The 144179-nt window shown below is 43.8% G+C and overlaps 1 protein-coding gene across 1 annotated transcript; it reads left to right on the top strand.

Moving 5' to 3' along the window:
• The first annotated feature begins 46406 nt into the window (after positions 1 to 46406).
• LOC139545995 (mucin-22-like) lies at positions 46407 to 108828 on the top strand. The gene is made up of 3 exons (XM_071354259.1): positions 46407 to 46442; positions 46679 to 46803; positions 106722 to 108828. The coding sequence occupies exons 1-3, from the start codon at positions 46407 to 46409 to the stop codon at positions 108826 to 108828; spliced, it is 2268 nt and encodes a 755-aa protein (XP_071210360.1).
• Positions 108829 to 144179: the final 35351 nt, after the last annotated feature.

Here is a 144179-nt window from a genome sequence, read left to right as displayed (position 1 = left end):
TAAACATTTATGGCAATTTAGCTAGCTAGCTTGCAGTTGCTAGCTAATTTGTCCTATTTAGCTAGCTTTCTGTTGCTAGCTAATTTGCCCCGGGATATACATTTTGAGTTGTTATTTTACCTGAAATGCACAAGGTCCTCTACTACGACAATTAATCCACACATAAAACGGTCAACCGAATCGTTTCTAGTCATCTTCCCTGCTTCCAGGCTTTTTCTTCTTCGGACTTTATATGGCGATTAGCATCTAACTTTCATAGTATTACCACGACCGACCGACCTCAGTTAATTTTTCAATCACCCACGTGGGTACAACCAATGAGGAGATGGCACGTTGGGTACCTGCTTCTATAAACCAATGAGGAGATGGCACGTTGGGTATCTGCTTCTACAAACCAATGAGGAGATGGGAGAGGCAGGACTTGCACCGCGTTCATCGTCACAAATAGAACTGACTTCTATCTTAGTGCTTGGCAACGCAGACGCCCGTTGGCGCGCGTGAGCAGTGTGGGTGTAATGATTGAATAACATGCATGTGTAAATGTATTATGCAACGCATGTGCAAGCGACGTGAGCGGTGTGGTCAGCATGTGAGACAGTAGGAGCAGACCTCCGATCTCACTGTCCACGATCACTCCCACAGATGCATCTAATGTCTCCCCTGGCTTACTGACTGTTACAACAGACATCTACAGTACTGTCTCCCCTGGCTTACTGACTGTTACAACAGACAACAGACATCTGCTGTTTTCTTTGGCTTACTGACCATTACAACAGACAACAGACATCTACGGTCTCCCATGTCTTACTGACTGTTACAACAGACATCTACAAAATAAGTTACAAATAGCAGGAGCCATTCTCGTATGTCACAGAACCATAATGGTGTCACAGAACCGACGCTAACACGACCTCTTTGCCTGACAGATAGTTCTCCTCACCAGGGCCTGTTTATACTGAATCAGACTGATGGATAGTTCTCCTCACCAGGGCCTGTTTATACTGAATCAGACTGATGGATAGTTCTCCTCTCCAGGGCCTGTTTATACTGAATCAGACTGACAGATAGTTCTCCTCACCAGGGCCTGGGCCTGTTAATACTGAATCAGACTGACAGATAGTTCTCCTCACCAGAGCCTGGGCCTGTTTATACTGAATCAGACTGACAGATAGTTCTCCTCACCAGGGCCTGGGCCTGTTTATACTGAATCAGACTGACGGATAGTTCTCCTCACCAGGGCCTGGGCCTGTTTATACTGAATCATACTGACAGATAGTTCTCCTCACCAGGACCTGGGCCTGTTAATACTGAATCAGACTGACGGATAGTTCTATTCACCAGGGCCTGGGCCTGTTTATACTGAATCAGATGCTGGAAGTTCTGCATCCTTGTGTAACGCTCGTCTGATGAAGTAGGAGTGGACCAAAGCGCAGCGTGGTACGTGTTCATGATATTTATTTAAATCTGAAAACTAGAACAAAAATAACAAAGCGAGAAACAAACAGTTCTGTAAGGTAACTAAAACTATACAGAAAAGAACTACCCACTAACACAGGTGGGAAAAAGGCTACCTAAGTATGATTCTCAATCAGAGACAACGATAGACAGCTGCCTCTGATTGAGAACCATACCCGGTCAAACACAAAGAAACAGAAAAAATAGAAATAAAGAAACTAGAATGCCCACCCTAGTCACACCCTGGCCTAACCAAAATAGAGAATAAAAGCCTCTCTATGGCCAGGGCGTGACAGTACCCCCCCCCCAAAGGTGCGGACTCCGAACGCAAAACTCGACTCTAAAGGGGAGGGTCCGGTTGGGCTTCCTTTACGGCGGCGGCTCTGGTGCGGGACGTAGACCCCCCTCCGCCTCTGGCTCCCCCCACTTTGGTGGCGCCTCTGGTGCGGGGACCCTCGTAGCGGGCCCCGGACTGAGCACCCTCGTTGCGGGCCCCGGACTGGGCACCCTCGCTGGGGGCCCCGGACTGGAGACCGTCGCTGGAGGCTCCGGACTGGAGACCGTCACTTAGCACTTGCACCGCTCCTCTTGGCTGCATGCCCACTTTAGCCCGGCACGTGCGGGGAGCTGGAACAGACCGCACTGGGTTCTCCTGGCGAACTGGGGAAACCGTGCGTAGAGCCTGCGCAGGACTCCCCGGGCTGTGGAGGCGCACTGGAGGTCTGGAGCGCCAAGCTGCCACAAGACGTGCAGTGCTGGGGTGGCGCACAGGAGGCCTGGTGCGTGGGGCTGGCAAAGTCTTCACCAGACGGCTAGCACACACCTCAGGACGAGTATGGAGAGCTGACTCAGGTGACATCAACCCGAGGACATGCATCAACCCGAGTGCCTCATGCACCAACACAGCAGCTCTCTCATAGCTCTCTCCTCCAATCTCCCCATCAACTCCTTCACTGTCTCTGCTTCACTACCTTCGCTCCCCTCCAAGTTCACCCGGACTGGCTCTGGTTCCATCCTCGGCTCCGCCGAACGCCCCGTGTGCCCCCCCATTTTTTTTGGGGGGGGCTGCCTCTCCTGGCCACGCTGCTTTGTCCTTTGGTGGTGGGAAGTTCTGTAACGCTCGTCTGATGACGAAGGAGTGGACCAAAGCGCAGCGTGTTACGTGTTCATGATATTTATTTAAATCTGAACACTAGAACAAAAATAACAAAGCGGGAAACGAACAGTTCTGTAAGGTAACTAAAACGATACAGAAAATAACTACCCACAAACACAGGTGGGAGAAAGGCTACCTAAGTATGATTCTCAATCAGAGACAACGATAGACAACTGCCTCTGATTGAGAACCACACCCGGCCAAATAAAGAAACTAGAATGCCCACCCTAGTCACACCCTGGCCTAACCAAAATAGAGATTAAAAGTCTCTCTATGGCCAGGGCGTGACACCTTGTCAGTACTCTAAATGTCCTGTTCCTACTCCTCAGCATTGCCCCACACTCCTCTGTCCACCATGGGACTGCTTTCCTCCTCCTCCTCCTTCCTGAACTCTTAGGTATCGCCTCAGTAGCTGCCCTAACTAATGCTGTTCTCACCCAGTTATTCATACTATCCACATCCCCTCTCAAATCCACCCGAGACATCACCTGCTCACTCAGCTCCTGAAACTGATCCCACTTTACCCTTCCAAACACCCACCTGCCTACTCCATCCACTGACACCTCCTCATCCCTCCGGCCTATTGTGCATACTATGGGGTAATGACTACTTGCTACTGTCATTAGAGTGTGTTGTGGGCATTCAAATCCCAATACCACATTACCTTACTTCTATCCTGGTCCTTCCACCCTCCCCAGCACTTCCAGGTCCAATATCTGACAGGGATTATAGTAGTTCACTACCACTATCACCCCTCCTCTCAAACACACCTCCACCACCACATATTCCTTTTCGATACCTCTGCCTAGCATCCTGTAAGGAAGTCCTTGGTTTATGAAGGTGGCACTTCCCCCTGCATCTCTCGCTAAGAACAACTACACATCACTGTGTGATAAACTCCATAGTCAGTTTGAGCCATGTTTCCTGCACACAAATCACATCAGGCTTAGCTGGCATATCTACAATGAACTGCTTGAACTCCTGCCCATTAGCCAACTGGCTTCAAGCATTCCATTGTAGTATTACCACCATAACTAAGATCCAGTAATACATGACTCCAGCCTTGGCTGATTGAGGTAACACAAGCAATATGGAGCCGATATAGATGGCAGCTTTGTTTCTAGTCCTTAGGATATTACTTATTCCATTGTTAGCCCAGAAAACCTTAAGTGTTATTACATATATACTCAGCAAAAAAAGAAACGCCCCTTTTTCAGGACCCTGTATTTCAAAGATAATTTGTAAAAATCCAAATAACTTCACAGATCTTCATTGTAAAGGGTTTAAACACTGTTTCCCTTGCTTGTTCAATGAGCCATAAACAATGAATGAACATGCACCCGTGAACATGCACCGACACTAACAGCTTACAGATGGTAGGCAATTAAGGTCACAGTCATGAAAACTTAGGACACTAAAGAGGCCTTTCTACTGACTGAAAAACACCAAATGAAATCTGCTCATCTGCGTGAACGTGCCTTAGGCATGCTGCAAGGAGGCATGAGGACCGCAGATGTGGCCAGGGCAATAAATTGCAATGTCCGTACTGTGAGACGCCTAAGACAGCGCAACAGGGAGACAGGATGGACAGCTGATCGTCCTCGCAGTGGCGGACCACGTGTAGCAACACCTGCACAGGATCGGTACATCTGAACATCACACCTGTGGGACAGGTACAGGATGGCAACAACTGCCCGAGTTACACCAGCAACGCACAATCCCTCCATCAGTGCTCAGACTGTCCGCAATAGGCTGAGAGAGGCTGGACTGACGGCTTGTAGGCCTGTAGTAAGGCAGGTCCTCACCAGACATCACCGGCAGCAACGTCGCCTATGGGCACAAACCCACCGTCGCTGGACCAGACATGACTGGCAAAAAGTGCTCTTCACTGATGAGTCGCAGTTTTGTCTCACCAGAGGTGATGGTCGGATTTGCATTAATCGCTGAAGAAATGAGCATTACACAGAGGCCTGTACTCTGGAGCGGGATCGATTTGGAGGTGGAGGGTCCGTCATGGTCTGGGGAGGTGTGTCACAGCATCATCGGACTGAGCTTGTTATCATTGCAGGCGATCTCAACGCTGTGCGTTACAGGGAAGACATCCTCCTCATGTCTTCCTGCAGGCTCATCCTGACATGACCCTCCAGCATGACAATGCCACCAGCCATACTGCTCGTTCTGTGCATGATTTCCTGCAAGACAGGAATGCCAGTGTTCTGCCATGGCCAGCGAAGAGCCCGGATCTCAATCCCATTGAGCACGTCTGGGACCTGTTGGATCGAAGGGTGAAGGCTAGGGCCATTCCCCAGAAATGTCCGGGAACTTAAGGGTGCCTTGGTGGAAGAATGGGGTAACATCTCACAGCAAGAACTGGCAAATCTGGTGCAGTCCATGAGGAGGAGATGCACTGCAGCACTTAATGCAGCTGGTGGCCACACCAGATCCTGACTGTTACTTTTGATTTTGATCCCCCCCCCCCCCCCTTTGTTCAGGGACACATTATTCAATTCCTGTTAGTCACATGTCTGTGGAACTTGTTTAGATTATGTCCCAGTTGTTGAATCTTGTTATGTTCATACAAATATTTACACGTTAAGTTTGCTGAAAATAAATGCAGTTGACAGTGAGAGGACGTTTCTTTTTTTGCTGAATTTAGCTGGGAAGAACTATTTGATATCAGATAGACGTCAACTTACCAGCACAACCAGCATAATGGCCAGGAATACGACTTTCCCAAAGCGGATCCTTTCTCTGCACCTCCCAGGGCATTTTGAACTGATTCCTGAGGCCGACCCAAAACAACGCCACCGGAGGAGAGGGAGCCGGAGCGGTCTTCAAGTGAGGCTTTGGATGTGCTCACACCACCCACCGCTTCCCAGTATATTACTCGCTAATGTCCAGTCCCTAGTTAACAAAGTCAATGAAATCAGGGCAAGAGCTTTGCTTTCCAAAGTGATTTCCAGGATTGTAACATACTCTGTTTCATGGAAACATGGCTAGCTGGGGACATGCTGTCGGAGTCCGTACAACCAACTGCTCTAACTTCTGCGATGCATACAAGGCCCTCCCCCTCTCTCCTTTTGGAAAATGTGACCATGACTCCATCTTGTTGCTCCCCTCCTATTGGCAGATACTAAAACAGGAAGCGACCGTGCTTAAGTCTATCCTACGCTGGTCTGACCAATCGGATTCCACGCTTCAAGATTTCTTCGATCACGTGGACATTGACATTGACGTATGCGCTGACTCGGTGAGCGAGTTTATTAGCAAGGGTATAGGAGATGTTGTACCCACCGTGACTATTAAAACGTTCCTTAACCAGATACCGTGGATTGATGGCAACATCAAAACTGAAAGCAGCAAAACTGAAAACACATACCACCACACTTAACCATGGCAAGGTGACTGGAAACATTGCCGAATACAAACAGTGTAGCTATTGCCTCCTCAAGGCAATCAAACAAGCAAAGCATCAGTATAGAGACAAAGGCTCAAACACAAGATGTGTGTGCCAGGGTCTACAGACAATCACGGATTACAAAAAGGAAACCAGACCCTTCGTGGACGTCTTGCTTCTAGACAAATTACACTTCTTTGTGCACTTTGAGGACAATACAGTGCCACTGAGCATGCGTAGACCAGCTGGCTGGTGTGTTTACGGACATATTCAATCATTCCCTATCCCAGTCTGCTGTCCCCACATGCTTCAAGATGGCCACCATTGTTCCTGTTCCCAAGAAAGCTAAGGTAACTGAACTAAATGACTATCGCCACGTAGCACTCACATCCGTCATCATGAAGTGCTTTGAGAGACTAGTCAAGGATCATATCACCTCCACCCTACCTGTCAACCTAGACCCACTCGAATTTGCTTACCGCCTCAATAGGTCCACAGACGATGCAATCGCCATCAAACTGCACACTGCCTTATCCCATCTGGACAAGAGGAATACCTATGTAAGAATGCTGTTAATTGACTACAGCTCAGCATTCAACAACATAGGACCCTCCAAGCTCATCATCAAGCTGGAGGCCCTGGGTCTCAACCCTGCCCTGTGCAACTGGGTCCTGGACTTCCTGACGGACCGCCCCAGGTGGTGAAGGTAGGAAACAACATCTCCACTCCACTGATCCTCAACACTTGGGCCCCACAAGGGTGCGTTCTCAGCCCTCTCCTGTACTCCCTGTTCACCCATGACTGCGTGGCCAAGCACGCCTCCAACTCAATCATTAAGTTTGCAGACGACACTACAGTGGTAGGTTTGATTACCAACAACAACGAGACAGCCTACAGGGAGGAGGTGAGGGCCCTCGGAGTGTGGTGTCAGGAAAATAACCTCTCACTCAATGTCAGCAAAACAAAATAGATGATCGTGGACTTAAGGCAACAGCAAAGGGAGCACCCCACTCTTCACATCGACGGGAAAGCAGTGGGGAAGGTGGAAGGTTTTAAGTTCCTCGGTGTACACATCACCGACAAACTGAAATGGTCCACTCACACCGACAGTGTTGAGAAGAAGGCGCAACAGCGCCTCTTCAACCTCAGGAGGCTGAAAAAATTGGCTTGTCACCGAAAACCCTCACAAACTTTTACAGGTGCACAATTGAGAGCATCCTGTCGAGCTGTATCACTGCCTGGTATGGCATCTGCACAGGCCACAACCGTAAGGCTCTCCAGAGGGTAGTGAGCTCTGCACAACGCATCACCGGTGGCAAACTACCTGCCCTCCAGGACACCTACAAAACCTGATGTCACAGGAAGGCCAAAAAGATAATCAAGGACAACAACCACCCGAGCCACTGCCTGTTCACCCCGCTTCCACCAGAAGGTGAAGTCAATACAGGTGCTTCAAAGCTGGGACAGTGAGATTGAAAAACTGCTTCTATCTCAAGGTCATCAGATTGTTAAACAGCCACCACAAGCACAGGGAGGCGGCTGCCTACCTACAGACTTGATATCATTGGCCACTTTAATAAATGGAACACTATTTACTATTATAATGCCACTTTAAGAATGTTTACATATCTCGCATTTCTCATCTCATATGTATATACTGTATACTGTATCCTTCACTATCTATTCTTCACTATCTATTGCATCTTAGCCGCTCTGTCACTGCTCAACCATATATTTATATTTATATATTCTTATCCCATTCCTTTACTAGATTGTGTGTATTAGGTTTTCTTGTGGAATTTGTTAGATATTAGGTTTTTGTTGTGGAATTGTTAGATATTACCTGTTACATACTGCTGCATTGTCGGATCTAGAAGCATAAGCATTTCGCTACACTCTCAATAACATCTGCTAACCATGTGTATGTGACCAATAGAATTAGATTTGATTTGATTTAATCTCAAACCTCTTACCATGACAGCCCTGTCATGTCTAGAGGCGAAAGAAACGCACACCTATTTAGGTGCTGGAACTCTTAAAAAAATAAAAATAAAAAATAAAGGAGAGCCGAGGAGCTCCAATGCAAAAATATTTTTGTCCAACGTTTCGACAGACAAGCTGTCTTCATCAGCCCAGAATCCTCTCTGTTTCAGGCTCTACTTTTGATCGCTCCTGCTATGAACGTCCCCAGCTTTCTCCTATCTATGTATACCATATCGCCGTCCACCTGCCTCATAATCCCCGGTCTAGGTCCTCCTACACCATCTCTCCCTTGAACCTGTACCTCCCTGGACCTACATCACCCTCACTGCCTCAGCAGATGACACCCTTTTCTCGTGGACCAACCTCACTGCCTCAGCATAAGATTGGGTCAGTCTAAATTACTATATATTTCATAGTGTGTATACCTCCACAATCAACCTGATACCCAAAATAAACAATTTTGGATGAGCCTAAATCAATTATGGGCACGGTTGATGTGTTGAGCCTCCCGGCACACATCCTTCTGGCGTTTCTTCATGTTCTTCTTCTTCAGTGTTTCAGTTCGTCCTTTTATTGGCACATGTTCAAAGTGGATGGCCCTTGATAATGTCTCACCTGAGTCGCCACTGTCCTTTACAGTGCATTATGTCTTGTCCATTTTCCTACCAGTACACCAGCACGTTTGGACAGGATCTCTCTCTCCATGCTCACTCCACGTGGACTCATGTCGCACTCCTGAGAGAAAAAGCATGAGAGAAAAGGCAGTTGACAGCTTCGACTGGATGCTGTGTACAGGTCGCTGGCTCGGACTCAGGTCTCATGGTAGAAGTGGTGAAGGACCATACAGAACGCCATTTTCACCATTTCTTCAGCAGTTAGGGGGGGGGGGGAGTGTTGAGGTTCACACTGTTCTTGGTCAAATTATGCCTTCCATGCATCTAGATACCATCTGTGGTCACCTTCGCCAAGAGAGAGAGCGAGAGAGAGCGAGAGAGAGCGAGAGAGAGCGAGAGAGAGAGCGAGAGAGAGAGAGAGCGAGAGAGAGAGAGAGAGAGAGAGCGAGAGAGAGAGAGCGAGAGATGAGAGAGAGAGAGAGAGAGAGAGAGAGAGAGAGAGAGAGAGAGAGAGAGAGAGAGAGAGAGAGAGAGAGAGAGAGAGAGAGAGAGAGAGAGAGAGAGAGAGAGAGAGAGAGAGAGAGAGAGAGAGAGAGAGAGAGAGAGAGAGAGAGCGAGAGAGAGAGAGAGAGAGAGAGAGAGAGAGAGAGAGAGAGAGAGAGAGAGAGAGAGAGAGAGAGAGAGAGAGAGAGAGAGAGAGAGATTGGATTCTCCAATTACCTTGAACGAGTTACAGGACAAAATAAAAACCCTCCAACCCAAAAAGGCCTGTGGTGTTGATGGTATCCTTAATGAAATGATCAAATATACAGACAACAAATTCCAATTGGCTATACTAAAACTCTTTAACATCGTCCTTAGCTCTGGCATCTTCCCCAATATTTGGAACCAAGGACTGATCACCACAATCCACAAAAGTGGAGACAAATTTGACCCCAATAACTACCGTGGAATATGCGTCAACAGTAACCTTGGGAAAATACTCTGCATTATCATTAACAGCAGACTCGTACATTTCCTCAATGAAAACAATGTACTGAGCAAATGTCAAATTGGCTTTTTACCAAATTACCGTACAACAGACCATGTATTCACCCTACACACCCTAATTGACAACCAAACAAACCAAAACAAAGGCAAAGTCTTCTCATGCTTTGTTGACTTCAAAAAAGCCTTCGACTCAATTTGGCATGAGGGTCTGCTATACAAATTGATGGAAAGTGGTGTTGGGGGAAAAACATACGACATTATAAAATCCATGTACACAAACAACAAGTGTGCGGTTAAAATTGGCAAAAAACACACACATTTCTTCACACAGGGTCGTGGGGTGAGACAGGGATGCAGCTTAAGCCCCATCCTCTTCAACATATATATCAACGAATTGGCGAGGGCATTAGAACAGTCTGCAGCACCTGGCCTCACCCTACTAGAATCCGAAGTCAAATGTCTACTGTTTGCTGATGATCTGGTGCTTCTGTCACCAACCAAGGAGGGCCTACAGCAGCACCTAGATCTTCTGCACAGATTCTGTCAGACCTGGGCCCTGACAGTAAATCTCAGTAAGACCAAAATAATGGTGTTCCAAAAAAGGTCCAGTCGCCAGGACCACAAATTCCATCTAGACACCGTTGCCCTAGAGCTTACAAAAAACTATCCATACCTCGGCCTAAACATCAGCACCACAGGTAACTTCCACAAAGCTGTGAACGATCTGAGAGACAAGGCAAGAAGGGCATTCTATGCCATCAAAAGGAACATAAATTTCAACATACCAATTAGGATCTGGCTAAAAATACTTGAATCAGTCATAGAGCCTATTGCCCTTTATGGTTGTGAGGTCTGGGGTCCGCTCACCAACCAACATTTCACAAAATGGGACAAACACCAAATTGAGACTCTGCATGCAGAATTCTGCAAAAATATCCTCCGTGTACAACGTAGAACACCAAATAATGCATGCAGAGCAGAATTAGGCCGATACCCACTAATTATCAAAATCCAGAAAAGAGCCGTTAAATTCTACAACCACCTAAAAGGAAGCGATTCCCAAACCTTCCATAACAAAGCCATCACCTACAGAGAGATGAACCTGGAGAAGAGTCCCCTAAGCAAGCTGGTCCTAGGGCTCTGTTCACAAACACAAACACACCCCACAGAGCCCCAGGACAACAGCACAATTAGACCCAACCAAATCATGAGAAAACAAAAAGATAATTACTTGACACATTGGAAAGAATTAACAAAAAAACAGAGCAAACTAGAATGCTATTTGGCCCTAAACAGAGAGTACACAGTGGCAGAATACCTGACCACTGTGACTGACCCAAACTTAAGGAAAGCTTTGACTATGTACAGACTCAGTGAGCATAGCCTTGCTATTGAGAAAGGCCGCCGTAGGCAGACATGGCTCTCAACAGAAGACAGGCTATGTGCACACTGCCCACAAAATGAGGTGGAAACTGAGCTGCACTTCCTAACCTCCTGCCCAATGTATGACCATATTAGAGACACATATTTCCCTCAGATTACACAGATCCATAAAGAATTCGAAAACAAATCCAATTTTGATAAACTCCCATATCTACTGGGTGAAATTCCACAGTGTGCCATCACAGCAGCAAGATTTGTGACCTGTTGCCACAAGAAAAGGGCAACCAGTGAAGAACAAACACCATTGTAAATACAACCCATATTTATGTTTATTTATTTTAACTTGTGTGCTTTAACCATTTGTACATTGTTACAACACTGTATATATATAATATGACATTTGTAATGTCTTTATTGTTTTGAAACTTCTGTATGTGTAATGTTTACTGTTCATTTTATTGTTTATTTCACTTTTGTATATTATCTACCTCACTTGCTTTGGCAATGTTAACACATGTTTCCCATGCCAATAAAGCCCCTTGAATTGAATTGAATTGCGAGAGAGAGAGAGAGAGAGAGAGGACAGACCAGAACAGTTTAGTTTAGGGCATCTCTGATTCAGGAAATCTAGAAAAATGATTTACTGTACGACAAATTATTACTACTACCAACATTCTTAATACAGATTTCTAAAACATATGTCAAAGAGAATAACAACTAGTAATTCCCCGTTTTGGGCACATGACTCACATTGTGATTCATGCATCCAAAAAAACAACACTTCCTGTTAAATAAAAAATTCAACAAAATAGAAGAACTCTTCCAACTCAATACGGAAATAATTGTATCCCATAAAGGTAATGGTAAAATAGACTAGAGACAGGTGTCCCTCATTCAGGGACAGTGCTCTCTCTCTGTCCTTCTCGTTGTCTGATTCACACATGGGACTATTGATAAATTATAAACTTTTTCTAATTATTAGTGTTTACGTAGCCCATTTAAATCTCAACCAATTTCTCCAGTCTTTCTAGTGAGGGTGATCAGGCGTCACCAGGAAGTAATAACAGAGGTCAGAGGTCAGTCAGCCTTATTAAGTGAGTGTTTATTTTCCTGTACCTCAGACATTATTTAAGAAATGTCAAACATTTACAATTTTGGTGTATGAGATTTACATTGGGTTTTTCCAGTACATTTCTTATCAAGAGAATTTATGTGTGCAACCAAACCTCTGACAATAGAAATGTCAGAAAATGTCATTTGTGTACCCTTTAAGTTGCATCCTTTCTAACGCGTGAATAACCCACTAAAACCAAATAAAAAGACCCCACACCATAAATCAGTATTAATACCACTAACAAATATTAATTAACAGGTGGGTTGTGTGTGAGTGCTGGTGTGTATATAGTAAAAATCACAAGGTAAAAACAAACAAAATGGCCAGGTGTAACGATCGTCTGTGGTGGTAGAAGGATCGGACCAAAGAGCAGCGTGGTAAGTGTTCATGTCTTTTTAATAAATGAAACTGAACACTGGAACAAAACAATAAACGAAGTGAACAAACGAAACAGTACTGTGTGGCGACAAACACTGACACGGAAGACAAACACCCACCAACCAAAAGACAAAACAGGCTACCTAAATATGGTTCCCAATCAGAGACAATGACAAACACCTGCCTCTGATTGAGAACCATATCAGGCCAAACGACAAACCCAACATAGAAACACAAAACATAGATAACCCACCCAACTAACGCCCTGACCACACTAAAACAAAGAAAATACAAAAGAACTATGGTCAGAATGTGACACCAGGCATTACTTAATTTGGGATCCCAGAGCCCCTGGCTTGTAATCATAGTCATCTTGATCTGTTGCGTTGACATTCAATTATGTACAAACTGTGCCAGGGACATAAACTTAGTAAAAATATAAAAACAATTGTTTAACAAATCTGCTAGGACCTTCAAAAAACTGGTGCTGGCTTTTCAGCTCAATATTCGGGTACTAAAACACTTACATGGATTTACTTCATTCTGGATACAGTTCCATGTAATGGAAACAGATGATTGTTTTAGACAACATTACCTTCTTATTTAAATCACTGGTGCTACCCAAACTATAGAATTGAGAAATATTTTGTGAAGAACGTGTCTTATTCTACTATTCACCACTGTCCCAAATGTCCCACTGTCTCTCTTACAGCCTGTTTGAGTTCAGTGTGTACTGGCGGCTATCTATTGTGCCACAGGAAGCTTATCTCTAACCCAAACACCAGACGACTGAAACACGAGAGCAGTGGACCAGGCCTTGAAGAGTGAGCAGCCTCTAGTTTAATATCAGTCCCAATCTTCTTCACATCACGAAGCTATTGCATTATTAGAATGCTATCTGAAAGCCAATTACCATTCACTTTGTTACTTTCACTAGTCTCCATAATCTGTTTCCTTCAACTAAAACCCTTTTACTCTTTCCAGTAGAAAAACAAACATTCTCAATCACTACTACTAATACACACAGATCACTCTCAAACAATGTTATGCTTTTACCCCTATTGCAAGGTTTAAAATAAAACAAAACAAATATGATAACTTTCCATATTGAAGGCATTCTTTTCATTTTAGTCTATCCTAACAATGTTACTATTAATATCTGTTGGATACTCACTTTCCTCAGAATATTTTTTACATCACTTACGTACATCTACGTGTGGGTGTCCAAGTTGTATATTATTATTGTTATTATTTTTCTATTCCCCATTAAGCAGCGAGTCGGAGTCTGAGCCTTCTCTTGCCTCTACTCCTTCCGTTACCGGGTCTGAGACGCCGAAGCTTCCCCCCATTAGCTCTGACAAATTGAAAACATTGGCGACTCCATTACCTGCAGTATTAGACTTAAAACGAATCATCCAGCGTTCATACACTGTTTACCAGGGGGCATGGCTACCAACGTTAAGGCTAATCTGAAGAGGGTGCTGGCTAAAGCTAAAACTGGCGAGTGTAGAGAGTATAGAGATATTGTTATCCACGTCGGCACCAACGATGTTAGGATGAAACAGTCAGAGGTCACCAAGCGCAACATAGCTTCAGTGTGTAAATCAGCTAGAAAGATGTGTCGGCATCGAGTAATTGTCTCTGGCCTCCTCCCAGTTAGGGGGAGTGATGAGCTCTACAGCAGAGTCTCACAACTCAATCGCTGGTTTAAAACTGTTTTCTGCACCTCCCAAAAGATAGAATTTGTAGATAGTTGCCCCTCTTTCTGGGACTCACCCACAAACAGGACCAAGCCTGGCCTGTTGAGGAGTGACGGACTCCATCCTAGCTGGAGGGGTGCTCTTATCTTATCTACCAACATAGACAGGGCTTTAACTCCTCTAGCTCCACAATGAAATAGGGTGCAGGCCAGGCAGCAGGCTGTTAGCCAACCTGCCAGCTTAGTGGAGTCTGCCACTAGCATAGTCAGTGTAGTCAGCTCAGCTATCCCCATTGAGACTGTGTCTGTGCCTCGACCTAGGTTGGGCAAAACTAAACATGGCGGTGTTCGCCTTAGCAATCTCACTAGGATAAAGACCTCCTCCATTCCTGCCATTATTGAAAGAGATCGTGATACCTCACATCTCAAAATAGGGCTACTTAATGTTTGATCCCTCACTTCAAAGGCAGTTATTGTCAATGAACTGATCACTGATCATAATCTTGATGTGATTGTCCTGACTGAAACATGGCTTAAGCCTGATGAATTTACTGTGTTAAATGAGGCCTCACCTCCTGGTTACACTAGTGACCATATCCCCTGTGCATCCCGCAAAGGCGGAGGTGTTGCTAACATTTACGATAGCAAATTTCAATTTACCCCCCCCAAAAATGACGTTTTCGTCTTTTGAGCTTCTAGTCATGAAATCTATGCAGCCTACTCAATCCCTTTTTATAGCTACTGTTTACAGGCCTCCTGGGCCATATACAGCGTTCCTCACTGAGTTCCCTGAATTCCTATCGGACCTTGTAGTCATAGCAGACAATATTCAAATTTTTGGTGATTTTAATATTCACATGGAAAAGTCCACAGACCCACTCCAAAAGGCTTTCGGAGCCATCATCGACACAGTGGGTTTTGTCCAACAAGTCTCTGGACCTACTCACTGCCACAGTCATACTCTGGACCTAGTTTTGTCCCATGGAATAAATGTTGTAGATCTTAATGTTTTTCCTCATAATCCTGGACTATCGGACCACCATTTTATTACGTTTGCAATCGCAACAAATAATCTGCTCAGACCCCAACCAAGGAGCATCAAAAGTCCTGCTATAAATTCTCAGACAACACAAAGATTCCTTGATGCCCTTCCAGACTCCTTCTGCCTACCCAAGGACGTCAGAGGACAAAAATCAGTTAACCACCTATCTGAGGAACTCAATTTAACCTTGTGCAATACCCTAGATGCAGTTGCACCCCTATAAACTAAAAACATTTGTCATAAGAAACTAGCTCCCTGGTATACAGAAAATACCCGAACTCTGAAGCCAGCTTCCAGAAAATTGGAACGGAAATGGAGCCATACCAAACTGGAAGTCTTCCGACTAGCTTGGAAAGACAGTACCGTGCAGTATCGAAGAGCCCTCACTGCTGCTCGATCATCCTATTTTTCCAACTTAATTGAGGAAAATAAAGAATAATCAAAAATTTATTTTTGATACTGTCGCAAAGCTAACTAAAAAGCAGCATTCCCCAAGTGAGGATGGCTTTCACTTCATCAGTAATAAATTCATGAACTTCTTTGAGGAAAAGATCATGATCATTAGAAAGCAAATTACGTACTCCTCTTTAAATCTGCGTATTCCTCCAAAGCTCAGCTGTCCTGAGTCTGCACAACTCTGCCAGGACCTAGGATCAAGAGAGACACTTAAGTGTTTTAGTACTATATCTCTTGACACAATGATGAAAATAATCATGACCTCTAAACCTTCAAGTTGCATACTGGACCCTATTCCAACTAAACTACTTAAAGAGCTGCTTCCTGTGCTCGGCCCTCCTATGTTGAACATAATAAATGGCTCTCTATCCACCGGATGTGTCCCAAACTCACTAAAAGTGGCAGTAATAAAGCCTCTTTTGAAAAAGCCAAACCTTGACCCAGAAAATATAAAAAACTATCGGCCTATATCGAATCTTCCATTCCTCTCAATTGTTTTTGAAAAAGCTGTTGCACAGGAACTCACTGCCTTCCTGTAGACAAACAATGTATACGAAATGCTTCAGTCTGGTTTTAGACCCCATCATAGCACTGAGACTGCACTTGTGAAGGTGGTAAATTACCTTTTAATGGCGTCAGACCGAGGCTCTGCATCTGTCCTCGTGCTACTAGACCTTAGTGCTGCCTGTGATACCATCGACCAACATTATTTTGGAGAGATTGGAAACCCAAATTGGTCTACACGGACAAGTTCTGGCCTCGTTTAGATCTTATCTGTCGGAAAGATATCAGTTTGTCTCTGTGAATGGTTTGTCCTCTGACAAATCAACTGTACATTTCGGTGTTCCTCAAGGTGTTCCTCAAGGTTCCGTTTTAGGACCGCTATTGTTTTCACTATATATTTTACCTCTTGGGGGATGTCATTTGAAAACATAATGTTAACTTTCACTGCTATGTGGATGACACACTGTACATTTCAATGAAACATGGTGAAGCCCCAAAATTGCCCGCGCTAGAAGCCTGTGTTTCAGACATAAGGAAGTGGATGTCTGAAAACGTTCTACTTTTATACTCGGACAAAACAGAGATGCTTGTTCTAGGTCCCAAGAAACAAAGAGATCTTCTGTTGAATCTGACAATTAATCTTGATGGTTGTAAAGTCATCTCAAATAAAACTGTGAAGGACCTCGGCTTTACTCTGGACCCTGATCTCTCTTTTGACGAACATATCAAAACTGTTTCAAGGACAGCATTTTTCCATCTACGTAACATTGCAAAAATCAGAAATTTTCTGTCCAAAAATTATGCAGAAAAATTAATCCATGCATTTGTTACTTCTAGATTAGACTACTGCAATGCTCTACTTTCCGGCTACCCGGATAAAGCACTAAATAAACTTCAGTTCGTGCTAAATACGGCTGCTAGAATCCTGTCTAGAACCAAAAGATTTGATCATATTACTCCAGTGCTAGCCTCCCTAAACTGGCTTCCTGTTAAGGCAAGGGCTGATTTCAAGGTTTTACTGCTAACCTACAAAGCATTACATGGGCTTGCTCCTACCTATCTCTCCGAGTTGGTCCTGCCGTACATACCTACACGTACGCTACGGTCACAACGGTCACGCTGCGTAGGCCTCCTAATTGTCCCTAGAATTTCTAAGCAAACAGCTGGAGGCAGGGCTTTCTCCTATAGATCTCCATTTTTATGGAATGGTCTGCCTACCCATGTGAGAGACGCAGACTCGGTCTCAACCTTTAAGTCTTTATTGAAGACTCATCTCTTCAGTAGGTCCTATGATTGAGTGTAGTCTGGCCCAGGAGTGTGAAGGTGAACGGAAAGGCTCTGGAGCAACGAACCGCCCTTGCTGTCTTTGCCTGGCCGGTTCCCCTCTCTCCACTGGGATTCTCTGCCTCAAATCCTATTACAGGGGCTGAGTCACTGGCTTACTGGTGCTCTTTCATGCCGTCCCTAGGAGGGGTGCGTCACTTGAGTGGGTTGAGTCACTGACGTGATCTTCCTGTCTGGGTTGGCGCCCCCCCTTGGGTTGTGCCGTGGCGGAGATCTTTGTGGGCTATACTCGGCCTTGTCTCAGGATGGTAAGTTGGTGGTTGAAGATATCCCTCTAGTGGTGTGGGGGCTGTGCCTTGGCAAAGTGGGTGGGGTTATATCCTTCTTGTTTGGCCCTGTCCGGGGGTATCATCGGATGGGGCCACAGTGTCTCCTGACCCCTCCTGTCTCAGCCTCCAGTATTTATGCTGCATTAGTTTATGTGTCAGGGGGCTAGGGTCAGTTTGTTATTTCTGGAGTACTTCTGTCTTATCCGGTGTCCTGTGTGAATTTAAGTATGCTCTCTCTAATTCTCTCTTTCTCTCTTTCTTTCTCTCTCTCTCGGAGGACCTGAGCCCTAGGACCATGCCTCAGGACGACCTGACATGATGACTCCTTGCTGTCCCTAGTCCACCTGGCCGTGCTGCTGCTCCAGTTTCAACTGTTCTGCCTGCGGCTATGGAACCCTGACCTGTTCACCGGACGTTCTACCTGTCCCAGACCTGCTGTTTTCAACTCTCTAGAGACCGCAGGAGCGGTAGAGATACTCTTAATGATCGGCTATGAAAAGCCAACTGACATTTACTCCTGAGGTGCTGCACCCTCGACAACTACTGTGATTATTATTATTTGACCATGCTGGTCATTTATGAACATTTGAACATCTTGGCCATGTTCTGTTATAATCTCCATCCGGCACAGCCAGAAGAGGACTGGCCACCCCTCATAGCCTGGTTCCTCTCTAGGTTTCTTCCTAGGTTTTGGCCTTTCTAGGGAGTTTTTCCTAGCCACTGTGCTTCTACACCTGCATTGCTTGCTGTTTAGGGTTTTAGGCTGGGTTTCTGTACAGCACTTTGAGATATCAGCTGATATAAGAAGGGCTATATAAATACATTTGATTTGATAATTTAAGATTGACTTTGAGTGTCCCCGTGTAAGAATTTCCATGGCAATTTGGCGTCACAAACCCTATGATTGATTTGGTTGGCGGATCTTCCCCTGGGGGTCTGCAAGTAAAACCAGTGGCACATTTTTTGAAGCATGAGGGAGATTCCAGATAACATACAATTATATTTACTCAAATAGGTCTGGCAGGGTGGTGTCCATACGAAGTACTTAAAGTCACCATATGATGGCAGTATTGGTCTAGGTTTGGTTCTCACAGACTAGATGAGGGTGCTGATCTCAGGAGAAGGTTAGATACACACACACACACACACACACACACACACACACACACACACACACACACACACACACACACACACACACACACACACACGCGCACACGCACACGCACACGCGCACACACACACACACACAGAGGAAAACATAGCTTGTGTGTGTGTTTGGACACGGCAAGGACAGGGTGCTATCTTGATTCTCTCGGACTTCACAGGCACCAGCAACATGGATCAGAGAACTGAGGCCTGTTCCCATGGGGATGTATGTACAGTACAGTACCAGTCAAAAGTTTGGACAGACCTTCTCATTCAAGGGTTTTTTCTTTATTTTCTACATCGGTGAATAATAGTGAAGACATAAAAACTATGAAATAACACATATGGAATCATGTAGTAACCCCCCAAAAAAGTGTTTAAACAAATGTAAATCATTTTGATATTCCTCAAAGTAGCCAGCCTTTGCACACACAAAGGCCAACATTTTCCCAGGACCTTAGGTTACTAAGAAGTGCTTGTTCTCTAAGCCAATACACACATGTGATGACATGCTATGCTTTATTATGAAGTCGTTTTTATACAGCAGAACCCCTCAGGTCACCTCAGTCTCACGCTCACTTTTTGTTTCCCGGCGCCTCCCGATTTACAAACCCAGGTTGGTGATTACATCTACCTGGTGATGTACATCTACCTGCAGGCCCTGTTTTAGTTCATAGTGATCATCGCCGGTGCCTGGTGTTGTACATCTACCTGCAAGCCTATAAGCCCTGTTTTAGTTCATAGTGACCATCGCTGGTGCCTGGTGTTGTACATCTACCTGCAGGCCTTCAGGCCCTGTTTTAGTTCATAGTGACCATCGCTGGTGCCTGGTGTTGTACATCTACCTGCAGGCCTATAAGCCCTGTTTTAGTTCATAGTGATCATCGCCGGTGCCTGGTGTTGTGCATCTACCTACAGGCCTATAGGCTCTGTTTTGGTTTAACCCTTCCCTTATAAACAGAGTATGAAATCACTAAAATACTATTTTAAGTAATTTTTCCACAATGGGCCTTTCTCAAGTATGGGGTCTCAAACTTGTGAACTAAAATTGTATCTGTAAAAATGAAAATATATAAAAATAAAGCTCAGGTACTGGAATGCAGACATCCATGATGTTCTGGGTCAATTTGAACCCCACAATTTGATTTCGGTCTATATAACCTTTGAACAGTACATCCTAGAAACAAGCTGGTTTTACTGCACACGAATGTAGTAAGTACAATGTAGTATAGTCCAGTATAATGAAGTATCGTCCAGTATAATGAAGTATAATGTAGTATAGTCCAGTATAATGAAGTATAATGTAGTATAGTCCAGTATAATGTAGTATAGTCCAGTATAATGTAGTATAGTCCAGTATAATGTAGTATAGTCCAGTATAATGTAGTATAGTCCAGTATAATGAAGTATAATGTAGTATAGTCCAGTATAATGTAGTATAGTCCAGTATAATGAAGTATAATGTAGTATAGTCCAGTATAATGTAGTATAGTCCAGTATAATGAAGTATAATGTAGTATAGTCCAGTATAATGAAGCTGTGCAACACTGATCTGAAGTATATGTGAAGTCAATTTGACCTTGACCTTTGGGACAAAATGATTTTCTGTGCCGTAACGATCTATTATCCATCATGATTAAAAGATAAATATGTTTTCCCTGTGATCTATCATAGGCCGAGGAACAGTGATCTGATGTTTGGCTAAAATGAGCAAAATATTTGATTTATGATTTTGGTACAGTAATCCAGCATTGGGCTCCATTTTGAAAGGTCTATCAATTGCTTTGAATGAGAATGTTATTAGCTACTGGAAAATACATTGGGACGTTCAAATCATACATTTATTTACAGTTTAGTAATTTACCAGACGCTCGAGGAGAGCAGGGAGATTATTTAAGAAATACATTGAAGAGGTAGGGTTTCACGTGCTTTCGGGAAGATGGACAGGGACTCTGCTCTCCTAGTTTCAGGGAGAAGATGGACAGGGACTCTGCTGTCTTAGCTTCAGGGAGAAGATGGGCAGGGACTCTGCTGTCTTAGCTTCAGGGAGAAGATGGACAGGGACTCTGCTGTCTTAGCTTCAGGGAGAAGATGGACAGGGACTCTGCTGTCCTAGCTTCAGGGAGAAGATGGACAGGGACTCTGCTGTCCTAGCTTCAGGGAGAAGATGGGCAGGGACTCTGCTGTCTTAGCTTCAGGGAGAAGATGGGCAGGGACTCTGCTGTCTTAGCTTCAGGGAGAAGATGGACAGGGACTCTGCTGTCTTAGCTTCAGGGAGAAGATGGGCAGGGACTCTGCTGTCTTAGCTTCAGGGAGAAGATGGGCAGGGACTCTGCTGTCTTAGCTTCAGGGAGAAGATGGTTCCACCATTGGGGTGCCAGGACAGAGAAGAGCTTGGACTGGGCTGAGCGGCAGCTGCACTCCAACAGAGGTGGGAGGGCCAAGAGACCAGAGGTGGTAGATCGGGGTGCGTGGGTTGGGGGTGTAGGGTTTGAGCATAGCCTGAAGGTAGGGAGGGGCAGTTCTTCTTGCTGCTCCATAGGCAAGCACCATGGTTTTGTAGTGGATGCGAGCTTCGACTGGAAGCCAGTGGAGTGTGCAGAGGAGCAGGGTGACATGAGAGAACTTGGAAGGTTGAACACCAGGTGCGGCGTTCTGGCTAAGTTGCAGGGGTCTGATGGCACAAGCAGGGAGCCCAGCCAACAGCAAGTTGCAGTAGTCCGGACAGGCAATTACAAGTACCTGGATTAGGACCTGCGCCGCTTCCTATGTGAGGTAGGGTCGTACTCTACGGATGTTGTAGAGCATGAACCTGCAGGAGAGAGTTGATGTTTGCAGAGAACAGGGTGTTGTCCAGGGTCACGCCAAGGTTCTTTGCACTCTGGAGGGCGACACAATGGAGTTGTCAACCGCGATGGAGAGGTCTTGGAGCGGGCAGGCCTTCCCTGGGAGGAAGAGCAGCTCTGTCTTGTTGAGGTTGAGCTTGAGGTGGTGGGCCAACATCCAAGTTGAGATATCTGCCATGCATGCAGAAATTTGTGTCGCCGCCTGGGTGTCAGAAGGGGGGGAATGAGAAAAGTAGTTGAATGTCATCTGTATAACAACGATAAGAGAGACCATGTGAGGATATGATGGAGCCCAGTGACTTGGTGTATAGAGATAAGAGGAGAGGGCCTAGAACCGAGCCCTGGGAGATACCAGTAGTGAGAATATGTGGTGCAGACACAAATCCTCTCCACATCATCTAGTAGGAGTGTCCTGCCAGATAGGATACAATCCAAGAGTGTGCAGAGCCTGAGGGCCCAGCCCTGAAAGGGTGGAGAGGAGGATCTGTCAAAGACAGCAGATAGATCTTGGAGGATGAGAAAAGAGGAGAGAGAGAGAGTCAGCTTTGGTAGTGCTAAGAGCAGTCTCTGTTGAGTGACCCGTCTTGAAACCTGAATGGTTAGGGTCAAGAAGATTGTTCTGAGAGAGATAACGAGAGAGTTGATCAGCACGCTCAAGTGTTTTGGAAAGAAAAGAAAGGGATACATGTTTATTTTCTGTAGATCAGATGAGTCGAGTTTCTTGAATGGAGTGACTCGGGACATTTTCAAGTTAGAAGGGATGCAACCAGTGGTCAGGGATGAGTTGATGAGGGAAGTGAGGAACGGGAGAAGGTCTCCAGAGATGGTCTGGAGAAGGGTGGAGGGTATGGGGTCGAGTGGGCAAGTTGTCGGGCGGCCAGACCTCAGTAGTCACAGGATTTAATCTGGAGAGAGAGAGGGGAGAATGAGGTCAAGGCATAGGATAGTTCTGTGTGAGTGGGACCAGTGGACTCAATAGGCTGAGTGAATGAGTGGGACCAGTGGACTCAATAGGCTGAGTGAATGAAGAGTGGATGTTGTCAACGTTCATTTCAAAGTGGTTGACAAAGTAGCCCGCAGAGAGGAAGGAGGTGGAGGATTAAGGAGGGAGGAGAAGGTGGAAAAGAGTTTCCTAGGGTTAGAGGCAGAACCTTAATTTAGTGATAAAAAGTGGCTTTAACAGCAGATACAGAGGAAGAGAAGGTAAAGAGGAGGAAAGGATGATAGGTCCTCCTGAAGTTAAATTTTCTCTCAACTTCCTGCAGCCCTGTTCTGTAAGCTCACAGTGAGTCAGTTAGACATGGAGCAGGAGGGCCGAGCCGGCCTGGAGGAAAGGGGACAGTGCGAGTCATAGGATGCAGAAAGGGAGGAGAGCATAGTTCCTCTGCCAAGTGTCTGTGTTCTTCTGCCCATTTAAATTTTTTATTTTTATTGGCCAGTCTGAGATATGGCTTTTTCTTTGCAATTCTGCCTAGAAGGCCAGCATCCCGGAATTGCCTCTTCACTGTTGACATTGAGACTGGTGTTTTGCGGGTACTATTTAATGAAGCTGCCAGTTGAGAACTTGTGAGGCGTCTGTTTCTCAAACTAGACACTCTAATGTACTTGTCCTCTTGCTCAGTTGTGCACTGGGGCCTCCCACTCCTCTTTCTATTCTGGTTAGAGCCAGTTTGCGCTGTTCTGTGACGGCAGTAGCACACAGCGTTGAACGAGATCATCCGTTTCTGGGCAATGTCTAGCATGGAATAGCCTTCATTTCTCAGAACAAGAATAGACTGATGAGTTTCAGAAGAAAGGTCTTTGTTTCTAGCCGTTTTGAGCCTGTAATCGAACCCACAAATGCTGATGCTCCAGATACTCAACTAGTCTAAAGAAGGCCAGTTGTATTGCTTCTTTAATCAGAACAACAGTTTTCAGATGTGCTAACATAATTGCACAAGTATTTTCTAATGATCAATTAGTTTTTTTAAATTATGAACTTGGATTAGCTAACACAACGTGCCATTGGAACACAGGAGTGATGGTTGCTGATAATGGGCCTCTGTACGCCTATGTAGATATTCCATGAAAACAATCTGCCATTTCCAGCTACAACAGTCATTTACAACATTAACAATGTCTACACTGTATTTCTGATCAATTTGATGTTATTTTAATGGACAAAAAATGTGCTTTTCTTTCAAAAACAAGGACATTTCTAAGTGACGCCAAACTTTTTCATGGCGGAGACGTACACACTCCATTGCTCGATGTAATATTTATATATTTCTTAATTCCATTCTTTAACTTTTAGATATGTGTGTATTGTTGTGTATTGTTAGATACTACTGTACTGTTAGAGCTAGGAACACAAGCATTTCACTACACCCGCAATAACATCTGCTAAATATCTGTATGTGACCATTTTTATTTGATTTGAAGAGCTGTGTCAAGGGTCTCTGTCTGTCTGCCTGTCTGCCTGCCTGCCTGTCTGTCTGTCTGTCTGTCTGTCTGTCTGTCTGTCTGTCTGTCTGTCTGTCTGTCTGTCTGTCTGTCTGTCTGTCTGTCTGTCTGTCTGTCTGTCTGTCTGTCTGCCTGCCTGCCTGCCTGCCTGCCTGCCTGCCTGCCTGCCTGCCTGCCTGCCTGCCTGTCCGTCCATCCGTCAGTCCGTCTCCTAGCACTGACTTGTAAGCTAATGTTTTTAAAGCTTCTAAATTGTTCAGTGAACAGAACCTGAGTAGAACCGTCATTATAATACATGGTCATTTCTCACTCCACGCACATATCATTAGGTTTAGATGATGACCTAGTGTTGTTTTTACACTCTGCATAGCCAGCTAGCCATCTATCTGCATCTCCTGGCCTTGGACCATGGCACAGTGACCACACATTGAATACCTCAGACACAGCGAGCTAATCATGAGGATGACGGTTCAAGATTGTAATAGCATTTTAGGTTTTTCACCTCAATTAATATTATCAACTAAATTATTACAATAAAAATATCTATTTCTTATTATTATTATCCTTTATTTTAACCAAGGACAAACTAATAAGCTACTTCTATTATATTATGTTCTGTTCTATTCTATTCTATTGTGTTATTTTCTATTCTGTTCTGTTCTATTCTGTTCTATTCTATTCTGTTCTGTTCTGTTCTATTCTGTTTAATTCTATTTTATTCTGTTCTGTTCTGTTCTATTCTGTTCTCTTCTGTTCTATTTTGTTCTGTTCTGTTCTATTCTGTTCTATTCTGTTCTATTCTGTTCTATTCTGTTCTGTTCTATTCTGTTCTATTCTGTTTAATTCTATTTTATTTGGTTCTGTTCTATTCTGTTCTGTCCTGTTCTATTCTGTTCTGTTCTGTTCTATTCTATTATATTCTGTTCTGTTCTGTTCTGTTCTATTCTGTTCATTTCTATTATGTTCTGTTCGTATGAGGTGCACTAGGCTTCATGCTTGCTGACTGAATGTCATGTCAGACCAGACCGGACCCAGCTACAGTAACCTTACAGGGGGTCACTCACACAGTCACTCTTTCTCCTTTGTTAGCTGTGTGATGTGCTGGGTGCCTGCTGAATGCCCTCTAGTCTTTACTCAACGAGCAGGAACAAAAGAGAAGTGAGGCCTTCTGGGTAGGCAGCTAGAGTATAGTGAGAGGGCGGTCAGACCAGACCAGACCGGGCTGACTCACACCCCAGGGCGTCCCTTTATTGGGACAGTATGTGTGTGTATTGGGTCAGTCACAGGGAACCCAGGACTCGCAGGGCTTTTTTGCACTTTGGAAAATATCGACGGCCCGGGCCTCTGGCTTGTGCCATTGATTTGGACTTAAGCCGCACTGCCTCTTGCGACTGGCTGACTGCCTGCCTGCCATTGTATTGGCCTGATTAATTAAAAAGCAAACGTTTTTTAGCATGGGTGACTGCCTTTCACCGTAGGGTGTAGAGTGAGCAAGAGGGGCGGGCGACTGTGTGTGGCTTTCTTATGCCTGCGAGCTAGAGCGCATGGGCGGGAGGCAGAGAGGGGTGCCCTCCTCCTCAAATGGATGAAAAACATTAGCCATTGGTGCACTGCTGAGTTTGGACAGTTCCTGCTCCGGGGCCTGACTTTATGAGCCATTAGGCGTTGCAGTGAGGGATGTAGTCGGTGCATTATGTTCCGTGTCACCTCCTATTAGCCTGGCCAGGCCTGATGTCCATTGAGAAAGCTACTTCTGCTCCACAATTCCCTTCATGTGGGTTTTTGCGTTCCAAATAGCACCCTATTCCCTATGTAGTGCACTACTTTTGACCAGGGCCCATAGGGCACTATATAAGGGTTAGGGCCCTGGTCAAAAGTAGTGCATTACATAGGGAATAGGGTGCTATTTGGTACACATACGTGGTCTGGGGGGCACTGATAGGAGAGTAACGATCGGGACCGCCAGCCACATTACATTGTTATGCTGTTTGGGCTCTGTTCTTCTTGTGCTTCCAGTCCAGTTGCTGCCCAGCGGTGTTGAGACAGGGCTGGACGGGACAGACAATATCTCTGTTGTGTTACTGTAGTGTATTGACTAAGCCCCAGCTGGCATGTATACACTGAGGCTTTTACAGAAAGACGTTTTTTTAGGACACGCAGGACATTGTGTTTGTTTATAATGTAATGGGAAGCAGGGAGGAGAGAGGAAGACATAGTGTCAGGAGCAGGAAAAGAGTTTAGGGTTAGGGAGGAGGGAGGAGGGAGGAGGGGGGAGGGAGGAGGGAGGAGGGAGAAGGGAGGAGGGAGGGGGAGGGGGAGGAGGGAGGGGGAGGGGGAGGAGGGAGGAGGGAGGAGGGAGGAGGAAGGAGGAGGGAGGAGGGAGGGAGGAGGAGGAAGGAGGAGGGAGGAGGGAGAAGGGAGGAGGGAGAAGGGAGGAGGGAGGGGGAGGGGGAGGAGGGAGGGGGAGGGGGAGGAGGGAGGAGGGAGGAGGGAGGAGGAAGGAGGGAGGGAGGGAGGAGGGAGGAGGAGGAAGGAGGAGAAGGAGGGAGGAGGAGGGAGGAGGGAGGAGGGAGGGAGGGAGGAAGGAGGGAGGGAGGAGGGAGGAGGAAGAAGGGAGGAGGAGGAACAAGAGAGGAGGGAGGAGGGAGAAGGGAGAAGGGAGGAGGAGGAAGGAGGGAGGAGGTAGGAGGAAGGAGGGAGGACGGAGGAAGACATGGTGTCAGGAGTGGGGAAGGCAGGTGTGCGTAATGATGGTGGCAGGAGTGGGGAAGGCAGGAGTGCGTAATGCTGGGGAGCCTGGCGCCCTCGAGCGATGGGGCGGAAGAGTGGGAGCAGGCGTGACAAGATTTTCATGCAAATATAAAAAAATATGCATGTAAACAATATGTGCATTTTCCCCACCAGTGATGTGCTTCCATCAAATTGACTTGTTGTGCATAACGATCTGTGTTTGGTGACTGTGTCGTTAAATTGTGGTTAAATTCCCATGTACTGATAAAAAAAAATACAAGTTAAATAGGTTTCCATCGCATTTTCAACTAAACTGATGGTTTTGTCACAATTTTTATTTTATTTATAGTGAATGTGCCCTTTCTGGTCTCGCGCTCGAGCCAACAGCTCGCAGGACACTCGTGATTCTAAAGCATATGTTGTTACGTTGTTCAGGGTTTATATGAGATGTCGTTTGTGACTGAGACTTGTGAAAGTGTGCTTTAAACAATGTACATTTGTTTTTTGGCTAGGAATACTACAATACAAAAATATTTCTTGATACATTTGAAACGAGATCTAGTTGTGGCCCAACCGGACTAGATTGTGACGGACTCTTGGTAGAAGGCATTGCTTGACTGCTGTGAGGGTGATGAGCACAATATCGTTTGAGAACTGTAGCCTTCCAAAGATTCAAATCAAATGTTATTCATCACATGCTTCATGAACAACAGGTGTAGACTAACAGGGAAATGCTTCATGAACAACAGGTGTAGACTAACAGGGAAATGCTTGGTAAACAACAGGTGTAGACTAACAGGGAAATGCTTGGTAAACAACAGGTGTAGACTAACAGTGAAATGCATGGTAAAAAACAGGTGTAGACTAACAGGGAAATGCTTGGTAAACAACAGGTGTAGACTAACAGGGAAATGCTTGGTAAACAACAGGTGTAGACTAACAGTGAAATGCTTCATGAACAACAGGTGTAGACTAACAGGGATGGTAAACAACAGGTGTAGACTAACAGTGAAATGCTTCATGAACAACAGGTGTAGACTAACAGGGAAATGCTTGGTAAACAACAGGTGTAGACTAACAGGGAAATGCTTGGTAAACAACAGGTGTAGACTAACAGTGAAATGCATGGTAAAAAACAGGTGTAGACTAACAGGGAAATGCTTGGTAAACAACAGGTGTAGACTAACAGGGAAATGCTTGGTAAACAACAGGTGTAGACTAACAGTGAAATGCTTGGTGAACAACAGGTGTAGACTAACAGGGAAATGCTTGGTAAACAACAGGTGTAGACTAACAGGGAAATGCTTGGTGAACAACAGGTGTAGACTAACAGGGAAATGCTTGGTAAACAACAGGTGTAGACTAACAGGGAAATGCTTGGTAAACAACAGGTGGAGACTAACAGGGAAATGCTTGGTTAACAACAGGTGTAGACTAACAGGGAAATGCTTGGTTAACAACAGGTGTAGACTAACAGTGAAATGCTTGGTGAACAACAGGTGTAGACTAACAGGGAAATGCTTGGTAAACAACAGGTGTAGACTAACAGAGAAATGCTTGGTAAACAACAGGTGTAGGCTAACAGTGAAATCCTTGGTAAACAACAGGTGTAGACTAACAGAGAAATGCTTGGTAAACAACAGGTGTAGACTAACAGGGAAATGCTTACTTACGGGACCTTCCCAACAATGCAGTAAGAACAAAAATAGAGAAATAATATTCAAGTAATAATAAATACACAATGAGTAACGATAACTTGGATATATACACGGGGTATCAGTACTGAGTCGATGAGTAAAGATAACTTGGCTGTATACAGTACACGGGGGTACCAGTACTGAGTCAGTGTACAGGGGTACCAGGTAATTGAGGTAGATATGTACATACAGGTAGGGATAAAGGGACAGGTAATAAACAGTAGCAGCAGCGTATGTGATGAGACAAAAAAGTTTGTGCAAAAAGGGTCAAAGCAGTCCTGGTAGCTATTTGTTTAATTATTTAACTAACTATTTAGTAGGCTCCCCGAGTGGCACAGCGGTCAAAGGCACTGCAAGAGACGTCACTATAGTATCTGGTTTGAATCCAGGCTGTATCACACCCAGCCGTGATTGGCCCATCTGGGTTTGGCCGGAGTAGGTCGTCATTGTAAATAAGAATTTGTTCTTAACTGACTTGCCTAGTTAAATAAAGGTTAAATATAAAATAAAAAAATGAATGGCTTGGCGTTAGAAGCTGTTCAGGGTCTGTTGGTTCCAGACTTGGTGCATCGGTACCACCTGCCGTACGGTAGCAGAGAGAACAGTCTATGAGTAGGCTGGAGTCTTTGACAGTTCTTACACCGCCTGGAATAGAGGTCCTGGATGGCAGGGAGCTTGGCCCCAGTGATGTACTGGGCCGTACGCACTTCTCTCTGTAGCGCCTTGCAGTCGGATGCCGAGCCGTTGCCATGCCAAGCGGTGAAGCAGCCAATCAAGATGCTTTCAGTGGTGCAGCTGCAAAACCTTTTGAGGATCTGAGGGCTCATTGCCAAATCTGGTCAGCTTTCAGAGGGGGAAGAGGTGTTGTCGTGTCCTCTTTACGACTGTGTCGGTGTGTATGGACCACGATAGATCCTTAGAGATGTGGACACTGTCGATTTGGTCCACGATCAGCTCCTTTGTCTTCCTGACGTTGAAGGAGAGGTTGTTGTTCTGGCACCACACTATGGTGTTGAACGCTGAGCTGTAGTCCATGAACAGCATTCTCACATAGGTGTTCCTCTTGTCCAGGTGGGAAAGAGTAGTGGGGTGTGAAATAGAGATTGTGTCATCTGTGGATTTGTTGGGGGGGGGGGGGTGTATGTGAATTGGAGTGGGTCTAGGGTTTCTGGGATAATGGTGTTGATGTGACCCATGACCAGCCTTTCAAAGCACTTCATGGCTACAGATGTGAATTCTACGGGGCGATAGTCATTTTGATACTGGGCATCTCGCAGCTGTGTTTCCCTTTTTAATCCGTGATAGTTTGCAAGCCCTGTCACATCCGACGAGCATCAGAGCCGGTGTAGTATGATTCGATCTTAGTCCTGTATTGATGCTTTGCCTGTTTGATGGCTCGTCAGAGGTAGTAGCAGTATTTCTTGTAAGCGTCCGGATTAGTGTCCCACTCCTTGAAAGTGGCGGCTCTAGACTTTAACATTGCGGATGTTGCCTGTAATCCATGGCTTCTGGTTGGGATATGTAGAGTACGTACGGTCTCTGTGGGGAGAACTTCCTCTATGCACTTATTGATGAAGCAGCTGACTGATGTGGTGAACTCCTTAATGCCATTGGATGAAACCCAGAACATATTCCAGTCTGTGCTAGCGAAACAGTCCTGTAGCTTAGCATCCGCTTCATCGTACCACTTCTGAAATTGAGTGCGTCACTGGTACTTCCTGCTTTAGTTTTTGCTTGTAAACAGGAATTAGGAGGATAGAGTGATGTTCAGATTTATCAAATGGAGAGCGAGGGAGAGCTTTGTACGCGTTTCTGAATGTGGACTAAAGGTAATCTAGAGTTGTTTCTCCTCTTCGTGACATATTGGTAGAAATGAGGTGAAACGGATTTCAGTTTTCCTGCATTAATATCACCGGCCACTAGGAGCGCCGCCTCTGAATGAGCATTTTCTTGTTTGCTTATGGCCCTATATAGGCTCGTTGAGTTCAGTCTTAGTGCCAGCATCGGTTTGTGGTGGTAAAATTGACAGCTACGAAAAATATAGATGAAAACTCTCTTGGTAAATAGTGTGGTCTACAGCTGATCATGAAGAGTAGAACATTGAGACTTCTTTAAAGATGCACTGTTTTAAACATGTCTTTTTTATTCTCTATGCTGCCTGCAGCATGATCTATTTTCCTGCATTCATATACACTGAGTATATAAAACATTAAAGAACACCTGCTCTTTCCACAACATAGACTGACCAGGTGAATCCAGGTGAAAAGCTATGATCCCTTAATTGATGTCACTTGTTAAATCCACTTCAATACGTGTAGATTAATAAGGGGAGGAGACAAGTTAAAAAATAAGGATTTTTAAGCCTTGAGACAATTGAGACATGGATTGTGTATGTGTGCCATTCAGAGTGTAAATAGGGAAGATTTTTTTGTTGTTGTCTTTGAATGGGGTATGGTAGTAGAGCATGTCTCCGGAGCTGGAGGATATCAATCCGTTTGTAGGACTGACTCATTGCGACCAGAAGGTCAAACGAACAACTAAAATGAACGAGTCACTTAGAAAAATGAATAATTTTGCGAACTGTACACCACTGCTAGAAAGTTAGCTAGCAGTTCACTGCTGTTGGCAGTTTTCCTACAGATGCTTGCCATCATGTTTCCCCTGATTTCCAAACATTTCATTAATGAATTATTAAATGTAACAAATCAAACATTAAAATTCCGATATAGAAGGTTAAGTGGAAATCCAAACCGGTCCGTGAATAAATAACGGTAAACATTATTTTTTTATGGTTTTCAACCCAGACCTTGTGTGTGTGCCTGTCAGTGCCTCCCTATTAGGTTATTGATTGGTTAATCACTCTGCCAATAAACTAACAGATCCTGACCTTTGAAGTGCTGGAGCGTTTAACCCTCCGGTCTGTAGTGCGCTGGGCTGTAGCCTGCATCGATCACTCTCTCTCTCTCTCTCTCTCTCTCTCTCTCTCTCTCTCTCTCTCTCTCTCTCTCTCTCTCTCTCTCTCTCTCTCTCGCTCTCTCTCTCTCGCTCTCTCTCTCTCACACACACACACACACACACACACACACACACACACACACACACACACACACACACACACACACACACACACACACACACACACACACACACACACACACACACACACACACACACACCTCACTCTGTAAAGCCTACATCGATCATTTAATGGGACATCAAGTCCAATCTAATACAGTTGACTGGCTGGCTGGCTGGCTGACTGGCTGGCAGAGTTTTGTCACACAGCACAGTACACATTGATCTATGGACTGCCGATACATTGACCTTCTAATGTTTGTTTACAGATGGGTAAAACAACAACAACAAAGACAGAAGAAGGATGGCTGTTCTCACCCTAAGTCACCATCATCATCATCACAATCACCACCATCATCATCATCATCATCACCATCATCATCATCATCATCATCATCATCATCATCATCATCATCATCATCATCATCATCATCATCATCATCATCATCATCATCATCATCACCACCATCATCATCATCATCACCACCACCATCATCATCACCACCATCGTCACCGCCATCATCACCACCACCATCATCACCACCATCATCATCACCACCATCATCATCATCATCACCATCATCATCATCATCATCATCATCATCATCATCATCATCATCATCATAATCCTCACCATCACCACCACCACCATCATCATCACCACCACCACCATCATCACCACCATCATAATCCTCACCATCATCACCACCATCATAATCCTCACCATCATCACCACCATCATAATCCTCACCATCATCACCCCCATCATCATCACCACTACCATCAACTGTAATGTCTGTATAGAGGAGGGTCTGTTCAGATCTGTTCACACGTTGAAACAATTTGCAACAAATATCCTTTGTGTTCGCTGTGAGCTGTGTGGGTTACTTAACAACAAAGTGCTCCTGTCAGCTAAACCGGCATTGGAAGTAGGTGAGTAATCTAGTTATTGTTATTGATCATAATAATCTAGTCTGTCGAATTATGAGCCAATAGACCTACGAGCCCAATCTACCACTTCCACACAATGCATATCAAAGTCTCCCACTTAGCCTTTTGAAACAAATAATGGCATCTAAATTAATCCATGATGACAGACAGGTCATCATTGTAAATAAGAATTTGTTTTCTTAATTGATTTACCTGCAAATGGTAGCAATAGTAATAAAAAAAACTTTAAAAAAACAATCACCAACATTCTCTATTTGTGTGCATGTTGCAGTCCTGGAGATTTTTTTGTTGTTGTCACATTTCCAATAGTTCTGTAGCATGCAATTAGCGCTGCGTCCTACTGGGCCGAGGTAGTACGTTACTAATCCATAATTAGCTACAACAAAGTGAATGCGTCCTCATACCATTAAAAACACAACATACACAGCAACGACCCCCGCATAGTACACACCACACAGACACACACAGACACACAGGCACACACACGCACGCACGCACGCACGCATGCACGCACGCACGCACGCACACACGCACGCACACACCACACACACACACACACACACACACACACACACACACACACACACACACACACACACACACACACACACACACACACACACACACACACACACACACACACACACACACACACACACACACACACACCGCTTCGCATGTGCGCTCCCTTATTAAAGGAACCAAAATGCTCCTCTGCTTGTTATTTAATGGAATTGAGTTCCTTGATTAGACTTTGGTTGTTCTTGACATTTCATATTGCGTCGAAGATGGACAGGCGGGAAAGCTTTCACAACTACTGAACCGGGGAACACTAATAAACTGTATAATTAAAGAAAATGAAGTGTGGCACGTAGAGAGGAGAATAGCAATTTGTCGGCATGTTTGTTCATTAGCAAATTGCTCACCTTTGCGAGAGATGTGGGTGGGCTGTTGGTGGTGGGTGGAGGGTGCAGTTCTCACCTGAACCAATAGGGGTCACTAGAGTCCTATTGCAGACGCCTGCCTGCTGACCGACTGGTTGATTGGTCCATCTTTAGGGGAAGGGGGTACCTAGTCAGTTGCACAACTGACTGCATTCAACCGAAATGTGTTTTCCGCATTTAACCCAACCCCTCAATCAGAGAGGGGTCTGCCTTAATTGACATCATCAGCACCCGGGGAACAGTTGTTGTTGGGGGTTAACTGCCTTGCTCAAGGGCAGAACGGCAGATTTTTCCACCTTGCCGGTTCAGGGATTCGAACCAGCAACCTTTCTGTTACTGACCCAACACTCTTAACCGCTAGGCTACCTGCTGCCTTCATTTCCTCTATGTACTGTGTTAAGTGACAGAGCAGCATGAATGACTGGTTGACCGGATGACTGGCTGACTGGCTGGCTGACTGACTGACTGGCTGACCGGCTGACTGGCTGGTCCATATTTATCTCCTCTATGTACTGTATTAGATGACCGAGCAAGATGACTGACTGGTTGACTGACTGACTGGCTGACCGGCTGACTGGCTGGTCCATATTTATCTCCTCTATGTACTGTATTGGATGACCGAGCAGCATGACTGACTGGTTGACTGACTGGCTGGATGGCTGGATGATTGGCTGGCTGTCTGGCTGGATAACTGACTGGCTGGCTGGCTGGCTGGCTGGATGGCTGGCTGGCTGGATGACTGGCTGACTGACTGGCTGGCTGGCTGGATGGCTGGCTGGCTGGATGACTGGCTGACTGGATGACTGGATGACTGACTGGCTGGCTGGCTGGCTGGATGACTGGCTGACTGGCTGGTTGGCTGACTGGCTGACTGGCTGGCTGATTGACTGGCTGACTGGCTGACTGGATGACTGGCTGACTGGCTGGCTGATTGACTGGCTGACTAGCTGACTGGATGACTGGCTGACTGGCTGGCTGGCTGACTGGCTGACCGGCTGGCTGATTGACTGGCTGACTGGCTGACTGGATGACTGGCTGACTGGCTGGCTGATTGACTGGCTGACTAGCTGACTGGCTGACTGGCTGACTGGCTGACTGGCTGGCTGGCTGACTGGCTAACTGGCTGACTGGCTGGTCCATCCGTATCTCCTCTATATACTGTATTAGGTGACAGAGCAGAGATGGTTGGCAGTTGGCACGTTTGTCCTATAATCTATCAGAGTATGTTTGAGTGGATTTCAAACATTTCCCTCCGAGGCACATCTCTTTAAGTCTCTCTCTCCGTCCGTGTTCAGCTCTAGCTGGTTGGGATAAAATGCTTTTTTTGCTGCAGGTACTCAAGGTAATGTAAGGGGCTTTGAGATGCGCACACAAGCACAGACATTTTGTGCCAGCTCTAATGGCCCTCCTATGCCCCTTGGGATGAAATGAGAAAAGATTGGATCAACAAACATATTATATTAAAGCAGAGAACCGCATGGCTTTTGTTCTATTTCCTATTTCAACTGTCTACTTAGTTCTCAGGAAGCTAGTCATCTAAAAAATGACATTTTTATCACAAATGAAATACTGAATTTCAACATGGATAGCCAGTCAAAACATAACTACCATCTGTCCCCTAGAGCGTCTGTCCCCTAGAGCGTCTGTCCCCTAGAGCGTCTGTCCCCTAGAGCGTCTGTCCCCTAGAGCGTCTGTCCCCTAGAGCATCTGTCCCCTAGAGCGTCTGTCCCCCAGAGCGTCTGTCCCCTAGAGCGTCTGTCCCCCAGAGCGTCTGTCCCCCAGAGCGTCTGTCCCCTAGAGCGTCTGTCCCCTAGAGCGTCTGTCCCCTAGAGCGTCTGTCCCCTAGAGCGTCTGTCCCCGAGAGCGCCTGTCCCCAAGAGCGTCTGTCCCCCAGAGCATCTGTCCCCTAGAGCGTCTGTCCCCTAGAGCGTCTGTCCCCTAGAGCGTCTGTCCGCTAGAGCGTCTGTCCCCTAGACAGAGCGTCTGTCCCCCAGACAAAGCGTCTGTCCCCTAGAGCGTCTGTCCCCTAGACAGAGTTTTTGTCCCCTAGAGCGTCTGTCCCCTAGACAGAGCGTCTGTCCCCCAGACAGAGCGTCTGTCCCCCAGACAAAGCGTCTGTCCCCAGAGAGTCTGTCCCCCTAGAGCATCTGTCCCCCAGAGAGTCTGTCCCCTAGAGAGTCTGTCCCCAAGAGTGTCTGTCCCCTAGAGCGTCTGTCCCCTAGAGCTAGTAGCTACATACTGCATCCACTGCTGTAGTAGACATACTTAGAAACCAGTGATTCCTGTTTTAGCTCAACTAGATGATTATTAATGAGTGATTGTAGAGAGAAAGAAAGTTCCTCCCTGGTGTGATGTTTCCTCCCTGGTGTAATGTTTCACCCTGGTGTGATGTTTCCTCCCTGGTGTAATGTTTCCTCCCTGGTGTAATGTTTCCTCCCTGGTGTGATGTTTCATCCCTGGTGTAATGTTTCACCCTGGTGTGATGTTTCCTCCCTGGTGTGATGTTTCCTCCCTGGTATGATGTTTCCTCCCTGGTGTAATGTTTCCTCCCTGGTGTGATGTTTCCTCCCTGGTGTAATGTTTCCTCCCTGGTGTAATGTTTCCTCCCTGGTGTGATGTTTCCTCTCTGGTGTGATGTTTCCTCCCTGGTGTAATGTTTCCTCCCTGGTGTAATGTTTCCTCTCTGGTGTAATGTTTCCTCTCTGGGGTGATGTTTCCTCCCTGGTGTAATGTTTCCTCCCTGGTGTGATGTTTCCTCCCTGGTGTGATGTTTCCTCTCTGGTGTAATGTTTCCTCCCTGGTGTGATGGTTCCTCTCTGTGGTGATGTTTCCTCTCTGGTGTGATGTTTCCTCTCTGGTGTGACGTTTCCTATCTGGTGCGATGTTTCCTCTCTGGTATGATGTTTCCTCTCTGGTGTGACGTTTCCTATCTGGTGTGATGTTTCCTCCCTGGTATGATGTTTCCTCTCTGGTGTGACGTTTCCTATCTGGTGTGATGTTTCCTCTCTGGGGTGATGTTTCCTATCTGGGGTGATGTTTCCTCTCTGGTGTGATGTTTCCTCTCTGGTGTGATGTTTCCTCCCTGGTGTAATGTTTCCTCTCTGGTGTGATGTTTCCTCCCTGGTGTAATGTTTCCTCTCTGGTGTGATGTTTCCTATCTGGGGTGATGTTTCCTATCTGGTGTAATGTTTCCTCTCTGGTGTGATGTTTCCTCCCTGGTTTGATGTTTCCTCCCTGGTGTGATGTTTCCTATCTGGGGTGATGTTTCCCCGTTGGTGTGATGTTTCCTCCCTGGTGTGATGTTCCCTCACTGGTGTGATGTTTCCTCTCTGGTGTGATGTTTCCTATCTGGGGTGATGTTTCCTCTCTGGTGTGATGTTTCCTATCTGGGGTGATGTTTTCTATCTGGTGTGATGTTTCCTATCTGGGGTGATGTTTCCTCTCTGGTGTGATGTTTCCTATCTGGGGTGATGTTTTCTATCTGGTGTGATGTTTCCTCTCTGGTGTAATGAGTCCTCTCTGGGGTGATGTTTCCCCGCTGGTGTGATGTTTCCTCCCTGGATTGATGTTTCCTCTCTGGTGTGATGTTTCCTATCTGGTGTGATGTTTCCTCTCTGGGGTGATGTTTCCCTGCTGGTGTGATGTTTCCTCCCTGGATTGATGTTTCCTCCCTGGTGTGATGTTTCATCCCTTGTGTGATGTTTCCTCTCTGCGGTGATGTTTCCTCTCTGGTGTGATGTTTCCTCTCTGGTGTGATGTTTCCTCTCTGGTGTGATGTTTCCTCTCTGGTGTGAAGTTTCCTATCTGGGGTGATGTTTCCTTTCTGGTGTGATGTTTCCTCTCTGGTGTGATGTTTCCTCCCTGGTATGATGTTTCCTCCCTGGTGTGATGTTTCCTCTCTGGTGTGATGTTTCCTCCCTGGTATGATGTTTCCTCTCTTGTGTGATGTTTCCTATCTGGTGTGATGTTTCCTCCCTGGTATGATGTTTCCTCCCTGGTGTGATGTTTCCTCTCTGGTATGATGTTTCCTCCCTGGTATGATGTTTCCTCCCTGGTGTGATGTTTCCTATCTGGTGTGATGTTTCCTCCCTGGTATGATGTTTCCTCCCTGGTGTGATGTTTCCTCTCTGGTGTGATGTTTCCTCCCTGGTATGATGTTTCCTCTCTTGTGTGATGTTTCCTATCTGGTGTGATGTTTCCTCCCTGGTATGATGTTTCCTCCCTGGTGTAATGTTTCCTCCCTGGTGTGATGTTTCCTCCCTGGTGTGATGTTTCCTCTCTGGTGTAATGTTTCCTCCCTGGTGTGATGTTTCCTCTCTGTGGTGATGTTTCCTCTCTGGTGTGATGTTTCCTCTCTGGTGTGACGTTTCCTATCTGGTGCGATGTTTCCTCTCTGGTATGATGTTTCCTCTCTGGTGTGACGTTTCCTATCTGGGGTGATGTTTCCTCCCTGGTATGATGTTTCCTCTCTGGTGTGACGTTTCCTATCTGGTGTGATGTTTCCTCTCTGGGGTGATGTTTCCTATCTGGGGTGATGTTTCCTCTCTGGTGTGATGTTTCCTCTCTGGTGTGATGTTTCCTCTCTGGTGTGATGTTTCCTCTCTGGTGTGATGTTTCCTCCCTGGTGTGATGTTTCCTCTCTGGTGTGATGTTTCCTATCTGGGGTGATGTTTCCTCTCTGGTGTGATGTTTCCTCTCTGGTGTGATGTTTCCTCCCTGGTTGATGTTTCCTCTGGGGTGATGTTTCCTATCTGGGGTGATGTTTCCCCGTTGGTGTGATGTTTCCTCCCTGGTGTGATGTTCCCTCACTGGTGTGATGTTTCCTCTCTGGTGTGATGTTTCCTATCTGGGGTGATGTTTCCTCTCTGGTGTGATGTTTCCTATCTGGGGTGATGTTTCCTCTCTGGTGTGATGTTTCCTATCTGGTGTGATGTTTCCTCTCTGGTGTGATGTTTCCTATCTGGTGTGATGTTTTCTATCTGGTGTGATGTTTCCTCTCTGGTGTAATGAGTCCTCTCTGGGGTGATGTTTCCCCGCTGGTGTGATGTTTCCTCCCTGGATTGATGTTTCCTCTCTGGTGTGATGGTTCCTATCTGGTGTGATGTTTCCTCTCTGGGGTGATGTTTCCCTGCTGGTGTGATGTTTCCTCCCTGGATTGATGTTTCCTCCCTGGTGTGATGTTTCATCCCTTGTGTGATGTTTCCTCTCTGCGGTGATGTTTCCTCTCTGGTGTGATGTTTCCTCTCTGGTGTGATGTTTCCTCTCTGGTGTGATGTTTCCTCTCTGGTGTGATGTTTCCTATCTGGGGTGATGTTTCCTCTCTGGTGTGATGTTTCCTCTCTGGTGTGATGTTTCCTCCCTGGTATGATGTTTCCTCCCTGGTGTGATGTTTCCTCTCTGGTGTGATGTTTCCTCCCTGGTGTGATGTTTCCTCTCTGGTGTGATGTTTCCTATCTGGTGTGATGTTTCCTCCCTGGTATGATGTTTCCTCCCTGGTGTGATGTTTCCTCTCTGGTGTGATGTTTCCTCCCTGGTATGATGTTTCCTCCCTGGTGTGATGTTTCCTCTCTGGTGTGATGTTTCCTCCCTGGTATGATGTTTCCTCCCTGGTGTGATGTTTCCTCTCTGGTGTGATGTTTCCTCCCTGGTATGATGTTTCCTCTCTTGTGTGATGTTTCCTATCTGGTGTGATGTTTCCTCCCTGGTATGATGTTTCCTCCCTGGTGTGATGTTTCCTCTCTGGTATGATGTTTCCTCCCTGGTATGATTTTTCCTCCCTGGTGGGATGTTTCCTCCCTGGTATGATGTTTCCTCCCTGGTGTGATGTTTCCTATCTGGGGTGATGTTTCCTATCTGGGGTGATGTTTCCTCTCTGGGGTGATGTTTCCTCTCTGGTGTAATGTTTCCTCTCTGGTGTGATGTTTCCTCTCTGGGGTGATGTTTGCTCCCTGGTGTGATGCTTCATCCCTGGTGTGATGTTTCCTCTCTGGGGTGATGTTTCCTCTCTGGTGTGATGTTTCCTCCCTGGTGTAATGTTTCCTCTCTGGTATGATGTTTCCTCTCTGGTGTGATGTTTCCTCCCTGGTGTGATGTTTCCTCCCTGGTGTGATGTTTCCTCCCTGGTGTGATGTTTCCTCCCTGGTGTGATGTTTCCTATCTGGTGTGATGTTTCCTCTCTGGTGTGATGTTTCCTATCTGGTGTGATGTTTCCTCTCTGGTGTGATGTTTCCTCTCTGGTGTGATGTTTCCTCTCTGGTGTGATGTTTCCTATCTGGGGTGATGTTTCCTCTCTGGTGTGATGTTTCCTCTCTGGTGTGATGTTTCCTCTCTGGGGTGATGTTTCCTCTCTGGTGTGATGTTTCCTCTCTGGTGTGATGTTTCCTCTCTGGTGTGATGTTTCCTCTCTGATGTAATGTTTCCTCCCTGGTATGATGTTTCCTCTCTGGTGTGATGTTTCCTCTCTGGTGTGATGTTTCCTCTCTGGTGTGATGTTTCCTCTCTGGTGTGATGTTTCCTCTCTGATGTAATGTTTCCTCCCTGGTATGATGTTTCCTCTCTGGTGTGATGTTTCCTCTCTGGTGTGATGTTTCCTCTCTGGTGTGATGTTTCCTCTCTGGTGTGATGTTTCCTCTCTGATGTAATGTTTCCTCCCTGGTATGATGTTTCCTCTCTGGTGTGATGTTTCCTATCTGGGGTGATGTTTCCTCCCTGGTGTGATGTTTCCTATCTGGTGTGATGTTTCCTCTATCCCTCCATATACACAATCACACACACCATATACACACAGTCACACACCATATACACACACAGTCACACACGATATATACACAGTCACACACCATATACACACAGTCACACACCATATACTTGGTGCGGCAGGTAGCCTAGTAGTTAGAGCGTTGGGCCAGTAACCGAAAGGTTGCTAAATCGAATCCCTGAGCTGACAAGGTAAAAATCTGTCGTTCTGCCCCCTGAACAAGGCAGTCAACCCACTGTTCCTTGGCCGTCGTCGTAAATAAGAATTTGTTCTTAACTGACTTGCCTAGTTAAATAAAGGTTCAACTAACACTTAATATACACACAGTCACACACCCAGCTCATTCCTCAGCCTCAGAGCCCATTCAGCTATAGAGCACTATTTTATTTAGTAAATATCTTCTTAACTTCTTCGGGGTAGGGGGCAGCATTTTCACTTTTGGATAAATAGCATGCCCAAATTCAACTGCCTGCTACTCTTCCCCAGAATTTAAGATATGCATATTATTAGTGGATTTGGATAGAAAACACTCTGAAGTTTCTAAAACTGTTTGAATCATGTCTGTGAGCATAACAGAACTTATGTAGCAGGCAAAACCTATTCAGATAAAAGAAAAATGTTGAGGTCACTGTCTTTTCAAGGAATTTTCATTGGGACACCAGATTTCTAAGGGACTTGTTTGCAGTTCCTACCGCTTCCACTGTCACCAGTCTTTGGAAATTGGTTGAGGTTATTCCTTTGTGTAATGAAGAATTACGGCCTGTCGAGAACTCTGATGATGCGGCCTGTCGAGATAAGCCACACCTTCTGATGACGCCGATGGAGGATTCCACGATGGGACAGCTGATCATTCTAGGCTGGGTACTCCTGAAGACTGACGTTGCACCCTGGTGGGAGGATACCTTCTGTGAGGAGAGCTCCAGGACTCTAAAGACCATGGACAAGAAGTTTACGCACAGTGAACTATCTTTTTTTGATTTTTCTTTTACCCCCTTTTCTCCCCAATTTCGTGGTATCCAATTGTTAGTAATTACTATCTTGTCTCATCACTACAACTCCCGTACGAGCTCGGGAGAGACGAAGGTCGAAAGCCATGCGTCCTCCGAAACACAACCCAACCAAGCCGCACTGCTTCTTAACACAGCGCGCCTCCAACCCAGAAGCCAGCCGCACCAATGTGTCGGAGGAAACACAGTGCACCTGGCTACCTTGGTTAGCGCGCACTGCGCCCGGCCCGCCACAGGAGTCGCTGGTGCGCGATGAGACAAGGATATCCCTACCGGCCAAACCCTCCCTAACCCGGACGTCGCTAGGCCAATTGTGCGTCGCCCCACGGACCTCCCGGTCGCGGCCGGCTGCGACAGAGCCTGGGCGCGAACCCAGAGTCTCTGGTGGCACAGCTAACGCTGCGATGCAGTGCCCACCCGGAAGGCCCACGGTGAACTATCTTGTCGAGAATCTCCACTGTGTCCTGGCAAGCCTTAGGGTGGTAACTATTAAATGGACTCCATTTTGTTATTTAAAAAAAAGTCTAATCACTTCTCTCCACATCTTTCTCTGGTTCCTCTGATTGTCTTCTAATGTATCCAAAACTGTAATGGATAAATTAGAGGTGATACTAGCGACTAGCGACTGTAATGGATACATTAAAAGGTGATACTAGTGTCTGGCGACTGTAATGGATAAAATAGAGGTGATACTAGTGACTGGCGACTGTAATGGATACATGAGAGGTGAAACTAGCGACAGGCGACTGTAATTGATACATGAGAGGTGATACTAGCGACTGGCGACTTCACATGGCACTGAGGCCCAGTGTGATGACTCAATCGCGATGTCTTACATTATTTGGAGGGCTGACCGTAGTTGTGGTCAAACATACCTTATTTGAGGTAATCTCTAGGAAGATACATTCCCACAGAATCCTGGGAGCACGGACACCGTTGGACGTGTGAAGACAGTTGAAAACTTAAAATGTACAAAATGTAATGTTACTGTGTGAATTAAATGGTCATGTTTGGATTGTTTCAAGAGTTCATAAAGAGCCACACATTTTGATGCTGTATCGTACTGTAAGTGCTGTGGACCTGTTGTTGTTACAGGGAAACTCTGTTATTCTGTTGGTTTAACGGCGGTCTGTTCATAGAGGAAGCAACACTCCTGACGACTCCTGTCATTAAGAGTTGTGTGATGATTAGATCCAAGAATTGCTTGTGTTGTTTAAATATCTTTGCTTTAATGTTTTTGTGCCATGCCAAGTGATGATAATTAGACGATAGGAGATGCTGAGATTTGATTCTTGCAAGAATAAAAGCTGGGTTGAAATGGAGAGTAAAACCCAAATCTCCTGGTGTAGTGTTCCGTTACAGAGTGTGCAAAGCTGTCATCAAGGCAAAAGGTGACTACTTCGAAGAATCTCAAATCTCAAGTATATATATATATTTTTTGGTTACTACATGATTCCATATGTGTTATTTCATAGTTTTGAATAGTTTTTTATTCTACAATGTAGAAAATAGTAAAAAAAATAAAGAAAATCCCTGGAATGAGTAGATGTGTCAAAACCTTTGGCTGGCACTGTACTTCTGAGTAATATTACTTGAATTATTATTTGGTGAATGGTTATTCACATTACACATGGCATAGACACTTGGCCTCTAACCGTGCAGCTCTGAGCTAAGGTTAATTCAATCATTTAACGCTAGCACATTAATCACAAGGTATTAGCTACGGTATGACTCTTAGTCTCTTACAGTGATAATTGCACACTTGGACACGTAACTTATAGTATTCCGAGTGGTGTCACTAGACTTGCCGTCTTGGCAAGATCTGTTCGACAGAGAGAAACCCATGAAAGAGTTGGCCACTCCCCCAGAGAAGCCAGCAAAACAGTCCACCACATATCCTGACCACAGCCTCAAAACCACAGCAGAACAGTCCACCCCATATCCTGACCGCAGCCTCAAAACCACAGCAGAACAGTCCACCACATATCCTGACCACAGCCTCAAAACCACAGCAGAACAGTCCACGCCATATCCTGACCGCAGCCTCAAAACCACAGCAGAACAGTCCACCACAGATCCTGACCACAGCCTCAAAACCACAGCAGAACAGTCCACCCCATATCCTGACCACAGCCTCGACATCAAAGCTTCTTTCACTTTCCCCAAAGTACGAGTGGTTATCTCCACCCTGCTATCCTACATCGGGTAAAGGCAAGCATTACCTGTGACTGTGCCTAGAAACCAAGTGTTTACCTTGCCCACCACTCCACCCTGGACATGAACAGCCTTTATGACCAGGTACACCTATATAAAGCAACAGTCCCTACTTTTGTAAGGACCCTGAAAGACATCACCCTCAACCACAGACCCAGCACCTCACAGGACCAACAGAGCGACGGACACCCCACCCAGACCAAGCAAGACAATCTCCTAGACCTGTGGGACCCCCCACCAAGCATACACCCAGAGGATCTACACCGAGAGGACCTACACCCAGAGGATCTACACCGAGAGGACCTACACCCAGAGGACCTACACCCAGAGGACCTACACCTAGAGGACCCACGTTGAGAGGACCTACACCTAGAGGACCCACACCTACATCCAGACCACAGCACCACCAGACATACCCCCCCACAACAACCAGTTACCACCCTCCCAAACCACCCATGCCCCCAAACTCTACATCGAGGACCTCAACAGTAGACCAACAATGGCGCCGACAGAGATGGTCACCTCGCTTCAGATCCTTAGGAAACTATGCAGTAATTCGTTTTTCATATATTATTTCTTACATTGTTAGCCCAGACAATTTCAAGTGTTATTACATACAGCCGGGAATAACTATTGGATATAAAAGTGACATCAACTTACCAACATTACGACCAGGAATACGACTTTCCCGAAGCGGATCCTTTGTTCGGAGCCACCACCCTGGACATGGGATCTTATCCCAGAGGCTGACCCAAAACAACGCGGTCGCCGCAGGAGAGGCTTACGGAGCGGCCTACTGGTCAGACTTAGAAGGCGAGCACACCATCCACCGCTTTCGAGCGTATTACTCGTCAATGTCCAATCTTTAGACAATAAGGTGGATGAGACATCAGAGAGACATCAGAGATTGTAACATTGTAACATTCTTTGTTTCACGGAAATATGGCTCACTTGGGATACGTTATCAGAGTCGGTACAGGCACCCGGTTTCTTCATGAATCGCGTCGACAGAAACACACATCTCTCTGGTAAGAAGAAGAGTGGAGGTGTATGCCTTATGATTAACAACTCATGGTGTAATCATAACAACATACAGGAACTCAAGTCCTTTTGTTCACCTGACCTAGAAATCCTTACAATTAAATGCCGACCTCATTATCTAGCAAGAGAATTCTCTTCGATTATAGTCACAGCCGTGTATATCTCCCCCCAAACAGACAGGAAAGGGTTTGGCACCTTCATAGGATAGGAAAACAGCTCTGAAAGAACTGGACTCTATGTAAAAACCATTTATCCTGAGGCTGCATTTATTGTAGCTGGGGATTTTAACAAAGTTAATCTGAGAACAATACTTCCTAAATTCTATCAGCATATTGAATGCGCGACCCGGGCTGGTAGCATTCTGGACCATTGCTACTCATTTCCTGCGATGCATACAAGGCCCTCCCCCGCCCTCCCTTCGGACAGGAAACACCCATCCTCAGGTCTATCCAACGCTGGTCTGACCAATCGCATTTCACGCTTCAAGATTGCTTCAATCACATGGACCGGGATATGTTCCCGGGTAGTCTCTGACAACAACATTCACGTATGCGCTGACTCGGTGAGTGAGTTTATAAGGAAGTGCATCGGTGATGTTGTACCCACTGTGACTACCTCTTAAGGATCCGCCCCTTTTTGCAATTTTTGCCTAAAATGACATACCCAAATATAACTGCCTGTAGCTCAGGACCCTGAAGCAAAGATATGCATATTCTTGATACCATTTGAAAGGATTCGCTTTGAAGTTTGTGGAAATGTGAAATTAATGTAGGAGAACACATACGATCTGGTAAAAGATAATACAAAGAAAAAAACAAGCTTTTTTGGTATTTTGTTTGTACAATCATCTTTGAAAGGCAAGAGAAAGGCCATAATGTATTATTCCAGCCCATGTGCAATTTAGATTCTGGCCACTAGATGGCAGCAGTGTATGTGCAAAGCTTTAGACTGATCCAATGAACCATTGCATTTCAGACTGCCCAAATGTGCCTAATTGGTTTATTAATAACTTTTTCAAGTTCATAACTATGCACTCTCCTCAAACAATAGCATGATATTATTTCACTGTAATAGCTACTGTAAATTAAACAGTGCAGTTAGATTAACAAGAATTTAAGCTTTCTGCCAATATCAGATATGTCTATGTCCTGGGAAATGTTCTTGTTACTTACAACCTCATGCTAATCGCATTAGCCTACTTTAGTTCAACCGTACCGTGGACAGGACACCGATCCTGAAGAAGTTTTAAAACCTTCTCTAACCAGAAACCGTGGATCGATGGCAGCATTCGCGCAAATCTGAAAGCATGAACCACCGCTTTTAATCATGGCAAGGCGACTGGAAACATGACCGAATACCAACAGTGTATCTATTCCCTCCGCAAGGCATTCAAACAAGCAATGCGTCAGTATAGAGACAAAGCTGAGTCGCAATTAAACGGCTCAAACACGAGACGTATGTGGCAGGGTCTACAGTCAATCACGGATTACCACAAGAAAACCAGCCCCGTTTCGGACATCGACGTCTTGCTCCCAGACAAATTAAACAACTTATTTGCTCGCTTTGAGAACAATACAGTGCCAATGACACGGCCCGCTACCAAAGCCTGTGGGCTCTCATTCACCGTGGCCAATGTGAGTAAAACATTTAAATGTGTTAACCCTCGCAAGGTTGTCGGCCCAGACAGCATCCCTAGCTGCGTCCTCAGAGCATGCGCAGACCAGCAGGCTGGTGTGTTTATGGACATATTCAATGCCTCATGCCTCAAGATGTCCACCATTGTTCCTGTTCCCAAGAAAGCTAAGGTAAGTGACCTAAATGACTATCGCTCCGTAGCACTCACTTCTGTCATCATGAAGTGCTTTGAGAGACTAGTCAAGGATCATATCCCCTCCACCCTATCTGACACCCTAGACCCACTCCCATTTGCTTACCGACCCAATAGGTCCACAGACGACGCAATCGCCATCACACTGCACACTGCCGTATCCCATCTGAACAAGAGGAATACCTATGTAAGAATGCTGTTCATTAACTACAGCTCGACTTCATCGACCCCGACCCTGTGCAACTGGGTCCTGGACTTTCTGACGGGCAGCCTCCGGTGGTGAGGGAAGGAAACAACATCTCCACTCTGCTGATCCTCAACACTGGTGCCCCACAAGGGTACGTTCTCAGCCCTCTCGTGTACTCCGTGTTCACCCATGACTGCATGGCCACGCACGCCTCCAACTCAATCATCAAGTTTGCAGACGACACGACAGTGGTAGGCTTAATTACCAACAATGACGAGATGGCCTACAGGGAGGAGGTGAGTGCGCTCGGAGTGTGGTATCAGGAAAATATCCTCTCACTCAACATCAACAAAACAAAGGAGATTATCGTGGACTACAGGAAACAACAGATCACATCGACGGGAAAGCAGTGGAGAAGGTGGAAAGTTTTAAGTTCCTCGGCGTATTCATCACGGACAAACTGAAATGGTCCACCCACACAGACAGTGTGGTGAAGAAGACGCAACAGTGACTCTTCAACCTCAGGAGGCTGAAGAAATGTGTCTTGTCACCTAAAACACTCACAAACTTTTACAGATGCACAATCGAGAGCATCCTGTCGGGCTGTATCACCGCCTGGTACGGCAACTCTTCCGCCCACAACCACAAGGCTCTCCAGAGGGTAGTGAGGTCTGCACAACACATCACCGGGGGCAAACTACCTGCCCCCCAGGACACCTACAGCACCCGATGTCACAGGAAGGTGAGCAGAGCAACAAATCCAACCCCCACCGCAACACCCACCCAGCCCTATCCTACTATGACCTAAGTGGTATGTATCAGATGCTCAACATGGTGTGCTCATAACCTACTGTAATGGTCCGAGCCTAAACACAAAGTTGTTACTATGTCATCCCGGAATATACAAGGTCTGAGTTAATCTGCCTTTGGCTTTAAGAGCAGGAACCCAAACTACACAAAGTGACTTGTCCTTCTACTAGAATCATGGTATAGAGGAGACGGACTCACTGGTTGCCCTCTAGGTTACAGAGAGCTGGTAGTCCCATCCACCAAACTACCAGGTGGGTGGTTTAGAGGAGACGGACCCACTGGTTGCCCTCTAGGTTACAGAGAGCTGGTAGTCCCATCCACCACACTACCAGGTGGGTGGTATAGAGGAGACGGACTCACTGGTTGCCCTCTAGGTTACAGAGAGCTGGTAGTCCCATCCAGCACACTACCAGGTGGGTGGTATAGAGGAGACGGACCCACTGGTTCCCCTCTAGGTTACAGAGAGCTGGTAGTCCCATCCACCACACTACCAGGTGTGAAACAAGGATATTTTACACTTCGCTAGAAATTTCAAAGGAAATAATCTCAACGGAGAAAAATGTCCTCCTGTGTGCTACCTATATCCCCCCACTAGAATCCCCATACTTTAAAGATGACATATTCTCCATCCTAGAGGGGGAAATCAATCATTTCCAGGCCCAGGGACATGTGCTAGTCTGTGGTGACCTAAACTCCAGATCTGGACAAGAACCTGATACTCTCAGTACACAGGGGGACAAACACCGACCTGGAAATAACAGCATTCTCTCCCTAATAGGTCCCCTGAGACACAAAAAATGACAAAACAACAAACAAAAATGAGTCACAACTCTTGCAGATCTGTTGCATGCTGGGTCTGTACATTGGCAATGGAAGGCTTTGAGGGAACTCCTACGGTATACTTATAGCTCATCTCTTGGCAGTAGTACTGTAGATTACGTTACCAGAGTATGTCCTGGTCTGTTATAATAGAGACAGTAGAGACAGTAGACCTTGTTCCATATTATGTCCTGGTCTGTTATAATAGAGACAGTAGACCTTGTTCCATATTATGTCCTGGTCTGTTATAATAGAGACAGCAGACCTTGTTCCAGAGTATGTCCTGGTCTGTTATAATAGAGACAGGAGACCTTGTTCCATATTATGTCCTGGTCTGTTATAATAGAGACAGAAGACCTTGTTCCATATTATGTCCTGGTCTGTTATAACAGAGACAGTAGACCTTGTTCTAGAGTATGTCCTGGTCTGTTATAATAGAGACAGTAGACCTTGTTCCATATTATGTCCTGGTCTGTTATAATAGAGACAGTAGAGACAGTAGACCTTGTTCCATATTATGTCCTGGTCTGTTATAATAGAGACAGCAGACCTTGTTCCATATTATGTCCTGGTCTGTTATAATAGAGACAGGAGACCTTGTTCCATATTATGTCCTGGTCTGTTATAATAGAGACAGTAGAGACAGTAGACCTTGTTCCATATTATGTCCTGGTCTGTTATAACAGAGACAGTAGACCTTGTTCCATATTATGTCCTGGTCTGTTATAATAGAGACAGGAGACCTTGTTCCATATTATGTCCTGGTCTGTTATAATAGAGACAGTAGAGACAGTAGACCTTGTTCCATATTATGTCCTGGTCTGTTATAATAGAGACAGTAGACCTTGTTCCATATTATGTCCTGGTCTGTTATAATAGAGACAGTAGACCTTGTTCCATATTATGTCCTGGTCTGTTATAACAGAGACAGTAGACCTTGTTCTAGAGTATGTCCTGGTCTGTTATAATAGAGACAGGAGACCTTGTTCCATATTATGTCCTGGTCTGTTATAACAGAGACAGTAGACCTTGTTCTAGAGTATGTCCTGGTCTGTTATAATAGAGACAGTAGACCTTGTTCTAGAGTATGTCCTGGTCTGTTATAATAGAGACAGTAGACCTTGTTCCATATTATGTCCTGGTCTGTTATAATAGAGACAGGAGACCTTGTTCTAGAGTATGTCCTGGTCTGTTATAATAGAGACAGTAGACCTTGTTCCATATTATGTCCTGGTCTGTTATAATAGAGACAGTAGAGACAGTAGACCTTGTTCCATATTATGTCCTGGTCTGTTATAATAGAGACAGTTGGGACAGTAGACCTTGTTCCATATTATGTCCTGGTCTGTTATAATAGAGACAGTTGGGACAGTAGACCTTGTTCCAGAGTATGTCCTGGTCTGTTATAATACAAGAGACAACAGTTCCCACCTCTTTGGTAACCATGACAACAACCATTCATAGCATTTATTGAATTAAATTGAGAGGGAGAGAGACAGAAAGAGAGGAAGATACGGTGAGGAGAAAGAGAGAGGAAAGAGAGAGGAAAGAGAGAGAGATATACATAGAGGGAGAGGGATAGAGGGAGAGGGACAGAGAGAGAGAGAGAGAGAGAGAGAGAGAGAGAGAGAGGAGAGAGACAGAGAGAGAGAGAGAGAGACAGAGAGAGAGAGAGAGACAGAGCGAGAGAGAGAGAAGGAGAGAGACAGAGAGAAGGAGAGAGAAGGAGAGAGAAGGAGAGAGGGTGAGAGAGGGAGAGAGAGGGAGATACGGTGAGGAGAAAGAGAGAGGAAGAGAGAGAGAGATACAAAGAGGGGTGAGAGAGAGAGTGTCACGCCCTGCCCATAGAGAGCTGTTTATTCTCTATGTTGGTTGGGGCGTGACAGTGACTAGGGTGGGTTATCTAGGTGATTAATTATCTATGTTGGCCTGGTATGGTTGCCAATCAGAGGCAGCTGTTTATCGTTGTCTCTGATTGGGGATCATATTTAGGCAGCCATTTCCCCATTGTGCTTTGTGGGATCTTGTCTAAGTACAGTTGCCTGCGAGCACTACATTTGAGCTTCACGTTTCGTTTCACGCTTTATTGTTTTTTCTTTGAGTTTCTCTTCCAAATAAAGAGGATGGAAACATACCACGCCTCATCTTGGTCCACTCATTATAACGATCGTGACAGAGAGAGAGATATGGTGAAGGAGAGAGAAACAGAGGGAAGAAACGGTGTCTGCAGCACCTGGCCTCACCCTACTAGAATCTGAAGTCAAATGTCTACTGTTTGCTGATGATCTGGTGCTTCTGTCCCCACCAAGGAGGGCCTACAGCAGCACCTAGATCAACTGCACAGATTCTGTCAGACATGGGCTCTGACAGTAAATCTCAGTAAGACCAACATAATGGTGTTCCAAAAAAGGTCCAGTCGCCAGGACCACAAATACAAATTCCATCTAGACACCGCTGCCCTAGAGCACACAAAAAAACTACACATACATCTGGGCCACAGGTAACTTCCACAAAGCTGTGAACGATCTGAGAGACAAGGCAAGAAGGGCCTTCTACGCCATCGAAAGGAACATACCAATTAGGATCTGGCTAAAAATACTTGAATCAGTTATTGCCCTTTATGGTTGTGAGTTCTGGGGTCCGCTCACCAACCAATAATTCATAAAATGGGACAAACACCAAATTGAGAATCTGCATGTAGAATTCTGCAAAAATATCTTCAGTGTAGAATGTAGAACATCAAATGATGCATGCAGAGCAGAATTAGGCCGATACCCACTAATGATCCAAATCCAGAAAAGAGTCGTTCAATTCTACAACCACCTAAAAGGAAGTGATTCCCAAACCTTCCATAACAAAGCCATCACCTACAGAGAGATGAACCTGGAGAAGAGTCCCCTAAGCAAGTTGGTGTTGGGGCCCCAGGTCAGCAACACAATTAGACCCAACCAAATCTTGAAAAAACTAAAAGATAATTACTTGACACATTGGAAAGAATTAACAAAAAACCTGAGCAAACTAGAATGCTATTTGGCCCTAAACAGAGAGTACACAGTGGCAGAATACATGACTATGTACAGACTCAGTGAGCATAGCCTTGCTATTGAGAGAGACTGCTATAGGCAGACCTGGCTCTCAAGAGAAGACAGGCTATGTGCACACTGCCCACAAAATAAAGTGGAAACTGAGCTGCACTTCCTAACCTCCAACCAAATGTATGACCATATTAGAGACACATATTTCCCTCAGATTACACAGACCCACAAAGAATTTGAAAATAAATGCGATTTTGATAAACTCCCATATCTACTGGGTGAAATTCCACAGTGTGCCATCACAGCAGCAAGATGTGTGACCATATTAATGTTTATTTATTTCCCCTTTCATACATCGTTACAACACTGTATATATACATAATATGACATTTGAAAATGTCTTTATTCTTTTGGAACTTCTTGTGAGTGTAATGTTTACTGTTCATTTCACTTTTGTTTATTATCTATTTCAATTGCTTTGGCAATGTAAACATATGTTTCCCATGCCAATAAAGCCCCTTAAATTGAATAGAGAGAGAGAGACAGAGAGAAAGAGAGAGAGAGAGAGAGAGAGAGAGAGAGAGAGAGAGAGAGAGAGAGAGAGAGAGAGAGAGAGAGAGAGAGAGAGAGAGAGAGAGAGAGAGAGAGAGAGAGAGAGAGAGAGAGAGAGAGAGAGAGAGAGAGAGAGAGAGAGAGAGAGAGAGAGAAGGAGAGAGACAGAGAGAGAGAGAGAGAGACAGAGAGAGAGAGAGAGACAGAGCGAGAGAGAGAGAGGGAGAGAGACAGAGAGAAGGAGAGAGAAGGAGAGAGAAGGAGAGAGGGTGAGAGAGGGAGAGAGAGGGAGATACGGTGAGGAGAAAGAGAGAGGAAGAGAGAGAGAGATACAAAGAGGGGTGAGAGAGAGAGTGTCACGCCCTGCCCATAGAGAGCTGTTTATTCTCTATGTTGGTTGGGGCGTGACAGTGACTAGGGTGGGTTATCTAGGTGATTAATTATCTATGTTGGCCTGGTATGGTTGCCAATCAGAGGCAGCTGTTTATCGTTGTCTCTGATTGGGGATCATATTTAGGCAGCCATTTCCCCATTGTGCTTTGTGGGATCTTGTCTAAGTACAGTTGCCTGCGAGCACTACATTTGAGCTTCACGTTTCGTTTCACGCTTTATTGTTTTTTCTTTGAGTTTCTCTTCCAAATAAAGAGGATGGAAACATACCACGCCTCATCTTGGTCCACTCATTATAACGATCGTGACAGAGAGAGAGATATGGTGAAGGAGAGAGAAACAGAGGGAAGAAACGGTGTCTGCAGCACCTGGCCTCACCCTACTAGAATCTGAAGTCAAATGTCTACTGTTTGCTGATGATCTGGTGCTTCTGTCCCCACCAAGGAGGGCCTACAGCAGCACCTAGATCAACTGCACAGATTCTGTCAGACATGGGCTCTGACAGTAAATCTCAGTAAGACCAACATAATGGTGTTCCAAAAAAGGTCCAGTCGCCAGGACCACAAATACAAATTCCATCTAGACACCGCTGCCCTAGAGCACACAAAAAAACTACACATACATCTGGGCCACAGGTAACTTCCACAAAGCTGTGAACGATCTGAGAGACAAGGCAAGAAGGGCCTTCTACGCCATCGAAAGGAACATACCAATTAGGATCTGGCTAAAAATACTTGAATCAGTTATTGCCCTTTATGGTTGTGAGTTCTGGGGTCCGCTCACCAACCAATAATTCATAAAATGGGACAAACACCAAATTGAGAATCTGCATGTAGAATTCTGCAAAAATATCTTCAGTGTAGAATGTAGAACATCAAATGATGCATGCAGAGCAGAATTAGGCCGATACCCACTAATGATCCAAATCCAGAAAAGAGTCGTTCAATTCTACAACCACCTAAAAGGAAGTGATTCCCAAACCTTCCATAACAAAGCCATCACCTACAGAGAGATGAACCTGGAGAAGAGTCCCCTAAGCAAGTTGGTGTTGGGGCCCCAGGTCAGCAACACAATTAGACCCAACCAAATCTTGAAAAAACTAAAAGATAATTACTTGACACATTGGAAAGAATTAACAAAAAACCTGAGCAAACTAGAATGCTATTTGGCCCTAAACAGAGAGTACACAGTGGCAGAATACATGACTATGTACAGACTCAGTGAGCATAGCCTTGCTATTGAGAGAGACTGCTATAGGCAGACCTGGCTCTCAAGAGAAGACAGGCTATGTGCACACTGCCCACAAAATAAAGTGGAAACTGAGCTGCACTTCCTAACCTCCAACCAAATGTATGACCATATTAGAGACACATATTTCCCTCAGATTACACAGACCCACAAAGAATTTTAAAATAAATGCGATTTTGATAAACTCCCATATCTACTGGGTGAAATTCCACAGTGTGCCATCACAGCAGCAAGATTTGTGACCATATTAATGTTTATTTATTTCCCCTTTCATACATCGTTACAACACTGTATATATACATAATATGACATTTGAAAATGTCTTTATTCTTTTGGAACTTCTTGTGAGTGTAATGTTTACTGTTCATTTCACTTTTGTTTATTATCTATTTCAATTGCTTTGGCAATGTAAACATATGTTTCCCATGCCAATAAAGCCCCTTAAATTGAATAGAGAGAGAGAGACAGAGAGACAGAGAGAGAGAGAGAGAGAGAGAGAGAGAGAGAGAGAGAGAGAGAGAGAGAGAGAGAGAGAGAGAGAGAGAGAGAGAGAGAGAGAGAGAGAGAGAGAGAGAGAGACGGTGAGTAGAGAGAGAGAAAGAGACAGGAGGAAGGAGACAGAGAGAGGGAGATACAGTGAAGAATAGAGAGAGGGAGAGGTGGTGAGGAGGGAGAGAGAGCCAGAGAGAGATGGAGAGACAGTGAGGAAAGAGAGAGAGAGGGGGGGGGAGAGGGAGAAAGGGAGAGAGAGCACTTACGCCAAAGTCACAGGGAATTCTGGGAAGCGTGATGTGCTCTCCTCGGGAAGACCTTTAATCACGCTGAGATTACTCCTGCACCCACACACACACACACACACACACACACACACACACACACACACACACACACACACACACACACACACACACACACACACACACACACACACACACACACACACACACACACACACACACACACACACACACACACACACACACACACACACACACACACCTGTCTCTCACTTACGAGCGGCAGAGACTCACCTTTGTTCATGCGGTTAACATCTTCCACAGATTGGGGGCTGCGAGGGTCACAATGCAAGCAGTCAGAGAATAAGTTGTCGCTGGCATTGATTTGACTCTTTATTCACAGTAGCTTTGAGCGTAGCGTAGTCTGTGTATGTTAACAGGTAGAACAATATGTGTAGTGTAGTGTAGTCTGTGTACGATATCAGGCAGAACAATATGTGTTTTAGAGTCAGAAAATAGCATCAAAATAATCACTCCTCTCCACTTTTTTGATTTGCCTGATGTGCACACTTAACTTAATTAACTTAGTTAATTTCCCTTTCACTACTGTTTTCATATAAATGTTTACAGTATTATAGCAACTAGGACTCAAAGTCTCACGTCACAATTAGACGTTCATCCTTGTTTTTCAAACATCAAATTTCAACGTTTTTTTTTCCAAACGTCAAATTTCGAAGTGTTTAAGGTTAAGTTTAGGCATGTCCTCAGACATGGATGGAAGTTGAATACCGACTTGTATCATGTGTGACCTGGCTGATTTATACACCTCTTCTATTCATTTCCACATCTCTTTCACTGTCTCTGAAATATATTCATTCCTATTTGTGAAATAAACGACACTGAAATCAGTCAATAGAAATTAATTCATTAGGCCCTAATCTATGGATTTCACATGACTGGGAATACAGATGTTAATCTGTTGATCACAGATACCTTAACAAAAGGTTTGGGCATGGATCAGTGCCTGGTGTGACCACCATTTGCCTCATGCAGCGCGACACATCTCCTTCGCATAGAGTTGATCAGGATGTTGATTGTGGCCTGTGGAATGTTGTCCCACTCCTCTTCAATGGCTGTGTAAAGTTTGCTGGATATTGGCGGGAACTGGAACATGCTGTCGTACAAGTCGATCCAGAGCATCCCAAACATGCTCAATGGGTGACATGTCTGGTGAATATGCAGGCCATGGGAAGAACTGGGACATGTTCAGCTTCCAGGAATTGTGTATAGATTGGGCAAACCGCTCGCCCACACGACGCTATACATGCTGTCTGCCATCTGCCAGGTACAGTTGAAACCGTGAAGAGTACACTTCTCCAGCATTCCAGTGGCCATCGAAGGTGAGCATTTGCCCACTGAAGTCGGTTACGGGGCCGAACTGCAGTCAAGACCCTGATGAGGACAACAAGCATGCAGATGAGCTTCCCTGAGACGGTTTCTGACAGCTGTCCGGGTTGGCTGGTCTCAGACCATCCTGCAGGTGAAGAAGCCGGATGTGGAGGTCCTGGGCTGGCGTGGTAACACGTGGTCTGCGGTTGTGAGGCCGGATGGATGTACTACAAAATTCTCTAAAACAACATTGGACATGGCTTATGATAGAGAAATAAACAATAAAATTCTCTGTCAACATCTCCGGTGGACATTCCTGCAGTCAGCATCCCAATTGCACGCTCCCTCAAAACTAGAGATATCTGTGTCATTGTGTTGTGTGACAAAACAGCACATTTTAGAGTGCTCATTTATCTTCATTGACAGCCTAGGAACAATGGGTTAACTGCCTTGTTCAGGGGCAGAACGACAGATGTTTCACCTTGTCGGCTCGTGGACTCGATCTTGCAACCTTTCAGTTGCTAATCCAACGCTCTAACCACTAGGCTACGCTGCCACCCATAGTGTATCATACGAATGATATGTGCCAACTAAAATATTATAATACTAAAATAATAATAATATGTTAAATATTTGTCCAAAATACACTACAATATTTACTGAGCTTTCTTATATATCCTATATATAGGACGGATACTTCAACATTTTTTATACCTAAAGGGGTCCTATAATTTAAAATCAAAAAGCTTTCTATGCTAGTGGCTGAGTGATGTGATGGCTGTGTAGATCCGTCTATGTGTTGTATTTCTATGGTCGTTTCTGAGTGATGTGGTGGCTGTGTAGATCAGTCTATGCTTTGTATTTCTATGCTAGTGGCTGAGCGATGTGGTGGCTGTGTAGATCAGTCTATGCTTTGTATTTCTATGCTAGTGGCTGAGTGATGTGGTGGCTGTGTAGATCAGTCTATGCTTTGTATTTCTATGCTAGTGGCTGAGTGATGTGGTGGCTGTGTAGATCGGTCTATGTGTTGTATTTCTATGGTAGTGGCTGAGTGATGTGGTGGCTGTGTAGATCGGTATATGTGTTGTATTTCTATGGTCGTTTCTGAGTGATGTGGTGGCTGTGTAGATCAGTCTATGTGTTGTATTTCTATGCTAGTGGCTGAGCGATGTGGTGGCTGTGTAGATCAGTCTGTGCTTTGTATTTCTATGCTAGTGGCTGAGTGATGTGGTGGCTGTGTAGATCGGTCTATGTGTAGTATTTCTATGGTAGTGGCTGAGTGATGTGGTGGCTGTGTAGATCAGTCTATGCTTTGTATTTCTATGGTCGTTTCTGAGCGATGTGATGGCTGTGTAGATCAGTCTATGCTTTGTATTTCTATGCTAGTGGCTGAGCGATGTGGTGGCTGTGTAGATCAGTCTATGCTTTGTATTTCTATGCTAGTGGCTGAGTGATGTGGTGGCTGTGTAGATCAGTCTATGCTTTGTATTTCTATGCTAGTGGCTGAGTGATGTGGTGGCTGTGTAGATCAGTCTATGCGTTGTATTTCTATGGTCGTTTCTGAGCGATGTGATGGCTCTGTAGATCCGTCTTGTGATTCCTGAGCTGTTGGACAGAATGAGCACAGAATAGAACAGAATAGAACAGAATAGAACAGAATAGAACAGAATAGAACAGAATAGGCCTACTGACTGCATTACAGCAACAGATGGGGACTTTAACAGGATTTTAGGGCCAAGAGCCTCTTAAACATGCTTAAAATATAAACTAGTTTAGTGACCACTGTCTGTTCTGATACTCATCTAGCTTGTTGCCACAACATCAAACTATTATAATTTTGTCACATATTACTTGTAATTTATGGTGAAATATTACTCGTATGAAAATGGATTTCAAAAAGGCATTTTACCAAAATAAAACTACCTTTAAATTGGTCAAAATCTACTTCATCTTTAATCTTCTGTCACAAAACACCAAATCAGTCATCTTAATTTAGCTAATATCGTTGTGTCTTGACAGTGGGATTGCATATAGTATTAGAGTTTCCACCTCTGACATGTCCTATAGATTGTTTTCCAGGCTGGGTGGATAGGAGAAGAGGTAATATCCTAAAAGCACTTGGTTAGTCGAAATGTAACTGTGTGTGTGTGTGTGTGTGTGTGTGTGTGTGTGTGTGTGTGTGTGTCTGTGTGTGTTTGTGTCATGTTCTTCCTAGCTGTGAAGAAGTCATGTTCAGTGTAAAAACATACGGCTCCAGCCAGTGAATCCCCTCCTATCGCGGTTGAAAGATCAGTGAAATCTGCCCTGAAAAACAACCTTAAAAGCTTTTCCAATATGAAAATATGAAACCTAACACCCACAGTCCAATTTTTTTTTTTTTAAACAACGACCCAATAACCATGAAATATGAAAGACCCGTACACACAGTCTACACACAACACAAAAAGGAGGAGAGGAAGCGAGGGACAAATATCTCTCTATTTCTGGCATCTGCTGTCCGGCGTGATGCTCCATCTCTGCGAGGAAAGCTCCGGAGAGAGAGAGAGAGAGTGAAAGGAGATTATGTTCAAGCTAAATGGAGCTTTTACATTTTCTTTTTTTAAATCCTGCCCCCGAGGCCTAATCTAATCTTATCCGCCTCAATCCAATTTTTTATGCCGGCTACACATGGGATTATAGTGGTGCTGCAGTGGGCTTTGTATGCCTTTTGACAACACAGCCAGAAGACCATCTGTGTGTAGTAGAGCGTGTGTCTGTGTGTGTGTGTGTGTGTGTCTGTGTCTGTGTCTGTGTCTGTCTCTGTGTGTGTGTGTGTGTGTGTGTGTGTGTGTCTGTGTCTGTGTCTGTGTGTGTGTGTGTGTGTGTGTGTGTGTGTGTGTGTGTGTGTGTGTGTGTGTGTGTGTGTGTGTGTGTGTGTGTGTGTGTGTGTGTGTGTGTGTGTGTGTGTGTGTGTGTGTGTGTGTGTGTGTGTGTTCAGTGACAGACAAAAGGTCAACATGGTGGTTTGATGTTAACAGTGGGAGTTCTTATGGGGACATAAGATATAACACACACCAGATAATAGTCATAGTGATCACAACCCTATGAAGGGGGCAGATATACATACTGTGTTGTCATAGTGATCACAACCCTATGAAGGGGACAGATATACATACTGTGTTGTCATAGTGATCACAACCCTATGAAGGGGACAGATATACATACTGTGTTGTCATAGTGATCACAACCCTATGAAGGGGACAGATATATATATAATGTGTTGTCATAGTGATCACAACCCTATGATGGGGACATATATATATATAATGTGTTGTCATAGTGATCACAACCCTATGAAGGGGACAGATATACATACTGTGTTGTCATAGTGATCACAACCCTATGAAGGGGACAGATATACATAATGTGTTGTCATAGTGATCACAACCCTATGAAGGGGACAGATATACATACTGTGTTGTCATAGTGATCACAACCCTATGAAGGGGACAGATATACATACTGTGTTGTCATAGTGATCACAACCCTATGAAGGGGACAGATATACATACTGTGTTGTCATAGTGATCACAACCCTATGAAGGGGACAGATATACATAATGTGTTGTCATAGTGATCACAACCCTATGAAGGGGACATATATATATATAATGTGTTGTCATAGTGATCACAACCCTATGAAGGGGACAGATATACATAATGTGTTGTCATAGTGATCACAACCCTATGAAGGGGACAGATATACATAATGTGTTGTCATAGTGATCACAACCCTATGAAGGGGACAGATATACATACTGTGTTGTCATAGTGATCACAACCCTATGAAGGGGACAGATATACATAATGTGTTGTCATAGTGATCACAACCCTATGAAGGGGACATATATATATATAATGTGTTGTCATAGTGATCACAACCCTATGAAGGGGACAGATATACATAATGTGTTGTCATAGTGATCACAACCCTATGAAGGGGACAGATATACATACTGTGTTGTCATAGTGATCACAACCCTATGAAGGGGACATATATACATACTGTGTTGTCATAGTGATCACAACCCTATGAAGGGGACAGATGTACATAATGTGTTGTCATAGTGATCACAACCCTATGATGGGGACAGATATACATACTGTGTTGTCATAGTGATCACAACCCTATGAAGGGGACATATATACATACTGTGTTGTCATAGTGATCACAACCCTATGAAGGGGACAGATGTACATAATGTGTTGTCATAGTGATCACAACCCTATGATGGGGACAGATATACATACTGTGTTGTCATAGTGATCACAACCCTATGAAGGGGACAGATATACATAATGTGTTGTCATAGTGATCACAACCCTATGAAGGGGACAGATATACATAATGTGTTGTCATAGTGATCACATCCCTATGAAGGGGACAGATATACATACTGTGTTGTCATAGTGATCACAACCCTATGAAGGGGACAGATATACATACTGTGTTGTCATAGTGATCACAACCCTATGAAGGGGGCAGATATACATAATGTGTTGTCATAGTGATCACAACCCTATGATGGGGACAGATATACATAATGTGTTGTCATAGTGATCACAACCCTATGAAGGGGGCAGATATACATAATGTGTTGTCATAGTGATCACAACCCTATGATGGGGACAGATATACATAATGTGTTGTCATAGTGATCACATCCCTATGATGGGGACAGATATACATAATGTGTTGTCATAGTGATCACAACCCTATGAAGGGGACAGATATACATACTGTGTTGTCATAGTGATCACAACCCTATGAAGGGGACAGATATACATAATGTGTTGTCATAGTGATCACAACCCTATGAAGGGGACAGATATACATACTGTGTTGTCATAGTGATCACAACCCTATGAAGGGGACAGATATACATACTGTGTTGTCATAGTGATCACATCCCTATGAAGGGGACAGATATACATACTGTGTTGTCATAGTGATCACATCCCTATGAAGGGGACAGATATACATACTGTGTTGTCATAGTGATCACAACCCTATGAAGGGGACAGATATACATACTGTGTTGTCATAGTGATCACATCCCTATGAAGGGGACAGATATACATACTGTGTTGTCATAGTGATCACAACCCTATGAAGGGGACAGATATACATAATGTGTTGTCATAGTGATCACAACCCTATGAAGGGGACAGATATACATACTGTGTTGTCATAGTGATCACAACCCTATGAAGGGGGCAGATATACATACTGTGTTGTCATAGTGATCACAACCCTATGAAGGGGACAGATATATATAATGTGTTGTCATAGTGATCACAACCCTATGAAGGGGACAGATATACATACTGTGTTGTCATAGTGATCACAACCCTATGAAGGGGACAGATATACATAATGTGTTGTCATAGTGATCACAACCCTATGAAGGGGACAGATATACATACTGTGTTGTCATAGTGATCACAACCCTATGAAGGGGACAGATATATATAATGTGTTGTCATAGTGATCACAACCCTATGAAGGGGACAGATATACATACTGTGTTGTCATAGTGATCACAACCCTATGAAGGGGACAGATATACATACTGTGTTGTCATAGTGATCACAACCCTATGAAGGGGACAGATATACATAATGTGTTGTCATAGTGATCACAACCCTATGAAGGGGACAGATATATATAATGTGTTGTCATAGTGATCACATCCCTATGAAGGGGACAGATATACATAATGTGTTGTCATAGTGATCACAACCCTATGAAGGGGACAGATATACATAATGTGTTGTCATAGTGATCACAACCCTATGAAGGGGACAGATATACATAATGTGTTGTCATAGTGATCACAACCCTATGAAGGGGACAGATATACATACTGTGTTGTCATAGTGATCACATCCCTATGATGGGGACAGATATACATACTGTGTTGTCATAGTGATCACAACCCTATGAAGGGGACAGATATACATAATGTGTTGTCATAGTGATCACATCCCTATGATGGGGACAGATATACATAATGTGTTGTCATAGTGATCACATCCCTATGATGGGGACAGATATACATACTGTGTTGTCATAGTGATCACAACCCTATGAAGGGGACAGATATATATATTGTGTTGTCATAGTGATCACAACCCTATGAAGGGGACAGATATATATATTGTGTTGTCATAGTGATCACAACCCTATGAAGGGGACAGATATACATAATGTGTTGTCATAGTGATCACAACCCTATGAAGGGGACAGATATATATATTGTGTTGTCATAGTGATCACAACCCTATGAAGGGGACAGATATACATAATGTGTTGTCATAGTGATCACATCCCTATGATGGGGACAGATATACATACTGTGTTGTCATAGGGATCACAACCCTATGAAGGGGACAGATATACATACTGTGTTGTCATAGTGATCACAACCCTATGAAGGGGACAGATATACATACTGTGTTGTCATAGTGATCACAACCCTATGAAGGGGACAGATATATATATTGTGTTGTCATAGTGATCACAACCCTATGAAGGGGACAGATATATATATTGTGTTGTCATAGTGATCACATCCCTATGATGGGGACAGATATACATAATGTGTTGTCATAGTGATCACAACCCTATGAAGGGGACAGATATACATAATGTGTTGTCATAGTGATCACAACCCTATGAAGGGGACAGATATACATACTGTGTTGTCATAGTGATCACAACCCTATGAAGGGGACAGATATACATAATGTGTTGTCATAGTGATCACATCCCTATGATGGGGACAGATATACATACTGTGTTGTCATAGTGATCACAACCCTATGAAGGGGACAGATATACATACTGTGTTGTCATAGTGATCACAACCCTATGAAGGGGACAGATATACATACTGTGTTGTCATAGTGATCACAACCCTATGAAGGGGACAGATATATATATTGTGTTGTCATAGTGATCACAACCCTATGAAGGGGACAGATATACATAATGTGTTGTCATAGTGATCACATCCCTATGATGGGGACAGATATACATAATGTGTTGTCATAGTGATCACAACCCTATGAAGGGGACAGATATACATAATGTGTTGTCATAGTGATCACAACCCTATGAAGGGGACAGATATACATACTGTGTTGTCATAGTGATCACAACCCTATGAAGGGGACAGATATACATAATGTGTTGTCATAGTGATCACAACCCTATGAAGGGGACAGATATACATACTGTGTTGTCATAGTGATCACAACCCTATGAAGGGGACAGATATACATAATGTGTTGTCATAGTGATCACATCCCTATGAAGGGGACAGATATACATACTGTGTTGTCATAGTGATCACATCCCTATGAAGGGGACAGATATATATAATGTGTTGTCATAGTGATCACATCCCTATGAAGGGGACAGATATACATAATGTGTTGTCATAGTGATCACAACCCTATGAAGGGGACAGATATACATAATGTGTTGTCATAGTGATCACAACCCTATGAAGGGGACAGATATACATAATGTGTTGTCATAGTGATCACAACCCTATGAAGGGGACAGATATACATAATGTGTTGTCATAGTGATCACATCCCTATGATGGGGACAGATATACATACTGTGTTGTCATAGTGATCACAACCCTATGAAGGGGACAGATATATATATTGTGTTGTCATAGTGATCACAACCCTATGAAGGGGACAGATATATATATTGTGTTGTCATAGTGATCACAACCCTATGAAGGGGACAGATATACATAATGTGTTGTCATAGTGATCACAACCCTATGAAGGGGACAGATATATATATTGTGTTGTCATAGTGATCACAACCCTATGAAGGGGACAGATATACATAATGTGTTGTCATAGTGATCACATCCCTATGATGGGGACAGATATACATACTGTGTTGTCATAGTGATCACAACCCTATGAAGGGGACAGATATACATAATGTGTTGTCATAGTGATCACAACCCTATGAAGGGGACAGATATACATACTGTGTTGTCATAGTGATCACAACCCTATGAAGGGGACAGATATATATATTGTGTTGTCATAGTGATCACAACCCTATGAAGGGGACAGATATATATATTGTGTTGTCATAGTGATCACATCCCTATGATGGGGACAGATATACATAATGTGTTGTCATAGTGATCACATCCCTATGATGGGGACAGATATACATAATGTGTTGTCATAGTGATCACAACCCTATGAAGGGGACAGATATACATAATGTGTTGTCATAGTGATCACAACCCTATGAAGGGGACAGATATACATACTGTGTTGTCATAGTGATCACAACCCTATGAAGGGGACAGATATACATAATGTGTTGTCATAGTGATCACATCCCTATGATGGGGACAGATATACATACTGTGTTGTCATAGTGATCACAACCCTATGAAGGGGACAGATATACATACTGTGTTGTCATAGTGATCACAACCCTATGAAGGGGACAGATATACATACTGTGTTGTCATAGTGATCACAACCCTATGAAGGGGACAGATATATATATTGTGTTGTCATAGTGATCACAACCCTATGAAGGGGACAGATATACATAATGTGTTGTCATAGTGATCACAACCCTATGAAGGGGACAGATATACATAATGTGTTGTCATAGTGATCACATCCCTATGATGGGGACAGATATACATAATGTGTTGTCATAGTGATCACAACCCTATGAAGGGGACAGATATACATAATGTGTTGTCATAGTGATCACAACCCTATGAAGGGGACAGATATACATACTGTGTTGTCATAGTGATCACAACCCTATGAAGGGGACAGATATACATACTGTGTTGTCATAGTGATCACAACCCTATGAAGGGGACAGATATACATAATGTGTTGTCATAGTGATCACAACCCTATGAAGGGGACAGATATACATAATGTGTTGTCATAGTGATCACAACCCTATGAAGGGGACAGATATACATACTGTGTTGTCATAGTGATCACATCCCTATGATGGGGACAGATATACATAATGTGTTGTCATAGTGATCACAACCCTATGAAGGGGACAGATATACATAATGTGTTGTCATAGTGATCACATCCCTATGAAGGGGACAGATATACATACTGTGTTGTCATAGTGATCACATCCCTATGAAGGGGGCAGATATACATACTGTGTTGTCATAGTGATCACAACCCTATGAAGGGGACAGATATACATACTGTGTTGTCATAGTGATCACAACCCTATGAAGGGGACAGATATACATACTGTGTTGTCATAGTGATCACATCCCTATGAAGGGGGCAGATATACATACTGTGTTGTCATAGTGATCACATCCCTATGATGGGGACAGATATATATAATGTGTTGTCATAGTGATCACATCCCTATGAAGGGGACAGATATACATAATGTGTTGTCATAGTGATCACAACCCTATGAAGGGGGCAGATATACATACTGTGTTGTCATAGTGATCACAACCCTATGAAGGGGACAGATATATATAATGTGTTGTCATAGTGATCACAACCCTATGATGGGGACATATATACATACTGTGTTGTCATAGTGATCACAACCCTATGAAGGGGACAGATATACATACTGTGTTGTCATAGTGATCACAACCCTATGAAGGGGACAGATATATATAATGTGTTGTCATAGTGATCACAACCCTATGAAGGGGACAGATATATATAATGTGTTGTCATAGTGATCACAACCCTATGATGGGGACATATATATATATAATGTGTTGTCATAGTGATCACATCCCTATGATGGGGACAGATATATATAATGTGTTGTCATAGTGATCACAACCCTATGAAGGGGACAGATATATATAATGTGTTGTCATAGTGATCACAACCCTATGAAGGGGACAGATATACATACTGTGTTGTCATAGTGATCACAACCCTATGAAGGGGACAGATATACATAATGTGCTGTCATAGTGATCACAACCCTATGAAGGGGACAGATATACATAATGTGTTGTCATAGTGATCACATCCCTATGAAGGGGACAGATATACATACTGTGTTGTCATAGTGATCACAACCCTATGAAGGGGACAGATATACATAATGTGTTGTCATAGTGATCACAACCCTATGAAGGGGACAGATATACATAATGTGTTGTCATAGTGATCACAACCCTATGATGGGGACATATATATATATAATGTGTTGTCATAGTGATCACATCCCTATGAAGGGGACAGATATACACTTTTGCAAACTTCAGATGTGCATTAATGTTTTTTTTTGGACAGCAGTGTCTTCTTCCGTGGTGTCCTCCCATGAACACCATTCTTGTTTAGTGTTTTACGTATCGTAGACTCGTCAACAGAGATGTTAGCATTTTCCAGAGATTTCTGTAAGTCTTTAGCTGACACTGTAGGATTCTTCTTAACCTCATTGAGCGTTATGCGCTGTGCTCTTGCAGTCATCTTTGCAGGACGGCCACTCCTAGGGAGAGTAGCAACAGTGCTGATCTTTCTCCACTTATAGAAAATTTGTCTTACCGTCATGGACTGATGAACATCAAGGCTTTTAGAGATACTTTTGTAACCCTTTCCAACTTTATGCTATGTCAACAACTCTTAATCTTAGGTCTGAGATCTGAGATCTCTTTTGTTCGAGGCATGGTTCACATCAGGCAAGGCTTCTTGTGAATAGAAAACTCAAACTTTGCGAGTGTTTTTTTATCGGGCAGGGCAGCTCTAACCAACATCTCCAATCTCGTCTCATTGATTGGACTCCAGGTTAGCTGACTCCTGACTCCAATTAGCTTTTAGAGAAGTCATTAGCCTTGGGGGTTCACATACTTTCTCCAACCTACACTGTGAATGTTTAAATGATGTATTCAATATAGACAAGAAAAATACAATAATTTGTGTGTTTTTAGTTTAAGCACACACTGTTTGTCTAATGCTCTGACTTAGATAAAGATCAGATCAAATTTGAATAACAATTTAAGCAGAAATCCAGGTAATTCCAAAGGGTTCACATTATTTTTCTTGAAACTGTACAAACAGCGCCCACCTGGCACTCAAGACAGCATACGCTGAAATTATTCAACAGATTTCTGATTCTATTTGAACCCAGGTCTGGTTTTAGCAGGCCTAAATTGTAATGATCCTTTATGAAAGACAACACTGTAAATACAGCAGCCCTGATCCTTTAGGTGACCGGTTTACCAGGTCTGAGGTCATGCCCAAGGCAGACCCTAACCCCAACCACAACAGAAGGCTCCTATCTCAGGGTTTAATACCTACAGCCTACTACTAAAGGGCTTTAGCACATAAAAGGTTAAGCTGAGGCCATAGATCTATATCTCCTTACTGAGAGAATAGAGATGCTCACAGATGATCCAGATTTAGACTTTCTCTGTTTTTTTTTAAACAGATGACAAAGACAATAGCTGTTTGTTCCTGAGGTGGGGCTGGTGCTGCGACAACACAGTGACGTAACAGTCACTCACAAAGACAGTAATGACAGTTAAATACAGATGCGTGGCATGGGTTGACAAGTTCACATAATAATGAGCTAGCCTAAACCCCTGAGTTCAACCTGGTCTCAGAGCAGTTTGTATTATTCTCTGCGTAAATTCAAAACAGACCATTTAGTATGAAATGTTATGTTTCGTACGGTATGTATTAATTTGTGGATGTCCATCACCCATTGCATATGATATGTTACGAAATACAATTCGTAATAATTGTTACAAATTTACTAAATGTACAATATGTCACAAATTTGCCAGATGTATGATATCTTCTGAATTCTATGTAGCTATGTGGCTAACGTTAGCTAACTGGCTAACTTTAGCTAGGCTAGGTTTTAGGGTTAGGGGTTAGGGTTAGGGTTAAGGTTAGGGTTAAGTTTAAAAGTTATGTTAAAGGGTTAAGGTTAGGGTTACGGGAAGGGTTAGCTTAAAGGGTTTAAGGTTAAGGTTAGGGGAAGGGTTAGCTAACATGCTAAGTAGCTAAAAGTAGTAAGTAGTTGAAAAGTTGCTAATAGGCTAAAGTTATCCATGATGAGATTTGAACTCACAACCTTTGGATTGCTACACGTTCACGTTATACGTCCACGCATTCACACCAAACCACCTACCCTGACGTTCATTTCTGCCTTAAGTAACCATCTGTATTATGTAACCAAACGTAACAGATCATACTAATATCATTATTCCGGATATACATTTACTATGTTACGTCTAGTGTATGAGACCAGGCTTCTGGGTTAGCTAAAATTAGATACACTGTACTGCACAGTGTAGAAAACAACAATTTATTGAAATGTTGCTGTTCTTGTGAAAAATATATATCTCTAAAAGAGACAAAGACAATTTAAATGAATCTGTAGATATGTTTCCCCCTCCCTTATGAATGTTTCCTAATCCTTGTTGTCCAGTATTTATGCTGCAGTAGTTTATGTGTCGGGGGGCTAGAGTCAGTCTGTTATATCTGGAGTACTTCTCCTGTCTTATCCGGTGTCCTGTGTGAATTTAGGTATGCTCTCTCTAATTCTCTCTTTCTCTCTCTCGGAGGACCTGAGCCCTAGGACCATGCCTCAGGACTACCTGGCATGATGACTCCTTGCTGTCCCCAGTCCACCTGGCTGTGCTGCTGCTCCAGTTTCAACTGTTCTGCCTGCGGCTATGGAACCCTGACCTGTTCACCGGACGTGCTACCTGTCCCAGACCTGCTGTTTTCAACTCTCTAGAGACAGCAGGAGCGGTAGAGATACTCTTAATGATCGGCTATGAAAAGACAACTGACATTTACTCCTGAGGTGCTGACCTGTTGCACCCTCTACAACCACTGTGATTATTATTATTTGACCATGCTGGTCATTTATGAACATTTGAACATCTTGGCCATGTTCTGTTATAATCGCCACCCGGCACAGCCAGAAAAGGACTGGCCACCCCTCATAGCCTGGTTCCTCTCTAGGTTTCTTCCTAGGTTTTGGCCTTTCTATGGAGTTTTTCCTAGCCACCGTGCTTCTACACCTGCATTGCTTGCTGTTTGGGGTTTTAGGCTGGGTTTCTGTACAGCACTTTGAGATATCAGCTGATGTAAGAAGGGAGATATAAATACATTTGATTTGATTTGTTTGTCTTCATCTTTGGGTCATATAAACAGTTACTGTTGGACTGCAAGAGCAACCAAATACACTCACAATGAATACCATCAAATCTCATAACACATTAACATTATAAAACTCTCCATTACAATAAAATCCCTCTGCGTTCCCATCTCAGCCTCCACCAAACCAACCAGCCTTGTTTTAAAACACAGTGTTGATGATAGCTAGCCATCAATCTCCACTAAACAGCTTTCCCTTGAAAAAAGGGAGTTGTTTTCTCCCACTCAAGCGGCTAGCTAGCTATTGCGTGCCGTGTTGCTTCTGTTGTGTGTGTGTGTGTGTGTGTGTGTGTGTGTGTGTGTGTGTGTGTGTGTGTGTGTGTGTGTGTGTGTGTGTGTGTGTGTGTGTGTGTGTGTGTGTGTGTGTGTGTGTGTGTGTGTGTGTGTGTGTGTGTGTGTGTGTGTGTGTGTGTGTGTGTGTGTGTGTGTGTGTGTGTGCATGCTGTGCCCGTGGGGGTCATGTAGTATGTCAAATGTGTTTATACAGCGATAAAATGATGTACTGTCAGATGTCTCTCTGTAGTGAGTCAATATTTGACCAGTGGGGGACAAGACGACTAGACCAGCTGGTAGTCAGGCAGGATGCCATTAAGCCTGAAGGTATCATAGCACCTTACTTCCTCCCGCTGTAAGACCTGCATGACTTAGTCTCACAGCAAGGTGTGTGTGTGTGTGTGTGTGTGTGTGTGTGGGGGGGGGGGGGGGGGGGTCAAAGTGTGACACCCTATTCCCTTTAACACCCTATTCACTATGACACCCTATTCACTATGACACGCTATTCACAATAACACCCTATTCACCATGACACCCTATTCACTATAACACCCTATTCACTATGACACCCTATTCACTATAACACCCTATTCACTATGACACCCTATTCACTATGACATCCTATTCACTATAACACCCTATTCACTATGATACGCTATTCACAATAACACCCTATTCACTATGACACCCTATTCACTATAACACCCTATTCACTATAACACCCTATTCACTATAACACCCGATTTACTATAACACCCTATTCACTATAACACCCTATTCACTATAACACCCTATTCACTATAACACCCTATTCACTATAACACCCTATTCACAATAACACCCTATTCACTATAACACCCTATTCACTATGACACCCTATTCACTATAACACCCTATTCACCATAACACCCTATTCACTATGACACCCTATTCACCATAACACCCTATTCACTATGACACCCTATTCACTATAACACCCGATTTACTATAACACCCTATTCACTATAACACCCTATTCACTATAACACCCTATTCACTATAACACCCTATTCACTATAACACCCTATTCACTATGACACCCTATTCACTATAACACCCTATTCACTATAACACCCTATTCACTATAACACCTTGTCACTCTACACTGAGACAAACAGGTGTAACTTTTGATTTGTACGAGGTATGTTTGTTCTGTAGCAGAGAAGTAGATCAGTATGTTTTAAGTCTTTGTCTAAAGTCATGCAAAAGTAATAAAAATGTCAGTTGTTTGGAAAAAATTTGGGGAAAAAACATGTCCATGTTTCTACGACAGATTTGAATAGCAGAAAAGTAGACGAAGACAAACTTTTGGTCTAACTTGTTGGGAAAGTGGTCAAAATAGCTGATTTGTGTCAAAAGTAGCATTATTGCATTTACAGTGAATGGAATGTTGGAAGTGATTATGTCTCGATGCGACCTTTAGAATGTCGAGGAAATCCCGTGAAAGTGGACGACGATGGACCCCCAAAAAAATGACAAAAATCTTAATAATTTAAAAAGTATACAGTAAAATATATCAAAACACACTGGTCTTGACCGCTTTGCACGTTTGTCACGCCCTGACCTTAGTTTTCTATGTTTTATGTATTATTTTGGTCAGGTCAGGGGGTATGACGAGGGTGGGTATGCTTGTTTGTCCTGTCTAGGGGTTTTTGTATGTCTAGTGGTGTTTGTTAGTCTAGGTTTATTATAGGTCTATGGTGGCCTGAATTGGTTCCCAATCAGAGACAGCTGTTTATCGTTGTCTCTGATTGGGGATCCTATTTAGGTTGTCATTTTCCGTTTTGGTTTTGTGGCTTATTGTCTATGTGTAGTTGCATGTCAGCACTCAGTTTTATTAGCTTCACGTTCGTTTTTGTTAGTTTGTTTAAGTGTTCTTCGTCAATTAAAGAAGAATGTATTCCTATCACGCTGCGCCTTGGGTCTCCTCCGTACGACGAACGTGACAACGTTTTGGAATTTGAAGGACGTTTCTAGCTTAAACGGTGTAAGAGGAGTAGTAATTAAAAATAACAATGAGAATAAGTATGTTGAAGATTTAAAGTGGGGACTGTTGTTTCGCAAGCCCCACTAATAATAATACGTAATTGAAGTATGACGAATAACAGTAGTGTGTTACTTCGCAAGCACACAAAATATATACTCCCGAGCGGCGCAGCGGTCTAAGACACTGCATCTCAGTGCTAGAGGCGTCACTACAGACCCTGGTTCCAATGCAGGCTGTATCACAACCGGCCGTGATTGGGAGTCCCATAGGGCGGCGCACAATTTGCCCCAGCGTCGTCCGGTTTAGGCCGTCATTGTAAATAACAATTAGTTGTTAACTGACTTGCTTAGTTAAAAAAAAAATATATATATATATATAGGTTATTAACAGTGGCTTAAAGACATCTCACTTCTCAACCCATGGATTTACAACTGAGTAGATGATCTAATGTCCAGTGATTTACCGTTTCTTATAATTATTCTAGAAATATGAAAGAGGTACAATATTGCCAATGTGAACGGTATGATGCAACGTGCACTCACGCACCTCAACCCGAAGATGGGAGATGCCACAATGCTCCGATGCCCAATAACAGTGTGAGGAAATTGAGAGGAAACTCTCCCGTTACTGTGTGTGGTTGGTATTCACAGGGCCGTGTGGCAGGTAGTAGATGGCGATGACAAATATAGTGTATTTTTCTGCCTGACAACACTAACCAGCTCATATCGACAAGTGACAAAAAAAAATAAAAAATCTTGCAGCCGGAGAGTGGGGTGTGCATTCACACATGCACATGCAGACATGCACCAATACACACACACACACACACACACACACACACACACACACACACACACACACACACACACACACACACACACACACACACACACACACACACACACACACACACACACACACACACACACACACACACACACACACACACACACACACACAGCTTTCCAACCATGTCATCTAGGGCACACTGGGGTCACTTTATTATAAAATGTAAAAATCCAGTCAGTTTTATTTAATCAGCTGAAAAGGCAAAGCGTTTCCACATCATTAATCAAGTGCTCTCTCTCCCAGGGGTTTCTGTCTGTTCCATGCACTGCTCACGCTCGCACACACACACACACACACACACACACACACACACACACACGCACACACACACACACAGACACACTGCTCCACACACACCGATGTACCAGTCATTAGGAAGAAATAACAATAGGAGAAAGGAATGGTCTCACATAGAGAGCCCTTGGTTTCTTAGACAGAGACAACCACTCTATGATGTTAATGAGGGGAACCAGAACACAACATTTAAACAACCTGCACTAAACCTCTACGCAACATGTAAACAACATGTAAATAACCTGTACTAAACCTGTAAACAACCTGTACTAAACCTGTAAACAACATGTAAACAACCTGTAAACAACATGTAAACAACATGTACTAAACCTCTACACAACATTTAAACAACCTGTGCTAAACCTCTACTAAACCTGTAAACAACATGTAAACAACCTGCACTAAACCTCTACTAAACCTGTAAACAACATGTAAACAACCTGTACACAACATGTAAACAACATGTAAACAACCTGTAAACAACCTGTAAACAACATGTAAACACCCTGTACACAACACGTAAACACCCTGTACTAAACCTGTACACAACATTTAAACAATCTGTACACAACATTTAAACAACCTGTACACAACATTTAAACAACCTGTCCTAAACATGTACACAACATGTAAACAACCTCTACACAGCATGTAAACAACCTCTACACAACATGTAAACAACATGTAAACAACCTGTACACAACATGTAAACAACATGTACACAACCTGTACACAACATGTAAACAACCTGTACACAACATGTAAACAACATGTACACAACCTGTACACAACATGTAAACAACCTGTACACAACATGTAAACAACATGTACACAACCTGTACACAACATGTAAACAACCTGTACACAACCTGTACACAACATGTAAATAACCTGTAAACAACATGTAAACAACCTGTACACAACATGTAAACAACACGCGCAGGCTCTTCATGGAGGTGTGTGTATATTGCTGTTCCCAGAGGGGTTTGTTGTTGTGTCGTACAGGTTCTTTAAGGAAGTAGATGTCCTTCCTGTAATGGACAAGGTGTGTTGTACAGTATACTGATGTTGTTGATATGTGTACTATTCTTCCTGGCATAATGGACACATAGGTTTAGGCAAGTGTCACTGTTTCGGGGATAAGAAATACATTATTTCCTGTTATTTATGTCCACTGTGATACTAATAATAAGTGTGAAGTACTACAAATCTAGCTCTTGATGTATTTTAGATTTGACACATTTTTTGACTTGATTGATTTACAAATCGGATTGTTTAACGCTTACGGCTACTCTGTGTACATGTCTGCATATAAAATCAGTACACGTTCAGTTTTTTAAAGTCTTACTTTTCTGTCGAGTTGATACCACTACACTGCTATAACAGTGTTATTACAATACAACGATAACTTAAGCCAAAGTAATAGCACTTATGTACTGACGCTGGATGTACATGCAACATACAGTAACATATTATATGGAAAATAGCAGCACTTCCCTGTAGGCTACCATCTCAATCTTGTTGGATTGTGAAGTGCAGTGTAATTATAGAGAATAGCCAGGGCCAGCTCTAGACTAATAACAGGGGTTGTTCATACAAGGATCCTACACCAAGACAAGGGGTTTCTTGCGTCCCAAACGGCACCCTATTGCCTTTAGAGCGCACTACTTTTGACCGGTGACCTTTAGGACTCTGATCGAACGTAGAGCGCTACATAGGGAATACGGTGCCGTTTGGGACGAACTCGCTATTCTGCTCACAGCAGTCCCTCGCCACTGGAACTGCTCTGATCACAGCTATTATATAGGAGAAGAGAGAGACGGAGGAGAGACGGAGGAGAGACGGAGGAGAGAGAGAGGTGGCTGTGCACAGCTCTGGCAGGGTAGAGTCATATATGGTGGTTTGTTCTCTACCCGTTAAATCAGTGGGACAATTTTAACACCAACATTGTGTTTTACAGGAGCTTCAATCCAGATAGATACCTTGGGAAGTAATCTAAATGTTTTTTTGTGGGGTTTTTCTTAGTAAAATGATATCCAATATACTTTATGTACAGTATATGCTTGAGCCACTTGTCAATCAACGTAGCCATGAACAAGTTTGATTCAATTCACATTCATGAGTACATATACAAGGCATTGTTCATGCGTCACTAAAATATGAATACCCTAGGTGGTTGGCAGACACGGGGCTGAGATCAGGAAGACACAACATTTACAACAGTGGTACTTGTTATATTGTCTACCACTACACTAACCACAGTCCAGGTACTAGTTATACTGCCTACCACTACACTAACCACAGTCCAGGTACTAGTTATATTGTCTACCACTACACTGACCACAGTCCAGGTACTAGTTATACTGTCTACCACTCCACTGACCACAGTCCAGGTACTAGTTATACTGTCTACCACTCCACTGACCACAGTCCAGGTACTAGTTATACTGTCTACCACTCCACTGACCACAGTCCAGGTACTAGTTATACTGTCTACCACTCCACTGACCACAGTCCAGGTACTAGTTATACTGTCTACCACTCCACTAACCACAGTCCAGGTACTAGTTATACTGTCTACCACTACTCTCCACTGACCACAGTCCAGGTACTAGTTATATTGTCTACCACTCCACTGACCACAGTCCAGGTACTAGTTATATTGTCTACCACTACACTGACCACAGTCCAGGTACTAGTTATATTGTCTACCACTACACTGACCACAGTCCAGGTACTAGTTATATTGTCTACCACTACACTGACCACAGTCCAGGTACTAGTTATATTGTCTACCACTACACTGACCACAGTCCAGGTACTAGTTATATTGTCTACCACTACACTGACCACAGTCCAGGTACTAGTTATATTGTCTACCACTACACTGACCACAGTCCAGGTACTAGTTATATTGTCTACCACCCCACTGACCACAGTCCAGGTACTAGTTATACTGCCTACCACTCCACTGACCACAGTCCAGGTACTAGTTATATTGTCTACCACTACACTGACCACAGTCCAGGTACTAGTTATATTGTCTACCACCCCACTGACCACAGTCCAGGTACTAGTTATATTGTCTACCACTACACTAACCACAGTCCAGGTACTAGTTATATTGTCTACCACTACACTGACCACAGTCCAGGTACTAGTTATATTGTCTACCACTACACTGACCACAGTCCAGGTACTAGTTATATTGTCTACCACTACACTAACCACAGTCCAGGTACTAGTTATATTGTCTACCACTACACTAACCACAGTCCAGGTACTAGTTATATTGTCTACCACTACACTAACCACAGTCCAGGTACTAGTTATATTGTCTACCACTACACTAACCACAGTCCAGGTACTAGTTATATTGTCTACCACTACACTAACCACAGTCCAGGTACTAGTTATATTGTCTACCACTACACTGACCACAGTCCAGGTACTAGTTATATTGTCTACCACTACACTAACCACAGTCCAGGTACTAGTTATATTGTCTACCACTACACTAACCACAGTCCAGGTACTAGTTATATTGTCTACCACTCCACTAACCACAGTCCAGGTACTAGTTATATTGTCTACCACTACTCTCCACTGACCACAGTCCAGGTACTAGTTATATTGTCTACCACTACACTGACCACAGTCCAGGTACTAGTTATATTGTCTACCACTACACTGACCACAGTCCAGGTTCTAGTTATATTGTCTACCACTACACTGACCACAGTCCAGGTACTAGTTATATTGTCTACCACTACACTGACCACAGTCCAGGTACTAGTTATATTGTCTACCACTACACTAACCACAGTCCAGGTTCTAGTTATATTGTCTACCACTCACTACCACAGTCCAGGTACTAGTTATATGCTACCACTACACTACCACAGTCCAGGTACTAGTTATATTGTCTACCACTACACTAACTACAGTCCAGGTACTAGTTATACTGTCTACCACTACACTAACCACAGTCCAGGTACTAGTTATATTGTCTACCACTACACTAACCACAGTCCAGGTACTAGTTATATTGTCTACCACCCCACTGACCACAGTCCAGGTACTAGTTATACTGCCTACCACTACACTAACCACAGTCCAGGTACTAGTTATACTGCCTACCACTACACTAACCACAGTCCAGGTACTAGTTATATTGTCTACCACTCCACTGACCACAGTCCAGGTACTAGTTATACTGTCTACCACTCCACTGACCACAGTCCAGGTACTAGTTATATTGTCTACCACTACACTAACCACAGTCCAGGTACTAGTTATATTGTCTACCACTACACTGACCACAGTCCAGGTACTAGTTATATTGTCTACCACTACACTGACCACAGTCCAGGTACTAGTTATATTGTCTACCACTCCACTGACCACAGTCCAGGTACTAGTTATATTGTCTACCACTACACTGACCACAGTCCAGGTACTAGTTATATTGTCTACCACTACACTGACCACAGTCCAGGTACTAGTTATATTGTCTACCACTACACTAACCACAGTCCAGGTACTAGTTATATTGTCTACCACTACACTGACCACAGTCCAGGTACTAGTTATATTGTCTACCACTACACTGACCACAGTCCAGGTACTAGTTATATTGTCTACCACTACACTAACCACAGTCCAGGTACTAGTTATATTGTCTACCCACCTGCCACAGCCGGTCGAAGCCCCTACACCCCGTCCAGGTACTAGTTATATTGTCTACCACTACACTGACCACAGTCCAGGTACTAGTTATACTGTCTACCACTACACTGACCACAGTCCAGGTACTAGTTATATTGTCTACCACTCCACTGACCACAGTCCAGGTACTAGTTATATTGTCTACCACTACACTGACCACAGTCCAGGTACTAGTTATATTGTCTACCACTACACTGACCACAGTCCAGGTACTAGTTATATTGTCTACCACTCCACTGACCACAGTCCAGGTACTAGTTATATTGTCTACCACTACTCTCCACTGACCACAGTCCAGGTACTAGTTATACTGTCTACCACTCCACTGACCACAGTCCAGGTACTAGTTATATTGTCTTTCCTACACGTCTACACATTGTATTGTATCAGAACGTTCTACTCCAGTTCTAGATAGGTCCTGGTACATCCACATGTGTAGATCAGATACAGATGTGTCCATCTCTTTGTTTCGCCACCATGGCAACCAAAATAATATTCCAGCCCGTTGTTTAATATCCCCGAAACAACAGAAGTCTGACCCTAAATGAAGAAAAACCTACACGTTCAAAAAGTATTTTAGCCAAGAGACCGAGCTGAATGCAAGTGGCCAACTTCAGGCATCAAAGGAAGGAACTTAGTTTCGGATGCGGCTAGCAGAAGCCGCTAGCTAGCTAGTTGGCAGTTGTGCAAGCAGGTAGTGAGGCTAGTGCTGCTAGCTGACAGGTAGTGAGGCTAGTGTTGCTAGCTGACAGGTAGTGAGGCTAGTGCTGCTAGCTGACAGGTAGTGAGGCTAGTGCTGCTAGCTGACAGGTAGTTAGGCTAGTGCTGCTAGCTGACAGGTAGTGAGGCTAGTGCTGCTAGCTGACAGGTAGTGAGGATAGTGTTGCTAGCTGACAGGTGGTGAGGATAGTGTTGCTAGCTGACAGGTAGTGAGGCTAGTGCTGCTAGCTGACAGGTAGTGAGGCTAGTGCTGCTAGCTTACAGGTAGTTAGGCTAGTGTTGCTAGCTGACAGGTAGTTAGGCTAGTGAGGATAGTGCTGCTATCTGACAGAAATAGGAATGCACTAATGCCTGTCAGGGGTTAGGGCTGCAGGGCTCTTGTCTGCCCCGATTCAGCTATACATCAGTCAGTGGAAGCTCCTCAGAGGAGGAAGGGGAGGACCATCCTCCTCAGTGAATTTCATAAAAATGTAAATAGTGAAACATTAAAAAAGCTATCATTTTCAGATAAAACTATACTAAATATCTTCACGTCACCAAATAATTGATTAAAAAATGCTTTTGCAATGAAGATCTACAGTAGCCTCAACAGCACCATGGTGTAGCCGGAGAACGGCTAGTTTCCATACATTGACTTCAATACAAAATCTAGGAGGCATGTGGTTCTCACCCCCTTTCCATATACTTACACAGGAATTATGACAACTTCCGGAGGATAACCTCCAACCTATCAGAGCTCTTGCAGCATGAACTGACATGTTGTCCACCCAATCAAAGAATCATAGAATGAATCTAGTACTGAAAGCATAAGCTACAGCTAGCTAGCACTGCAGGATATAAAATGTGGTGAGTAGTTGACTCAAAGAGAGAGAAAGACAATAGTTGAACAGTTTTGAACAAATACGTTCCTTCAAAAATGAAGGAGAAGCAAGAGAGAGAGAGCTAGCTATATTTCATATGATTTTTTTCTCACTTTCACTTATTTAGCTAGCTTACCTAGCTAGCTAGTTTAGCCTACTCAAACACCCGGCTCAAACAGAAAGCGATGCTATGTTAGCTAGCTGGCTATGGCTATGCAACACTGGAACTCTTCCAAGTCAAGGTAAGCTTTTGGTTTTATACATGTATTGCCACCGGTGCCCGCTGGTGTAACTGCTAAACTGCTTGCTGCTTGAGTGTAGCAGGTATACTAATGTGTTAGTTTTATTAGCTATGTTGACTATGATGTTAGAAAATATGGTGACAACGATGTAAGCTGTGTGTAGCAGTTGGCGGTTATGATATGAAGGTTTGGCTTGGAAAGGTTCATTCACCTGGTCACTAACAGCGGATGTGTTGTGCACTGAAGTCCACAAGCGAAGGAAAAAGGTGAGAGAAGAAGAGCACGTAGTTGCGAGAAGGAATTACAACGAGCAAAGTGATCATGCTGTTTGTATGTGGCTGCTATGAAAGTGAATTGTGTATGCGTGTTATCAGGGGTGTATTCATTCCAACAATTCTGTTGAAAAACATTTCTTAAACATAAGCAAACAGAACGAAACGGGGATAAACATCCCTGAATTTGTCCAATAGAAACTCTCGTTTGCAACTGTTGGACTAATGATTACATCCTAGATCAGCTAGGTGCAGGCAGGCGTGTGCAAGGCGGTATTGAATGTGTCGCTGTCTGTCAGATTGATTACAAAAAATGGTCTCGACCTGTGTGCACCTACGTTGTAAACTATCATTCATAGACTAGGTTGTAGCAACCTCATGATGAGTAAAAGGTATCACGTAGCAACCTAAACCTATTGATGTTTCATTGAGCTGGGTGAATGGAATATGAAAGACAGTAACCTAAACCTATTGATGTTACGTTGAGCTGTGTGAATGGAATATGAATGAGACAGTCATCCAATATGTTGTAATATAAAATAAGGCCCCTCCTAAACGGCACCGACTGCCACTGACATCAGTGTACCTTTAGGTTCAGAGTGGGGCCAGTGGCGGCGGCAGTAGCTGACAGAAATAAGATCGCACTCTTCCTTGGTCACTGAAGAGAACAAGGAGTCTAATAAATAGGTAGGTAGTGCAGAGAGCCATTATCCCTCAGCCAGTTAGCCAGTTAGCCAGCCAGCTAGCCAGCCAGTTAGCCAGCCAGTCAATCAGTCCGCAAGCCAGCCAGCCAGTCAATCAGTCCAGCCAGCCAGTCAGTCAGTCAGTCCGTCAGCCAGCCATCCAGCCAGAAGAGAGGGTAGCGGTGCAGTGACCTGGCATTTTAACAAATGGAGGGGAAATCTCCCTCCTTCCTTCCTTCCCTCCCTCCATACCTCCCTCCATCTCCCCTCCCTCCCTCCCTCCCTCCCTCCCTCCCTCCCTCCCTCCCTCCCTCCCTCCCTCCCTCCCTCCCTCCCTCCCTCCTTCCTTCCTTCCTTCCTTCCTTCCTTCCTTCCCTCCCTCCACAAAATTCTGTCTCCGCTCCGCTCCCTGCCTGGTGGAGAAGAAGAGTGAATCTCCAGGATGTGGCAGTGCTCTGAACCGTACCAAGCCCCGTCCCACCCAGATCCCAAATGACAGGGTGGGGGAGAGAGGGGAAGAGTGGGGAGAGACGAGGGCCTGCCGTGAAAAAGGGAAGGGTGTGTAAAATAAATTATGATTGCTGAGAATAAATAAGATGTCGTGTGGAGTAAAATATTACTGTCAAATTGACTTCTGCTGAGCCGTCAGAGTGACAGGTGTTTCGAGACGTCTCCTTCGTGAGGTTGTGGGGATTTTTCCCACATCCTCATAAAAGCTATTTTAAGCTTAGGGGTTAGGGTTAGGGTTACAATTAGGGTTAGAGTAAGGGGTTTGTGGTTAGGTTTAGGGATTGGGTTTGGGTTAGGGTTATGGTTAGGGTTAGTGTTATTGTTAAGGTTAAGGGTATAGTAAGGGTAAAGGTTAGGGTTAGGAGTTAGGGAAATACATTTTAGGTCCCCACGAGTATGTAAGAACAAAACACACGTGTGTGTGTGTGTGTGTGTGTGTGTGTGTGTGTGTGTGTGTGTGTGTGTGTGTGTGTGTGTGTGTGTGTGTGTGTGTGTGTGTGTGTGTGTGTGTGTGTGTGTGTGTGTGTGTGTGTGTGTGTGTGTGTTTCGGTGTCTCTGTAAATTCTCCACGGTTCTGTTTCTGCATATCTTTTTGTAGCTAAATGGCAAAACAGTTTTTTGAGGAATTTCTTCAATCCTGTACCCACAGAATAGAATGCTGTTGACTAAATATGTCTTCTCGCTTCGTAAACTCAATTGACCATATCCCCTCCTCCCTTCTCCAGACTATCTCTGTAGACCTTTTCCCATTCCTCACTGCGCTCTCCACACTCCTGGATTGCATCCTACCTGGCAGGCCGCTCCTACTAGGTGACATGGAGAGGATCTGTGTCTGCACCACATACTCTCACTACTGGTGTCCCCCAGGGGCTCAGTTCTAGGCCCTCTCCTCTTTTCTCTTGTTTACATGGCCCTACTTCATAACCTTCCATCTTATCTAACGTTGCTGTTGAAGTATAGACACCAGAGTTGCCAACCCGTTCACAGGATAGGTTAACTCTTGAGGTTCCTCGGGTCTCCAGAAAGCTGGGTAAATCTGCTTTCAGTTTTTACACTAGAACAGCCCGCTAGAGAATTGTGCCTGGCGTCCCTTTCAGCCTATCAGTACTCGCTAGAGAACGTTGCCTGGCTTCCCTTTCAGCCTATCAGTACTCGCTAGAGAACGTTGCCTGGCTTCCCTTTCAGCCTATCAGTACTCGCTAGAGAACATTGCCGGGCGTCCCTTTCCGCCTAACAGGAAACGCTCACGCTCAGGTCTGTTCAACGCTGGTCCGACCAATCTGATTACACGCTTCAAAATTGCTTCGATCAAGTGGACTGGGATATGTTCCGGATAGCATCGGGCAATAACATTGATGTATACCCTGATTTGGTGAGCGAGTTAATTAGCAAGTGCATCGGTGATGTGGTACCCACGGTGACTATTAAATCCTTCCCCAACCAGAAACTATGGATTGATGGCAGCATTCGTGCAAAACTAAAAGCACGAACCATTGCTTTTAATCATGGCAAGGCGACCGGAAACATGACTGAGTTCAAACAGTGTAGCTATTCCATCCGCAAGGCAATCAAGCAAGCTAAGCGTCAGTATAGAGACAAAGTAGAGTCAAAATTCAATGGCTCAGACACAAGAGGTATGTGGCAGGGTCTACAGTCAATCATGGACTACAAAAAGAAAACCAGCCCGGTCGCGGACACGATGTCTTGCTCCCAGACAAACTAAACAACTTCTTTGCTCGCTTTGAGGACAATACAGTGCCACTAACACAGCCCACTACCAAAACCTTCGGGCTCTCCTTCACCGCAGCCAACGTGAGTAAAACATTTAAACGTGTTAACACTCGCAAGGCTGCCGGCCCAGACGGCATCCCTAGCCGCGTCCTCAGAGCATGCGCAAACCAGCTGGCTGGTGTGTTTACGGACATATTCAATCAATCCCTATCCCAGTCTGCTAATCCCACATGATTCAAGAGGGCCACCGTTGTTCCTGTTCCCAAGAAAGCGAAAGTATCTGAGCTAAACGACTATTAGCACTCACTTCCATCATCATGAAGTGCTTTGAGAGACTAGTCAAGGATCATATCACCTCCACCCTACCTGACACCCTAGATCCACTCCAATTTGCTTACCACCCCAATAGGTCCACCTACGATGCAATCGCAACCACACTGCACACTGCACACTGCTCTAACCCATCTGGACAAGAGGAATACCTATGTAAGAATGCTGTTCATCGATTACAGCTCATTTAACACCATGGTACCCTCCAAAATCGTCATTAAGCTCGAGACCCTGGGTCTCGACCCTGCCCTTTGCAACTGGGTCCTGGACTTTCTGATGGGCCGCCCCCAGGTGGTGAGGGTAGGAAACAACATCTCCACCCCGCTGATCCTCAACACTGGGGCCCCACAAGGGTGTGTTCTCAGCCCTCTCCTGTACTCCCTGTTCACCCATTACTGCGTGGCCATGCACGCCTCCAACTCAATCATCAAGTTTGCAGACAACACTACAGTGGTAGGCTTGATTACCAACAACGACGAGGCGGCCTACAGGGAGGAGGTGAGGGCCCTCGGAGTGTGGTGTCAAGAAAATAACCTCACACTCGACGGGACAGTAGTGGAGAGGGTACAAAGTTTTAAGTTCCTCGGATTACACATCACGGACAAACTGAAATGGTCGACCCACACAGACAGCAACTGCTCCTCTTCAACCTCAGGAGGCTGAAGAAATTTGGTTTGTCACCAAAAAACACTCACAAACTTTTACAGATGCACAATCGAGAGCATCCTGTCGGGCTGTATCACCGCCTGGTACGGCAACTGCCCCGCCCACAACCGTAAGGCTCTCCAGAGGGTAGGGAGGTCTGCACAACGCATCACCGGGGGCAAACTACCTGCCCTCCATGACACCTACAGCACCCGATGTCACAGGAAGACTAAAAAGGACAACAACCACCCGAGCCACTGCCTATTCACCCTGCTATCATCCAGAAGGCGAGGTCAGTACAGGCGCATCAAAGCAGGGACCGAGAGACTGAAAAACAGCTTCTATCTCAAGGGCATCAGACTGTTGAACAGCCACCACTAACATCGAGTGGCTGCTGCCACCACTAACACTGAGTGGCTGCTGCCAACATACAGACCCAAATCTCTAGCCACTTTTATAATTAACATTTGGATGTAATAAATGTATCACTAGTCACTTAAACAATGCCACTTTAGATAATGTTTACATACCCTACATTACTCATCTCATATGTATATACTGTACTCTATACCATCTACTGCATCTTGCCTATGCCGTTTGGCCATCACTCATATATAATTTTTTCTGTACATATTCTTAATCATTCCTTTACACTTGTGTGTATAAGGCAGTTGTTGTGAATTTGTTAGATTACTTGTTAGATATTACTGCATGGTCGGAACTAGAAGCACAAGCATTTCGCTACACTCGCATTAACATCTGTGAACCATGTGTATGTGACCAATAAAATTTGATTTGCTGATTTGATTTGTTTTAGCATAAGCATCACATGCATATCAACCTGCATTTATATACTATCAAGCAAACGTGCTTGATATATACATGCTTGATAACTAGTGCATGAACTGTTGTAAAGGAGTAATTGCATGGAGAAATATTAATGGCAATATGTCAATAAAAAATAATTAACAACAATAGTTTAGATAGAGTCAAGGATATGTTGTTTACAGTCAAGGATATGTTGTTTAGAGTCAAGGATATGTTGTTTAGAGTCAAGGATATGTTGTTTAGAGTCAAGGATATGTTGCTTGGAGTCAAGGATATGTTGTTTAGAGTCAAGGAAATGTTGTTTAGAGTCAAGGATATGTTGTTTAGAGTCAAGGATATGTTGTTTAGAGTCAAGGATATGTTGTTTAGAGTCAAGGATATGTTGTTTAGAGTCAAGGATATGTTGTTTAGAGTCAAGGATATGTTGTTTAGAGTCAAGGATATGTTGTTTAGAGTCAAGGATATGTTCTTTGGAGTCAAGGATATGTTGTTTTTCAGAGTCAAGGATATGTTGTTTGGAGTCAAAGATATGTTGTTTAGAATCAAGGATATGTTGTTCTGAGTCAAGGATATGTTGTTTAGAATCAAGGATATGTTGTTTAGAGTCAAGGATATGTGGTTTTTCAGAGTCAAGGATATGTTGTTTACAGTCAATGATATGTTGTTTAGAGTCAAGGAAATGTTGTTTAGAGTCAATGATATGTTGTTTAGAGTCAAGGATATGTTGTTTAGAGTCAAGGATATGTTGTTTAGAGTCAAGGAAATGTTGTTTAGAGTCAAGGATATGTTGTTTAGAGTCAAGGAAATGTTGTTTAGAGTCAATGATATGTTGTTTAGAGTCAAGGAAATGTTGTTTAGAGTCAAGGATATGTTTTTCAGAGTCAAGGAAATGTTGTTTAGAGTCAAGGATATGTTATTTAGAGTCAAGGATATGTTGTTTAGAGTCAAGGATATGTTGTTTAGAGTCAAGGATATGTTGCTTGGAGTCAAGGAAATGTTGTTTAGAGTCAAGGATATGTTGTTTAGAGTCAAGGATATGTTGTTTAGAGTCAAGGATATGTTGTTTAGAGTCAAGGAAATGTTGTTTAGAGTCAAGGATATGTTGTTTAGAGTCAAGGATATGTTGTTTAGAGTCAAGGATATGTTGTTTGGAGTCAAGGATATGTTGTTTAGAGTCAAGGATATGTTGTTTAGAGTCAAGGATATGTTGTTTAGAGTCAAGGATATGTTGTTTAGAGTCAAGGATATGTTGTTTGGAGTCAAGGATATGTTGTTTAGAGTCAAGGATATGTTGTTTAGAGTCAAGGATATGTTGTTTAGAGTCAAGGATATGTTGTTTAGAGTCAAGGATATGTTGTTTAGAGTCAAGGATATGTTGTTTGGAGTCAAGGATATGTTGTTTAGAGTCAAGGATATGTTGTTTGGAGTCAAGGATATGTTGTTTAGAGTCAAGGATATGTTGTTTACAGTCAAGGATATGTTGTTTAGAGTGAAGGATATGTTGTTTAGAGTCAAGGATATGTTGTTTAGAGTCAAGGATATGTTGTTTAGAGTCAAGGATATGTTGTTTAGAGTCAAGGATATGTTGTTTAGAGTCAAGGATATGTTGTTTAGAGTCAAGGATATGTTGTTTAGAGTCAAGGAAATGTTGTTTAGAGTCAAGGATATGTTGTTTAGAGTCAAGGATATGTTGTTTAGAGTCAAGGATATGTTGTTTAGAGTCAAGGAAATGTTGTTTAGAGTCAAGGAAATGTTGTTTAGAGTCAAGGATATGTTGTTTAGAGTCAAGGATATGTTGTTTAGAGTCAAGGATATGTTGTTTAGAGTCAAGGAAATGTTGTTTAGAGTCAAGGATATGTTGCTTGGAGTCAAGGAAATGTTGTTTAGAGTCAAGGATATGTTGCTTGGAGTCAAGGAAATGTTGTTTAGAGTCAAGGATATGTTGTTTAGAGTCAAGGATATGTTGTTTAGAGTCAAGGAAATGTTGTTTAGAGTCAATGATATGTTGTTTAGAGTCAAGGATATGTTGTTTAGAGTCAAGGATATGTTGCTTGGAGTCAAGGATATGTTGTTTAGAGTCAAGGATATGTTGCTTGGAGTCAAGGATATGTTGTTTAGAGTCAAGGATATGTTGTTTACAGTCAAGGATATGTTGTTTAGAGTCAAGGATATGTTGTTTAGAGTCAAGGATATGTTGTTTAGAGTCAAGGATATGTTGTTTAGAGTCAAGGATATGTTGTTTAGAGTCAAGGATATGTTGTTTAGAGTCAAGGATATGTTGCTTGGAGTCAAGGATATGTTGTTTAGAGTCAAGGATATGTTGCTTGGAGTCAAGGATATGTTGCTTGGAGTCAAGGATATGTTGCTTGGAGTCAAAGAAATGTTGTTTAGAGTCAAGGAAATGTTGTTTAGAGTCAAGGATATGTTGTTTAGAGTCAAGGATATGTTGCTTGGAGTCAAGGATATGTTGTTTAGAGTCAAGGATATGTTGTTTAGAGTCAAGGATATGTTGTTTAGAGTCAAGGATATGTTGTTTAGAGTCAAGGAAATGTTGTTTAGAGTCAAGGATATGTTGTTTAGAGTCAAGGATATGTTGTTTAGAGTCAAGGATATGTTGTTTAGAGTCAAGGATATGTTGTTTGGAGTCAAGGAAATGTTGTTTAGAGTCAAGGATATGTTGTTTAGAGTCAAGGATATGTTGTTTAGAGTCAAGGAAATGTTGTTTAGAGTCAAGGATATGTTGTTTAGAGTCAAGGATATGTTGCTTGGAGTCAAGGATATGTTGCTTGGAGTCAAGGATATGTTGCTTGGAGTCAAGGATATGTTGTTTAGTCCCGTGTGGCTCAGTTGGTAGAGCATGGCGCTTGCAACGCCAGGGTTGTGGGTTCATTCCCCACGGGGGGACCAGGATGAATATGTATGAACTTTCCAATTTGTAAGTCGCTCTGGATAAGAGCGTCTGCTAAATGACTTAAATGTAAAATGTAAATGTAATGTTTAGAGTCAAGGATATGTTGTTTACAGTCAAGGATATGTTGTTTACAGTCAAGGATATGTTGTTTGGAGTCAAGGATATGTTGCTTGGAGTCAAGGATATGTTGTTTTTCAGAGTCAAGGATATGTTATTTGGAGTCAAAGATATGTTGTTTAGAATCAAGGATATGTTGTTTAGAGTCAAGGATATGTTGTTTAGAATCAAGGATATGTTGTTTAGAGTCAAGGATATGTTGTTTAGAGTCAAGGATATGTTGCTTGGAGTCAAGGATATGTTGTTTAGAGTCAAGGATATGTTGTTTACAGTCAAGGATATGTTGTTTACAGTCAAGGATATGTTGTTTGGAATCAAGGATATGTTGTTTAGAGTCAAGGATATGTTGTTTGGAGTCAAGGATATGTTGTTTACAGTCAAGGATATGTTGTTTAGAGTCAAGGATATGTTGTTTAGAGTCAAGGATATGTTGTTTAGAGTCAAGGATATGTTGTTTAGAGTCAAGGATATGTTGTTTACAGTCAAGGATATGTTGTTTACAGTCAAGGATATGTTGTTTGGAGTCAAGGATATGTTGTTTTTCAGAGTCAAGGATATGTTATTTGGAGTCAAAGATATGTTGTTTAGAATCAAGGATATTCTGCCCAGCGGCGCCTGAACTGCCCAACTGCCCAACGCCATCTGAACTGTCCGTCTGCCCAACGCCGTCTGAGCTGGCCGTCTGCCAAGCGCCATCGGAGCCATCCGTCTCCCCAGCGCCATCTGAGCCATCCGTCTCCCCAGCGCCATCTGAGCCATCCGTCTCCCCAGCGCCGTCTGAGCCATCCGTCTGTCCCGAGCCGTTAGAGCCGCCCGTCTGTCCCGAGCCGTCAGAGCCGTTCGTCAGTCAGGAGCCGCTAGAGCCATTCGTCAGTCAGGATCTGCCAGGGCCGCCAACCAGACAGGATCTGCCAGAGCCGCCAACCAGACAGGATCTGCAAGAGCCGCCAACCAGACAGGATCTGCCAGAGCCGCCAACCAGACAGGATCTGCCAGAGCCGCCAACCAGACAGGATCTGCCAGAGCCGCCAACCAGACAGGATCTGCCGGAGCCGTCAGTCAGCCATGAGCGTCCAGAGCCGTCAGCCAGTCATGAGCTGCCCTACAGTCATGAGCTGCCCTACAGTCATGAGCTGCCCTACAGTCATGAGCTGCCCTACAGTCATGAGCTGCCACTCAGTCAGGAGCTGCCACTCAGTCAGGAGCTGCCACTCAGTCAGGAGCTGCCACTCAGTCCGGAGCTGCCACTCAGTCCGGAGCTGCCACTCAGTCCGGAGCTGCCACTCAGTACGGAGCTGCCACTCAGTCCGGAGCTGCCACTCAGTCCGGAGCTGCCACTCAGTCCGGAGCTGCCATTAGTCCGGAGTTGCCTCTCTGTCCTGAGCTACCTCTCTGTCCTGAGCTACCTCTCTGTCCTGAGCTACCTCTCTGTCCTGAGCTACCTCTCTGTCCTGAGCTACCTCTCTGTCCTGAGCTACCTCTCTGTCCTGAGCTACCTCCAAAATCATGTGGGGGCCTTGGGGAGGATTCTTAGGCCAAGGTCGTGGGCGAGGGTCGCCACTCAAAGGACGCTAAGGAGGGGGACAAAGACAGTGGTGGAGTGGTGTCCTCGTCCACCGCCGGAGCCGCCACCGCGGACAGATGCCCACCCAGACCCATCCTCTTGAGTTGTAGGGGTGCGTTCGGAGTCCGCACCTCAGGAGGGGGGTACTGTAACATCCTGACCAGAGTTATTATGTGTTTTGCTTGTTTAGTGTTGGTCAGGACGTGAGCTGGGTGGGAATTCTATGTTGTGTGTCTAGTTTGTCTGTTTCTATGTCCAGCCTAATATGGTTCTCAATCAGAGGCAGATGGTAATCGTTGTCCCTGATTGAGAATCATATATAGGAGGCTTGTTTTGTGTTGGGATTTTGTGGGTGTTTGTTTCCTGTCTCTGTGTTTGTTCTGCACCAGATAGGACTGTCTCGGTTTTCACGGTTTGTTATTTTGTTTGTTGTTTGTAGTGTTCACTTGTCATCTTGATTAAACATGTTGAACACTAGCCGCGCTGCACTTTGGTCCTCTCCTTCACCTATGGAAGAAAGCCGTTACAGATATGTTGTTTAGAGTCAAGGATATGTGGTTTTTCAGAGTCAAGGATATGTTTACATTTAAGGATATGTTGTTTACAGTCAAGGATATGTTGTTTAGAGTCAAGGATATGTTGTTTAGAGTCAAGGATATGTTGTTTAGAGTCAAGGATATGTTGTTTAGAGTCAAGGATATGTTGTTTAGAGTCAAGGATATGTTGTTTAGAGTCAAGGATATGTTGTTTAGAGTCAAGGATATGTTGTTTAGAGTCAAGGATATGTTGTTTAGAGTCAAGGATATGTTGTTTAGAGTCAAGGGTATGTGGTTTTTCAGAGTCAAGGATATGTGGTTTTTCAGAGTCAAGGATATGTGGTTTTTCAGAGTCAAGGATATGTGGTTTTTCAGAGTCAAGGATATGTTGTTTAGAGTCAAGGATATGTTGTTTAGAGTCAAGGATATGTTGTTTAGAGTCAAGGATATGTTGTTTAGAGTCAAGGATATGTTGTTTAGAGTCAAGGATATGTTGTTTAGAGTCAAGGATATGTTGTTTAGAGTCAAGGATATGTTGTTTAGAGTCAAGGATTTGTTATTTGGAGTCAAAGATATGTTATTTAGAGTCAAAGATATGTTGTTTAGAGTCAAAGATATGTGGTTTTTCAGAGTCAAGGATATGTGGTTTTTCAGAGTCAAGGATATGTGGTTTTTCAGAGTCAAGGATATGTGGTTTTTCAGAGTCAAGGATATGTGGTTTTTCAGAGTCAAGGATATGTGGTTTTTCAGAGTCAAGGATATGTGGTTTTTCAGAGTCAAGGATATGTGGTTTTTCAGAGTCAAGGATATGTGGTTTTTCAGAGTCAAGGATATGTGGTTTTTCAGAGTCAAGGATATGTGGTTTTTCAGAGTCAAGGATATGTGGTTTTTCAGAGTCAAGGATATGTGGTTTTTCAGAGTCAAGGATATGTGGTTTTTCAGAGTCAAGGATATGTTGTTTAGAGTCAAGGATATGTTGTTTAGAGTCAAGGATATGTTGTTTAGAGTCAAGGATATGTTGTTTAGAGTCAAGGATATGTTGTTTAGAGTCAAGGATATGTTGTTTAGAGTCAAGGATATGTTGTTTAGAGTCAAGGATATGTTGTTTAGAGTCAAGGATATGTTGTTTAGAGTCAAGGATATGTTGTTTAGAGTCAAGGGTATGTGGTTTTTCAGAGTCAAGGATATGTGGTTTTTCAGAGTCAAGGATATGTGGTTTTTCAGAGTCAAGGATATGTGGTTTTTCAGAGTCAAGGATATGTGGTTTTTCAGAGTCAAGGATATGTTGTTTAGAGTCAAGGATATGTTGTTTAGAGTCAAGGATATGTTGTTTAGAGTCAAGGATATGTTGTTTAGAGTCAAGGATATGTTGTTTAGAGTCAAGGATATGTTGTTTAGAGTCAAGGATATGTTGTTTAGAGTCAAGGATTTGTTATTTGGAGTCAAAGATATGTTATTTAGAGTCAAAGATATGTTATTTAGAGTCAAGGATATGTGGTTTTTCAGAGTCAAGGATATGTGGTTTTTCAGAGTCAAGGATATGTGGTTTTTCAGAGTCAAGGATATGTGGTTTTTCAGAGTCAAGGATATGTGGTTTTTCAGAGTCAAGGATATGTGGTTTTTCAGAGTCAAGGATATGTGGTTTTTCAGAGTCAAGGATATGTGGTTTTTCAGAGTCAAGGATATGTGGTTTTTCAGAGTCAAGGATATGTGGTTTTTCAGAGTCAAGGATATGTGGTTTTTCAGAGTCAAGGATATGTGGTTTTTCAGAGTCAAGGATATGTTGTTTAGAGTCAAGGATATGTTGTTTAGAGTCAAGGATATGTTGTTTAGAGTCAAGGATATGTTGTTTAGAGTCAAGGATATGTTGTTTAGAGTCAAGGATATGTTGTTTAGAGTCAAGGATATGTTGTTTAGAGTCAAGGATATGTTGTTTAGAGTCAAAGATATGTGGTTTTTCAGAGTCAAGGATATGTGGTTTTTCAGAGTCAAGGATATGTTGTTTACAGTCAAGGATATGTTGTTTGGAGTCAAGGATATGTTGTTTGGAATCAAGGATATGTTGTTTACAGTCAAGGATATGTTGTTTGGAATCAAGGATATGTTGTTTAGAGTCAAGGATATGTTGTTTGGAGTCAAGGATATGTTGTTTGGAGTCAAGGATATGTTGTTTGGAGTCAAGGATATGTTGTTTGGAGTCAAGGATATGTTGTTTAGAGTCAAGGATATGTTGTTTAGAGTCAAGGATATGTTGTTTGGAGTCAAGGATATGTTGTTTAGAGTCAAGGATATGTTGTTTGGAGTCAAGGATATGTTGTTTGGAGTCAAGGATATGTTGTTTACAGTCAAGGATATGTTGTTTAGAGTCAAGGATATGTTGTTTGGAGTCAAGGATATGTTGTTTAGAGTCAAGGATATGTTGTTTAGAGTCAAGGATATGTTGTTTAGAGTCAAGGATATGTTGTTTAGAGTCAAGGATATGTTGTTTAGAGTCAAGGATATGTTGTTTAGAGTCAAGGATATGTTGTTTAGAGTCAAGGATATGTTGTTTGGAATCAAGGATATGTTGTTTGGAATCAAGGATATGTTGTTTGGAATCAAGGATATGTTGTTTGGAATCAAGGATAAGTTGTTTGGAGTCAAGGATAAGTTGTTTGGAATCAAGGATATGTTGTTTGGAGTCAAGGATATGTTGTTTGGAGTCAAGGATATGTTGTTTGGAGTCAAGGATATGTTGTTTGGAGTCAAGGATATGTTGTTTGGAGTCAAGGATATGTTGTTTGGAGTCAAGGATATGTTGTTTGGAGTCAAGGATATGTTGTTTAGAGTCAAGGATATGTTGTTTAGAGTCAAGGATATGTTGTTTAGAGTCAAGGATATGTTGTTTAGAGTCAAGGATATGTTGTTTAGAGTCAAGGATATGTTGTTTAGAGTCAAGGATATGTTGTTTGGAGTCAAGGATATGTTGTTTGGAGTCAAGGATATGTTGTTTGGAGTCAAGGATATGTTGTTTGGAGTCAAGGATATGTTGTTTGGAGTCAAGGATATGTTGTTTGGAGTCAAGGATATGTTGTTTGGAGTCAAGGATATGTTGTTTGGAGTCAAGGATATGTTGTTTGGAGTCAAGGATATGTTGTTTGGAGTCAAGGATATGTTGTTTGGAGTCAAGGATATGTTGTTTGGAGTCAAGGATATGTTGTTTGGAGTCAAGGATATGTTGTTTGGAGTCAAGGATATGTTGTTTGGAGTCAAGGATATGTGGTTTTAGAGTGAAGGATATGTGGTTTTTCGGAGTGAAGGATATGTGGTTTTTCGGAGTGAAGGATATGTGGTTTTTCGGAGTGAAGGATATGTGGTTTTTCGGAGTGAAGGATATGTGGTTTTTCGGAGTGAAGGATATGTGGTTTTTCGGAGTGAAGGATATGTGGTTTTTCGGAGTGAAGGATATGTGGTTTTTCGGAGTCAAGGATATGTGGTTTTTCGGAGTCAAGGATATGTGGTTTTTCGGAGTCAAGGATATGTGGTTTTTCGGAGTCAAGGATATGTGGTTTTTCAGAGTCAAGGATATGTGGTTTTTCAGAGTCAAGGATATGTGGTTTTTCAGAGTCAAGGATATGTGGTTTTTCAGAGTCAAGGATATGTGGTTTTTCAGAGTCAAGGATATGTGGTTTTTCAGAGTCAAGGATATGTGGTTTTTCAGAGTCAAGGATATGTGGTTTTTCAGAGTCAAGGATATGTGGTTTTTCAGAGTCAAGGATATGTTTTGTATAATTCTACAAAGTCCTTGGAAAAAAACATAGACCTATTTTAGTTTCCCTTACAATAAAAACATTACAGTCCATCTAATCAACTAGATCTGAGTTATAGTTTATTCAGAAAGTCCAGTTACAGCTTCATTTGACAAAGTAGAAATTAATAATATAATAGTAATATTAACAATATAATCAGCCAGGTCACAGGTCAAATTAGTTGCTGTATTCCTAAACAAAAGCACCAGTGCATGAACAATTCTAAAGGATTGTTTGCATAAAGAAATATTTGTATCAGACACTGTAATCTTCCCTTATACCTGTACCTTTCACATGAATCAATCTCATCTTCTCTTTATGCTTTGGGTCCACAGTCCGCACACAGCTTCGGGGCTTTGTGTGAGCAAGCCCCACAAACAAATCGGTTGCACTACACACAGTTTCCATGGGCCTTGTTTCGAAGTGCACCTGCCGCAGGTGTCGCATAATCTCTCTGAAGCATTTGAATTAATTTCTACCCAAACCGTGCCATGCCTCACAGACTCCTGTCTCTCCGTGCCATGCCTCACAGACTCCTGTCTCTCCGTGCCATCCCTGCCAGACTCCTGTCTCACCGTGCCATCCCTCCCCAGACTCCTGTTTCACCGTGCCATCCCTCCCAGACTCCTGTCTCACCACGCCATCCCTCCCAGACTCCTGTCTCACCACGCCATCCCTCCCAGACTCCTGTCTCACCGTGCCATCCCTCCCAGACTCCTGTCTCACCACGCCATCCCTCCCAGACTCCTGTCTCACCGTGCCATCCCTCCCCAGACTCCTGTCTCACCGTGCCATCCCTCCCAGACTTCTGTCTCACCGTGCCATCCCTCCCAGACTCCTGTCTCACCGTGCCATCCCTCCCAGACTCCTGTCTCACCGTGCCATCCCTCCCAGACTCCTGTCTCACCGTGCCATCCCTCCCAGACTTCTGTCTCACCGTCTCAGTTGGCTCTGTTCTGTTTTTTCTGCGGCGAGACTCAGGCAATCGGAGGGGGAGGTTCGAATTCAACATCAGAATCAGACGAAAACTCTTCATCGGCAAAGTCAATTACTCCAACTCATCTAAATTCTGTAGCATTTGCAATGCTGTCAGTGGGTCCGTTCGTTTAGTTGGGCTTGCCATTGTGAAACTACACACGTTGTATGTGGTACTCAGTGTCCGATTGGACTCTATGAGGGGAACCATTTCCCATCTTTCATAATAAAATTACTAGACCGCCCACAATACACAAATCTTCATCAGCGTTACACTAATGTTCTAAATGAAATGAAGTCAAATTGTATTGGTCACATACACATACTGTATTTAGTAGATGGTATTGGTCACATACACATATTTAGCAGATGTTATTGGTCACATACACATATTTAGCAGATGTTATTGCGGGTGTAGCGAAATGCTTGTGTTCCTAGCTCCAACAGTGCAGTAATATCTAACAATTCACAACAATACACACACATCTAAAAGTAAACATTATTAAAGTGACCAGTGTTCCATTATTAAAGTGACCAGTGTTCCATTATTAAAGTGACCAGTGTTCCATTATTAAAGTGACCAGTGTTCCATGTTCCGTTATTAAAGTGACCAGTGTTCCATTATTAAAGGGACCAGTGTTCCATTATTAAAGTGACCAGTGTTCCATTATTAAAGTGACCAGTGTTCCATTATTAAAGTGACCAGTGTTCTATTATTAAAGTGACCAGTGTTCCATTATTAAAGTGACCAGTGTTCCATTATTAAAGTGACCAGTGTTCCATTATTAAAGTGACCAGTGTTCTATTATTAAAGTGACCAGTGTTCCATTATTAAAGTGACCAGTGTTCCATTATTAAAGTGACCAGTGTTCCATTATTAAAGTGACCAGTGATTCAATATCTACGTACATACAGCAGCCTATAAGGTGCAGGGTTGAGTAAACGGGTGGTAGCCGGCTAGTGATGGCAATTTAACAGTCAGATGGCCTTGAGATAGAAGCTGTTTTTCAGTCTCTTGGTTCCAGCTTTGATGCACCTGTACTGACCTCACCTTCTGGATGATAGCGAGATGAACAGGCCGTGGCTCAGGTGGTTGATGTCCTTATCTTTCGGGCCTTCCTGTGACATCGGGTAGTGTAGTGTCCTGGAGGGCTGGCAGTTTTCCCCCAGTGATGACGTTGAGGGAGAGGCTATTTTCCTGCTACCACTTCGCCACATCCTCTTCACCCTGCAGTCAAATTATTTGCCGCTGATGAATAGGCATAACACAAACTCATCATTACACTACTGTCTTTGTAAATTAAAACAACCTCTTCACCCTAATCATTCAGTTAGGCCTAATTTAAATTCAATGCATGATTATCGCCCATTCAGCCATTTGTTATTCATTCAGTTAGGAGAGAGAGACTCATTAGCGCCTGGCTGGGAACCAACGTCCTACAGAATATGTCTTGGAGCCTGGCCGGGTACCAACGTTCTACAGAACATTGTCTTGGAGCCTGGCCGGGTACCAACGTCCTACAGAACATTGTCTTGGAGCCTGGCTGGGTACCAACGTCCTAGAGAACATTGTCTTGGAGTCTGGCTGGATACCAACGTCCTACAGAGCATTGTCTTGGAGCCTGGCTGGGTACCAACGTCCTACAGAACATTGTCTTGGAGCCTGGCTGGGTACCAACGTCTTACAGCACATTGTCTTGGAGCCTGGCTGGGTACCAACGTCCTACAGCACATTGTCTTGGAGCCTGGCTGGGTACCAACGTCCTACAGAACATTGTCTTGGAGCCTGGCTGGGTACCAACGTCCTACAGAACATTGTCTTGGAGCCTGGCTGGGTACCAACATCCTACAGAGCATTGTCTTGGAGCCTGGCTGGGTACCAACGTCCTACAGAACATTGTCTTGGAGCCTGGCTGGGTACCAACGTCCTACAGAACATTGTCTTGGAGCCTGGCTGGGTACCAACGTCCTACAGCACATTGTCTTGCAGACTGGCTAGGTACCAACGTCCTACAGAACATTGTCTTGGAGCCTGGCTGGGTACCAACATCCTACAGCACATTGTCTTGGAGCCTGGCTAGTTACCAACGTCCTACACCACATTGTCTTGGAGCCTGGCTGGGTACCAACGTCCTACAGCAGGAGCCTGGCTGGGTACCAACGTCCTACAGAACATTATCTTGGAACCTGGCTGGGTACCAATGTCCTACAGAACATTATCTTGGAACCTGGCTGGGTACCAACGTCCTACAGCACATTGTCTTGGAGTCTGGCTGGGTACCAACGTCCTACAGCACATTGTCTTGGAGCCTGGCTGGGTACCAACGTCCTACAGCACATTGTCTTGGAACCAGGCTGGGTACCAACGTCCTACAGCACATTGTCTTGGAGCCTGGCTGGGTACCAACGTCCTACAGCACATTGTCTTGGAGCCTGGCTGGGTACCAACATCTTACAGCACATTGTCTTGGAGCCTGGCTGGGTACCAACATCCTACAGCACATTGTCTTGGAGCCTGGCTTGGTACCAACGTCCTACAGCACATTGTCTTGGAGCCTGGCCGGGTACCAACGTCCTACAGAACATTGTCTTGGAGCCTGGCTGGGTACCAACATCCTACAGCACATTGTCTTGGAGCCTGGCTGGGTACCAACGTCCTACAGGACATTGTCTTGGTGGGTTAAGTTGGGAATAGGTGTGAAAAAGAAGGTTGTAAATCCTTTTCTGTTCAGGGAAGGAGCAGGACATAGCTATGTTTTTAGGCTGTTTTTTAAGTTACAAAATCAAACGTCAATGGCCGTCAGCCTATGGAGGGTCTAGTGTTAATGCACCAAATTGCTGGAACAAAATTAAAAATACATTTCGTCTTGATGTTCTGGTACGTTTAAAGGATTTATTTGTGGAGGAATGTAAGTGTTTGTTTGGGTGATTTATGGTGTTTTATTGGTGCTTACAATGACTGTGTTTTGCTGTCCTTTAATGTGTGTGTTTATAGCTGCTCGTCGATCATCTCATTCCCAAATCATGGGAATTAATATGGAGTTGGTCCCCACTTTGAGCTATAAAATCATCCACTCTTCTGGGAAGGCTTTCCACCCCCAATTAATCTAATTAACATAATAATACAATCCCCATCAAAATTAGTCAGTTTAAAGTAGATGTAACGTCTGGAGAGTGATGGGTGTGGACGCAGAGAGCAGAAGGTGGATGGGAAAAACGCTTTTAATGTCCTTTCGTCAAGTAACCAGTTACAAACACGGGTGAAGCCCAAAACACAGGTGCAACAAGCCCAAAACCATAGTTATTAAAAATACCGGACAGCGAAAACCCAAAAGAACACAAACACCACATACGTCAAAATAACAACAAGCCCGCACAAACACCAGCGGGCTAAGCAAACTTAAATAACACCCATCCCAAAACCCCAACAAGGAACAGGTGAAAACAATTAGACAGAAACAAACGAAAAGGAAAGAGGGATCGGTGGCAGCTAGTAGACCGACGACGACGACCGCCGAGCGCCACCCGAACAGGAAGGGGAGCCACCTTCGGTGGTATTCGTGACAGTAGAGATATCTGCTTGAAATAAATGGCAGAGCTACAGCGTTGTTCGTCAGACCGGGAGACATCACGAATAATCGGTTGTCTCGCAAAAATGTCTGTAGGATCTGAACGATTTGGCTTACTAACTTTGGTGCCTGGAGGTTAGAAAAACTAGACTCTCACGAACACGATGGTGTTCTCCGTTTTGCTCTACGACCCCCACAAGTGTCACAGGACTCGTCTGAAGGAAACACATATAAATGAATGGTAGCATGCAGATATATATAGATATTAAACATTAATTTGATGGCAACACATATAAATGAATGGAAGTATGGAGATATATATAGGATATTAAACCTTTTTAAGCCTTTTTTATCTCCTACAGTGGAGGCTCCTCCTCAGAAGAAGAGGAGGATCATCCTCCTCAGTGACTTCCATAAAAATAAAAGTGAAAGATTAAAAAAGCGTTAATTTTTTTGATAAAACTGTACTAAATACATTCACATCACCAAATAATTGATTAAAACACACTGTTTTGCAACGAAGGTCTACAGTAGCCTCAACAGCACTCTGTAGGGTAGCACCATGGTGTAGCCGTTTGTATGCGGCTGCTTTGAAAGTGAACTGTGTTTGCGTGTGATCAGAGGTGTATTCATTCGGCCAGATTCTGTTAAAAAGTCAACGGGGATAAACATAAATTTGTCCAATAGAAACTCTCGTTTGCAACTGTTGGACTAATGGTTAATTACACCCTAGATCAGTTAGATGCAGGCAAGAGTGCGCAAGTTTTTTTTAAATGTGTCGCTGTCTGTCACCTCGATTACAAAAAAATGACCTCGACCTGTGCAACTATGTTGTAAACGTTCATTCATAGGCTAGGTTGTAGCAACCTCATGATGGGTAAAGGCTATCATGTAGCAGCCTAAACCTATTGATGCAATTTTAAATGGCACTGACCACCACTGATCTCCTAGATATGGGACAGACACTTCAAAAATGTATTCCTTATGATAAGATTTTTTGACATTTACGAATGTGTTATTTAATGCTTGTCCGTGGGCTATAGTAGTCTGTTTATTTTTATACATACAAGGGTCCTACATTTAGAAATAAAAAAACGTAATAATTTTAATATGCTGACTAGAGCATTTCTCTCTTCTTCCTTCCTGTAATTTGTATTGGGTGGGTGCTATATTCTGAGACATGCACAGATTACATACAGTACAGCGGGGACGGAATCTGGATACATGAGGTGGAGAACCACTGTCATGCTGCTGTACATTGTCCCAAGATGCACCGAGATATTAATATATTGACTGAATATTACAGTGCTAGAAAGCATTTCGCATGTATCTGGTTGTTTTGTATTCATTGCCTCCTCCTTGCCTCCTCTTCTCTTCTTCATTTCCAGTGTTTCGCATTCAGTACCCCTTGTTTTTTGTTTTTTTCCTGAACAATACACAGAAATTATTGATTTGACACAGAGCGTTTGGTTGTCATTACACACAATAATAACCAACAATGAACTGTATGCTGACGTAGCATTACTCTGCTGACTTGGTTGTGAAAGTGGCCAAGTAACACAATAGCACAAGCAGTTAGATGCAACAATGTCATTTAGTTTTATCACAATCACAATGTGGAGTGGATATAGTGAAGTTGAAGGATATAGTGAAGGAAATAAAACAAGGATACAGTGAAGGAAATAAAAACAAGGATATAGTGAAGGAAATAAAACAAGGATACAGTGAAGGAAAGAAAACAAGGATATAGTGAAGGAAACAAAACAAGGATACAGTGAAGGAAAGAAAACAAGGATATAGTGAAGGAAAAAAAAACAAGGATATAGTGAAGGAAATAAAAACAAGGATATAGTGAAGGAAATAAAAACAAGGATATAGTGAAGGAAAGAAAACAAGGATATAGTAAAGGAAATAAAAACAAGGATATAGTGAAGGAAAGAAAACAAGGATATAGTGAAGGAAAGAAAACAAGGATACAGTGAAGGAAATAGAAACAAGGATATAGTAAAGGTAAGAAAACAAGGATATAGTAAAGGAAAGAAAACAAGGATATAGTGAAGGAAAGAAAACAAGGATATAGTGAAGGTCTTGCAGTGCATAGTGAAAGAAAGGATTGCTTTATCAGCACACAGTACCTACTCCTGTTCCAGTGTGCCTCACCTCATTCTTTCTCTTTCATTCTAACTTGTCCTATTCAGATTTCCACAAATTAAACCAGACTGCAGCCCTTGATTGTAAAATGAAGGCAAAGCGTTGGCCTCTGTCTCTCTCCCCTAATTTGATTCCTCATTTTCTCTCTCATTATGAGAATACAGCAGGTGGTAGGTGGAGAATATTGCAGTTTAATAAAGCTTCATTTCACAGCTACAATGCTGTCGCAAAGCCATGGCGTTGTGCCTATAGTTTATTTTAGTGTAACGTCTTAAGTGCTGACGTTATGCTTTAGGCTTTATGCTGGCGTTATGGCGCCGTTATACCGGCTTTATGCTGGCTTCCTCATGGGGAAAATTATTGTGTGAGCTAGGGCTACAGTGTGAAGATCATATTCAGAGTGGCTGGCTTTGTGCACAATCATAATTAACACATGCTCTCTATGGCCTGCCTGTATTCTACACGATCAAATCAAGTCAAATCAAATTGTATTAGTCACAGTATACAGCAAGTGTAGACCTTACAGTGAAATGCTTACTTACGAGCTCCTAACCAACAATGCATTTTCACAAAAATACAGATAAGAATAAGAGATCAAAGAAACAAGTAATTTAAGAGCAGCAGTATAATAACAATATATAGAGGGGGGTGCTGGTACAGAGTCCATGTGCGGGGGCACCGGTTAGATGAGGTAATATGTACATGTAGGTAGTGTAGTTATTAAAGTGACTATGCATAGATGACAACAGAGAGGGGCAGTAGTGTGGAGAGCGGGGGAAGGGGGGAAAATGCAAATATTCTGGGTAACCATTTGACAAGATGTTCAGGAGTCTTATGGCTTGGGGGTAGAAGCTGTTTAGAATCCTCTTGGATCTAGACTTGGCACTCCGGTACCGCTTGCCTTGTGGTAGCAGAGAGAACAGTCTATGACTAGGGTGGCTGGAGTCTTTGACAATTTGTAGGGCCTTCCTCTGACACCGCCTGGTATAGTGGTCCTGGATGGCAGGAAGCTTGGCCCCAGTGATGTACTGGGCCGTTCGCACTACCTTCTGTAGTGCCTTGCTGTCGGAGGCCGAGCAGTTGCCATACCAGGCAGTGATGGAACCAGTCAGTATGCTCTCAATGGTTCAGCTATAGAACCTTTTGAGGATCTGAGGACCCATGCCAAATATTTTCAGTCTCCTGAGGGGGAATAGGTTTTGTTGTGCCCTCTTCACGACTGTCTTGGTGTGTTTGGACCATTCTAGTTTGTTGGTGATGTGGACACCAAGGAACTTGAAGCTCTCAACCTGCTCCACTGCAGCCCCGTCGATGAGAATGGGGGTGTGCTCAGTCCTCTTTTTCCTGTAGTCCACAATCATCTACTTTGTCTTGATCAAGTTGAGGGAGAGGTTGTTGTCCTGGCACCACACGGCCAGGTCTCGGACCTCCTCCCTATAGGCTGTCTCGATGTTATCGGTGATCAGGCCTACCACTGTTGATACTGATACAGTAAATACTGTAACAGGGCCTGTATTCAACATAATACAGTATGTAGCAGGGCCTGTATTCAACATCATACAGTATGTAGCAGGGCCTGTATTCAACATCATACAGTATGTAGCAGGGCCTGTATTCAACATCATACAGTATGTAGCAGGGCCTGTATTCAACATCATACAGTATGTAGCAGGGCCTGTATTATACATTATACATTATGTAGCAGTGCATACCTGTGTTGTGTAACTTTGTGGGTTTAAAATGTATTTAATTGTCGTTTTTGTTCAATTATATTCATAAAATACTCTGTATTCAAAGTGGGAGAAAAATTCGACCATTTATTAAAAATTTATGATAAATAAAACACTAATATCTTGATTAGGTAATTATTCCCCCACTTGAGACAATACATGTGATAGATTTCAAGTCTTGCCGTAGATCTTCAAGCCTATTTAAGTAGGCCACTCAGGAGCATTCAATGTCATCTTGGTAAGCAACTCCAGTGTACAGTCGTGGCCAAAAGATATGAGAATGACACAAATATACATTTTCACGAAGTCTGCTGCCTCAGTGTCTTTAGATATTTTTGTCAGATGTTACTATATAATACTGAAGTATAATTACAAGCATTTCATAAGTGTCAAAGGCTTTTATTGACAATTACATGAAGTTGATGCAAAGAGTCAATATTTGCAGTGTTGACCCTTCTTTTTCAAGACCTCTGCAGTCCGCCCTGGCATGCTGTCAATTAACTTCTGGGCCACATCCTGACTGATGGCAGCCCATTCTTGCATAATCAATGCTTGGAGTTTGTCAGAATTTGTGGGTTTTTGTTTGTACACCCTCCTCTTGAGGATTGACCACAAGTTCTCAATGGGATTAAGGTCTGGGGAGTTTCCTGGCCATGGACCCAAAATATCGATGTTTTGTTCCCCGATCCACTTAGTTATCACTTTTGCCTTATGGCAAGGTGCTCCATCATGCTGGAAAAGACATTGTTCGTCACCAAACTGTTCCTGGATGGTTGGGAAAAGTTGCTCTCGGAGGATGTGTTGGTACCATTCTTTTTTCATGGCTGTGTTCTTCTTAGCTACAACAGAGCCTGGACTCCAACCCAGAATCTCTGGTGCCACACGGGAGGCCATAGGCAAGTCAGTTAAGAACAAATTCTTATTTTACAATGACAGCCTACCCTGGCCAAACCCTACCCTAACCCGGACGACGCTGGGCCAATTGTGTGACGCTCTATGGGACTCCCGATCACGACCAGTTGTGTTACAGCCCGGGATCGAACCAGGGTCTGTAGTGATGCCTCTGGCACTGAGATGCAATGCCTTAGACAGCTGCGCCAGTCGGGAGCCAATTATGGGGTATTGTGTGTAGATCAGTGACACACCAGCTCAATTTAATACATTTTAAATTCAGGCTGTAACACAACACAATGTGGAAGAAGTCAAAGGGTATGAATACTTTCTGAAGGCCACTGTACCTAACATCATAAGGACAGGATTCATAAAGCTTCGCAGAGTGGAGAGTGGTGCTTTTCTAGGATAAATGTAGCCTTTGAGATCATCACGAATAAGATTACATTGACAGAGGGGGACCCCGAAGTTTTCGTCACGTTCATTAATTTGTACATTGGCTTAACGTGGCTAATTTGTTCAAAAACAGCGTGCTATACAGTAATTAGTTAGCGTCAGAGAAACGGATCATTCTAGGCTGTTGTAGCCTACGCTGCATTAGAGTCAGAGAAACAGATCATTCTAGGCTGTTGTAGCCTACGCTGCATTGGAACTTCTTTTGATCTCACAGAGAGAACAAGTCTCTAATCATGTGTGGTTTGGGGTTGATATCCCCACCTATCTATCTGTCTGTCTGTCCTACCCTATCATTTCCCAGGTTAATCAGACTCTTCAGGCTTCTGGCTGTAAGGACTCTTGAACCTCTCGGTATATTCAGAGCATCCCATCCATCTACTGCTGATTGTGCCTTAGCCGTAATACCTCAAGTATTACCTGAAGTACCTACACAGGACAAGTTGGGCTGCATTCTGGTCTTGAGTCTAAAAGGGGAAATCAGAGTTTGTCTCATCTACATTACACAGAGCTCACCAAGACACAGACTGGGTACATTGTTGATTAAAGGTTTGAGGAGCAGCAGCGGGACTGTCTGTCTGTCTGTCTGTCTGTCTGTCTGTCTGTCTGTCTGTCTGTCTGTCTGTCTGTCTGCCTGCCTGCCTGCCTGCCTGCCTGCCTGCCTGCCTGTCTGTCTGTCTGTCTGTCTGTCTGTCTGTCTGTCTGTCTGTCTGTCTGTCTGTCTGTCTGTCTGTCTGTCTGTCTGTCTGTCTGTCTGTCTGTCTGACAGTAAGTCATCGTAACCCTGACAGTAAGTCATCGTAACCCACACAGTAAGTCATCGTAACCCTGACAGTAAGTCATCGTAACCCTAACAGTAAGTCATCGTAACCCTGACAGTAAGTCATTGTAACCCTGACAGTAAGTCATTGTAACCCTGACAGTAAGTCATCGTAACCCTGACAGTAAGTCATCGTAACCCTGACAGTAAGTCATCGTAACCCTGACAGTAAGTCATCGTAACCCTGACAGTAAGTCATTGTAACCCTGACAGTAAGTCATCGTAACCCTGACAGTAAGTCATTGTAACCCTGACAGTAAGTCATTGTAACCCTGACAGTAAGTCATCGTAACCATGACAGTAAGTCATTGTAACCCTGACAGTAAGCCATTTTAACCATGACAGTAAGTCATTGTAACCCTGACAGTAAGTCATCGTAACCCTAACAGTAAGTCATCGTAACCCTGACAGTAAGTCATCGTAACCCACACAGTAAGTCATTGTAACCTTGACAGTAAGTCATCGTAACCCTGACAGTAAGTCATTGTAACCCTGACAGTAAGTCATCGTAACCCTGACAGTAAGTCATCGTAAGCCTGACAGTAAGTCATCGTAACCCTGACAGTAAGTCATCGTAACCCTGACAGTAAGTCTTTGTAACCCTGACAGTAAGTCATTGTAACCCTGACAGTAAGTTATCGTAACCCTGACAGTAAGTCATCGTAACCCACACAGTAAGTCATTGTAACCCTGACAGTAAGTCATCGTAACCCTGACAGTAAGTCATTGTAACCCTGACAGTAAGTCATCGTAACCCTGACAGTAAGTCATCGTAAGCCTGACAGTAAGTCATCGTAACCCTGACAGTAAGTCATCGTAACCCTGACAGTAAGTCTTTGTAACCCTGACAGTAAGTCATTGTAACCCTGACAGTAAGTTATCGTAACCCTGACAGTAAGTCATCGTAACCCACACAGTAAGTCATTGTAACCCTGACAGTAAGTCATCGTAACCCTGACAGTAAGTCATCGTAAGCCTGACAGTAAGTCATTGTAACCCTGACAGTAAGTCATTGTAAGCCTGACAGTAAGTCATCGTAACCCTGACAGTAAGTCATCGTAACCCTGACAGTAAGTCATCGTAACCCTGACAGTAAGTCATCGTAACCCTGACAGTAAGTCATCGTAACCCTGACAGTAAGTCATCGTAACCCTGACAGTAAGTCATCGTAACCATGACAGTAAGTCATCGTAACCCTGACAGTAAGTCATCGTAACCCTGACAGTAAGTCATTGTAACTCTGACAGTAAGTCATTGTAACCCTGACAGTAAGTCATTGTAACCATGACAGTAAGTCATTGTAACCCTGACAGTAAGTCATTGTAACAGTTCAGGACCAGTCACAAATGTTTGGTGCTGTCTTCTAAACCAAGCTCCTCTTGAGTATCAAACATCAGCAGCAGCCCCCGGACGTTTAAACGACTGTCTACCTCTGTCCCAAATGGCACCCTATTCCCTATACAGGGCCCTGGTCAAAAGTAGTGCACTACGTAGGGAATAGGGTGCCATTTGTGATTCATGAAGACTTTGTCTTGTCAACGATGTGGGAGGGCTCAAACCCTTCGAAGTGACCAAGCGTTTAACCCAGATCTTACAGGGTAGATCCCACACAATACAGGCCACGTGCGGTCTAATTGAATATTCAGCTAATAAGGGAAATTGCTGTCTGAGAAATCAAACACAGGAGTGTGTCCCGCACGACGCCCTATTCCCTGCGGTGCGCTACTCATAGAGCTCTGGTGAAAAGTAGTGCACTGCGTAGGGCATAGGGCGCCGTGTAGGACGCACACCCAGGTGTTCTCTTGGATCTTGTCTGGAGCACCCGGCGCTGATACATTAATAAAGATGGAGCTACAACACAAAAAGAACCTGAGAGAGAGACAGACAGCGAGAGAGAGAGAGGCAGAGACGATGAGAGAGGTAGAGACATAGGGGCCTATTCAAATAGCTACACAAAGAAATGGGGATTTGCTCCGTGGCCAAATGTCTTTCTTCATTCTTAACTGGCTTTTTAGAAATGAGAAGAGGAGTTTTTTTTTTCGGGAAAAATTTAAATCTAATTTCTTCTTTTGCATAACCTCCGTGACACCTATTCATTTACTGGCAGGTTGGATGCCCGGCCTCATACATAGCCCTCCTTATAGTCTCTGCTCTTTTGATCACAGGTTGGGTGTTTGATACCATTGAACTGAAAGAAAGTGGTTGAAAACAATATCCTGTTGCAATTCTGAAATACACTCGGTGGCCAGTTTATTAGGTACACCACACAGTTCACGAAAATGATTTTGCTCCTACTCGATATCGAGTCACGTGGCTGTGGTTTGCTATATAAAAACAGGCATTCAGTTACTGTTCAATTAAACGTTAGAATGGGCTAAACAAGTAACCTAAGCGACTTTGAGCGTGGTATGATATTTAGAGCCAGGCACAACGTTTCCAGTATCTTAGAAACAGATGGCCTCCTGGGCTTTTCACACATGACAGTGTCTTGGATTTACCAAGAACGATGTGACGACAAAACGCAAAAACATCCACTCAGCGGCAGTCCTGAGAGGTCGAAGGAGAATGGCAAGAATGGTGCAAGCTAACAGGAGAGCCAGAAACAGCAGTCAGGCGTACAACAGTGGTGTGTAGAACGGCATCCTGGAACACGCAACTCGTCAGTCACTGGTCACAGATGGGCTGTTGTTGCAGATGACCACACCGGGTTCCACTCCTATCAGCTAAAAAACAAGAAGAAGCGACTCCAGTGGGCACGCCATCACCAACACTGGATCATTTAGGAGTGGAAAAACATAATCTTGCCTATGGCCCAATCTGGCCTGGTGTCAACGGTACTGATGGCGGTGGTGTAATGGTGTGGGGAATGTTTCCCTGGTACACGTTAGGTCCCTTGATACCAATTGAGCAACGTTTCCACTCCCCAAAGAATTCAGGCTGTTCTGTAGGCAAAGGGTTGTCCGACCCGGTACTTGATGGGTAAAGCTAATAAACTGGCCTCTGAGTGTATATAACCCCCAAAATGATGGGGGTGATGCTTACTTGTAGAATATTTTTTAAATTAAGTATATTCCCTTTTTGTCATTGGGGGAATTTTGTAAATCACTATTTTGTTCTTGTATAATGGATTGATATTATATTGCCCTTTCACCTATATGTCTAAGGTGATTTGCTCTCACTCCGATATAATTTAATTTGCATTTGGGGCTAGGACTCTAAGCAAGCAGTGATCATACACTAAACTTTTTTTACAGTTTTACTCTAATCTGCTCTTAGCTTCCATTGTCCTTTATCATTCACATTATCTATTGTATGCCCAGATGTTTCCAGACATCTATTTACATGGTTTAGTTGCTATACAACAGGGAACCTCAACACCCTGCCTTCAACAACAGGGAACCTCAACACCCTGCCTTCAACAACAGGGAACCTCAACACCCTGCCTTCAACAACAGGGAACCTCAACCCCCTGCCTTCAACAACAGGGAACCTCAACACCCTGCCTTCAACAACAGGGAACCTCAACACCCTACCTTCAACAACAGGGAACCTCAACACCATGCCTTCAACAACAGGGATCCTCAACACCCTGACTTCAACAACAGGGAACCTCAACCCCCTACCTTCAACAACAGGGATCCTCAACAACCTGCCTTCAACAACAGGGAACCTCAACACCCTGCCTTCAACAACAGGGAACCTCAACACCCTGCCTTCAACAACAGGGAACCTCAACACCCTACCTTCAACAACAGGGAACCTCAACACCCTGCCTTCAACAACAGGGATCCTCAACACCCTGCCTTCAACAACAGGGAACCTCAACACCCTGCCTTCAACAACAGGGAACCTCAACACCCTGCCTTCAACAACAGGGAACCTCAACCCCCTGCCTTCAACAACAGGGAACCTCAACACCCTGCCTTCAACAACAGGGATCCTCAACACCCTGCCTTCAACAACAGGGAACCTCAACACCCTGCCTTCAACAACAGGGAACCTCAACACCCTGCTTTCAACAACAGGGATCCTCAACACCCTGCCTTCAACAACAGGGATCCTCAACACCCTGCCTTCAACAACAGGGAACCTCAACACCCTACCTTCAACAACAGGGAACCTCAACACCCTACCTTCAACAACAGGGATCCTCAACACCCTGCCTTCAACAACAGGGAACCTCAACCCCCTACCTTCAACAACAGGGATCCTCAACACCCTGCCTTCAACAACAGGGAACCTCAACACCCTGCCTTCAACAACAGGGAACGTCAACACCCTTCCTTCAACAACAGGGAACCTCAACACCCTACTTGCAACAACAGGGAACCTCAACACCCTACCTTCAACAACAGGGATCCTCAACACCCTGCTTTCAACAACAGGGAACCTCAACACCCTGCCTTCAACAACAGGGAACCTCAACACCCTGCCTTCAACAACAGAGAACCTCAACACCCTGCCTTCAACAACAGGGATCCTCAACACCCTGCCTTCAACAACAGGGATCCTCAACACCCTGCCTTCAACAACAGGGAACCTCAACCCCCTACCTTCAACAACAGGGATCCTCAACACCCTGCCTTCAACAACAGGGAACCTCAACACCCTGCCTTCAACAACAGGGAACCTCAACACCCTGCCTTCAACAATAGGGAACCTCAACACCCTGCCTTCAACAACAGGGAACCTCAACACCCTACCTTCAACAACAGGGATCCTCAACACCCTGCCTTCAACAACAGGGATTCTCAACACCCTGCCTTCAACAACAGGGAACCTCAACACCCTGCCTTCAACAACAGGGAACCTCAACACCCTGCCTTCAACAACAGGGAACCTCAACCCCCTGCCTTCAACAACAGGGAACCTAAACACCCTGCCTTCAACAACAGGGATCCTCAACACCCTGCCTTCAACAACAGGGAACCTCAACACCCTGCCTTCAACAACAGAGAACCTCAACACCCTGCCTTCAACAACAGGGATCCTCAACACCCTGCCTTCAACAACAGGGAACCTCAACACCCTACCTTCAACAACAGGGAACCTCAACACCCTACCTTCAACAACAGGGATCCTCAACACGCTGCCTTCAACAACAGGGAACCTCAACCCCCTACCTTCAACAACAGGGATCCTCAACACCCTGCCTTCAACAACAGGGAACCTCAACACCCTGCCTTCAACAACAGGGAACCTCAACACCCTGTCTTCAACAACAGGGAACCTCAACACCCTACCTTCAACAACAGGGAACCTCAACACCCTACCTTCAACAACAGGGATCCTCAACACCCTGCCTTCAACAACAGGGATCCTCAACACCCTGCCTTCAACAACAGGGAACCTCAACACCCTGCCTTCAACAACAGGGAACCTCAACACCCTGCTTTCAACAACAGGGAACCTCAACCCCCTGCCTTCGTCAACAGGGAACCTCAACACTCTGCCTTAAACAACAGGGAAGCTATTTGGAATTGTTTTAAGAAAGTCATATCAAGGATCATTTAGCTCAAACTTAAATCTGTGAGTTATGAGAAATATACTTGTTTTTTGTTGACTTCTAAATCTTGATGAATACTTCAAGTGTTTTAGTGCTAGCCTGTACGCTCAAGACTTGACCCATATCTGAACAGAATCTCATGAACATGTCGGTTGTTTTGCTCTAAGATGCCCACAGGCCTCACAAGACTAGTCTGAAGGTCCCCCGGTAACAGTTGAAAAAAAATTATGGAAATACTGTATATATGGAGACTGTTCAGTGCCAAAAATAAGGGGTTAAATACATGTTAAAAATATAACAAATGTTTCCTAATCCTCTGTGCAAAGGTGAGACTCTCACAAACACCTGCATATCAGTTATTTTGCTCTAAGATGTCCACAGGCCTCAGAAGACTCGTCTGAAGGTTCCCCGGTAAGAGATGAACAAATGTATGGAAGTACTGTATATATGGAGACTGTGACAAGAATAGTGACAACAATAAGGGGTTTAAAATGTTTCCTGATCTTTCTTATATCTCTCAGATATAGAACAGACACTTCAGAACAAACTTCATTTAAAAAATAGTTGTATTCACTACATTGAACAACTAATCATTGTTCAATATAGTGAATATGTTATTTCATCCATTTGTACAGGCTAATAGCTAATAGTGAGGCCCAAAATAATTATTTATCAAATAATTGTTTTATATACAGTACTAGTCAACAGTTTGGACACACCTACTCATTCAAGGGTTTTTCTTTATTTTTACAATTTTCTACATTGTACAATAATAGTGAAGACATCAAAACTTTGAAAAAACACATATGGAATCAAGTAGTAACCAAACAAGTGTTAAACAAATCTAAATATATTTTAAATTTGAGATTCTTCAAAGTAACCACCCTTTGCCCTGATGACATCTTTGCACACCCTTGGTATTCTCTCAACCAGCTTCATGAAGTAGTCACCTGGAATGCTTTTCAATTAACAGGTGTGCCTTGTTAAAAGTTAACTTGTGGAATTTCTTTCCTTCTTAATGCATTTGAGACAATCAGTTGTGTTGTGACAAGGTAGGGGTGTTATACAGAAGATAACCCTATTTGGTAAAAGACCAAGTCCATATTATGGCAAGAACAGCTCAAAGAAAAAAAGTGAAACGACGGTCCATCATTACTTTAAGACATGAAGGTCAGTTAATGCAAACCGCCACATGAGGACCGCCACATGAGGACCGCCACATGAGGACCGCCACAGGAGGACCGCCACAGGAGGACCGCCACATGAGGACCGCCACATGAGGACCGCCACATGAGGACCGCCACATGAGGACCGCCACATGAGGACCGCCACAGGAGGACCGCCACATGAGGACCGCCACATGAGGACCGCCACATGAGGACCGCCACATGAGGACCGCCACATGAGGACCGCCACATGAGGCCCGCCACAGGAAAGGAAGACCCAGTTACCTTTCCACCGTAGTTAACTGGACCTCAGATTGCAGCCCAAATAAATGCTTCACAGAGTTCAAGTAACAGACACATCTTGACATCAATTGTTCAGAGGAGACTGCGTGAATCAGGCCTTCATGGACAAATTGCTGCAAAGAAACCACTACTAAAGGACACCAATAAGATGAAGAGACTTGCTTGGGCCAAAATACACAAGCAATGGACATTAGACCAGTGGAAATCTGTCTTTTGATCTGATGAGTCCACATTTGAGATTTTTGGGTCCAACCGCCATGTCTTTGTGTGACACAGAGTAAATGAACGGATTGTCTCCGAATGTGTGGTTCCCATCGTGAAGCATGGAGGAGGAGGGGTGATGGTGTGGGGGTGCTTTGCTGTTGACACTGTTAGCAATTTATTTAGAATTCAAGGCACGCTTAACCAGCATGGCTACCACAGCATTCTGCAGCGATACGCCATCCCATGTGGTTTGCGCTTAGTGTGGGACTATCATTTGTTTTTCAACAGGACATTTAGAGAAAACACACCTCCAGGCTGTGTAAGGGTTATTTGACCAAGGAGAGGGATGGAATGCTGCACCAGATGACCTGGCCTCCACAATCACCCGACCTCAACCCAACTGAGATGGTTTGGGATGAGTTGGACTGCAGAGTAAAGGAAAAGCAGCCAACAAGTGCTCAGCATAAGTGGGAACTCCTTCAAGACTGTTGGAAAAGCATTCCTCATGAAGATGGTTGAGAGAATGCCAAGAGTGTGCAAAGCTGGCAACAATGAAAAGGGTGGCTACTTTGACACTTTTTTTGGTTACTACATGATTCCATATGTGTTATTTCATTGTCCTGATGTCTTCACTATTTTTCTACAATGTAGAAAATAGTAAAAATATAGAAAAACTTTTGAATGAGTAGGTGTGTCCAAACTTTTGACTGGTACTGTGTATTTGTTCATACTTCAAGGGGTCTTAAAATTCAAAATCAAATAGCTACATGATCTTTGCTATGACCTTCTTAAAACAATGCCCTATACATTAGTAGAACCCCTCATGCTTAGACAAGGCTTAGACTGTTATGGGTTAAAACAATTCCCTATAGATTAGTAGAACTCCTCATGCTTAGACAAGGCTTAGACTGTTATGGGTTAAAACAATTCCCTATAGATTAGTAGAACTCCTCATGCTTAGACAAGGCTTAGACTGTTATGGGTTAAAACAATTCTAAAGAAAACATTTAAAAACAAATAATAACAGTTGGGAATACGCCCAAGACCCCCCCAAAAATAAAAATAGACTCTTGGAATTATCTTGTTCGAACTATCTCATTTAAACTATTTATTTTTATTAGTTTTTCTAGTCATTCAAACGAGATACTAAGTATTTTGTCTAATTAGGCCTCATTCACTGATTCTATCGACTGATATGATTATCCATGGACAGTTCTTTGATAGCCTAATGCAGGGCTGCCATTGAAATGTATTTATGGATGTTTTAGATAGGCTGTACATGGGCTGTACTGTAAAAATACATTTTTGTTTGGAATAAAAATATGAATACATTTCATTAAGTTAACATATCAGAAAAAAATGTGTTAATTATTAAGGCCAGTACGAGCTTCTTTTCATAAACAAAAGGAAATAAAGAATCTCAGACTGCAGCGGTCAAATGATTAGTGCAGAGAAGCAAACACGCCAACAAGCTTCATAATCACAGAAAAACACACGTGAAAGCTTAGTGACATAAAGTCATATTAGTGGGAATTTATCCATAATGTAAACAAGAGAATGATGAATGGAATATATTTGAAAAGTCTCAAATAAAATAATACATTGAGGTGTACGGATCGCTAGATGTTCATATTTCTTATTTCTATTGTCCATTTTTTATTTATTTTTTAGATTTGATTGGTAAAAATGGCATATTATTACAAAACTTGACATCATCGACATCATAACATAACATCTGGTCTGCATGTGATTCAACAAGTCACATTTGTAGGAAGTAGGCTATTCATTGCCTTTCTTGCCTGTGTAGATAGGGCCTAGTCATTGCCTAGTCTACGTGTTTCAGTTTTCTTTTGCTTTGTGCTTCAGGGCTGGTATGATAAGCAATTTTACATTACTTGTTTATTATAATAATAGGCATTTAATTTGTTACACTTACTGCTAAATTTGACCACATTTGACCGGCAAAAACACTCTGCAAACTCCACAAATGGCAGTACTCAAGAGCTTTTGACTGTGATTTGGTGGTTTCCGGGAACAGAAAAGGATGGGAACTGCTGCCAATTTCTTTGCAGGGGTTTGCTTTGTAATTGTGATGTTGTCGCTCTCACTAAATCCTAACCTCAACCCTAATTAGGAGGTAGAGCTTAAAAACTGTCTTCAGATCAGCATTTGGTTTTAGTCTACGATTAGGAGTTTGAGCTAAAAACTGTCTTCAGACCAGTGTTTAGTTTATGGACCAGGGTCCAGCTGGTCCTTGCTGCAGTAGAGGGCAGTCTTACACCAACTTGGAGGGATAGTTGAAGGAGGCAGAAACAATCTCTTACAAGCACTGTACTGTATTCTCCCACCACAGCCATTCTGAATCTTATCAAATGATGCTATCTGTACAGGTACATACTTAGTTTCCTACTTGTATGGTTTCATATAGGTACATACTTAGTTTCCTACTTGTATGGTTTCATATAGGTACATACTTAGTTTCCTACTTGTATGGTTTCATATAGGTACATACTTAGTTTCCTACTTGTATGGTTTCATATAGGTACATACTTAGTTTCCTACTTGTATGGTTTCATATAGGTACATACTTAGTTTCCTACTTGTATGGTTTCATATAGGTTCATATTTAGTTTCATATTTAGTTTCCTACTTGTATGGTTTCATATAGGTACATATCAAGGGTACCAGTACTGAGTCAATGTTTAAGGGTACGTTGGTAATTGAGGTAGATAGGTGCATACAGGGCATTCGAAAAGTATTCAGAACCCTTGAAATTTTCCACATTTTGTTACGTTACAGACTTTTTCTAAAATCAATTAAATTTTCTTTTCCCCTCATCAATCTACACACAATACCCCGTAATGACAAAGCATTTTTTATTTTTTATTTTGCAAATGTATATATACACTGCTCCAAAAAATAAAGGGAACACTTAAACAACACAATGTAACTCCAAGTCAATCACACTTCTGTGAAATCAAACTGTCCACTTAGGAAGCAACACTGATTGACAATAAATTTCACATGCTGTTGTGCATGCACATTTGTGGCCTGCTGGAGGTCATTTTGCAGGGCTCTGGCAGTGCTCCTCCTTGCACAAAGGCGGCGGTAGCGGTCCTGCTGCTGGGTTGTTGCCCTATTACGGCCTCCTCCACGTCTCCTGATGTACTGGCCTGTCTCCTGGTAGCGCCTCCATGCTCTGGACACTACGCTGACAGACACAGCAAACCTTCTTGCCACAGCTCGCATTGATGTGCCATCCTGGATGAGCTGCACTACCTGAGCCACTTGTGTGGGTGGTAGACTCCGTCTCATGCTACCACTAGAGTGAAAGCACCGCCAGCATTCAAAAGTGACCAAAACATCAGCCAGGAAGCATAGGAACTGAGAAGTGGTCTGTGGTCACCACCTGCAGAACCACTCCTTTATTGGGGGTGTCTTGCTAATTGCCTATAATTTCCACCTTTTGTCTATTCCATTTGCACAACAGCATGTGAAATTTATTGTCAATCAGTGTTGCTTCCTAAGTGGACAGTTTGATTTCACAGAAGTGTGATTGACTTGGAGTTACATTGTGTTGTTTAAGTGTTCCCTTTATTTTTTTGAGCAGTGTATATAAAAAAATATATAAATATATCAAATGTATATATATATAAAAAAATCTAAAAAGAAATATCAAATGTACATAAGTATTCAGACCCTTTACTCAGTACTTTGTTGAAGCATCTTTGGCAGCGATTACAGCCTTGAGTCTTCTTGGGTATGACATTACAAGCTTGGCACACCTGTATTTGGGGATTTTCTTCCAATCTTCTCTGCAGATCCTCTCAAGCTCTGTCAGGTTGGATGGGGAGCGTTGCTGCACAGCTATATTCAAGTCTCGCCAGAGATGTTCGATTGGGTTCAAGTCCGGGCTCTGGCCGGGCCACTCAAGAACATTCAGTGACTTGCCCCGAAGCCACTCCTGCTTCGTATTGGCTGTGTGCTTAGGGTTGTTGTCCTGTTGGAAGGTGAACCTTCACCCCAGTCTGAAGTCCTGAGCGCTCTGGAGCAGGTTTTCATCAAAGATCTCTATGTACTTTGCTCCGCTCATCTTTCCAACGATCCCGACTAGTCTCCCAGTCCCTGCCGCTGAAAAACATCCCCACAGCAAGATGCTGCCACCACTATGCTTCACCGTAGGGATGGTGCCAGGTTTCCTCCAGACGTGACGATTGGCATTCAAACCAAAGAGTTCAATCTTGGTTTCATCAGAGCAGAGAATCTTGTTTCTCATGGTCTGAGAGTCTTTAGGTGTCTTTTGGCAAATTCCAAGTGAGCTGTCATGTGCCTTTTACTGAGGACTGGCTTCCGTCTGGCCAATCTACCATAAAGGCCTGATTGGTGTGCTGCAGAGCTGGTTGTCCTCTGAACTCTAGAGCTCTGTCAGAGTGACCATCGGGTTTTTGGTCACCTCCCTGACCAAGGCCCTTCTCCCCCCCAATTGCTCAGTTTGTCCAGGTGGCCAGCTGTCTTGGTTGGGTCCAAATTTCCTAGGCTAATAATGTAAGAAATAACACAAAAGAATACAAAATACTGAAAAGTTGCTTAGGATCTAGAATCAGAGCTACCCTATCTGCCAGTGCCATCTTGCATCATGCGGCCACCACTATGCTTGAAATTATGGTGAGTGGTCCTCAGTGATGTGTTGAATTGGATTTGTTCCAAACCTAACACTTTGTATTCAGGACTAAAAGTACATTTTTTTGCACTATTACTTTATTGCCTTATTGCGAACAGGATGCACGTTTTGGAAATCCTTTATTCTGTACAGGATTCCTTCTTTTCACTCTGTCCATTAGGTTAGTATTGTGGAGAAACTACAGTATTGTTGATCCATCCTCAGTTTTTTTCAATCACAGCCATTAAACTCTGTATTTTAAAGTCACCATTGGCCTCATGGTGAAATCTCTGAGCAGTTTCCTTCCTCTCTGGCAACTGAGTTAGGAAGGGCGCCTGTATATTTGTAGTGACTGGGTGTATTGATACACCATCCAAAGTGTAATTAATAACTTCACTATGCTGTGTTTGATATTCACTGCTCTACTGAATGCCCCTAGAGATAATTGTGTGGGGTACAGATATTAGGTAGTTCTTTGAAAATCATGTTAAACACTATTATTGCGCACACAGTGAGTCCATGCAACTGATTATGTGCCTTGTTAAGCACATTTTTACTCCTGAATTTATTTAGTTTTGCCATAACAAAATGATATATAATATTGACTCAAGACTTTTCAGCTTTTCATTTTTTAAGAATTTGCAAAAATCTCTAAAAACAAAATTCCTCACAAAATGTGGTATTGTGTGTAGGCCATCTCAATTGATTCAATTTTAAATTCAGGCTGTAACACAACAACATGTGGGAAAAGTCAATGGGTATGAATACTTCCAGAAGGCTCTGTAGTACTATGGATAGTACACAAGTATTGATTGGTTTACAGTTCAGTACTGCGTTTGCCTTTCCAGCTAGCGGAAATAAAGTATAAGTATAGTAAGTCAAGTATAAATAATATAAGTATTTGGGAAAGAAATTCAAGAATTGAAAAAGCCAGCAAATGGAAATGTGTTCATAAAAAAAATATATATAAACAATACGTAAAAAAAGCAGCTCCTACCTCGACAGAGATCGATCATCTAGAAAACTAAAACAGATAGCGTGCCTGCTACGGCCCACCGCCTACTTGGTTAATCTATGCTGCCATGGCACTGGGGAAAATATTTTACCATGAACACAAATGATGAAAAAAGCTGCTATGTAGCAACTGGCCATGAGAGTGTGAGTGAATTGTAGCTCTGTAAATATAGTGTTGTACCATACTACTCTTTCATGTATATGATGTGGGGACACTATATGTGTAAAATAATATATTAAGCAACGAAAAGCACAACTGAGATTGAAATGATGAAATATGAAATATTAGACAAAATGATCACATAGTATGTCAAAGGTCAGACCCACCAGTCAACCGGGCACGTGGTTTGTCGGAGTCCACATATGCAAATGAGCTCAATGAGGTTCTTTCACTTTGGAGGGACGGGAACACCTACCATTTGGTTGGCATGGAGACCTAATTGTCCACCCAGCCCCCCCATTGAGATGGATAGCAGCCGTTTTACAGACTCCTGGTCAATTCTGCTATTTTGTGTGTGTTTTTTTTTTTACGCTGATCTTAACAACATTTAAAAAAAAAATTTTTTACATAATGTCTCCACCATAATTTCCTGTTTCCGAAAACAGCTTTTGGAGATCAGAACAGCAATAATTAACCTTGATTTGGAGAACAATTTGGAGGACAAACATCTCTGGACATTCTGCTTACTCTGGACCAGGCCCTAATCCTTGGGTCTCGAAAGAGGAAGCGATGACACAAAAGAGTATCCCGGTATCTCTGTGTATTCAAATTATCATCGATAAAATGCAATTGTGACCCACCATCTGGATTTGGTCCTATGTAGCAAAATTTGAAATTGTGTTTATTTTTTTTTATATACGTTGGATGAAAGTAGACACTAAGAGCAAGAAAGTGGTATGTCAGACACTACAGTTAAAGAACAATGGGAAAGAAATTCTGATTTTATAGTTGATAAACGTGTAACCCCACTTTTGAGAAAATGGCCCTTGAATGTTTTGATACATCTACTAGAGAGGTCTTCTTTGTCACCACACCCATTCAGCATCATTCACACCCTCTTCAATCAATCAATCAAGTTTATTTTATATAGCCCTTCGTACATCAGCTAATATCTCGAAGTGCTGTACAGAAACCCAGCCTAAAACCCCAAACAGCAAGCAATGCAGGTGTAGAAGCACGGTGGCTAGGAAAAACTCCCTAGAAAGGCCAAAACCTAGGAAGAAACCTAGAGAGGAACCAGGCTATGAGGGGTGGCCAGTCCTCTTCTGGCTGTGCCGGGTGGAGATTATAACAGAACATGGCCAAGATGTTCAAAATGTTCATAAATGACAAGCCTTTGCCCCACCCATCATTTTAAGGATTCACATGTGAGGCCATGTGCTAAACAGAGTGAGTAGTGTATTAAACAATCAAAGATTTCAAGACTAAAAGTGGTGAAAGTAGTAGCCTACAATAAGGAAAAAATCCAGGTAAAAATAAACTTTTGTCTAGTCCTTGGCCTATATCCTATTCTGACTTTGGTGCTGGTCATGTTTGAATTTCATATTACCGTCTCTGGTAAACACACACTACATCAAATATAATCTAAGTTGATTTGTCACATGCACAGGATACAGAAGGTGTAATTGGTACAGTGAAATGGTTACTTGTATATTTGCATAGTAGCTATAAAATAAACAGGAAGTGTCCAGATAAAAATATTCTATAAATATTTTATAAATATTAGATGTTATTGTAATTTCATAGCTTTGATGTCTTCACTATTATTCTACAATGTAGAAAATAGTAAAACTGTTGAAAAACCCTGGAATGAGTAGGTGTGTCCAAAGATCTGACTGGTAGTATTTACAATACATATTACATACAGAGCATGTTATATACAGTACATATTACAGTACATATTATAAAGATGTACGATACATATTACATTCAGTACATATTATATACAGTACATATTATATACATGTACAATACATATTATATACAGCACATATTATATACATATACAGTACATAATACATACAGTAGATATTATATACATATACAGTACATAATACATACAGTACATATTATATACATATACAATACATATTATATACAGTACATATTATATACATATACAGTACATAATACATACAGTACATATTATATACATATACAGTACATATTACATACAGTACATATTATATACATATACAATACATATAATATACAGTAGATGTTATATTCACTACATATTATATACAGTACATATTATGTACATGTACAATATATATATATATATAACATAGGGTACATATTATATTCACTACACATTATATACATATACAGTACATATTATATACATATACAGTACATATTATATACATATACAGTACATATTATATACATGTACAGTACATATTATATTCACTACATATTTTATACAGTACATTTACATTTTACATTTAAGTAATTTAGCAGACGCGCTTATCCAGAGCGACTTACAAGTTGGTGCATTCACCTTATGATATCCAGTGGAACAACCACTTTACAATAGTGCATCTAACTCTTTTAAGGGGGGGGTTAGAAGGATTACTTTATCCTATCCTAGGTATTCCTTAAAGAGGTGGTGTTTCAGGTGTTTCTGGAAGGTGGTGATTGACTCCGCTGACCTGGCGTCGTGGGGGAGTTTGTTCCACCATTGGGGTGCCAGAGCAGCGAACAGTTTTGACTGGGCTGAGCGGGAGCTGTACTTCCTCAGAGGTAGGGAGGCGAGCAGGCCAGAGGTGGATGAACGCAGTGCCCTTGTTTGGGTGTAGGGCCTGATCAGAGCCTGAAGGTACGGAGGTTCCGTTCCCCTCACAGCTCCGTAGGCAAGCACCATGGTCTTGTAGCGGATGCGAGCTTCAACTGGAAGCCAGTGGAGAGAGCGGAGGAGCGGGGTGACGTGAGAGAACTTGGGAAGGTTGAACACCAGACGGGCTGCGGCGTTCTGGATGAGTTGTAGGGGTTTAATGGCACAGGCAGGGAGCCCAGCCAACAGCGAGTTGCAGTAGTCCAGACGGGAGATGACAAGTGCCTGGATTAGGACCTGCGCCGATTCCTGTGTGAGGCAGGGTCGTACTCTGCGAATGTTGTAGAGCATGAACCTACAGGAACGGGTCACCGCCTTGATGTTAGTTGAGAACGACAGCGTGTTGTCCAGGATCACGCCAAGGTTCTTAGCACTCTGGGAGGAGGACACAATGGAGTTGTCAACCGTGATGGCGAGATCATGGAACAGGCAGTCCCGGGAGGAAGAGCAGCTCCGTCTTGCCGAGGTTCAGCTTGAGGTGGTGATCCGTCATCCACACTGATATGTCTGCCAGACATGCAGAGATGCGATTCGCCACCTGGTTATCAGAAGGGGGAAAGGAGAAGATTAATTGTGTGTTGTCTGCATAGCAATGATAGGAGAGACCATGTGAGGATATGACAGAGCCAAGTGACTTGGTGTATAGCGAGAATAGGAGAGGGCCTAGAACAGAGCCCTGGGGGACACCAGTGGTGAGAGCACAGATTCTCGCCACGCCACCTGGTAGGAGCGATCTGTCAGGTAGGACGCAATCCAAGCGTGGGCCGCGCCGGAGATGCCCAACTCGGAGAGGGTGGAGAGGAGGATCTGATGGTTCACTGTATCAAAGGCAGCCGATAGGTCTAGAAGGATGAGAGCAGAGGAGAGAGAGTTAGCTTTAGCAGTGCGGAGCGCCTCCGTGACACAGAGAAGAGCAGTCTCAGTTGAATGACTAGTCTTGAAACCTGACTGATTTGGATCAAGAAGGTAATTCTGAGAGAGATAGCAGGAGAGCTGGCCAAGGACGGCACGTTCAAGAGTTTTGGAGAGAAAAGAAAGAAGGGATACTGGTCTGTAGTTGTTGACATCGGAGGGATCGAGTGTAGGTTTTTTCAGCAGGGGTGCAACTCTCGCTCTCTTGAAGGCGGAAGGGACGTAGCCAGCGGTCAAGGATGAGTTGATGAGCGAGGTGAGGTAAGGGAGAAGGTCTCCGGAAATGGTCTGGAGAAGAGAGGAGGGGATAGGGTCAAGCGGTCAGGTTGTTGGGCGGCCGGCCGTCACAAGATGCGAGATTTCATCTGGAGAGAGAGGGGAGAAAGAGGTCAAAGCACAGGGTAGGGCAGTGTGAGCAGAACCAGCGGTGTCGTTTGACTTAGCAAACGAGGATCGGATGTCGTCGACCTTCTTTTCAAAATGGTTGACGAAGTCATCCGCAGAGAGGGAGGAGGAGGGGGGAGGGGGAGGAGGATTCAGGAGGGAGGAGAAGGTGGCAAAGAGCTTCCTAGGGTTAGAGGCAGATGCTTGGAATTTAGAGTGGTAGAAAGTGGCTTTAGCAGCAGAGACAGAAGAGGAGAATGTAGAGAGGAGGGAGTGAAAGGATGCCAGGTCCGCAGGGAGGCGAGTTTTCCTCCATTTCCGCTCGGCTGCCCGGAGCCCTGTTCTGTGAGCTCGCAATGAGTCGTCGAGCTGGCTAGCTAACCTCGGTAATTACGATAATTACTCTAAACTACATAATTATCTTTGACACAAAGACGGCTATGTAGCTAGCTAAGATCAGACAAATCAAACCGTTGTACTGTAGTGAAGTGTAATAATACCTGCGGAGCGAAATGCGAAATGCGACCACTCGCTCCAACCCGGAAGTGCAGTACATAGTATGTACATGTACAATACATATAATATACAGTACATATTATCTTCACTACATATTAAATACAGTACATATTATGTACATGTACAATACATATAATATACAGTACATAGTATATACAGTACATATTATATATAGGTACAGTACATATAATATACAGTAAATATTATATACATGTATAGTACATATTATGTACATGTACAATACATATAATATACAGCACATATTATATTCACTACATATTATATACATATACAGTACATATTATATACTCATACAGTACATAGTATATACATATACAGTACATATTATATACATATACAGTACATATTATATACATGTACAGTACATATTATATTCACTACATATGTTATACAGTACATAATATGTACATGTACAATACATATAATTAACAGTACATATTATATTCACTACATATTATATACAGTACATATTATATACATGTACAGTACATATAATATAATATACAGTACATATTATCTTCACTACATATTATATACAGTACATATTATGTACATGTACAATACATATAATATACAGCACATATTACATTCACTACATATTATATACAGTACATATTACATACATATACAGTAAATATTATATACATATACAGTACATATTATATTCACTACATATTATTTACAGAACAAATTATGTACATGTACAATACATATAATATACAGTACATATTATCTTCACTACATATAATATACAGTACATATTATGTACATGTACAATACATATAATATACAGCACATATTATATTCACTACATATTATATACATATTATGTACATGTACAGTACATATTATGGACAGTACATATTATGTACATGTACAATACATATAATATACAGCACATATTATATTCACTACATATTATATACAGTAGATAGTATATACATGTACAGTACATGTTATGTACAGTACATGGTTTGCATACTCTCTCTGAAGCTATATGGGAGGCATGGGTCATGAGTTCATTCTTTCAGCTGCCCGTTCAATCTCACAGCAACAGTATACACATATACTGTGGAATTTAGATACTTCTACACAAATTACAAATATTTAAAATACATACGTATACTCACATACATATATGTATATTGTTTATACTGTATGTATATATTCCTTTTTAATGCATCTACAAAAAATGTATCAAATCAATGACAAAACATGGAGCCTGTATGCATAGCATTGTAGCCTGTATACAAAGCATTGTAGCCTGTATGCTAAGCATTGTAGCCTGTATACAAAGCATTGTAGCCTGTATGCTAAGCATTGTAGCCTGTATACAAAGCATTGTAGCCTGTATACAAAGCATTGTAGCCTGTATACAAAGCATTGTAGCCTGTATGCTAAGCATTGTAGCCTGTATACAAAGCATTGTAGCCTGTATGCTAAGCATTGTAGCCTGTATACAAAGCATTGTAGCCTGTATACAAAGCATTGTAGCCTGTATGCTAAGCATTGTAGCCTGTATACAAAGCATTGTAGCCTGTATACAAAGCATTGTAGCCTGTATACAAAGCATTGTAGCCTGTATACAAAGCATTGTAGCCTGTATACAAAGCATTGTAGCCTGTATACAATCGCTCATATCTTTGTATTGTTGAGTGGCTGCTCCAGTATGTTATTACTGGAAACATTGATACGTCAATAGATAACATGGACAACATGACAAGGGAAGAACCCCCCCCCCCCCCCACCAGAACAAACAGCATTATTATATCAACTAATCCTCTGGTCTTCTGTGTTTCTATCCACCTTTCCCGTGCCTAACCAAATATGACTCAGCCCAGTCACACAAGACAGATGCAACAACACTCATCTAATTTTGACACGAAATAGCTCGGGCCTGAAAATGACGGAAAAGTACCGCAATTTTCTAATTTTGCCGTAGCTGCATCCCCCAGCCCTCCGGATGCGCCTTCAAAGGGAGTCAAGATGCCATTGGATGGAGGAGTGGTATACCACAAAATAATGCAATTTTCAACACAATGCAGTCATTTCCCAGCCATAGGCCTTGAGACCAGGGCCTGTATCCCAGATGCCACACTATACCCTATATAGTGCACTATATTTGACACAGCTCTATGGTCCCTGATCAAAAGTGCACTGCATAGGGAATAGGTTGCATTTTGGGACACAGGCCAGAAATCAGGACAATTCAAAACTCTGGTCCTTTTTTTTTTTTTTTTGTGATTATTCAGTGCTTGCAGGAGGTAAATAGACAAGGACATGTAGGAGTATGTTACAGAGTAAGTCAGGTCCTCTTACTGTACGACGATGGCAATTATTATGGAAGAGGGGGGAAAGACAGGGAAGAAAAGAAAATGAACAGAACGTATATAGGAGAACGAGCACAGCTACCTGTCTCCTCTCCTCGCTCCTTCCCCTCCCTCCCGCTAGCCTTTCATGTAGCTACACTGATTACAAGAACAAACAGGCATTAGACAGAATTGTCTGAAACACAACGTGTTAGTACCGTACGTCTTGTTGATTTCATTATAGGATATTTCATAGGAGTCTTGTGGTGGTGGGGGGGTGGGGGGGGGGGGGGGGGGTTGAGTTGATGTCATGTGGAAGAGGTGAATGGTTTAAATGGGGAGTTTAGAGTTGTAATATTACCTAAGATATATTACAATATACAAGAACATACAAATAGACATACAAATTGTTTTATTTTTTTTGTGCTCGGTCTCTGGCCTTCGAGGCCGCGGACGCATTAGGAGGAGATTTTTTGTAACATACAAGGTTTGATATCTGACTATAGAATGGAAGTATACGCTCACAGGATGTGTTTTATAGAGTGCTTTTGTAACTGTGACAACCTCACCCACACACGCACCAAGACCCCCACCACCACCACACACAGAGTTTTCCAATGTAAATGGAGACACTATTAAAGCTCTCCAATTAATATCTCATTACCGTGTTGTAGTCCCATGATGACAGCAACACTAGCTGTATCAGTTTAATATCTCATTACCGTGTTGTAGTCCCATGATGGCAGCAACACTAGCTGTATCAGTTTAATATCTCATTACCGTGTTGTAGTCCATGATGGCAGAAACATTAGCTGTATCAGTTTAATATCTCATTACCGTGTTTTAGTCCCGTGATGGCAGCAACACTAGCTGTATCAGTTTAATATCTCATTACCGTGTTGTAGTCCCATGATGGCAGCAACACTAGCTGTATCAGTTTAATATCTCATTACCGTGTTGTAGTCCCATGATGGCAGCAACACTAGCTGTATCAGTTTAATATCTCATTACCGTGTTGTAGTCCCATGATGGCAGCAACACTAGCTGTATCAGTTTAATATCTCATTACCGTGTTGTAGTCCCATGATGGCAGCAACACTAGCTGTATCAGTTTAATATCTCATTACCGTGTTGTAGTCCCATGATGGTAGCAACACTAGCTGTATCAGTTTAATATCTCATTACCGTGTTGTAGTCCATGATGGCAGAAACACTAGCTGTATCAGTTTAATATCTCATTACCGTGTTGTAGTCCCATGACGGCAGCAACACTAGCTGTATCAGTTTAATATCTCATTACCGTGTTGTAGTCCATGATGGCAGCCAACACTAGCTGTATCAGTTTAATATCTCATTACCGTGTTGTAGTCCATGATGGCAGCAACATTAGCTGTATCAGTTTAATATCTCATTACCGTGTTGTAGTCCCATGATGGCAGCAACACTAGCTGTATCAGTTTAATATCTCATTACCGTGTTGTAGTCCCATGATGGCAGCCAACACTAGCTGTATCAGTTTAATATCTCATTACCGTGTTGTAGTCCATGATGGCAGCCAACACTAGCTGTATCAGTTTAATATCTCATTAACGTGTTGTAGTCCCATGATGGCAGCAACACTAGCTGTATCAGTTTAATATCTCATTACCGTGTTGTAGTCCATGATGGCAGCAACACTAGCTGTATCAGTTTAATATCTCATTAACGTGTTGTAGTCCATGATGGTAGCAACACTAGCTGTATCAGTTTAATATCTCATTACCGTGTTGTAGTCCCATGATGGCAGCAACACTAGCTGTATCAGTTTAATATCTCATTACCGTGTTGTAGTCCCATGATGGCAGCAACACTAGCTGTACAGTTTAATATCCATACCGTGTTGTAGTCCATGATGGCAGCACCGCTGTATCAGTTTAATATCTCATTACCGTGTTGTAGTCCCATGATGGCAGCAACACTAGCTGTATCAGTTTAATATCTCATTACCGTGTTGTAGTCCCATGATGACAGCAACACTAGCTGTATCAGTTTAATATCTCATTACCGTGTTGTAGTCCATGATGGTAGCAACACTAGCTGTATCAGTTTAATATCTCATTACCGTGTTGTAGTCCATGATGGCAGCAACACTAGCTGTATCAGTTTAATATCTCATTACCGTGTTGTAGTCCATGATGGCAGCCAACACTAGCTGTATCAGTTATTTTATGGACCTGCTGCTTTCTGCCCTTAGCAACCAGCCAGGGTGCATCCCAAATACACCCTATCCCCTATATAGTACACTACTTTTGACTAGATAAGAGCGTCTGCTAAATGACTTAAATGTAAATGTAAATGTAGTTACCATAGGGCTCTGGTCAAAATTAGTGCACTATATTTGAAATAGGGTGCATTTGGGTTGCAGGCCCAGTCTTTTGTATAAAGAACGCTCTGCTCGCGGACGCATTAGGAGGGAAGGTGGCCCTGGATCACTGCCCTGTTGTCTATGGAACAGTGTGTGTGTGTGTGTGTGTGTGTGTGTGTGTGTGTGTGTGTGTGTGTGTGTGTGTGTGTGTGTGTGTGTCTCTCCAGTGGCCTTTACAAAAATCCAATAAATCCCAGTTAAAAAGCCGTTAGTCACCGGAAAAGGGAAAGCCCGGACAATTGTTGCATAAAGTATTAGATGGAAGAGACACATTATTTTACTAAATGCAACCTGGTGGAACAGTTTAAGGAGGATAACCGATTCAGTTTATTTACATTGTTACCTATTAACCTCCCAGCCGCCAAAGTCAGAATATACGTATTTTATACCTGTGTCCTTTATACGGTTCTGGAATGTTCTCTCTCTGATCAGGTATGTCCTTCATTTGTTGATCATCTGTCTGTATTCTGGTTATTACGGCAGCACCATTTCACCATGTTAAATTACATTTTAAATACATTTTAAATTTAATCTTAAATTCCTATACATGCAAAATGTATTTGGTGTACAAAGATGCTTAACATTTCTTTTGGTTTTGGAAGAGGTCGTCTACTGTATCTTCACCGGACTAATAGAAACGTGACGGTTTGAACTGACCAAGGTGCCAATCAACCAACTCCATTGGTATTTTGTGAAGGATATATATATATAAACAGCATTATGTATTAGAAAGCACCTGATTAGCATGTTGATCCATGTACATCTCTATCATAACTTATTATCTGTGCATAGTTTACGTTAATAACTCTACCTACATGTACATCCTAGTACCCCCTGTTTATAGCCTCGCTATTGTTATTTTACTGCTGCTGTTTAATTATGTGTTACTTTTATAAAAACATTTTTTTAAAGGTATTTTTTCTTAAAACTGCGTTGTTGGTTAAGGGCTTGTAAGTAAGCATTTCACTGTAAGGTCTACACCTGTTGTGTTCGGCACGTGTGACAAATAAAATTTGATTTCAATGTATTATTTTAACTTATTCGTCAGTGGCTGCTTGAACTGTGATTGAACCACTCTCTATCATATAGCTGTCCCAGACCAGTTGACCTGCTTCACTGGTCTCCAATGAGCTACTCAATCCTCTAGCTGGCCCAGACCAGTTTACCTGCTTCACTGGTCTCCAATGAGCTACTCTCTATCATATAGCTGTCCCAGACCAGTTTACCTGCTTCACTGGTCTCCAATGAGCTACTCTCTATCATATAGCTGTCCCAGACCAGTTGACCTGCTTCACTGGTCTCCAATGAGCTACTCTATCCTCTAGCTGTCCCAGACCAGTTGACTTGCTTCACTGGTCTCCAATGAGCCACTCAACCAGTTGACCTGCTTCACTGGTCTCCAATGAGCTACTCAATCATATAGCTGTCCCAGACCAGTTGACCTGCTTCACTGGTCTCCAATGAGCTACTCTCGATCCTATAGCTGTCCCAGACCAGTTGACCTGCTTCACTGGTCTCCAATGAGCTACTCTCGATCCTATAGCTGTCCCAGACCAGTTGACCTGCTTCACTGGTCTCCAATGAGCTACTCAATCATATAGCTGTCCCAGACCAGTTGACCTGCTTCACTGGTCTCCAATGAGCTACTCAATCCTCTAGCTGGCCCAGACCAGTTTACCTGCTTCACTGGTCTCCAATGAGCCACTCAATCATATAGCTGGCCTAGACCAGTTTACCTGCTTCACTGGTCTCCAATGAGCCACTCAATCATATAGCTGGCCCAGACCAGTTTACCTGCTTCACTGGTCTCCAATGAGCTACTCTCAAGCCTCTAGCTGACCCAGACCAGTTTACCTGCTTCACTGGTCTCCAATGAGCTACTCAATCATATAGCTGGCCCAGACCAGTTTACCTGCTTCACTGGTCTCCAATGAGCCACTCAATCCTCTAGCTGGCCCAGACCAGTTTACCTGCTTCACTGGTCTCCAATGAGCTACTCTCAATCCTCTAGCTGGCCCAGACCAGTTTACCTGCTTCACTGGTCTCCAATGAGCCACTCAATCCTCTAGCTGGCCCAGACCAGTTGACCTGCTTCACTGGTCTCCAATGAGCTACTCAATCATATAGCTGGCCCAGACCAGTTTACCTGCTTCACTGGTCTCCAATGAGCCACTCAATCATATAGCTGGCCCAGACCAGTTTACCTGCTTCACTGGTCTCCAATGAGCTACTCTCAAGCCTCTAGCTGGCCCAGACCAGTTTACCTGCTTCACTGGTCTCCAATGAGCTACTCTCAATCCTACAGCTGGCCCAGACCAGTTTACCTGCTTCACTGGTCTCCAATGAGCTACTCTCAAGCCTCTAGCTGGCCCAGACCAGTTTACCTGCTTCACTGGTCTCCAATGAGCTACTCTCAATCCAATGATACTGTCAATATCATGTTAATTCAGAATAGACATAAATGTTACTATCAAAAGCATGTTAATTCTTTATATACATGAATCCGTCTTACTACTGTATCAATAACATGTTCATGCAGTATAGACATTACTCAGTAAGACTATCAATATAATGTTAATTTAGTATAGACTTCAATAATACTATCAATATAATGTTAATTTAGTGTAGACTTCAATAATACTATCAATATAATGTTAATTTAGTATAGACTTCAATAATACTATCAATATAATGTTAATTTAGTGTAGACATTCATCAATGTTACTATCAATATCATGTTCATTCAATATAGATATTAATCAATGTTACTGTCAATGTCAGGTTACCTTCCTTTATTCGTGGCCAGGATTCATTTGAAGGGGAATTTAAAGACCAGGAGGGATTTATGACCTTAGCGTCAGGGGTCAGGGAATGGGTCAGGGTAACGCCGTATAGTAAATCTCTCTCTGCCCCTTTGCCTTGTTGTGCTTTGTGGTCTAATTGAAAAGAGCATGATGGGAGATATGGGGTCAGGATTAGTCACCCGTGGGATATACAGCGCATTCAGAAAGTAGTCAGACCCCTTCCCTCGTTCCACATTTTGTTACGTTACAGCCTTATTTTAAAATGGATTAAATCAACATTTTTTCCTTATCAATCTACACACAAAACTCCATAATGACAAAGCAAAAACATGTTTTTAGAAATAAAAAAACTGAAATACCTTATTTACATAAGTATTCAGAACCTTTGCTATGATACTCGAAATTGAGCTCAGGTGCATCCTGTTTCCATTGATTATCCTAGAGATGTTTCTTCAACTTGATTGGAGTCCACCTGTGGTAAATTCTATTGGCTGGACATGATTTGGAAAGGCAAAAGATAGGATAGGCCTTGACCAGAACACAGTATATACATATGAAGTTGATAAAAGAGTATGCAAACATTATTTAAAGTGACCAGTGTTCCATGACTATGTAAATAGGGCAACAGCCTCTAAGGTGCAGGGTTGAGTAACCGGGTGGTTGCAGGCTAGTGATGGCTATTTAACAGTCTGATGGCTTTGAGATAGAAGATTTTCTTCAGTCTCTCGGTCCCAGCTTTGATGCACTTGTACTGACCCCGCCTTCTGGATAGTAGCTGGGTGAACAGGCCGTGGCTCGGGTGGCTGAGGTCCTTTAAAATCTTCGTGGCTTTCCTGTGACACCGGGTGCTGTAGATGTCCTGGAGGGCAGGCAATGTGTCCCCGGGGATGCGTTGGGCAGACTGCACCACCCTCTGGAGAGCCCTGCTGTTGCGGACCGTGCAGTTGCCGTACCAGGCGGTGATACAGCCCGGAAAGGACGCTCTCAATTGTGCATCTGTAAAAGTTTGTGAGGGTTTTAGGTGACAAGCCAAATTTGTTCAGCCTCCTGAGGTTGAAGTGGCGCTGTTGCTGTTGTTCCTTCTTCACCACACTGTCTGTGTGGGTGGACCATTTGAGATTGTTAGTGATGAGGAACTCTAAGCTTTCCACCTTATCCACTGCTGTCCCTTCGATGTGGATAGGGGGGCGTGCTCCTTCTGCTGTTTCCTGAAGTCCACGATCAGCTCCTTTGTTTTGTTGACGTTGAGGGAGAGGTTATTTTCCAGCAACCACTCTGTCAGGGCCCTCACCTCCTCCCTGTAGGCTATCTCGTTGTTGTTGGTGATCAGGCCTACCACTGTTGTGTCATTTGCAAACGTGATGATTGAGTTGGAGATGTGCGTGGCCACGCAGTCATGGGTGAACAGAGAGTACAGGAGGGGGCTGAGCACGCACCCTTGTGGGGCACCAGTGTTGAGGATCAGCGAAGTGGAGGTGATGTTTCCACTACCTTCACCACCTCGAACTTAGTGATGAGCTTGTAGGGTACTATGGTATTGAAAGCTGAGCTGTAGTCTACGAACAGCATTCTTAAATAGGTATTTTTCTTGTCCAGTCGAGATAGGGCAGTGTGCGGTGTGATGGCGATTGAGTCATCCATGGATCTATTGGGGCAGTACGCAAATTGCAGTTGGTCTAGGGTGTCGGGTAAGGTGATATGATCCTTAACTAGCCTCTCAAAGCACTTCATGATGACAGAAGTGAGTGCTACTCTGCGATAGTCATTTAGTTTAGTTACCTTCGCTTTCTTGGGTACAGGAACAATGGTGGCCATCTTGAAGCAAGTTGGGAAAACCGCTGGTATAGGGAGAGATTGAATATGTCCATAAACACTCCAGCCAGGTGGTCAGCACATGATCTGAGGACGCGGCTAGTGATGCCGCCTGGGCCGGCGAGGCTTAACATGCTTAAATGTCTTGATCACGTCGGCCAAGGGGAACGAGAGCGGTGCTGGCCTGCGTCGACGGCACTGTGTTTCCCTCGAAGTGGGAGAAGAAGGTGTTTAGCTTGTCCGGGAGTTAGACGTCGGTGTCCGCTACATGGCTGAATCAGTCACCGTGCCGTGGCTAGGATCAGTCACAGAGCCGTGGCTAGGATCAGTCACAGAGCCGTGGCTAGGGTCAGTCACAGAGCCGTGGCTAGGATCAGTCACAGAGTCGTGGCTAGGATCAGTCACCGTGCCGTGGCTAGGATCAGTCACAGAGCCGTGCCTAGGATCAGTCACCGTACCGTGGCTAGGATCAGTCACAGAGCCCTGGCTAGGATCAGTCACAGAGCCCTGGCTAGGATCAGTCACAGAGCCCTGGCTAGGATCAGTCACAGAGCCCTGGCTAGGATCAGTCACAGAGCCGTGGCTAGGGTCAGTCACAGAGCCGTGGCTAGGATCAGTCACAGAGCCGTGGCTAGGACCAGTCACAGAGCCGTGGCTAGGACCAGTCACAGAGTCGTGGCTAGGGTCAGTCACAGAGCCGTGGCTAGGGTCAGTCACAGAGCCGTGGCTAGGATCAGTCACAGAGCCCTGGCTAGGATCAGTCACAGAGCCCTGGCTAGGATCAGTCACAGAGCCCTGGCTAGGATCAGTCACAGAGCCGTGGCTAGGGTCAGTCACAGAGCCGTGGCTAGGATCAGTCACAGAGCCGTGGCTAGGACCAGTCACAGAGCCGTGGCTAGGACCAGTCACAGAGTCGTGGCTAGGGTCAGTCACAGAGCCGTGGCTAGGGTCAGTCACAGAGCCGTGGCTAGGACCAGTCACAGAGCCGTGGCTAGGATCAGTCACAGAGCCGTGGCTAGGATCAGTCACAGAGCCGTGGCTAGGATCAGTCACAGAGCCGTGGCTAGGGTCAGTCACAGAGCCCTGGCTAGGATCAGTCACAGAGCCGTGGCTAGGATCAGTCACAGAGCCGTGGCTAGGATCAGTCACAGAGCCGTGGCTAGGATGCCGTGGCTAGGATCAGTCACAGAGCCGTGGCTAGGATCAGTCACAGAGCCGTGGCTAGGATCAGTCACAGAGCCGTGGTTAGGATCAGTCACAGAGCCGTGGCTAGGATCAGTCACAGAGCCGTGGCTAGGATCAGTCACAGAGCCGTGGCTAGGATCAGTCACAGTGCCGTGGCTAGGATCAGTCACAGAGCCGTGGCTAGGATCAGTCACAGAGCCGTGGCTAGGATCAGTCACCGTGCCGTGGCTAGGATCAGTCACAGTGCCGTGGCTAGGACCAGTCACAGAGCCGTGGCTAGGATCAGTCACCGTGCCGTGGCTAGGATCAGTCACAGAGCCGTGGCTAGGATCAGTCACAGAGCCGTGGCTAGGATCAGTCACAGAGCCGTGGCTAGGATCAGTCACAGAGCCGTGGCTAGGATCAGTCACAGAGCCGTGGCTAGGATCAGTCACAGAGCCGTGGTTAGGACCAGTCACAGAGCCGTGGCTAGGATCAGTCACCGTAGGATCTCAATGGCAAATTTGAAATGAGTTGCGGAATCAGAAAGGAACACTGCCGCTCCCTCGTTCTCCAACAGAAAGGAACACTGCCGCTCCCTCGTTCTCCAACAGAAAGGAACACTGCCACTCCCTCGTTCTCCAACAGAAAGGAACACTGCCACTCCCTCGTTCTCCAACAGAAAGGAACACTGCCACTCCCTCGTTCTCCAACAGAAAGGAACACTGCCACTCCCTCGTTCTCCAACAGAAAGGAACACTGCCACTCCCTCGTTCTCCAACAGAAAGGAACACTGCCACTCCCTCGTTCTCCAACAAAGTGAATTGATCAGAAAGGAACACTGCCACTCCCTCGTTCTCCATCAAAGTGAATTGATCAGAAAGGAACACTGCCACTCCCTCGTTCTCCATCAAAGTGAATTGATCAGAAAGGAACACTGCCACTCCCTCGTTCTCCATCAAAGTGAATTGATCAGAAAGGAACACTGCCGCTCCCTCGTTCTCCAACAAAGTGAATTGATCAGAAAGGAACACTGCCGCTCCCTCGTTCTCCAACAAAGTGAATTGAGGGGCGAACTGAAGCGAAGAGGACATTCAACAACGTTCGGAGGGAGGGCAGGGAAACGTGATAGAAGTACATCTTTATACCCATGTCATGTTACTTTGACAAACTCTTAACACGAAATGAATACAAGCACTCAGTCTTTCAATGGCCTACCAGTGATTTTCACCTTGGCAAAGGTGATTAAAGGGAAACTGTATATATTTGTTTATAGAAGCAGGTTAAGAGGGTTATTGGCCTATATAGCTGTGGATGATATGGATGTTAGGAAAATGTCTCAATTGCTTAGATCCGATTGTAAAAAATAAATAAAAATCCAATCATTGAAAGTGCAAGCTAGAAAAATAAATAAATAAATAAATAAAATAAATATAAAAGTATAAAAATATAAAATAAAAGATCACCTTCTTCTCATCATCTTGCAAAGCTCAAGGTAACAGCTGGTTCTGATTATGAATAGGCTACAATACACAGGAAGGGATTTGTGAATAAAGAAAAGAACGCCACATTCGACATATCAAATGACACCATTGATCACTTGTCTTCGCTCTGAGATCTACGACAGCTCAACGCTCATACATTTGAACAAAAAATGAATTTAGTAAAAAATAAAAAATTGCTGAAACTCAGATCCCTGGTATTTCTCGATCTGTCTGCGTCTGTCTGTCCCCCCCAGGTAAGACCCACAATGTCTGACACAGCTTCCAGGTAGGACCCACAGAATGTACGACAGGTTCCAGGTAGGAGACCAACAGAGTCTGACACAGCTTCCAGGTAGGACCCACAGAATGTACGACAGCTTCCAGGTAGAAGACCAACAGAGTCTGACACAGCTTCCAGGTAGGACCCACAGAATGTACGACAGCTTCCAGGTAGGAGACCAACAGAGTCTGACACAGCTACCAGATAGGAGACCAACAGAGTTGAAAACAGCTTCCAAATAGATACCAATAGTGTCTGAGACAGCTTCCAGCTAGGACCCACAGCAACCCACAGCAAGCTTCAATTTAGGACTCACAGTCTGGGACAGCTTCCAGGTAGGAGACCAACAGAGTCTGACACAGCTTCCAGGTAGGAGACCAACAGAGTCTGACACAGCTTCCAGGTAGGAGACCGACAGAGTCTGAAACAGCTTCCAGGTGGAAGACCGACAAAGTTTAGGGAAGCTTTCAGGTAGAACCCACGGAGTCCGAGAAGACAGACAGGGTCTGAGGCAGCTTCAGGGTAGGAGACTGACGCATTCTTAAACACCTTCCAAGTAGGAGACTGACGCATTCTTAAACACCTTCCAGGTAGGAGACCGGCATAATCTGAAGCAGATTCACGGTACGAGACGGAATCTTAGATGGAATCTTAGACACTTTCCAGGTAGGAGACTAACAGAGTCTGAGGAAACCTCCAGGTAGGAGACTAACAGAGTGTGAGACAGCTTCCAAGTAGGAGACTGACACATTCTTAAACACCTTCCAGGTAGGAGACTGACACATTCTTAAACACCTTCCAGGTAGTAGACTGACACATTCTTAAACACCTTCCAGGTAGGAGACTGACACATTGTAACGTTCCTGACTTGTTTTATGTTGTTTTTGTATGTGTATATGGTCAGGGCGTGAGTTTTGGGTGGGCAGTCTATGTTTTCTGTTTCTATGTTGGTTTTGGGTTGCCTGGTATGGCTCTTAATTAGAGGCAGGTGTTTTGCGTTTTCCTCTAATTGAGAGTCATATTTAGGTAGGGTGTTCTCACTGTTTGTTTGTGGGTGATTGTCTCCTGTTTCGTCCATGTCTGTACCATACGGGACTTGAGGAGAAGAGAGAGGAGAAGGGTCAGGAGAGTGAGGAGAGGAGAAGGGTCAGGAGAGAGGAGAAGGGTCAGGAGAGTGGAGAAGGGTCAGGAGAGAGGAGAAGGGTCAGGAGAGAGGAGAAGGGTCAGGAGAGTGGAGAAGGGTCAGGAGAGAGGAGAAGGGTCAGGAGAGAGCAGAAGGGTCAGGAGAGTGGAGAAGGGTCAGGAGAGAGGAGAAGGGTCAGGAGAGAGGAGCAGGGTCAGGAGAGTGGAGAATGGTCAGGAGAGTGGAGAAGGGTCAGGAGAGTGGAGAAGGGTCAGGAGAGAGGAGAAGGGTCAGGAGAGAGGAGAAGGGTCAGGAGAGAGGAGAAGGGTCAGGAGAGTGGAGAAGGGTCAGGAGAGTGGAGAAGGGTCAGGAGAGAGGAGAAGGGTCAGGAGAGAGCAGAAGGGTCAGGAGAGTGAGGAAGGGTCAGGAGAGAGGAGAAGGGTCAGGAGAGAGGAGAAGGGTCAGGGGAGAGGAGAAGGGTCAGGAGAGAGGAGAAGGGTCAGGGGAGAGGAGAAGGGTCAGGAGAGTGGAGAAGGGTCAGGAGAGTGGAGAAGGGTCAGGAGAGAGGAGAAGGGTCAGGAGAGAGGAGAAGGGTCAGGAGAGAGGAGAAGGGTCAGGAGAGTGGAGAAGGGTCAGGAGAGAGGAGAAGGGTCAGGAGAGAGGAGAAGGGTCAGGAGAGAGGAGAAGGGTCAGGAGAGTGGAGAAGGGTCAGGAGAGAGGAGAAGGGTCAGGAGAGAGGAGAAGGGTCAGGAGACAGGAGTAGGGTCAGGAGAGAGGAGAAGGGTCAGGAGAGATGAGAAGGGTCAGGAGAGTGGAGAAGGGTCAGGAGAGTGGAGAAGGGTCAGGAGAGTGGAGAAGGGTCAGGAGACTGGAGAAGGGTCAGGAGAGAGGAGAAGGGTCAGGAGACTGGAGAAGGGTCAGGAGAGAGGAAAAGGGTCAGGAGAGTGGAGAAGGGTCAGGAGAGAGGAGAAGGGTCAGGAGAGAGGAGAAGGGTCAGGAGAGTGGAGAAGTGTCAGGAGAGAGGAGAAGGGTCGGGAGAGAGGAGAAGGGTCAGGAGAGTGGAGAAGTGTCAGGAGATTGGAGAAGGGTGTGTTTTTGTCAGGCGGTCTCAGACAGGAGAGTGGAGAAGGGTCAGGAGAGTGGAGAAGGGTCAGGAGAGAGGAGAAGGGTCAGGAGAGAGGAGAAGGGTCAGGAGAGTGAGGAGATGAGAGTGGAGAAGGGTCAGGAGAGAGGAGAAGGGTCAGGAGAGTGAGGAGAGGAGATTGGAGAAGGTTCAGGATAGTGGAGAAGGGTCAGGAGGGAGGAGAAGGGTCAGGAGAGAGGAGAAGGGTCAGGAGACAGGAGAAGGGTCAGGAGACAGGAGACGGGTCAGGAGAGAGGAGAAGGGTCAGGAGAGAGGAGAAGGGTCAGGAGAGAGGAGAAGGGTCAGGAGAGTGGAGAAGGGTCAGGAGAGAGGAGAAGGGTCAGGAGAGTGGAGAAGGGTCAGGAGAGAGGAGAAGGGTCAGGAGAGTGGAGAAGGGTCAGGAGAGAGGAGAAGGGTCAGGAGAGAGGAGAAGGGTCAGGAGAGTGGAGAAGGGTCAGGAGAGAGGAGAAGGGTCAGGAGAGTGGAGAAGGGTCAGGAGAGAGGAGAAGGGTCAGGAGAGAGGAGAATGGTCAGGAGAGAGGAGAAGGGTCAGGAGAGTGGAGAAGTGTCAGGAGAGTGGAGAAGGGTCAGGAGAGTGGAGAAGGGTCAGGAGAGAGGAGAAGGGTCAGGAGAGAGGAGAAGGGTCAGGAGAGTGGAGAAGTGTCAGGAGAGTGGAGAAGGGTCAGGAGAGTGGAGAAGGGTCAGGAGAGAGGAGAAGGGTCAGGAGAGAGGAGAAGGGTCAGGAGAGAGGAGAAGGGTCAGGAGAGTGGAGAAGTGTCAGGAGAGTGGAGAAGGGTCAGGAGAGTGGAGAAGTGTCAGGAGAGAGGAGAAGGGTCAGGAGAGAGGAGAAGGGTCAGGAGAGAGGAGAAGGGTCAGGAGAGTGGAGAAGTGTCAGGAGAGTGGAGAAGGGTGTGTATTTGTCAGGCGGTCTCAGACAGGAGAGTGGGGGTGAGGAAGGAAGGGGGTTCTCTACTACGGAAGGTGCGTCGGTCACACACGGTGATGCCTGGCTGGCTAGTAGAGGGGAGACTGGAGACAGAGAGCTCTTCTCCTTCTCCTGTTGTGGTGGTTGGCTAGTGAAGGGGAGGCAGGAGACAGAGAGCCTACTCCTGTCTCTTTGGGGAGGATGGAGACAGAGAACGTGCTCCTGTCTCTCTCTCTGCGGAGGCTGGAGACAGAGAGCCTACTCCTGTCTCTCAGGGGAGGCTTCTAAGGTGTCTTTCTAATGTGGTGGTGGAGCCTCTCAGCCGCCGCCTGGCCGCTCGCATTCACCACCGGTAACCAGATCACTGCTCTCACTACACGCTCTGCGCTAAAAAGCTAACAGTCTGGACTCAGAAGGCGTCTGTGGTCAGAGCTCTCTCTCTGTTTCTGTCTCTCTCTTTCTCTTGCTCATTTTTCTTCACTATCTCTCTCTCTCTCTCTCTCTCTCTCTCTCTCTCTCTCTCTCTCTCTCTCTCTCTCTCTCTCTCTCTCTCTCTCTCCCTCTCTCTCTCTCTCTCTCCCTCTCGCTCTCTCTCTCTTTCCCCCTCTATTTCTCTCTCTTTGTCTCTCTTTCTCTCTCTCTCTCTCTCTCTCTCTCTCTCTCCCTCTCTTTCTCTCTCTCTCTCTCTCTCCTCTCTCTCTCTCTCTCTCTCTCTCCTCTCTCTCTCTCTCTCTCTCTCTCTCTCTCTCTCCCTCTCTCTCTCTCTCTCTCCCTTTCTCTCTCTCTTTCCCCCTATATTTCTCTCTCTCTGTCTCCTCTTTTTCTCTCTCACTTTTCTCTCTCTCATACCTCCTCCTCCTCTCTCTCTCTCTCTCTCATTCTCTCGTTCTCCTCTCTCTGTTTCCTCCAGCAGCTAAGGGGCCTGCTTGTCTTTTATTATTTCATTTGAGTGAGAAATATGTTTGACCGGGAACCAAACTAACTTGTTCTCTTCCTTCATTTCAACCCAATGGCTGATTCTCCCCCAGTCAGACGCGTCGGCATCTTAATTAATAATAGGGGAAGATTGATATTCCTCCCGTTTTCAAACCAATCGGTTTTGACATAATGAATGTGTCAGACAATAAACTTTTGCCTGTCCAAATATATTGTTGGACATATGGATATACAGTGGGGAGAACAAGTATTTGATACACTGCCGATTTTGCAGGTTTTCCTACTTACAAAGCATGTAGAGGTCTGTAATTATTATCATAGGTACACTTCAACTATGAGAGACGGAATCTAAAACAAAAATCCAGAAAATCACATTGTATGATTTTTAAGTAATTAATTTGCATTTTATTGCATGACATAAGTATTTGATACATCAGAAAAGCAGAACTTAATATTTGGTACAGAAACCTTTGTTTGCAATTACAGAGATCATACGTTTCCTGTAGTTCTTGACTAGGTTTGCACACACTGCAGCAGGGATTTTGGCCCACTCCTCCCTACAGATCTTCTCCAGATCCTTCAGGTTTCGGGGCTGTCGCTGGGCAATACGGACTTTCAGCTCCCTCCAAAGATTTTCTATTGGGTTCAGGTCTGGAGACTGGCTAGGCCACTCCAGGACCTTGAGATGCTTCTTACGGAGCCACTCCTTAGTTGCCATGGCTGTGTGCTTCGTGTCGTTGTCATGCTGGAAGACCCAGCCACGACCCATCTTCAATGCTCTTACTGAGGGAAGGAGGTTGTTGGCCAAGATCTCGCGATACATGGCCCCATCCATCCTCCCCTCAATACGGTGCAGTCGTCCTGTCCCCTTTGCAGAAAAGCATCCCCAAAGAATGATGTTTCCACCTCCATGCTTCACGGTTGGGATGGTGTTCTTGGGGTTGTACTCATACTTCTTCTTCCTCCAAACACGGCGAGTGGAGTTAGACCAAAAAGCTCTATTTTTGTCTCATCAGACCACATGACCTTCTCCCATTCCTCCTCTGGATCATCCAGATGGTCATTGCAAACATCAGACAGGCCTGGACATGCACTGGCTTAAGCAGGGGGACCTTGCGTGCGCTGCAGGATTTTAATCCATGACGGCGTAGTGTGTTACTAATGGTTTTCTTTGAGACTGTGGTCCCAGCTCTCTTCAGGTCATTGACCAGGTCCTGCCGTGTAGTTCTGGGCTGATCCCTCACCTTCCTCATGATCATTGATGCCCCACGAGGTGAAATCTTGCATGGAGCCCCAGACCGAGGGTGATTGACCGTCATCTTGAACTTCTTCCATTTTCTAATAATTGCGCCAACAGTTGTTTCCTTCTCACCAAGCTGCTTGCCTATTGTCCTGTAGCCCATCCCAGCCTTGTGCAGGTCTACAATTTTATCCCTGATGTCCTTACACAGCTCTCTGGTCTTGGCCATTGTGGAGAGGTTGGAATCTGTTTGATTGTGTGTGGACAGGTGTCTTTTATACAGGTAACGAGTTCAAACAGGTGCAGTTAATACAGGTAATGAGTGGAGAACAGGAGGGCTTCTTAAAGAAAAACTAACAGGTCTGTGAGAGCCGGAATTCTTACTGGTTGGTAGGTGATCAAATACTTATGTCATGCAATAAAATGCAAATTAATTATTTAAAAATCATACAATGTGATTTTCTGGATTTTTGTTTTAGATTCCGTCTCTCACAGTTGAAGTGTACCTATGATAAAAATTACAGACCTCTACATGCTTTGTAAGTAGGAAAACCTGCAAAATCGGCAGTGTATCAAATACTTGTTCTCCCCACTGTATATGTGAAATATTTATGAACGAGATAGGTATCACACCAATCACCTGTCAAATATGGTGTCACATTAAGGGACGAAAGCTGATAATCTATTTTTGTATTTAACTAGGCAAGTCATTTCAGAACAAATGATTATTTTCAATGACGGCCTACCCTGGGCCAAACCCGGACGACGCAGGGCCAATTGTGCACCGCCCTATGGGACTCCCGATCACTGCTGGATGTGATTCAGCCTGGAATTGAACCAGGGTTTGTAGTGACACCTCGTGCACTGAGACGCAGTGCCTTAGACCACTGCACCACTCGGGGGCCCCTAAAAAGAAGCCCCAGTTTAAGAATTTAAACAAAATGTTGCAAATGTCAAACGTCTTGTTATGTGCGTTATACTAATTTATGTTAATTTATGTAACACAATGGTGGACATACGATACGTAACACAATTAAATCAGTGACACCAGACCAGACATTTAACTAATATTTCAGCTCAGGTGACGTATAACTACAATGGATAAACGTCACTGTTATGATGTATTTGTAATGAGACCATGCTGATCAGAAAGCTCCTCACGCCATTGAGTGTATTTTGTCAGATAAACATTCATCAACATAAAAACAGATATGCAGGTTAAAAAGTGTGCTCCTCTTATTTTTCGGGGGGCTGCGTCGTGACATGTGGAGAGCACTGCGGCATCAAGCACAATTGCAAGTTTAAATGTCTTCTAACATTGCTCGATAGTCAATGGAGTTTTGATATTGAAGGCGCGAGATTCATTAATTTATTGGATTCGTTTCAGGGACAGAAAAATACAACAATGTGTTCTTCAAATTTGTTCTACGATAAGGTTGTTACTGTAAATGTTACATGTCTGATGTTCTACGATAAGGTTGTTACTGTAAATGTTACAAGGTCTGATGTTCTACGATAAGGTTGTTACTGTAAATGTTACATGTCTGATGTTCTACGATAAGGTTGTTACTGTAAATGTTACGAGGTCTGATGTTCTACGATAAGGTTGTTACTGTAAATGTTACATATCTGATGTTCTACGATAAGGTTGTTACTGTAAATGTTACATGTCTGATGTTCTACGATAAGGTTGTTACTGTAAATGTTACATATCTGATGTTCTACGATAAGATTGTTACTGTAAATGTTACAAGGTCTGATGTTCTACGATAAGGTTGTTACTGTAAATGTTACAAGGTCTGATGTTCTACGATAAGGTTGTTACTGTAAATGTTACATATCTGATGTTCTACGATAAGGTTGTTACTGTAAATGTTACATGTCTGATGTTCTACGATAAGGTTGTTACTGTAAATGTTACATATCTGATGTTCTACGATAAGGTTGTTACTGTAAATGTTACATATCTGATGTTCTACAATAAGGTTGTTACTGTAAATGTTACAAGGTCTGATGTTCTACGATAAGGTTGTTACTGTAAATGTTACAAGGTCTGATGTTCTACGATAAGGTTGTTACTGTAAATGTTACATGTCTGATGTTCTACGATAAGGTTGTTACTGTAAATGTTACAAGGTCTGATGTTCTACGATAAGGTTGTTACTGTAAATGGTACATGTCTGATGTTCTACGCTAAGGTTGTTACTGTAAATGTTACAAGGTCTGATGTTCTACGATAAGGTTGTTACTGTAAATGTTACAAGGTCTGATGTTCTACGATAAGGTTGTTACTGTAAATGTTACATGTCAGAATAGTAATAGTATTGGAGAACTAAAAGATCACCGGAGAGATACCAGACCAGACAGGCACCAGACCGGACACCAGACCAGACATCATGACCATGAGATCAGGTTTGGACAAAAGATATTGTGTCCATATTTAGAGACCTTAGTGTGTCTGTTAAGAATAGTCTGGTAATAGCCTGGTCTACGGTTGTTTGGGCTGGACCATAATAGCATGTTGGTCATCTGTATGGAACTGTATGTATCTGAGGAGAAAGTGTATGTAATCACCTCAGCCTTATGAGATAGGACGTTTATTGACTCCCGATACGTGATATTATTGGAAAATATATAATGCTGTAATTACTGTTGTCTAGAAGCAGTGATCCAATATAAAGTTAGCATAACACCATTGGTAGCTACCTTCAGGATTTAAACTAGCAACCTTGTAAAGATTAGTACTGTATATAACATTCATTGAGCAGTATAAATATCTCTACATATAGACACTGTAACAATTATCTACCACCCAGCACTGCTAGATTCTAACCTTAAAGATTAAGTACAGTGGCTGACCAGGATATAGATGAATCTAGTACAGTGGCTGACCAGGATGTACATGAATCTAGTACAGTGGCTGACCAGGATGTACATTAAAATAGTACAGATGCTGACCAGGATGTACATGAATCTAGTACAGTGGCTGACCAGGATGTACATGAATCTAGTACAGTGGCTGACCAGGATGTACATGAATCTAGTACAGTGGCTGACCAGGATGTACATGAATCTAGTACAGTGGCTGACCAGGATGTACATTAAAATAGTACAGATGCTGACCAGGATGTACATGAATCTAGTACAGTGGCTGACCAGGATGTACATGAATCTAGTACAGTGGCTGACCAGGATGTACATTAATATAGTACAGATGCTGACCAGGATGTACATGAATCTAGTACAGTGGCTGACCAGGATGTACATGAATCTAGTACAGTGGCTGACCAGGATGTACATGAATCTAGTACAGACGCTGACCAGGATGTACATGAATCTAGTACAGACGCTGACCAGGATGTACATGAATCTAGTACAGACGCTGACCAGGATGTACATGAATCTAGTACAGACGCTGACCAGGATGTACATGAATCTAGTACAGTGGCTGACCAGGATGTACATGAATCTAGTACAGACGCTGACCAGGATGTACATGAATCTAGTACAGACGCTGACCAGGATGTACATGAATCTAGTACAGACGCTGACCAGGATGTACATGAATCTAGTACAGACGCTGACCAGGATGTACATGAATCTAGTACAGTGGCTGACCAGGATGTACATGAATCTAGTACAGACGCTGACTAGGATGTACATGAATCTAGTACAGACGCTGACCAGGATGTACATGAATCTAGTACAGACACTGACCAGGATGTACATGAATCTAGTACAGTGGCTGACCAGGATGTACATTAATATAGTACAGTGGCTGACCAGGATGTAACCACTGTAACTTGTACTATCTATACCACCCTGCATCTCAGAAGATAACAAACCCTAGACATAATCGCATCCCTTCTAAGACGGACAGAAAATTTCAAATTTCCTATATGCTGAGCCACATAGCTCCACCAACGAAGAAGACTTTGAGCGTCACTCCTGGACCAGACTCACAACAATGTATTGATACTACCCCCCCCCCCCCATACTGAGCACTTAGTGGGTATAAGGTGTCCACCCCCTCCAAGGTCGGCGCCAAGCTCTGCCTTCTATGCACCACAAACCAGAATTCATTGCAAATCAATCGAACAAAGTACAACTGATCAGTAAACCAATTAGTAATTGTAGCTCTTCTACCGGGTCTTAGTTTTCACCCCAAAGCTTTCACTGTGTTTTAAATTTGTCATTCATTTTTTCATATAGATGGGCTTTACTTGTTGTGCTATATATCGGTAGCCTGGGTCCCGCGCTAATGGATTAAAGCCTAAGCGCTGAACAGCAGAACGTTATGCTATGAATTGGTTTCACAAAGAAGTGAATTACTTGTCAGGTCAAATGGAGGAAAACTAAGAACAAAATTGAATTTTTAAAAACCTTGCACAACCTTGTATTGTAGTTAATTGTAATAGCTCGTAGTTACAGTGTGATAACAACATGTATCTGGTGGTAATTGCAGTCTGTAATTATAGAGGTGTGACAACAAATGTTTGTTACCATGCTTGTTAGAAATGGGCAAGTTTCCACTAAATTCACCAATTTAGTGTTGAGTTTCTTCTCCGCTGCATCTGATTAAGTAAAAAAACGGTCACAAGGTTGTGTTCTATTGTGGACATATGGGCTGGGTGTCTGGGAATTACTGTACAAAAGGTTGGATGTATAATTATATTTAATGTTACCCATTATAACAAGCTGAACCTTGGCATCGAAGGTAGATGATGAACCCCGAACTACACCACAGAGACAGGATTTTAAGTTACATAGCAAAAAACATCCCTATCAAAATCGGTCAGTTTAAACTAGAGATACAACTTTATCATAATTTGTATTTTTTTGTTGCAATGGATGTGTCTCAATCCATCACATCCGCCGATGTCACACTTCCGCATCTGTGGTGAAAGGTGACAGAGCTGGAGGGGTGTTCGTCAGACCAGGAGACATTCCATCTGAGGTGAAAGGTGACAGAGCTGGAGGGGTGTTTGTCAGACCAGGAGACATCCCATCTGAGGTGAAAGGTGACAGAGATAGAGCGGTGTTGGTCAGACCAGGAGACATCCCATCTGAGGTGAAAGGTGACAGAGATAGAGCAGTGTTTATCAGACCAGGAGACATCCCATCTGAGGTGAAAGGTGACAGAGAGGTGTTGGTCGGACCAGGAGACATCCCATCTGAGGTGAAAAGTGACAGAGATAGAGCAGTGTTGGTCAGACCAGGAGACATCCCATCTGAGGTGAAAGGTGATAGAGCGGTGTTGGTCAGACCAGGAGACATCCCATCTGAGGTGAAAGGAGACAGAGCTAGAGCAGTGTTGGTCAGACCAGGAGACATCCCATCTGTGGTGAAAGGTGACAGAGCTAGAGCAGTGTTGGTCAGACCAGGAGACATCCCATCTGTGGTGAAAGGAGACAGAGCTAGAGCAGTGTTTGTCAGACCAGGAGACATCCCATCTGAGGTGAAAGGTGACAGAGCTAGAGCAGTGTTGGTCAGACCAGGAGACATCCCATCTGTGGTGAAAGGTGACAGAGCTAGAGCAGTGTTTGTCAGACCAGGAGACATCCCATCTGAGGTGAAAGGTGACAGAGATAGAGCAGTGTTTGTCAGACCAGGAGACATCCCATCTGAGGTGAAAGGTGACAGAGATAGAGCAGTGTTTGTCAGACCAGGAGACATTCCTGA

The sequence above is a fragment of the Salvelinus alpinus genome, chromosome 19 (genome assembly GCF_045679555.1).
Source record: "Salvelinus alpinus chromosome 19, SLU_Salpinus.1, whole genome shotgun sequence".
NCBI classification, from domain to species: domain Eukaryota; kingdom Metazoa; phylum Chordata; class Actinopteri; order Salmoniformes; family Salmonidae; genus Salvelinus; species Salvelinus alpinus.
Note: the sequence above shows the minus strand (reverse complement) of the source record. Positions and strands in the feature narration are given on the sequence as shown.

Coding starts and splice junctions, on each gene's coding strand:
- LOC139545995 (XM_071354259.1), top strand. CDS start 46,407: ATGTCCACCATTGTTCCTGTTCCCAAGAAAGCTAAG. Junction 46,443..46,678: donor CTGTTCCCAAGAAAGCTAAG/GTAAGTGACCTA, acceptor CATTAACTACAG/CTCGACTTCATCGACCCCGA. Junction 46,804..106,721: donor AACACTGGTGCCCCACAAGG/GTACGTTCTCAG, acceptor TACATGGTTTAG/TTGCTATACAACAGGGAACC.